Here is a 139,651-nt window from a genome sequence, read left to right as displayed (position 1 = left end):
ACGACTTTTTTTAAGTAGCGGGAAATTAAGGACACAGGGATAGAGTGATGAGGGCGCCATTTTAGGTAAGGGTGTTGGAGAAGGCCTCTCTGTCGAGGTGACTATTTGAGTACGGCCCTGAACAAAGTCATGTGAAGAAAAAAGAGAGTATTCTAGGGAGTGTGTGCATAGCATGTTCACAAAACAGCAGTGACGTCAGGGGACCCAGAGCAGAGTGACCACAGGAAGAGGGCAGGAGGTGAGATCCCAGCCGGAACAGGATCAAATCATGCAGGGGCTTGGAGAGGACCACAGTGTGGTCAAAGACAAAGTTTTGCCTCTTTGTGGTGGGCGCAAGGAATGAAAGGAAGCTGTATGAGTCATGAACAACCTCAGAGGTAAGTCTACCGCCCACGTGTATTGCGAAGCATTCAACTGAATAATCATAGTTATGAAAGTACTTATTCTTTGGGAATCCCCCGTCGCTCTCTTTCTCTCTCTCTCTCTCTCTCTCAGTCTCTCTCTCTCTCTCTCACACACACACACACACACACACACACACACACACACTGCATTGCCTCTAGTAAGCCAATTTAATATAGGTTGGAAAAAAAGATTTCTCAACAGTGCAAAAACATCTTTTGAAAAGGCAATTCTGTTCCAGCCTAGTCAAACCACTAAGGCATGATTTAAACAACAACAACAACGCCATGGGGGCACTACAGGGGTGGCTCATTCAGTTAGGCAACCGACCCTTGATTCGGGCTCAGGTCATGATCTCAGTTTGAGTCCCACACCGGGCTATGCACTGACAGTGAGGAGCCTGCTTGGGATTCTCTCTCTCTCCCTCTCTCTCTGCGCCTCCCATGCTCTCCCTCTCTCTCCCTCTCTCTCTCTCTCTCTCTCTCTCTCTCTCTCTCTCTCTCCCTCTCTCTCTCTCTCTCAAAAAATAAATAAAAAATAAACCTTAAAAATAAAAACAAGGCTAAGGCATATCCTCCCATTCATGCAGGGCTCTACTTGACATCCCAGATCAATGGGTCCCTCCTGACTACTGTTTCCGTGAGATTAACTTCCAATTCAAACCTCCGATTCCTCCCGTTACTAAACAAGCAGCAGTGTATTGGGGGGCCGCACGGCACTCCATGATTCTGGGGCGCTAAGCACGAAAGACCGGCAAGGGATTCCCGTACAAGAAGTGCTTAAATGCTCAGGGCCAGCGCAGTCCTGGGATGAGAAAGTCCGCAGGCATTTCGCACAGAAGAATGAGGCCAGGCATGGAGCACCCTGTTAGCAAATCCCCGCTCCCCCCCCACCCCCCGAACACGGCTGTCCCCGCAACACTTTCTGGTGTCAAAGTGACAAGGACAGCAAGATACAAAAGAGACAGCTTGGCTCAGGACAAGGAGAGAAGGCAGGGTGGGAGTGGGGAGAAGAGCACGGAACAGAGGGAGCTAAGAGGCAACATACTTGGGAATGAGCAGAGGAACACACGGAAGGTCGGGGAGACACTGACGCCTCCCGCCCTTTCCGGGAGGTCTGTGTGGCCCCCCGCTGGGCCTGGGGGGTCTGGGGCTGGCGCTCTCCCCGGCACTGAGTGCGCAGAGCCCCTCTCACAGCCAGCGCGACAATCTGCGGAGGTGCGAGGAGACAAGGTTTGCTTTCTCTTCTCTCTGAGCGAGGGTGACCGTCTATGGCCAAGGATGGCCCATCGGACTCACGAAGCAAAGACGCTGCAGAGAGACGGAACCAGAGCCTCATCAGAAGGGAACAAAACGAAGCGCGCTGCAAGGCTGCTCAACGGGGAGGCTCGGATCCGCCCGCGCTCACAACCCGGGTCGCGGGACCCTCCCCCGGAGCCCCTGGCCCGCAGTGAGGCGCAGTGCCCACGGGAGACGGTCCTCTCGAGACGATGGGGCAGGGCTCCGGGGACTGGGTGCGAGGAGGACGGCCAAGAAAGAGAACCTCAGGCTGGTCGGGGCCAGCCTGGAAGACAGGGGTCTGCGGGTGACAGGGGCTGACGGAGAGGGTGGGACCAAGCGGAGGCCCTTGCACGAAAAGGCAAGAGCGAGGCGCCACCGAAAGAGAAGCAGCAGGACCACGCCGCAGCCCCGCCGCTACTCCACACCCGGTTCTCCGGTGCAAACGGCTTATCTGCGCCAGGTCTGCCCCAGAGGCTTCAAACTTTCGTCTCCAAAAGCCTACCGCCGCCCTCTGAACTACAACACCCAACATGCTCCACTCGCAGGACGAACGACCCAGCCCCTTCCGCCCCCGCTAGCCAATGGGCTTCGCCAATTTCCTCTGGCCCGGGAGAGAGGGCGCTTTCTGCCCCGTGAGCCGCTCGGTTTGATCCCCAGGCGTTCCAAAAGTGCGGTACTGAAAACGAGACCAAAGGCGTAGGACCCAGAGCTAAAGGCAGAGTCTTCGTCGGCGTGGATTCCACTACGGAACATGGGCCGCTAGGGCGGACGGACAGTGCCACGCCACGATTTTCGGGTTCCCTCCCCGCTTCTTCCGGGGCGCGCCTTCGTCCTGTGGCACAGGCGCACTCCACCTCTTGGGGGCGGGTCTCGGACCCGCAGCACACGCGCATTTCCCCACCTCTTGGGGCGGGCCTCGGACCTCCCGCACACGCGCACTTTGCACCTTCTGCAGGCCTGTCCTCCGAGCTGAGAGGCACGTGCGCGCTTCCCTGCCTTCCCAGGGAAGCAAGTTGAGACACGACCCCTCTGCTTGTTCCCGGTGCTTTTCTGCAGGTATTGTATTGGGGGTAATGCTGTCCTTTCTTTAATTCATTTTTTTTTTCTTGTGTTGAACTTCAAGACGCAGCAATGAAATGTTCTTAAAAGAGCCCTAAAGCAGGGGTTGCAATCTGGCCTGTGTAACAGAGCAGCGGTGGGGTTGGCAGTCACCTGAAGGTCCGGCCCTGGGCCGGTGGTCTCTGAGGCTGGGAGGGAACGAGGCTCCGCCCGCCTTCTCGTGCTGGGGGTGCTATGGACCCAGGCCTGCCGTCCCCAGCCTCCAGGCCCCTGGGCCACAGGGCCCGAGAGGCGAGCAGGTGGCAGCGTCGGACGCCATGAGTATGATCTGCACGCCGGACAGCGTTGCTGGGGCCGCTGGAAGGAGCGACCAGGAAAGAAAAGACAAGCTTCGTTGGCCCCTTCTTCTCTACCTGCAACTCCTGATAATTCCCCTCCTACGTACCTTCCCATCTGACCACTTTTCTCCATCCCTACCGCCATTCACGCCATCTCTTGTTTAAGCGATTTCCCTGTGCCCGGTGTCCCTGTGGGATCATGCTAAAATGCAAATGCGAGCATTAAAACATGCCATAGGCTCCCTCACCCCAGCAATAAAGTACGTGCACCTTAAGGCCGGGTGGCCTGGCCACCTCCTACAGCTGTGCTCTCCCACCCTGTGTCCTAGTCATCCTTAAATACCAACAGGACCTTTAACCCACCAGGCTACGTTTTACCCCAACGGCTTTTTTCATATAGAAGCAATTTTATGAGCGTCCTGAGCTCTGCTGAACACCATCCTGACTCGGTTTCTACCAGAGTCTCCTACCAACGCTCTGCACTCCCTGCCTGGCTCTGACAGATTCTGCAGCTTTCTGCGCCCGTGGTTATCAGAAGTCCAGCCCACTTAATCCGCTTTAAAACTTCAGCCTCACACCAGGCCGTACACTCCTTCCTTCCCCCCCACCCCCCCGCACCAGCCAGGCTTCCGCTGTGGGACCTGTTTGGGGGGAACTGGTGCACTCGGTGTCCTTCAGTAGGAGGCTCACTAATTTAAAGTACTTGCTGCGTGGGGAGCTGGAGGAAGCATTGGGGAAGGTGCGGGAGGAATGGCCAGGAGTGCTTTTACCTAACTGGGCATGTAATTACAATCCTCTGTCGGTTCTCTGCCTCTCGGGCTAAGGCTGACTGGTCATGGATACCTTCCACTTGGAAGGGGCCCAGATGCCAGCTGTTAAGGGCACAGAGGTTTGTTTTGTGGAAGCTCTCCCCCACTGCACAATCCCAGATGGGAAATCTGCTCCAGCTTAACTGCTTCCCACAAGCCCCCCCGGTCCTGCCCTTGGTGGTACAACGAGGCTGTGCTGGCTACTGGTTTTCTCGGGAGGAGGGCAGCGAGGTAGCCTGAGCCCCGCCGATGGCCACACCTGTTCACGTGACTTTCGGAAAACTCACAGCTCTGTCCGCACCAGCAGGAACTCGTTCTCGTTGTTTGACTAGAATAGAAGGGAAATTACAGCTCCTGTCGCTAGGCTGCAGCCTCTGGATGTGACATCCCTTCCTTCGTCTGTTCAACAAGCCACTATTAACTGACCTGGAAGGGATGAGGGGGATTTAATGCATGTCTGGCTGGGGCCCTTGGCGCAGCGAGGACGGGGTGATGGGTGATGGCGTATTCCTGTGCTCAAACACCAGGCAGAGTTCTCAGGAGCTAGCGCCTCCTTCCTTCTGTTCTCCCTCCCTGCACCCCCTCAGTGGGGCAGAAAGGACAAATTGTCCCATGGGCCCAGGGGAAATTGCCGCTTAGCCTTCAGAGCTCTGAGATAAAATTGGATATTGCTCCCAGGATGCAATTCCAGACGTCCAGCCCTCCCATAATATACCCCTGCCCTGACTTGTCTGTTCTCTCCTTCAAAATGGGGGCAGGGGCACCTGGGTGGCTCAGTCAGTTAAGCATCCGACTCTTGATTTTAGCTCAGACCCTGATCACACGGTTCGTGGGTTCAAGCCGTGCGTTGGGTTCCTCGCTGACAGTGTGGAGCCTGCTTGGGATCCTCTGTCTTCCTCTCCGTCTGTCTCATAATAAATATTTTTTTAATGTTTATTTATTTTTAAGAGACAGAAACAGAGCACGAGCTGGGGAGGGACAGAGAGAGAAGGAGGCACAGGATCCAAAGCAGGCTCCAGGCTCCAAGCTGTCAGCACAGAGCCCAACGCGGGGCTCGAACTCATGAGCCGCGAGATCATGACCTGAGCCGAAGTCGGACGCTTAACTGACTCAACCACCTAGGCACCCCTCTCATAATAAATATTTTTTAAAAATGAAATAAAATGGGGACAGCATTTTTGTCTGAAGAGCCAAGTTCCTGGGTTAACTAAAACATGAACTTACCCAGAACATCACATTCTACTGTTCATCCAACAAATATCTATTGAGCAATATTTATATGCTAGGTTTTTTTTGGGGGTGGGGGAACTACAGTAAAGACAATTCCTGCTCTCAAGTGACTTACAGTCTGGGGCGGAGACGTGAAGAAACAGTTTGAGCACCAAGTACTCTGACAGAGCACGCGCATGTGGCTTGGAGGAGATACAGGTCGGGATCCCAAGGAAAACAGCCCCGACTCAGCCTTAAGGTAGGAGCTGAGCATGCAGAGAGGCGGGAGGGGAGAGAGGCTTAAAAAAAAAAAAAAAAAAAAAAAAAAGCAATGATGTGATTTAGTGGACTAGGAGAGGAGAGGCCAGAGTCCCAGGCCTTTACTTATTGGGCCAGTGACTGTGTGCCCTTGGTCACCTTCTCCTGCCTGAGCTTCCTGCTCTGTTAGGTGAAGGAAGTGGACAAATGATCACAAGGTTCCTGTGTTCGCTTCCTGGGGCTGCTGTGACAACCACAAACGTGGTGATTGAAACCAAAAGAAATTCGTTCTGTCACCAACTTGGAGGCTAGATGTCTGAAATGGAGTATTGTGCTCCCCCCGGAGGCTCTGGGGGAGAATCCATTCTGTGCTTTTTCCAGCGCTCGGTGGCTATGGTTGTTCCTCAGCCCATGGCCTCCTCTCTCTGCTCTGTCTTCACATCTCCTTTCCTCTGCATGTCTGTCTCTCCCAGAACTCCATCCTTCTCTCTCTCAATGGCACACCTGCGATTGTGTTTGGGACCCACTAGGATAACCTAGGAGGATCCCCTTTTCTCGAGATCCTTAATTATGTCTTCTGCGCATATGGTAATGTCCGCACTTTCCAGGGAATTGGCACAGATATCCTGGGGGTGGGGGATCCATTCACAGGCCTTTACAAGTTCACAGAGACTGGGGAGAACCACCTTGAGAAAATCTGCACTGCCCTGCATTCTCCTCCCCACTTCCCTCCCTTTCACCCTAGCTCTTATTTAAAATAACCTACATTTGTATACAGTTTTATGGCTTAAAAGGTTATTATGCGTTTATAAGCTCATTTCAGTCCCATAAAAACCTATAAATTTTGCATTATCCCTATAATTCCATTGGCAAAGAGTAAATGGAGGTTCATAGAGATTATGTGACCTGACCAAGGTCACAAGTGCTGGAAAGAGTGAGCGCTGGGCTCCAACCTGAGTCTTTGGCCACAACTCCTGTGGCTCCTGCCGTCATCACCTGCCTGAATCTTGACAGGGCATCGAGAGGTTCCGAGACCGGGACTGGGAGATGCCCTTGGAGTACATTCAGCTCTCCCTGCTCCTCCTGCTGAGCACAGCTAAAAACACTGGGTGTTTTCTTTTTTTTTTTTTTTTAATTTTTTTTTAAACGTTTATTTATTTTTGACACAGAGAGAGACAGAGCATGAACGGGGGAGGGTCAGAGAGAGGGAGACACAGAATCTGAAACAGGCTCCAGGCTCTGAGCTGTCAGCACAGAGCCCGACGTGGGGCTCGAACCCACAGACTGCGAGATCATGACCTGAGCTGAAGTCAGCTGCTTAACTGACTGAGCCACCCAGGCGCCCCAACACTGGGTGTTTTCTATAAAACCAGCGTAAGGAGACCCTGAAAGGTGGGAAGAAGAAGGCAGACTGACTAGGGACCTTGGAGCCCGAGGAGGGACATGGCAGTGAGTTCCCTGGGTTTTCTTTTTGTTTCCTACATCCTGGACTGGGTGCTGGAAAAGCAACCCAGAAATGCCAATGGGCACAGACAAAATAAAGTCTCAAGAAAAGCCTGCTTGCTTTCTCTAGCTGGAAAAACAAAACTAGGAAAGAGGCAATCCAGCAAGACATAAAAGTTTTGGACAATAATTGCCCTACCCTAGCCAAATACCATGGAAAAGATCATGGCCCCACCTCCACCACATAAGCAAAGACCAAGTGGGGACCCCAGGCCCCCACCCTTGCCCAACTGTAATGAGGTACTCCTCCTCATGTCCCACCCCAGGCTGCTAGGGTAGTGTCATAGAAGACACAGTGGGATCCAGAGTGTCATAGAAGACATCCCTGCCCAGAGGTAAGGAACTCCCCATCCAAGAGTTACAGGGTGCCCTTCCCTGTCCTGCCAGAGTGTCAGAGGAGGCCAACTGGGGGGATCTAAAATCCCATATCCACCCAGCAGTGAGGACTTACCTCTCTGTCTAACTGTGGTTTGACAAAGGAGGCCAAGTGGAGAACCCAGACCTTCGCCCCACCTGGCATTACTGGGGAGATGCCCCCACCCACAACTGGCATGATGTCAGAGGAAACTTGCTGAAATAGAAGATGTAAATAAGATCCAGAGTCTCCTAACACCCAGATGTCCAGAATACGATCAAAATCATACATCATACCAAGAACCAGGAAAATCTCAAAGAAAAAGAAAAGAAGATAATAAGCAGATGCCAACAGCACGATGGTGCAGATATGGGAATTATCTGACAAGGATTTTAAGGAATCATAAAAATGCTTCAACAAGGAATTATGAATACACTTGAAACAAATACAAAGTAGAACATCTCAGTGAAGGGGTGCCTGGGTGGCTCAGTCGGTTAAGGGTTCAGCTCTTGGTTTCAGCTCAGGTCGTGATCTCACAGTTTGTGAGATTGAGCCCCACAGTTGGGCTCTGTGTCTGGGCTCAAGCATGGAGCCCACTTGGGCTTCTCTCTCTCTCTCTCTCTCTCTCTCTCTCTCTCTCTCTCTCTGCCTCTCCACAACTAGGAAGTTGAGAGGACTCTCTCAAAATACATAAACTTAAAAAAAAATCTCAGTGAAGAAATCAACGATATAAAGGAGAACCAAATAGAAATTCCAGAACTGCAAAATATAATTACCCAAGTAAAAAAACTCCAAGGAAGGGAGGACTCAACCTCAGAATGGAGGGGGACAGAGGAAAGGATCCATGAACTTGAAGATGTAACAGTACAATTGAGCCAAGCTGAACAACAGGAAGTGGGGTAAAAAAAACAAACTTAGGTTTCTGAATCATCATGTCTTGCAGTTGAAGCAAAAAATATAACATTGCTGAATGTGATTTTCAACATATCCAGAGGAAACACTTAAGTTATACTGCAAATGGATAAGGGTGAAGGAACTGAGAGGGAGGTGGTACTTTTTCTACACTTGTCTCCAACTGGTAAGCAGTGGACACCACTAGGTCTTCGTGATGACAGAGTAATTCTGTATCGTGATTTCAGTGGTGGTTATAAGACTGCATGGATGATAAAATGCCGTAGAACTGTATGCACACATTTGCCCCAATGTCTGTTCACTGGCTTTGATTTTGTGCTATGGTCGCACTCCGTTACATGGCTTCTCTCTCTACTCTCTTTGCAACTTCCTAAGTGTCTGAAATGATTTCAAAACGAAAAGGAAAAAGATAAGGGGATTGAAGGGGCATCTTCACAAGCAATGGGGAACACTTTCCATTCTAGAGGCCAGGCGTGAAGGGAGGCGTGCTCAGAGGACAGAGGTTTGCAGACTAGAAACCTTCACTTCAGACCCAGCCTCACCTTCAAGTGACATCACAAAGCCTCAGACGCCCCTGCCCACCACCCAGAAGTTTTATCAATTAAGCCATCAGCTCAGGACTATATTTGCACTGGAAGCTGTTGTCCAACCTGGCCAAGCACACTTCTCCTCTCCCTGTTCAGTTATGTCCAAGAAAAATGGCGCCATGCAAGCAACAGGGTCGACAGACGTGTGACTGCAGCTCCTCACCCACTCTGAGGATATAACAAAGAGCCGCCTGGTTCTCCTGGTGCATAGTCGTTGGGGGAGTCTGCTCATACCACCTAGCTCAGCCCACTAGGAGAACCCTATGTCTTCCTCACAACTCCCAGCCTTCCTGTGGGACAAGAGCACACTCACCACCGCCATATCTGACCCTGCTCGCCTAGTAAAGGTTCTCTTCTTCTTTGCACTCCTGATGACCCTAGTCACTCTACTCATCCTGGTCTGGAAGGTAACCAAAGACCGAGGCAACAAGAACAGAGAGCCAGACCCGAGAAAGGAAGATACTCTGCTGGCGTGAAGGTGGACGGCCACCGCCAAGGACTCCATTGAGGGGAAGACTGGAGGCTCAGGAGGCAGCGCCATCCTGGAGCCAGAACCTGAGGAGGAAGAGCTGCTTTGCGGGGGAGGTCCCCCGGGGAGGGGGGGTCCCCCAGGGTCTCCCCCCTCCTCCACCACCACTTATGTAATTCACACTCATCTTGCTGTTCTCTGGCTCATCCAGGCTGCCAGGTTTGAATGTCTTCTCTCTGTGGATCTTCTAGACTGAAATTATAAATGGCTCTTGATTTCTGCATTAACTGAGGAAAAAACAAACAAACACGTGGAGAATTAAAAATTGATTACAAAGCCCACATCTTCCTTTCTAAATTGGGCATGTGTTGACTCTGGGATATTGAAATTATTGGGAGCTCACAGCATCTCTGACTGACTATATAATGAAGCTATACCAGAAGCTCGGTTCCAGAAGATCCTTGAAATAGAACAGCTCACCTACTCCAAATTCTAGGTAAAATGCTCCCTCCTCTTCACCTAATTCTAAGAATAAAAAGTATTATTGCTCTCAAAAAATGACGGGAAGTACCAAATACTTTTCTTTCTTCTCCCCCATCCTCCAACTTTATGGGCTGACAAGCTTTAAAAATATCATTTTCTAAAATAATAATTTCATTTTTAAAAATCTTTTCTGGGTTTGGAATGAATTAACTCTCTTTTCAGATGAAATCCAAATTAAAGAGGCAGCATTTTGAAAATCTGTACTCTCACTCAGTTAGGCTTGGGTTACCCAAGGAGCATTTGACCATTTGCCTGGAAGGAATTAGTACTTTTTTTGGAGAAAAACCTCTACATCCAACCCCACCGTTGACTTCCTCCTCGAAGCAGCCTGTCAGGTGTTCCCTTGTCTCCCTCCACATGCACTTGACTCTGGGGTCGAGAGCCAACAGCCCCTTCCTCAAAAGCCTTCCCCATTGCTTAAAATCATGGGACTATGTGTTCAGCCGTCTCAGAGCACACGTCCCCCTCCCCCCCCCCCCAGGTGTCTGGGCTGCATACTCTGCATGTGTCAACCACAGGTCATCCATGCACTTCCGCTATAACCTGTAGAAATTAAGGAGCTCGGTCACTTGGTGCTGAGGAGAGGTCAGTATTGCTGCCAGACGCAAGGGGAACCCCCCCCCCCCGGGGGGCAGGGAGTGTTCCCACCTGCTTCCTCGACTGTCTGATAGGTGGTGCTTGTCTTGTGGCTGACCGACTTTAGTGGAGACAGAGCACAGCTGGCCAGCAATGCGGCTGCAAGTCTCACGGCCAAGGAAGATGTATCCCTCTCTCCTCTGCAGCATGGGGCTCTTCCTCAGAGGCGGGCTAGCGTTCCTCTCCAGCTGGCTACCACGCCCCGTGTCCGTCCAGCACGCCAGCTTGGGAAGTACAGGGCGTGAGGGGGTGTTGCCTTGAGTGTGCATGGTTTCCACGCATCGTTCTGTCGAGAAGGAGCTCCACGAAGGCCTTTGTGCCTCCAAGTTGGCATCAGGATCCTCAGCACCCCAACACTCTGCAGATGTGTCTCCCCTATCCTGAAAATGCCTGTACTTATCCACCAGATGTTTACTGAGCTCTCGCGAAGAATCAGGCTCGGTCCTGGGTGCTGGGGCTGTGAGAGGAAGGGCCCCCGTTTTCTCTCTCCTCGAGCCCGTCCAGCACCGTGAGAGATAGACGTCCATGAAATGAGTGCATGGGTGAATGCTTAATCACGTAACAGAAAAGTGCCCTGGAAGAGAGTTGGGCTTTCTGGGGGCATGTATGGAGGCGTGTATAGAAGGAGCCTGGCCGGGGCTGGAGAAGCTGCGCCTGGGCACAGGAGCCTGGCTGAGGAGTGGAACAGGTGGAAATTCTGCACATAGGGGTGCAGGCAGGCGGCCCTGCGTTCCCGAGCGAGATCAGCATGTGCAAAAGCCCATAACCAGAGGGGTTGTTGTGTCAATAGTATAGAAAGATGGGGCCTCGGGAGCACAAAAAGCAAGGGCCAGAATAGAAAACTACGAGCTGGAGACACAGGTGTGAGCGGAGCCCTCACAGCCAAGTGCGTCTATTACAGGCCGCTCCCGGGGGCCCTAAATTACCCTCCTCCCCAAGCCACTCACGTACCCCAGATCTGTTTTACTGACAAACCAGCCGGACTGCATTGCAAGCTTATGGCCACCCGATGGCAGCAAAGGGCCACACTAGGCACAGGGACCCTCCCTTCCCCGCTCAGAGCTAAATTGTCTTCCCTAAGGGACTGCCAACCACATTATCCACAATAATGGGAATCTCTTGTCCTCAAGATCTCCTGGCTGGCATTTTCATCATTTTTAAAACATACTGTGTAATAAGCATCAATTATATGCTGACTCTCAACATAACGGTATATCCGTTCTGCCTCCGTGCCCTGTGGAAAGGACGCTGTCCCTCCTACAGGCAGGAAGATGAGGCTCCAAATCCCAGAGAGGCTGCCACCTGCCCAAGTCTCACAGCAGAGCCAGATTATCGCCCCTCTCCCATGCTTCCCCGGAGCTCCTCGGGGAATAAGACAGCTTCTGCTTGGAGACAGCCCTCCTTCCCTATCAGAAGTTCCTGTCCTAAGGTGTCACCAGCACGAGTGTGTGTGGTTCTCTTGTGACTGGGGCGCCCTGCGTCTTCCTCTGCCTCTCGCACCTTCAGAGCGGTCTCTGCTGCTCCAGGCCTGCAGGGACCAAGCCAGCAGGTACCGATCACCATAAAGCATCCAGAGGGTAATGGGGACCCGAGAGAGGAGGCAGTGAAGGGGGAAGATGCTGCTCCCTCCTCCAGGGAGCTGCCAGCTCAGATGTGGCTGAGGACCTCCCTTGAAGCCGTAACAACCCCGGGTGATTTCAGAGAAAGGCCCAGCATGGGTGCTAATGGAATGCTGTAGGCATCCTCTGTGGGCTGGATCAATCAGGGAGGGCTTTCTGAAGCAGGTGATACATTAGGATACCAGACAGGGTTTAGGAATCAGAAGGAAGCACGTGACACGCATGACAAAGGGACAAGGGACAGTGAGCCAGCCACACGATACATGTAGGGGACAGTGGGAAGTCAGGTTGAGAAGAGAGTATCAGCAGTGGTAAAGGTCGTGAATGCCAGACTAGGGTGTTCGATTTCAACCGAGGGACCAGGGAAGGTTCTCCAGGACGGGAGTGACAGGGAAGTCAGCAGTCCGAATCACCTGGCCTACTCGAGGCACAGGCGAGAGGAGCAAGGAGAGACTGCGTAAAAGGCTAGTTGAAATGTCCGCGGAACACTGAACTCTCCAGGTCCTGGTCCTTCTCTGCTTCTGAAAGCAGGTCACAGCAATGGGGACCTTCGTCCCGGCCCCGCCCCGGGCCCCCAGCCCGCCTCGGACCTGCCCCCGGCCCTCTTCCCGCCCCAGGACCCAGTCCCGCCCGCCCCTGGCACTGCCTCCACCACCCCAGCCCTCGGCCCCGCCCCTGGCACTGCCTCCACCACCCCAGCCCTCGGCCCCGCCCCTGGCACTGCCTCCACCCCAGCCCCGCGGCGCTCGGCCCCGCCCCTGACACTGCCTCCACCCCTGCCCCCCCTCCGCCCCGCCGTCCTCGGCCCCGCCCCTGGACCGGCCCCGCCCCCCGGCCCTGCATCCGTCCCCCACCCTCGGCCCCGCCCCTGGACCGGCCCCACCCCCGGCCCTGCATCCGCCCCCCACCCTCGGTCCCGCCCCTGGACCGGCCCCGCCCCGGCCCTGAGGGCTGGAGGCTGAGTGCGGGCTGAGCCCGGTGGTACCACTGGTTCGGGTGGGAGGGGCACCTCTTCTCCTGGAAAGGTGTAGGACTCAGAGCTGTCTTCCCCAGAGGAGGTGGAGCAGAAGGAGGCCCCGCTGGTCTCTCTCCGCTCCTGTAGCTGTCAGTCCTGGCCCAGTGACACGCAGACACCCCTGTGCGGGCCGCGGTCCCGAACGCAGAGCTGCCCAGAGCTGGGTCGGGAGCGGCAGAACCAGACGGCCTTGGGCCGTGGAGAGGTCCACCCACATGTTACAGAGAAGCCCCTGATGCCCAGAGGGGCCACCCGGGGCGCCAACCTAGCTCCACCAGCTCTCACCCACTGTGCAGCCAGGGGCACCTTAGTTAAGCCAGTGACTCTCAAAGTACCGCCCTGGGGTTCCTGGGGGCTCCCCAAGGCCCTTTCGGGGCGTCCACGAGGCTGAAACTACTTCCATACAAACATTACGATGTTACTTTCCTTTTACTTTATTTTGAAAGTAATCTCTACTGTCAACGTGGGGCTCGAACTCATGACCCCGAGACCAGGAGCCGCACACTCCACTGAGGGAACCAGCCAGGCGCCCCTTATTCTCTCCTTTCTCACTACTGTTCGCTCATGAGCGCCCAGGGGAGTGTTTGAGCGGCGGTGTGACCTGAGGCCAGGAGGCCAAGTGTTGAAGAGATTTACAAAACTTGTACCATTCTTCCCTCAGCGTGCTTTTTGTGTTAGCATGTAATAAGTTTATTATTGTTATTTTTTATTTTTTTGAAAGCTTTACATTTATTTAGAGAGAGAGAGACAGAGCACAAGCAGGGGAGAAGCAGAGAAAGAGGGAGACACAGAATCCGAAACACGCTCCAGGCTCTGAGCTGTTAGCACAGAGCCCGACGCGGGGCTCGAACCCACAAACTGTGAGGTCATGACCTGAGCCGAAGTCAGAGGCTTAGCCGACTGAGCCATCCAGGGGCCCCAATTATTATTTTTATATGCATTGGTAAGTATTTTTTTTTTTTTTGATTGCCATTTGTAGTACAGCAGGTGTGGATTCAGAGAACCCCTGTCAGCAAAAGCTCCTTGGGGGTCCGCCTCAATTTGTAAGAGTGTAAAGGGGTCATGAAACTACAAGGTTTAAGAACCGCTGATTTAAACCATGCCTCCGTTTCCTCCTCTGCAAAATGGGCATGACGCATCTGGCGTAGAAGGCCTGCTCCAAGCACCGTGGTTACTTAGCAACTGCGTTAGGAACAGGCGTTGGGTTTCTCGAGCTGGTGCCCTCTCCAGTATCCCCGCAGGGCTGCCCTTGGCTGGCTGGGGGCTTGGAGAGCCAGGGGCTGGGGGGCTGGAGATGACGCTTTGTGGGGTGGGAAGGTGCTGAGCTGCTGCCAGCCAAGTCGGCCAGCACAAAGTCCCTCTCTGTGCCCGGGGCGGGCCCTTCGGGCAAGGTCACCGTGCGACGAATGACAATCCTACTAGATTGGAGTGCTGAGCGTCAGACGCCTGCTGGGGACACAGGTGAGACCCTCAGGGGTCTGTGCGCCTGTAGCTCACATCTCTCACCACCTGAGGGCAGCATCACCTCGGGGCCCCGGCAGAGAGGGCTCAGGACACAAAATGAGCTCTTGGAGCTTCTCTGGACCGAGAAGTCACTTCAGCGTCTCCCTGAAGCCACTGCTTTAGGAGCTGTGACATTTCCCAGCCACGAGTAAGTAAGGGCAGACGACTCAGCAACAAGGACGATAAGTCAAAGATAAGGGAAACACCTGTGAAGAGTTCCAGCCAGTTTTCTTGCACGTAACAAGGAGTTCAATGTTACATTACCGCCCGTCTCCACAGATCTTGTGGATTTAAAGCTCCGTCCAAACAAGACGGCTCCAGAGGACAACCACACACACGTGACCCGGGAAACCCTGTGTTTTCCTGTTAATGATAACAAACAGGTGCACAGCACCTTAGCGCTCACGGGTCGCCCCCGAGAACAGAGAGGGAGGGGCTCGTGCTCTCTCAGTGGAGAAAACAGGCTCCAAGTGGGGACGCACGGCCCGAGATGCCACAGCAAGTCAGGGCACAGGCAGATCGTGGAGTCTGAGGCTGCCATTCTTTGCTCTGTGTGCCCCCCAAAGACTGCGTGGCCCCCGACTCCCAGGGAATTACGTGGCCCTCGAATCCCAGGGCATTACTCCTTTGATCTATCCAGAGCCAAGGGCTTCTGGCCCCAACTCCCTCATCCCCAGTCAGTGCCAGTGGCCTTCCCATGTCCCGCCTGAATGAAGCCAACCTTTCTCTTCAACTCGAAGGAGCCACTGCCACTCCTCTGAGCCCGTTCCTTCCTGCCATCCGGCCCAAGTCCTAACAAGCAGAGTCATGTGCAGCCGTGAGCCACGCAGAGCCACGTGGAGCCACAGAGAACCGCGCAGAGTAATGCGGGGTTACGGGGAACCACGCGGAGCCACGTCCGCATGCAGTGTGGCGGGATGGGAACAGCAGGCTGGACAGAGGCCGCTGTGCTCTTCTCAGGAGAGGAGGGCAGGGGGCAAGGGGGGCACGGTGAGGCAGAGGTCAGCTGGGATCACGGGCAGGGGCCCCGAGGAATGTGAGCCCTGCCTCCGCCGCCCACTCCTTCGGGGGCTCAGGTGGCTCATTCCACCTCCAGGTCCTCGGCTGCCTCGCCCGTAAAACCACCTGTATGTTCCAGAAAGCCCTCCTGGGTAGAGCCACGCAGAAGGAAGGCATGCGTGCTGGCCTCCCCAGTGGTCTACCCCGAAGTTGCTGTTCATTCATGTTAACGTGCGTTTTAGCCTGTCGCTTCTACTCTCAACCTGAGATGCAGGGACAGGCTTTGGGGGGAGTTCTGGGGACTTGGGTGAGGGAAACACATTTTCCCTAACTCTAAGCGAATCAAGGATTTCTCTCCTACAACCCCCACTGGTGTTGGCAATACCTGGGCTTCTGTCTCTCATAGAGACCAAGGTGCATTCGCATTCTACCCGTGGCCGCAGGCCCCCTGGAATGCCATCCACGTTCATCCCACCTTGGAAATTATGACAGTTATTAGATCTGCCGCTAGACCTGGCTGTTGAATGCATTATTGAAGAAGGTGGCAGATTACCGTGTCATAAATGTGTTTGTTTGTTTTGATTCTTTCAGTAACGGTATCTCAGTAAAATTGGCTTCCTTTGCAACCCTACACGTTTCATTTCCTGCATCTGGGAACGTTGCCATGTAGGAGTCAAGGGCAGGCCGCCCCCAAATGGGCCACTTTGGCATCAGGGCTATTCAGAAACTTTTGCCCCTCCCTTAACCACACAGAAGAGTCTAAATTGGGCTCCTTCCCAGAAGAAGGGTTATGAGCAGAGATAAATTCGATCTGAGTGACCCATCTGTATGGCAGGGCAAACACCTAATTACCAAACATCTGTTCTCCGTGTCGCCCTGTGAACTACTTGCCTCCCCTCGGAAGTCCCAGACCCCTGCCCCCTTCTCCTTAGTTCAGGGTGACGTACTGACCTCATTTTGCCCGACTGTCTTCGGAATTTCCGTGTCTGCGTGGAGTCCCCGTAAAAACGCTATTAAATATGATTTCCCCCTGTGAATCCGTCTCATGCCAATTGGACTCTTCGTCTGGCAGAAGGACCTTGAAGGGGACAGGAATGCTTGCTCTCCAACAGTGCGGAGGAGTCCATAGGATTCAGCAGATGCCCCAAAGGGTCCTGACCCCAAACAGTCCTCCAGGGCACCTGTGTCCAGCCAGGCTCCTGGCTCGGAGCTCCCTGTGTGCAGAGGGACTCATGGCGCGAGGCTGAAGGGTGAGGTGCCTCTTTCCTGAGCACCTACATGTGCCAAACTTGCTCATTACATCCCCACAAGGAATCGGAGAAGCGGGATAGACTGTGCATACTTTAAAGAGGGACACACGCAAAAGATCACACAAGCAGTGTTAACCCTCTGCTCCTCTGCGTGGCCTCCTGGTCCCTCCGCGGAGCCCCGTCCTGGCACGTGGCGAGACCCCACCAGCCGTGTGATGGGCCAGTCCCTCCTCCGAGAGCCTGAGTCCACAGTCCGCGAGGCCTCGTCGTGGGGATCGAGGGAAGTATGTGTGTGAAGAGCCTCACGTGGTCCTAGACACGGGCTAGATCCTAAAATGTGGCCGTCCTCACTGTCACAGACAGGGGCCCAGCACACGGCATCAGGACATACACTCCTGTCCGTTTTGGGGATGGCGGGCCAGTCCTAAGGCCTCCCTCCCACCTGCAACTGCTGTCATCAGAAACAGCCCGGAATTTTGTTTGCTTTCTTTCTTGGCATCCATCACGTCGAAAGGCCAAATGGAGCTCCTGCCCTGCCCGGCGAGGACCCCAGGCTGGAGGGGGCCGGTCAGTGTCCAGTCGGGCCCGTGTGGTGGCTGAGGCATCCCCTCTATACCTGACAGATAATTGAGCCAAGGCAAATGTGGCTACCTTACCCATCTCCCCCTGTGCGTGCCGGGAGGGGTGCGGCTGGGGAGCATGGGGGGCAGGAGGCCTGGCCTGTGGCCCCTTACTCACCTACGTGCCGGGGGGGGGGGACAATGGGGCCCTGACTGAGGACTGGTCTCCTACAAGGTGAGACACAGGGACAGGGGCCTTCCTGTGCGGGCCCAAACCTGGTTGCTTTGTGGGAAGCCAGACCCCGGGGCTGTGGGCCACAGACTCGGGGTTCTCCGCTGCACCCTCAGAGCCTGGAGGGGCCCCAGAGGGAGCCAGGCTCGGCTCCGGGAGCTGACGGGAATCCCAGTCCCTCCCAGGGCGGTGGGAGGTGGAGGGGGGAGGCTCTCTTCCCTCCCAGGTTCCTGCCCCGTGCTCCCCACTCCCACCACCTCGCCTGTTTCCTTCTCTTTCCGATTAAAACCTTTTCTATTACGTGACAGGATTTTTCTTTTTTTTAATGTTCCCAGGAGAAATACGGGAGACAGTATATATAGCCTACGAACCTCCTACGCTGTTTTTTTAAATTAAAATGGTAGTGATTTTCACTGTAATCTTGAATTTATAATTATGTTATGTTGACCAGCAAGGAAGCTAATAAAAATAAATCAAACCTATAAACATATTAAGCGTGGTTTTGGGGTTTTTTTAAAGAGAAAAACAGACTGCCCAAGCCTAGGGATGCTACGACTTCAGTTTTAAGCACTCCCAGAGCTGAAGGAGGAGAGCCTTGACTCGCCCATCAATACGATGGGAAAACATGATCTTCCCGGGGGGTCCTGCTGGGCGCAAGGCACACCGTTGCACGCGGAAGGGAGTTGTCGTCCCTGCAGCATCCACTCGGCACCCGTGTGACACGTCACGCCCAGCACACGTCTGGCACCGGCTGTGACCTGGTGTGGCCCGTATCCTCCCTGCTGAGCAGACGATGCAGGGTCCTCTGGGGGCCCGCCGAGGCAGGAGGGATCCCCCTCCTCCATGGAGGGGTGTGGGGAGCTGCCGTGAGGGGGCTTCTGCCACCAGCAGGGCCGTCTTGGGCCCCTCGAACGCTCTGAGCTGTACCGAAGCCTCTTTCGGGTCCTTCCCTGGGCCTCCCTGACCCGGCGGGATTAGCATCGCTCCCCGAGCAGGAGCCACCAGGCGGAGAAAGGATGGGAGGTTCTGTCTGCTCCCGGGCTGGGCCGGCCCGCGGTGGCTCGGAGCAGGTCCCCGGCCACACCCAGGGAACTGGCCTCCTCCAGCTGTGCCATCCTCCTGCCCTCCCCCCACCCCCCCACCTTCCTCCTCCGTCTGGCTCCTGCTCACCCTTCTCTCTGCCTCTGCCTCGGGCCTGCTCCTTTGTTCTCTTTCCTGAGATCTGCAGCCTGGGAAAGGTTCCTCCTCCCTGTCGGGCCCATTCGTCCTGCCTCCTGCCCGGCCAGCTCCCTGGGTATCCCTCACCTCCCCCGGGGCTCTCTGCCTCCCCTCGCCTCCTCCGTCTTTTCCCCAGCAGTGGCCGAGCCCCGGCAGATGCACGCAAGGCCCCCTCAGCCCCTCAGCCGCCCCGGTGCGTACCTCCCTGCCCGGACACATCCCCACCCGCGGCACAGGCCTCGCCACGCACACCGCCCCGCACCGACACGGGCCCCAGGGGCTCCAGCCTTTCGGCGGCCCGCCACCCTTCCTTTCCTGAGAAGTGGGGCTCCCTTGACCATAAACCCCCAAGTTCTTTGGAGGAGGTGTCCCCACATTATTGGGAAGTTCAGCAAACCGCAGGGGACAGCCTCTCAGACGACGAGGCTCAGGAGAGATTCAGGGAGGCCCGGGTCCCCACAACGCTCCCGGCAAGTACCCTCCAGGCTCCCGGGCCCCTGAGCCCTGGCCAGGTCCTGGCCCGGACACTTCTCTTGCTCTCCTCCCAGCCGCCCTTCTGACTCCTCTCCTGCACCCTTTGCTCCCCGAGGACATTACCTGAGGATTTCTGCGCCCCCTGATTCTAACCACCCCATCCCCCCACTCTGCTTCAGCTGTACTTGTGTCCCAGCTCAGCCTCTGCCCTGTTTCCATCACACACGGGCCCCAAATCCCTCCTGCCCCCCACCCCCCCATCCCGCCCTCCCCGGCCACTCCTCGCTCTGCTCTGCTCCTCATGGGCTGCCTTGTACCGGGAGTCCTCTTGAATCCGTGAGCACAGAGGACACTCCCCTGCCTGCGATGTTCTGGGATAGCCTCCTCCCTCACATGGAAATGGTCTGCAGGGCCTCAGAGTCCATGCAAGGCAGCCCCCTTCCTTTGCGGAGGGGAGAACGAAGGCTCAGAGACGAGGCATCGCCCGCACACAGCTCACACAGCAGACTGCGAATGGCGTGCACCTGCTCGTCCGCACTCATGATCCGCTGGGCCGTGCGGACACCGCCCTGGACACAAGTCCCGCAGCCTGGCCTCACGGTGCCGAGGGCCCAGGGCAGGGCAGGGGTCAGAGCTGGGGAGAGTTCTGCGTGGGGACCGCAGGGACGCCGCCCAGCTTCCTTCTGAGTGCGTGCAGAAACCCACCGGCCCGGCCACGGTCACTGGTAGATCTGACACCCCCCACCCCAAGGGGACCCCAGCCTGGCAATCTCTAGATAATCCTGTCTGTCCGTCTGTCTCTTTCCTGGTAGACTCTGAACTTCATGAGGGAAGCACCTCTGGTGAATGGGAAGGCCGTGGGCAAGCCCCAGGTGAGGCAGGTGCCCACCCTTGGGATCCATCGGGAATTTCCATCACCTGGAAACGACGGGAGGGTACTAGGGTATCTTCCTGTGGGCACAGGGATCAAGGTTAGAGTCAGCTAAGAACAGATGATGAGGGAGCCGGAGGGAGAAGGAGGGACAGAGATGGCCTAGGGATGGGCGGGGATCCAGTCCCCAGAAGCTGAGTCCTCGCAGGGAGGGGACCGTTGCTGTCATCCCTACGCCCCTCCTCGCTCACCCCATCCCCGCACAAAGAAGAAGGTGATGGGGAGAAGGAACCACTAGGCTCAAGAACGCAAAGCAGAAGGATGGGGGCAGTGGGGGAAGGAAAGAAGCCACTGAAGAGGAAAGAGCGAGCCTCGAGGCCCCAGCCCCCAGCCCTCCCGCCGCGCCACGCACAGTCCAATACCAGCCATTACAGAGAACAAACTACCTTCTTGTCTCCGGGATGGGTCCCCGGGGCGGGAAGCAAATTGCCTGCCTCGTGCATAATAAACCAGGCGTGGAGAGGAGCAGTCCTGGGGCCCGAGGGGGTGGGGCAGGGGGCTCTCTTCACCCGTGGAGCACCAGGCTGCTCGTCCCCACCCCGCACCCAGGCCACACGCAAGTGGGCGACCGAGGCGTTTCCCGGAAAACCATAGCAGGTGCTGGGAGCCTTGCCCGTGGTGCTTTCTTTCCCCAGGGAGACAAGGAGGCTGCCTTTCTCAGCCCTCAGGTCCCTGCTCAGAGGTTGCACTGTCCTCACTCTGAACCCTCAGCAGTGACAAGCGATGGCTTTCTCTTCCTGCTAAAGCCGCGCTGCGTTCAGGTTCCCCATGTGAGCGTGTGCAGGGTCTGCAGGTTACCTCGAAAGTGGGTGGGTCTGCACACAGGTGTATCTCCGCTCTCGGCCGGCGTGTTTCCAAAGGACAGAGACCATCGTGCAGGTGTCTCCACACCCCGGGAACTGCGCACAGAGTCCCACACTGAAGGGCTGAGTAGGTTTAAAAGATGAGACCAGAGGCCCGGGTCACCAGCCTGTCACGCGTCCTTCTCCTCCACTCCCTGCCGGCTTGGCGCACCTCCTGTTCCCCCTGAGAGTCTACCTGGGTGGGGTGGGGGCTGCATGCAGGGGCTACCCACTGGGGGCTAGCCATCCTCAGGAAGTGTGCAGGGAGAGGACACTGAGGGGGCAAGGGGGACACACTGAGCCCAGTCCCTGCCTGAAAGGGGCTCCCAGGCTCACGAGGAAGCCAGGCAAATGAACAACACCAAGGTCACAGAGAAAAGCAAGGAGCCACCAGCTTTTCCTGCCATGAGGCGACAGTCACAAGTGTGTCTGTGACCATGAGCGCAGGGCTGGAAGCACAGGGAAGGAGCACGTAGGCAGAGCCCATAACTAGACAGGAGCAGGGAGGGGCGGCAAGATCACCAGGGAGGAGCAAAGCCCACCATGGGCTTTGCAGGATGACCAGGAGTTAGTTAGGAAAAGATACAGGGGGACGGACGTGTGTTTCAAAGAAAGAACCACCCGTTCCAAGGAGGCAAGAAATGGCATGTCCATCACCCCCAGGAACCAAAAGTGGACTCACAGGTGTTTCCTTAAACCCCACGAAGGGACTCAGCAAGACGTGAGGCTGGAGACAGAGGGGTCGGGTAGGTCATGGAGGCCCCCAACCAAGTTGCTAATGGGCTTCATTCTGTCCCGACCTTGACAGGGAGCCATGGGAAGATATTGGGGATGAGAGTATCACAGCAGATTTGCATTTTAGAAGGATTATTCCAGCAGCAGAGTCAAGTATGGTTGAGACCGGGTCAGGCTGGAGACGGGAAGGTAGGACCGGGTCACATTAACACGGACAGGAGTGAAGGAAGCCAAAAACCAACGTGGTGGGATGGAAGCGGAGAGGGGAAGCCAGGCTGGAGGGCGGGTAAGGAGGGCAGAATTGGCAGGTCTGGGTGGTGAATCCGGGAGGGTGTGGAAGGGGAGAGAGACAAGCGGGCCCCAAGGTGGTAGCGGAGGCCCCTGGGTGAAAGGTGACGCCATTCAAGGAAGAAGAAGGTGGGTTCTGTAGTCACGAAACTACAGAACGAGACTGTTGTATTTCGGTGCTGGGGAGGATATGGAAACATGGAGGTTAGCAGCTCTGAAGGAAGCCGGCTGGAGACAGGTCTGTGAGTCACCAGCCTAACCTGGGGGGCTTAAAGGCAAGAGATTAGGTGAGATTTCCCTCTGTGGTGTGGGACGAGGGGGAAGAGGTCCAGGACAGAACCCTGGAGAAGGCCTACGGTTAAGAGAGAGAAAAAGAGGTAGAAAAAGAGGAGCCCTTTTCAGGAGAGTGGTCAGAGAGACAGGGGAAATCCAAGGTGACGCCACCCAGTGAGAGAAAGAGGGAGTTTCAGGAGTGACTGCTTCACACAGGTCAATGAAGTGTCCCGACAAACTCCTGAAAGGACAAAAAGGGTCACTGGATGTCCTGCCTTGCCCATCAAAGTTATCTCTGCCTTTTGTCATCTCTCGGCTCTTCTGTGGTCCCAGAAATTCTAGAGCACCGATGATGCAGAGGTCCCGTCCGTGCAAATGCAGGCGAGCCGTGCCCGATGGGTTAGCACTTTGTGCACATGCCAGGTTTGCGTCTATTTGTAAATTCATCTCAGAATTCCTGGCTGCCCCGTGTTTAAGTGAGGCCTTTGGGATTTTTCTTTGAACCAGTTGTAACATCTTACCGGATCTCTCATTAATTAACGGGTTAAACGCAATTTTTGACACATGTTCACTTTATATTTGTAGTGAAGTCATGATTTAATGTGGGTTTAAAAAAGAATCCTGTAACAGAGTAACTGAAAAGTGACCACTGTGAAAAACACGGTGTGTTTGGAAGGTTTGGCCAAGAGCAGACGGTAGATTGCAGTGTGCTTGGGTGTGACCGGAGGGGGTGAGATCGGTGTTGGCGGGGGGAGGGGGGCGCCCTACTCTGGAAAGAAGGTCATTCCTCTTCCAACTGTCTGTACCTTGGCAAGTTGTGCTGGGTATAAAAGCAATGCCACAAATGAAGGGGTGGGAGGGGACGCTGTGAGACCTCCAAGGAGGGGCACTTAATTTGGCACGGTGAGTGGAGGACTTCCTGGAGGAGGTGGCCCCTTATTTGAGTCTTTAAATAAGAGTGAGGTAAGTCTTTTTTTCTGTGATATTGGAGGCCCGGAAGGAATCTGAGGTGCTTCCCTGAGTCAATGCCAAGAATGAGGGAGACAAGCTGTGGTGGGAAGGCCTTCAGGTCACAAACCCCAGATCCTGGCTCTTGCCACTGATCTGCTGTGACCATTACAGATACAGAAGCCACGTGTTCTGAATGGAGAGCTGGTGCAGAGCGTTGAAGGTGTCTGCTCCTGAAAACCCAGGTTGCTCAGTGACCGCCAGTTTGGCATCCCCGAGGGACCTCAGGATCTCACACCCCTAGATGTTAGTGCCTAGAAGGAGACTCAGGGATCAGCGACTCAACACCCTTCCTTTTTCAAATCCCATTCTGCTCACATCTGTTCCCTGATTTGTGCCCAACCAAAAATGTGAGGGTGTCTCCCAGTCCTCAGGGGGGGTCAGCCCTGTCGATGGGCCTCCAATCCCTGAATCAGACCCATGCAATCAGCCGACACACCTGAACCCAGATCCGAGGCATTTCTCTGCCATCTACCAGGGAGCCAGGGTTTCTATGCTTGCCTTGAGGTTTTCTTTTTCTTTTTCTTTTTCTTTTTCTTTTTCTTTTTCTTTTTTTTACCCCCCAAGGAGATTTTAAGTCTGAGAGGCACCTGTGCCCGGCGCCGAGGTCCGTGTCTTCCCATGAGAAAGAAGGGCAATGCCTGAGCACTGAGGTCTGTGTCTCCTTTCGTACCCTGGTGAAGGGCTGCCCTTTCAAAGAGGGATCTGGGATTCCAGCTTCTTTTCATGGCATGTGGCCAGGACCAAAGGGACAGGCATCAGAAAATTGTTTTAATAACTGAAGAGACTGTTAATAGCCTTTAGGTTATTAGAAGGAGAACCGGAGCCCTGGGGGCTTTGAGGCCGGAAGCTTCCGGGGCTCACGTGCTGAGCTCTTCTCTGAGCAGGCCCAGCGGGTGCTGCATGGAGGAAGGGCTGTTCTCTTTAAGGTCTAGCTTCAGGGGCGCACTCCTCTGAACGTTGCACGTGATCACATGTATGAAAGGCCTGATGCACTTAATATATGGTCGCTTCTCCCCTACCAGAAGCATCCCCAAAACCTCAGGTGGTTTCCCTGAAGGAAGGGGTCTAGCATTTCACTCCGGGACAGATCATCCCAGAGAGCAAGGAGGTCAGTGAGGCCACAGTGGGAAGTGACAGAGGCTGTGCTATTTTAGGGAAAGCCTAGTTTTCCAGCATTGATGGAGGAATGAAGACCAGGTTCTTTTTCCTAAGGGGGTAAGTAGTCCTTAGGGAGCCACTGTTGGCATCCTGCTGTGGGAGACAGACTCTGGGGCACAAAATATGGAACTGGGGAGATGATGTAGCCACTGCAGGAGTCAGGGCAGTGCTGAGGGGCTGCCGGACTAAGTGATGGTGCTGGAGGCCGCCTGGAAGGAGCAGTGGGATTGGGACGCATGCTCATTTAATACCCAGCTGTGCTAGCTCTCTGTCCAGCTCAGGAAGCAGCATCATTACTCTCATTTTACAGGCACAAAAATTTACACTTGGAACATTTCAGGAACTCGTCTGAAGTCACGTGGCTAAAAATGGAGCGTGGACCAGAGTCCTTACCTCCTGACGCTCAAACCAGGGAGCAAACGGACCCCACAGGCAGATCTGGGTCATTGTGATGTCAGTCATCCCATTAAAAAGTCCCAAGTAGGGGGGCGTCTGGGCGGCTTAGTCATTTGGGCATCTGACTCTTGGTTTCGGCTCAGTTCATGATCTCACAGTCGGTGAGTTCGAGCCCCACATTGGGCTCTGTGCTGACAGCACAGAGCCTGCTTGGGATTCTCTCTCTCTCTCTCTCTCTCTCTCTCTCTCTCTCAAAATGAATAAATAAACTTTAAAAAAAGTTCCAAGTAGGCTGACCGCACAGAACACTGCAGGTCTCAGGACACCTGGGAGGACTGGGGTTGCCACGGCCGAGCTGCGGGGGCCGGTCAGTCCTCTTATAGCATCTCCTAGGGATTTCTGTCTGAGAATCTGGCACATTCTCCCACTGAGGTGGACAGGATGGCTCTCAAGGCCAGAGGGAGGGTAGGGGGCCACCAGTCCCTCCTGGGGAAGAGCCAGAAGACACTGTATTTACTGAAGGGGAGGAGGCAAAGGGACATGGGTGGAGGTGTGGAGCTCTCCCTGATTAGCGGGGTGCAGCAGGAACACTGCCTTCCTACCCATGGTTGCGAACGCACTCAGAAGGCCGGGGGGGGGGGGGGTGGTGCGAGAGAGGAGAGTCAAGGAACCACGTCGCAAGAGGGTTTGCAAGAGAGAGGGTTTGCAGAACCCGAAATATTTAACTCAGAAAAGAGGAGTCTCAGAAGAGACATGACGTCATGGCAGCCACCACGGTTCAATATCAAAAAGGCCGCGCGGGGAAGGGGGGGCTGGCTCCCCAGACAGCAATGCCCTGAAGGCTGAATTACAGCCATTGGGTGAAAACTGCAAGGAGGCAGAATCACACCCAATACAAGGAAGAAATGTCTTGCAATTAATGCTCCCAAAATAATAGAAAAGGCTGTTTTTTAAAGTGCTGATAATAAATTAGCAATACTGCACGTTTACATCTATTAGGTTGAACCATATAAAATTGCTGATGTTCAACCATTTCTGACCTAGAAAAACAGCAATTCCATACGGCTTGACTTACTACATTTTCGCATCTCTCAGAATACTTCCCAAAGTCCTTTTAATGGCCTGGAAATCCTCCCAAGAACTGTTCCACTGGCTTTTCCAGTAGGATTTGTTACCACTTCTCGGGACGCCCACAGCAGACCCATTGCTGGGCCTTGAACCCTCTAAACTCCTTCCTGCCTCAGGGCCTTGGCAGTTGCCGTCCTCTCTGCCTGGAATATTCTTTTCCCAAGCCTACCCTTCCTCTCATCTTATTGTACGGCCCCCTCCTCCTACCAGCCCTGCTGCCCACCCCCTTCACCTGCTCTGTCTCCCCCTCCTACCTGCCGCTGACATCGGTCTATCCTCTGACCCCCTTCACTGTCCTGTGAGGGCCATGAAGGCAGGGCACTCAGTGTTGCCCCGCTGTATCCCCAAGGTTCAGAACGGGACCAGACACACGGTAAACGTTCAGTACATATTTTTGGCGTGAATGAGGAGACTGAGGCCTGGAAGGGTCCCATGGTTTTCCCAGAGGCACGGAGCTGGTGCCCGGAGAAGCCAGAGGGAAGCCCCAGCATTAGATTCCCTGCTTTCTGGGCCAGAGGGTCTGGATGGAGAGCCTATCTGTCTCTGAGACCGAAAAGGGGCTCCTGGTTTGGCTATGTCATTGGAGCAGGTGCCCCAGAGATGCCCTCGACTCTTGAGTGTATGATCCCGTCAGGAGGCTCTGAGGAGAACAGTGTTGTTGGTCATCTCCCAGATCCCCATGAAGGGGGGGGTGGGTGCCAGACCAGGAGTGTGGGCATGACTCTGCCTGAAAAAAAGTCCCGGCTAGCGTCTCTTCTGGGGACCCGGACGGTGCATCTGAGCCTCAGAATATGAAATATCCCCCAGTTTGCAAATGAATGCAGGATGTGTTTGCAGAGCGACCACCAAGAGAGCAGTATTATGTGGAGAGGAACAAAAAGACAAAACTCCCCGTCCAATCCTGGGAGCTAATGGTTCTGCTCTCCCCGGGAGGCTGCCTCTGTGCAGCTAATTGCAGTGAGTAAAGGAAATGGAAAAGTGAGGAAGCCATCTTTCTCCTCCCCCAGGTTTCTGCTTTGCAAAGAGCCCTGGGAGCCGGCCGGACAGGCTCCACGAGGCACATCCCCTGGCATCAGGTCGCTGCTCGAGCTGTCAGTACACGGCGTGCGTGTGTGGGGCCGGGGGACGTTGGTGGCGGTCAGGTGTATGGCGGGATGCTGCAGAGCGGGGGTGGGATGCCGCGGGGGCAGTGGACCGAGGTAATCAACTCACGCTGGAACAGCGTTGAGCAATTTGCGAGGGGTTTTGTGTATCCCATTGCACGGAGGACTCACGATGTTTTACAGGCCAAGAAAAGGTAGCTCAGAACAGCGTGCTGACCTGCCGGGAGTTTGTGGAGGCGCGAGGCAGTGCTGGGGGGGAAGGTGCGACTGTCCACTGCTCACGATGTCTCTAAGGACAGGGGCGGGTGCCCCCTGCTTCCTTTTCGCCAGGCCGACGGAAGCTGACATTTACCTAGTGGTCCTGCGCTAGGAACTCTGTTAAGCTCGGAGATGGGGACAGGAGCCATCAGTTCAGCTCCCGCAGGGGAAAAGTGAGATGTAGAGAGGCACAGTGACTCCCCGAGGTGCGAGGGGACAGGCAGTGAGGTCCCACATCCATCAGGACGTGCCCTGCGACGGCACGGTGACAGGCAATTCCACAATCTCGTCATCTTAACGAAACAAAGGTTCCTCTCTCCTTCGAGCTACATTGGGTTGGCAGAGGGGCTCGGCTCTGAGTAGCCGCTGGGGGCCCCGGGCAGAGAGGGACCCACCAGCACGGACCGGCCCGTCTGGAATAAACGAGCTCCTGTTGGCCAGGAAGGTGGAGGGAAAGCCCGAGGGTCTCACACTAGCAATGAAGTGCTTCGGTCTGGAAGCCACAGGTCACTTGGTTTATCACACACTGGCCCGGACAGGTCAGGCTGGCCTTGTCCAGCGGCCCGGGGTCTAGGAGAGACTCAACGTTAGTGTTGGCGGCATCCGTCCGCACGGCCGGCTGATGTGACAGCCCGTGCTGGGGGCCGCCATGCTGTCGTGGGTGAGGTCCCCTCAGGGTTCACAGGGCTGCTCATGTTCCTCTCCTGCTCCCCATGCTCTGTTGGGTGGTGAGGATAGTGAAATCAATGATATGTGATCTCGGGTTTCAAGTGCCCTGATTAAAAAAAAATTTTTTTTTTTGATGTTTATTTATTTTTGAGACAGAGACAGAGCATGAGCAGGGAAGGGGCAGAGAGAGAAGGAAACACAGAATCCGAAGCAGGCTCTGGGCTCCCAGCTGTCAGCACAGAGCCCGACGCGGGGCTCAAACCCACGAGCCGCGAGATCATGACCCGAGTCGAAGTCGGACGCTCAACCGACTGAGCCACCCAGGGGTCCCCAAGTGCCCTTACTTTAAGAGGAAGGTGCCGATGTGTCCCACATGTAACCCTGCCGTTGGAGCACACGGGTGCAAATGAGACCAGCCAGCTAGAGCTCCCAGGCCTGGGACTTCCCAGGAGGGAGAGAAGGTGGATAAGTAATGAGTCAGGCAAGGCTTCCTGGAGGAGGGGGCCTTTGAGCTGGGCCCTAAAGATGAGTAAAACCTGGAAATGAGGAGGCAAGGACGTGTACCAACTGGGCCGAGGAGACCTGGGACCTGAGCCCAGAGGCAGGGTGTGCAGGGCGGGGCCCCAGGACAGCCCTCCAGCTACCAGGACGTGAGAGGGAGGGAGGAAGGGCTGAACAGGTGCATCCTCTGGGGAGATGGTCTTGATGGAGACCAGTGGGGACCCTGAACTTGGCGCGAGGGAGGGCAGAGCCTCAGGCCGGAGGCAGAAGACCTCACAAGGAGGGAGTGGCTTTTAAAGCCGCAGAGCTTGGCGATTATGACTTGTCCTCAGGCTGGGGATGACTTAAGGGAGGGCTGGGCCCCGGTCACCACCGGAAGAGGCCTGGCCTGTCTTGTGCCCGGAGCAGAGTGATGCCTTCTGTAGCTCACAGGCTGGTGCCCATCGCCCGCCGGCCCCGAGCTGGGCTCCGCGGATGCGGAGAGGAAGACAGTGCACCCCACGCGGACCCACAGCACGGCAAGCGGCCACCGAACACTCCTGGGCCTAAGGGAATTCACCTGGGTCTCCCTGTCTGCACACGTGTGCCTCTTCGCCTCTGTTTTTCTTCTCAGTCTGTGCTGTTGGCTTCTGGACCCCAACTATCACGCCTTGTTTTACCTGCACCAGTTCAACCTACCCGGCTGCCGCCTCCGGGTCCCCCTGCCCCTGGGCCCCTTGGTCCCGCCCAGGTGGGACCCGCCTCAGGCTACCTGCAGGCTCCTGGTCGTGGACACAGCCTCTCCCTCAGCGGGGCTCTGGGCCGTGACCTCCAACCTCCCATGCCTCCCTCCGTCCCCGACTGTGTCCTGTGTCCCTTGTGCCACAGAATGGCTGCTGTGGACCAGCTTTAGTTTGCCTGGCTGGCACGTGGATGATGCAAACAATAAACCCTTGTGTTTCTCTGGTGATTTATAGCTTTCAGAAAGCATTATCTGGGGGCGCCTGGGTGGCTCGGTCAGTTACGCGTCAGACTCTTGGTTTTGGCTCAGGTCATGATCTCACGGTTCGTGAGTTCAAGCCCCGCACTGGGCTCTGTGCTGGCAGCGTGGAGCCTGCTTGGGATCCTCTCTCTCCCTCTCTCTCTGTGCCCTTCCCCCACTCTCTCGCTCTCAAAATAAATAAACTTTAAAAAAAAAAACCACATTATCTGAAAGCGACCTTTTTTCTCCCTGTGATCTTCAAAGGCTCCAGGGAAGCGTGCAGAGTGAAACACTCATGAAGGCCACTAGACAGCAGTATTGTGAATTTCCCACTGGGATGGCCGCATGTGGGCCTCCAGGCACCTGCTCACACCGCCTCACTCCCAGCCAGAGGCCGCAGGCCTGGTAACTTCGCTCTTTACCCAAAGCTCTGCATCTTAGTAAAAGGAGAACCAACCCGGCTCCTACCCCCTGCCAGTTCCTTCGGGATCTGGACCCCAGGTCCAGTCACCCCCTTTCCTGCCCCGCGATCGGACTTAGCACCAGACTCTCAGGTGCGGTGTTCCCACGGCCCGGCCCCCCAGCTGTCTGCACGCCCCCCGCAAACTGCCCACCTTACCAGGTCTCAGGGTCCCGCTACAGCCACAAATATAAATGACGGCCCGGAGACGACACAAATGCCTCGGCTCCGCGGTCTCAACCCAAAGTCTCTCACCTTTTGCCCGAATCTGACCATTTCACCCCAAATCTGGCAAGCTCTTAGGTGGCTAAAGCTGCTCGTGCACTGAATAACACAAAACACGGTACTTTTTAAAACATTTATATTTATATATATAAAAAAATTAAATATATATAATATATAGTGTGTTTGAGACTAAAAATATAGTACATAATATTTAAAAAAAAGGAAAATGAAAACAGGCAGAATAGGAAAAGGCGTGAGGACACACAGACACATTGCTAAAAACCTACGATGGTCTGTCCTAACAAAAATAATATTTTTTTTTTCCTCTTGTCTTGTCATCATGGATCCATTTATTATCGGGGTCTGGGAGCAAAAAACTCAACTCGAGCCAGAAACGCAGGCCGGGACCCCAAGGGCGGACAGGGTGGACAACCCGACCACCGGGGCCCCAGGCGCCTCTGGGCCAACACGCAACAGCCAGGCCTCCGGGGTCACGGCTGCTACAAGGTGGTGTCGAGCGTGACCGAAACGGCAGCTTGGCTGCTCTCTCCCCAGGGAGGGGTATTCTGGGGGGGAGGGGCAGCATCTGATCTCCAGAAGCACGTAGGCGGCCCCATGGCCCACCGACCCTCGAAAAGGCCAGTGGTCACGGCCAGCGAAAAGCCAGGAGCAGGGGCAGGAGGCTGGCGGGAATGTGATAGTTCTATGCAAATGGACTTACTATTATTATTCATTATTATTATTTTCACCGTTATTATTTCTAAGGGCAGGCTTGTACCAGAACCGCCCATATGGCCTGTGGCTTCTGCGCAGCAATGATTTCTCCAGGGACGGGGCCTGGAGCTCCCTCACAGTGATGCAAGAAAACAGGAACCTGCCCTCCCCCACCCCCCCACTCTCTGGACCCTCCCAGGGGGCCACACACATCTCCGCCCTTGCCACGAGGAGCCCGAGGCGGGAGAGCAGGCCAACGAGGCTGGCCTCCGGGAGAGGACAGAGACCATGGGGGATGGCGGGAGGTAGGGGAAGGCGGGGACAAGGAAGTGGGGTATTTAAATGCTAGTTTTATAGCCTCTTCACAAAAATAAATGTCTTTCCAGTTGTGCCCCTTGGTCTGTGCGCATCAGTGTCCCACGGCCATCTCCCTGCTGGTCATGCTGAGTCAGGAGCTACACGGACGCCTTCCAGGGGCCTCCCTCACGAGGGCCTGTAGGGGCGCAGGGCGGTGACCCTCTCAGGACAGACCTGAGCTAACGTGGCAGAGAAGCCAGGGTTTCCGGGGCTGGGGCGGCCGAGGAGTGCAGTATCCACGGACGGAAGCGTCCACACAGCAAGGAGCGAGGCAGTGACTGAGCCAGTTCAGTCCCGCTGGGGGCTGGGCTTTGATGTGGTTTTCTTACCACCTGGCCGACCACCGGATTCCTCGCTAAGGAGCCCAGGACCTGTGGCTCCTGACTGAGCGTGGGGGCAAGAGGGGCTCCAGGACAGGGGTCAAGATGACCTTTTCCATCCCAGGGCTGGCGTTCCGGGGAACACCACTCCGTCCCCTGTGGCTCTCCTTCCTGACCTCCCGAGGACTCTGGGGCTGGGCTTAGAGGGATCTGGGATTTGGGGTGCAGGCTGGGCCCCCCCCCCCCATGAGGAAAGAGACCTCGGCTCAGCCAGAATCACAAGAACCTCTTCAAGCTCCAGAGTTTACGTTAAAGCTGCTCTACCTGCCTCTATTGGCTGACCTCCTACCCGCCGCTTCACAGACGGGCTGGCCGAGCTCACGCCTCACCCTGCGGCTCAAGATACCTGGGCCCAGAGGTTTCACCCCGCTCAGCGAGAGCGAGGCAGCATCCCTGGCTCCCGAGGATGGGGTCGGGGGTGGCTGCTCTCACTCTCCCCGAGTCAAAGCTGCCTGGAACCAGGGCACCAAGGAAAGAAAGTCCCCATGCCCTGCCCTAGACCGGCAGGTGGCTTTGCCAAACCGGCAGCATTCCGAGTGGGTCCCCAACCATGAGCGGCCGTTCCCAACAGTCAGAGGATACCCCCCACACCAATGTCACCGAGGCTTAGGGTATGCTTTGCTGCCATTTGAGATCCAGGGGACCCTGATGAAACTCATTCACGACACTTCCAACAAGAGGCCCACAGTACAAACTTTTTTTCAAGAGAGAATCTTCTACTCCCCATCCCTCCCCGGCTCACTTACTTTTTCCAGCTCCTTACAAGGGGTGGCTGGGCCCTTCACCTCACCAAACGAATACAGCAAGAAGAGCATAATTCTAGGGTTGTGCAATCCGCCCCCCTACTTTTAAGGCCAGAAAATCGGGGGCAATAAATGTAAAGAGGTTAGGCCAAGGTCACTCAGTCAATGGCAGCTTCAGAACAGGGTCCCAGGTGTCCTGACCCCTAGTGCGGTGCTCTCCCACCAAAACGAGAATGTGAAAGGGGATCAGGATCGCCAAGGTGACCACGTCAAGTACTCAGGCACCCTGCTGGAGGGCCCCCGCCTCAGACAGCAAAGCTCTATGTTCAAGGAAGGGCACCTTCAGCTCCCCAGAAAAGCAATCCCATTAAGCCCAACAGGCAGGTCCAAATTCTGATTGTGATCAGACCAGCGTGCAAGTTGCAGAGGCGGAGAGGGCCTGGGTTGCTGGTGTCTCTCTGTGCCTTGCACTGTGCAAAGTGCACTCAACACCCAGGAGGCCCTGGTTCATGTGTTAAGGAACAGAGAACGGTGAGTGGCTGTGAACAAGCTTCTGAAAACTAATGGTCCCTGTAGCATCAGCTGAGTTAGTTAGTGACCTTGGGCCCCTCCTCTCCATCATTTCAACAGAATGGGCCCAGCACTAAAACCGAAAAGGAGGAAACAGAATGTGGCCAAACCCCAAACACAACGGAGCATTTCTTGGAATATCCCTAAAGTTTAAAAAGCCATTGCCATCTTTAGACTTTGTTTGCATCATGAATGGCTTGTGTTTCTGCAAAGAGAATCAAAATACGTGCGAAATCATCTGCACAGGAACCTGCATCCTTAACAGATCTTCTCGCGTGGCTCACGTAGGACTCTGTGGGGAGGTGTCAGACCCCACGGGGAGGGGACAGAATACAGCTGGGGCCTGGACAAGGCCCCCAGCCGGCAAAGAACCACCCAGGATTTGCCCCTGCTGCAGCCGAGGGGGACACGGAGGCAGCCTGCTACGCAGGAACTGAGCCACTTTCTTCCTGGGCGTTAGCTGGTCGCCACCAGCAAGGACGGTGAGGAATGTCACCCCACAGACCCATCCGCAAAGGTGGCGATGGCCCGTGGCTGATGAGCATGTAACTCATTAAAACAAACATGACTAATGAGCGGTGACCGCGAGGAAGGGCCAAGCGCGTTCTGGGGATCGCCCCAGAGGCCCCGCCCGTCGGGAGAAGGGGAGGCCAGGGGCGGGGGCACAGTTCTCTTTGGTCAGAAGGTGGTGGCTGTGAATGGCCATGTGGAATGTGTGTGTGGGAACAGCATGGGCGTGACAGCCTGCAGTGCCCTCCCCGTGCTACCTTACTGGGCCAGCCCTTCCTTCCTCTCCAGGTCCCTCACCCGCCGCCCCCCTCCCCACGTTCTGCAACACCTGACGGTGTCTCTGGGGCTCGCAGTACCTGTCCCCTGTGGCCACCCACACAGGGCTGGTCAACCAAAGCTGGACACTCAAGGCACTGAAAGTGGAAGAAGGAATCTGATTGGTCCAAGGGGAAAAAAAAAAAAAAAAAAAAAGACACTTAACAAGCCAAAACCTGTCGACAGTTCGGTGCCCCCAGAGGGTGGCCCCTCTGACCAGCTAGCCGGTGGGCAGGACATCGAGTCTGAGAGCCAGGCCCCCTCCCTAAACCTGTCAGAGCCCGCTGGCGACAGGTCTTACCACCTGAATGTTTAAAAACGGATTCAAAGTGCTTGGAAATCGAGAGTAATGGACGGTGTTGGGAATCTGGTGAGCAGGTGCCCCCTTTCCTTCCCATTGGGACTTGGGGTGGGGGAATCCCTACAGCTTTTATTTTTTCCTCCCCACATGAGGTTTTTATTGTTTCTGTCGTCGTCGTTGTTGTTGTCTTTGAAAAACAGCCTATAGCATCCCACCCTCATGGCACCAGGCTCGAGAGTTCAAGCCAGGACGCAGGGCCCGCTGGGGAGGGAAGGGGCCCCTCTGGAGGGGACTCTAGAAACTGCTCTGTAGCACACAGCCTTCTTGCTGGTCAAACAGGACACGGGTCCCCACCGTTCTTGTCTCCACCACGACCCTGACCTCTCTGGCTGGCCCTGCACGGAGGGGAAAAGAGGAGGGCGCTACTGGAGAAACGTGGCTCCTGCGAAGGCTGACACACAGGTGTCCACGGGGAGCAGCCGGAAGGCTGGCACTCGCGTTCGGCTCAGCCGAATGAGGGCTGGGTCTGAACTCGGCGCCAGGGCTGCGGAGTGCACAGCCGCAAGAAACCCACCAAAGCCTTCCGCAGTCCCCCGGAAGGAGGGACGCTGCCAGGGTACCAGTGCAGAGAGCAGAGGGGCCGGCCAGGCTGTCCCGTTCCCACCCGTCTGGGCCAGAGCCACCCCACCCCACCCCACCCCACCCCACGCCGCGTGTCCCCTCGGCCCAGGCCTGCTCATCCTCACACGGCCCTGTCCGCTCAGGGGAGCCGAGAGAGGGGGTGGGGTGGGGTGGGGACAGAATGGGAATGCTAAAAAGTGCCCCCCTCGGCTCTCCACGACCTTCGCTTCCCTGGCCCACCCCGTGCCGGGGTCAGGCGAGAGCACAGGTCAGAAGACACACGTCCTCCCGAAGAAGAGGGAAGGGCAGGCCCAGGAGGCTGGGGCATGCACAGAGCACCATCCTCGGGAGGGGGTGTTTCCGGGAGACCTGCTCCCCACCTGCCCCGGGCGGCGGCAGGCCGGTCCGGGCCCCGCAGCCCCCGCAGCGACGCGCAACGCCCCTGAATATCAGGGAACGGCCGGGAGAGCCTCGTCCTCTGCCCCGCAGAGGCGCCCCCGCTCGGTGGCGCTCCGGGCCTACACGTGAGTCTGCATGCGCTGCTGGAACCGCTGGCCGTAGTCCGCGTGCTGGGACGTGTAGGAGAAGCGCGTGGCCGTGGCGTACTTGCCGATGGGGTCGTAAGGCTCGTACGCGGTCCGCTCCAGGCCCGACGGCGGCGCCTGCGGGTAGCCCAGTCGGTAGGTGGGGTAGCCGGCCGCCGCGGGGAAGGGGTGGGGGTTGAACTTGTCGTAGTTCTCGAAGGACAGCGGGCCGGCCGAGTCGGCGCCGGCGGGGGCGGCGGGCCCGGGGGCCGCGGGCTCGGGGCCGAAGTCGGACGCGGGGGCGCGGCCGTAGGAGCTGAGCTGCGCGTAGCCGCTCGAGTGCGAGAGGCGCGAGGCCGGGCGCCCGTCGAAGCGCGCGGGCCCGGGGGCGCGGTAGTCGGCGTAGAGCACGGCCCGCGACGCCGGCCGGTCCTCGTGGGCGCGCACGTTGTAGTAGCCGTTGGTGGGGTCCTGGGGGCGAGGGGCGGGGTGGAGGCGCGGCCCTGGCGCACCTGCTGGGTCCCGCGGGGAGCCCGCGCCCCTCCTCCCACGCCTGCCCGTGCCTGCCCCGCGCGCGCACCTTCATCTCGTACTCCTCGCGCGTGTCCATGGTGTCGCAGCGCAGGTCCTGCTTCAGGTCCACGTCGTCCTTGAAGGACTGCGGAGCGGCAGGGGTGGGCGTCAGCGCCGGGCCGGCGTCGCCCCCCTGCGGGGCCCGCCCCAGGCCCAGGCCCCCCCCCCCCCTCCCCCGGTGGCTGGTGGCTGGCAGGGTCTGGGGTCGGAAGGCCAGGAGAGGGCGCGGGGCCCTGGTCCTTGTCGCTGACGCACAGTGACCTTGGGAGTGTGGCGGCCCCTCTCAGGACTGTCTCCTCATCTGAGCAGGGGGGCGAGTTGAACCGGAAAACTTCCAGGGGTTTCCAGCCCTGTGCGGGAAGGGTGCGGCGAAGCGCGCACCCACGGAGGGCCGCCCCTGCCTGTGCTGAGCTGGAGAGAGACCCACGGGGCAGAGCACGTGCGCGCGCAGGTTCGTGGGTACACGCATGAGCATTTGTGCGCCTGTGTACTCGCGTGAGCGTGTGTGTGTGTGTCTGTGGCAGGACCAAGGCAGGCTGACAAAGGGGGGACAGAGGGGAGGTGGTTAGTAGAGCTGGGGGCGGGGATGGAGGTCCCGAGAACGTGAACAGGGGAGTGGGCCAGGAGGAGCAGGACCCTCACCGAATAGATGGCCTTCATGACCCGAGTCGCAGTGGACACGCTGGCGGTATCGTCCTCCCGGTCGGAATGCATCGTGAGTGGCTCGCGGTTCACCGTCTCCACCTTGATGTCCAGCTTCCTCAGGGTCACGTCCTTGCGACCTGGGGACAGGGAGGGGCGGCCCTGGACACGTTCTGCCAGCCCCCGCAGGCCAACCCGCTGGCCGCGCCATGGGTCTGCCTGCGCCGGAGGCGGGGAGGCGGGGAGCTCTGGGCGGTGGGAGGCCCCTACTCACTGCCTTTGCGGCGGCGATAGAGGAAGAACGCCAAGGCGATGAAGGAGAAGGTCAGCAGGATGCCCGCTCCGATGGTGGCCCCGGCGATGATGCCCACGGGCAGCACCTCTTCAGAGGGAAAGACAGGCGAGGGTGAGGCTGGCAGCTCGCGGGGACCCGAGGCCAGGCACCACGAACTCCGCCCGCATCCTGGGACGGGGACGGCACACTGTCTGCTTCAAGCCCGGGAGTTTGAGAGGAAGGTCTGTGTTGTGTCCAGGTTCAGGCCCGAGCTCTGGCTTGGTGAGTTGGGGGCACAGCCATGTGTCATCCCCGCAGTGTGGCACAACGTGACCCTGGCCCTGGCAGTCGGTCCGTCCCTGCCCTGCAGCCCGTGCGCCTGTGAGGTTTGGCCTCTGCTTCCTGGGCTGGGCTGCTCTTGAGGCCAGCTGTCTCCCGATCTGTCACCGCCTCACCCCCCCCCCCCATTGTCAGGGTGGCATGGGCACCTACCCTCCCAGGGCTCCCATGGTTCTCCTTGGCTCCCCCGCTCCCCAGAGCTGAGGATCCGGGGAGCCCCCCTGGGGCTTTGTCTCCCTGCCTGGGGGACCTGGATGGATCAGATCTGCAGGGAGCTCTTCCCCTCCTCGATGGGTGGGTCCCGCCTTCCTCCCGCTGCTCCGTTCTTCCCCACTGACCCCTTGCCGGCACCCTCAGCTGAGACACACCTGATGGAAGGCCCAGCTTTTCCTCCTCAGACTTCAGAGCTTCCGGAAAAGTCAAAGGCAGTGCCTCCTTTGACATGCAAAGTGTCTTAAGGGTGGAAGGATTCTCGAAGAGGTGGGGAACCACACCCTACTACTGGGCACTTCCTATGTGCCCAGTGTTTTATACACACATGTCATTTAATCCTAAGGACGACCCAGTGAGGTCGGTGGTGTTATGCCCTTTCACAAAGCATTTGATTGCCCTCCCGAAAAATCATTCTACTCTGAGCACTGCTCCATGGAACCAAAAGCTCCGGGAGGGCAGGGCCTGTGTCTTGTCACATGCATCCCTGTAGCCCTTAGCACAGGGCTGGGCACAGCGTGGATGCTCAATGAATGTTTATAAAAGGGAGTGGCTGTCCCCAGCTGAGCTGAGGGCGGGCCCGGGAGAGCTGTGTCCCCACGAGACCCACTGGGGGAGAGTAGACGGAGCCCCCCCCGCCCCCCGGCCCCGGCTGTCCTGCGCCCCGGCCACGGTCACCTCGCTCCTCCAACTGGATGATGGCCGTGCCCGGCCCGAAGCTGTTCCAGGCCGTGCAGTTGTAGTGTGTCTGAAAGTCGGCCTCCATGACGTTGTTGATGGTGAGTGTGGACAGCACTCCGCTGCCCGAGTTGGTCCTCTCCACCGTGTAGCGCTCCAGCGTCCCCACCTCCAGGAAGTTCTCCTTCCATGCCCAGGCCTGGGGTGGGGAGGGCAGGCGGTGAGAAGGAAGGGGCAGGCGGCAGAAACACCCGACCCGGGCTCCAGGCACCCTCGCCCCATGAGCCCTGTGCGTCCCTAGGCCCAGCCCAGCTCTCGCCCTGCAACAAACACCAGTTCACCCTGTTGCCTGGAACTTGGCCTGGAACGTCCAGCCTAGGAGGAAAGTGGCTCTGGACATGATGGAGATGTATGCCGGGAACATTCGGACATGCCCAGGGACGTTCTTTAAAGTGCAGATCCTTGGGGCTTAACTCCTAACTATGAATCTCCAAGGGAGAGATCCAGGAGTCTCTATCTTCATAACCATCCCACGGACGCAGGTGCGGCTGGGCCGATGAGCCGCTCTTTTGCCCAGACCCTTATAACGGGGAGGATCCCTCGCCCAGGAGGGGGTATCCCCAGGCTCCTCCCTCCCTGACCTCCCAGCTCGGGGCACCCCTCCCCCCCCCCCCCCCCCGCCCCGGGCCCCTCCCTGAATGGAGCCCGAGGGAAGGGGAACCACTGAGCACTGGCTCCTTTCCAGGGATCAGTCCTCCCAGCTCTGCGAGGAAAGCCCCCGGGAGCAGAGCCGCCGGCTGCCCAGGCGGCCGTGGTAATGAAGTGTCCCTGGGCAGCCCTGGAGTTAGCCAAATGGTCATTAAATGTGATGAGGGGTTTGACGGTTAATGGGCATGGAAGGAATTAATGGCTCATGGTGTGGGGAAGAGAAAGGAGGGTGGAGGGGAGCTGGGAGGAGGAGGCAGAAGCAGGGGGCGGAGGGGCAGGGGCCAGGCAGGGCAGGGAGGGGAAGAGGGACAGAGAGCAGCCGGGGCGCACCGACCTTTCACACCTGTTGCTACAGTCACCTCACAGCCACCCTATCAGGCGAGGACACCGCCCCCGTTTTGAGGATGAGGAACCCGAGTTTGGAAACGCTAAGCACGTGGCTCGGGGTCACGCAACAAGTGAGAGAGGAGGTGGCATCCGAGGGAGGACGGGGGGCAGAGGGACGGAGCTGCGTGGGGAGCTGGCAGCGAAGCAGGTGGCTGGCTGTCCGCGGACCCGGCACTCACAATGCGGTCGGGGGGTGGCGTACTCCCAATGAAACACTCCACTTTGCCACCGTCACCCCTGACGGCATACTGCACCGCCTCGCTGGAGATAATGGGGGGCCCTGCGAGCAGGGAGACGCGGTCAGGGCCGGCCGAACAGGGCGGCACCTGCCCGCCCAGGCCCAGCCCCAGCCCCGAGGGCCGCTCACCGTTCACGTAGAGGGGCACCTCCCTCTCGGCCACTCCGATCCGAGGCACGATGGCCCGGCAGGTGTAGGTGCCGGCATCGGCCTGGGTCACTGACTTCAACAGCAGCTGGTTGCTGTTACTCAGGACCTGGGCAGAGAGAGCAGCCTCGGGTGGGGAGCCGTGGGGCCTGGGCCCCTGGGTCCGGGTGGGGCCCCGCATTGGAGGCATTGGAAAGAAAGCGGGAAGGGCCACAAGTGAATTCCCAGAAGGGAAAAGGGTGCGTCCCCTGACTCTCAACGGGGCCTCGCGGGCTGCGGTGGTTTTACGGAGGACGCAGCCTCTCGGGTGGTCTGTTCTAGGGCTTTTCCCGCCAAGCAAGGTAGGAGGTTTCACCCTGGAACCCCTATTCTGCGATCCTGGCCCGAACTATCTAACGCAGGTGTGAGTAGAGCTGCAGGGTTCAACCTCCCCACCCTCCTGTGTAGGTCCAGCCACCAGATCTCCTCCCCAGCACGGGTCCGCGTGTCCCTCCCACGGCCACCGAACCGGCCAGCTGTTCTGCAGGGAGAAGTGGGCCTTGATCTCAAGCACTGGCCTCCTCCTCCCCCAAATCCCAGGACCCCAGAAGCACTCTGGCTTCGACTCGAAAAGCGCTGTTGCCCTTCCCTTGCCCCAACCCTGCTCTCCCGCCACAGCCAGAGTCCTTCCCCCGCCAGCCAACCCCAGCACTCAAGACAGGCAGCAGGCGTCTTACCATGTTGGAATCCTTTTTGGTCCAGGTGAGGGTGAGGGGCGGATTCCCCACCCAGACGCAGGTGAGGGTCACATCCGAGCCAATATCTGTGGTCGTGGGCTTGGGGTCAACCACGATCCGGGGGGCAACTGCGTACAAGGGAACACTAGTGAGGGTCTCAGTCTCATCGGGCGTCAGCTCTAACCGATCCTGTCTCCCTTCTGCTGCCCTCCCACCCCCCCATGCCCGTTCCCGCTCCCCACCCCCACCCCCACCCGGACCCTTTAAAGGCCCTCGATCCAGCCCCGCCCTTGCGGCTGCTCACAGTGGACGTTTACTAAGGTGCTGACGTTGGTGCTTCCCACTTTATTGTGAACCTCACAGGACACAGGCTCCGTGAAGAAGGAGTAGTCGACGTTCGTCTGATAGCGACTCTCGTGCGCATCTTCAATCAAGAAGCCCCCCTTGGCCCACCTGGGGAGGTGGCAAACAGGGCGGGGATCAGGGCCCGGGGCCCGGTCTGCCACGTCCAGCGGCACTACCCCAACCCCCGGCACCCCCCCCCCACTCCAGGCCCAGGGTGCCCCCAGCCCCCACGCCTTGCACCTGTAGCCCAGGATCTCGGGGTTGGCCGTGGCCTGGCACGTGAAGACGACGCGCTCGCCCTCCTGTACCGTCTGTGGCTCGATGGACAGGGTCACCGTGGGAGGGTCTGCAAAGCAGGGGACGGGAAGGGGCTTTTCTGTCCCTCAAGCTTCTTTCTCTCTCTAACACACACACCCAGCCTTCCCCACTGTGCGGAGACCTGGGGGTCGGAGGTCACGTCGCATCAGCTCCAATAAATAAGCCACCTCCCTCACCTGTACCCCGTGGAGCCTCCAGGGGGCCGGCCAGGGTGCGGGACCCAGGCTGCCGCTGAAGGGACAATTAGGGGATGTAATGGTGCATTGTGGCCACGAGGCGTCAGGGTGGCCCCGCGAGGCTCCCTGAAAGGGGTGGGGGAGGGGCGCCTCCAATCCCTGCCCAGCTCCCTCTCTCCTGTGGGCGGAGGGACCCCCCCCCCCCCCCCGCGCTGAGCATCCCCTGAGTAGCAGCCTGCATTTGGGGATAATCTGACACTATCATTTAAGCACCCCCCCCACCCAGCCCCAAGAGGCAGGAACGGGTCCAAAGTCCCTTCTCTGAAGCCCATGGGTTGGGATGTGTTTCAGAATTTGGCATCCCCCACGGTCTGGAAAGGGACTGGCATGCACAGACCACGGACTACGTAGGATCCCGCAGGGTCTGGGCAACACCCCACAGTGACGTAGGGGATAGATAAGTGAACTATGAAGAGCCTCAGTTCACGTCTTGCCAGGAAATCGCTTCTAATTTGGAATTTCAGAGAAGCGATTGGAGGTCCGTATTCGATTTTCTTCCAAGTACACAGAATTGGAAACTGAGGCTCGGAGAGATTAAAGCGCAGCCCAAGTCACACGCTGGATGAGACCCAGGAGCGGCCTGGCTCGCAGCCGATGCCCCTCCCGACCCTCGGTGCCCACGGCCGCTGGGTGCTCCCGCCGGGCACCCAAGGCCCCCTCCCCCCACCCCTCCCCCCAGCTCCGCTGTGGGACCCCTGCTCACGGTGCACATCCAGCTCGATGGAAGTCTCCTTGCCGCTCGGGACGGCCTCGTTCACGCTGCGGCAGGTGAACACACGCCCGATGTCCAGGTCTGTGGGGTTAATGAGCAGCTGGCTGATGGTGGTCTCCCTCTTCCCATCCTTCAGCAGCTCCTGGGGCGGGACAGGTGGGAGGCCAGGTCAAGCCAAAGCACCCCCCCCCCCGCCCCGAACACTGTGGTCAGGGTGGCCCGGCCCAGAGACGGGCTTGCGCTGGAGAGGCACGTCAACTTTTACCAGAAGCAGCCTTCAAACCTCCGGCCCCAACCTCTCCCCCAGGTCGGCTTTGGTTTGGTTCTCAATCGATAGACTCCATTTTTTGGAGACGTTTTAAGTTTACAGAACCGAAGAGAAAATGCGGTGAGTCCCCAAAGGCCCTGCCCCCAGACCCCACAGCTTCCCCTGATGAACGTGATACACGAGGACGCTGCAGGATGAACCCGCGGCCCTGCATCCCTCCTGGCGGAAGGCCACGGTTGCCATTGGAGCCCACTGTGTGCGTCCTCCTGCGCCCCGTGGTTCTGAGCCCCATTCCTGGGATTTGTGGAGCACAGGGCAAGTTCCTCCTCTCTGCAAAGTCTCCGTGGCCATCCTGGCCCTCAGGACCCTCCCAGTCGGTCTGTCCGGCTCTGCTCCGGGCTCACGGATCCCGGCCTCCTAGCTCTCCGGCTAGACCGCAGGCCCCTGGAGGGCAGGGAGGGCTCACCGGCTGTCCCAGTGGCTCCGTGGTGGCCAACCTGAGGCCCCTGAATGTGGTCACAGGACCCCTAGGGCTGTTTTCCACATTGCAGCTGTCTAAGGGAAACCGGACTGCCTGCCAGCACCGGGCCCTGCGCTTTGACAGCCACACGCACGCCTTTCCCGGGCAGGAGCAGGACCAGTGTGGCTCGCTAGCGCTGGCCGCGGCTGCTGCTTCCCAGGGATCCGCTGCCTTTAGTAAACGTAAGAGGAGAGCTGGACCCCAAGTGGCCATTAACAAATCGGCTCGTTCGGTCGCCAAACTATCTCCAAATAGGTAGCCCTAAAGGAGAAAAATAGCAGGTGTCTTGGTGGTAGAAAGCTAAACACCTGGGAGGCCGAATTCTCCTCGGTCAAGTGGCGAAGCCAAGGCCAGAGGGCGGAGACCTGTCCGAGGTCACACAGCCCGTCGAGGGCAGAGCTAACCCGGTTCCGCCCCCGGGGCCGCCCTGCGCCGCACACAGGCGGGCAGGTGTCCCCCAGGACCCAGCAAAGGGCTAAGCTGTGTGCCCACAGCTGGCTGAAGGGACCCCACACAGGGGGCGTGGATCCCGATTCCAGCTCCTCCCAGGAGGTCCCTGGGTGGCTTCTCGGTCGCAGCTTCCTCGCTACGCGACGCACAGGCGAGCGCTGCCACGTCAACGCCTCACCTGTGCCACCTGGGCGCACGCACCCACTACAGGCTGAAGGTGGAGGTGCCCAGGGGAGAGCACAGCCAGCCGTGCTGCCTGCTGGCCGTGTGACCTCGGGCAAGGCAGCGACCTCTCTGACCACCGTGGTGAGTAGGAAAGGACACCTGCCTTACGAAGCTGCGGGGGCTTAAGAGGGACTGTCCACCAGGAGCTCGGCGTGCACCGTGCCTGTATGCAGTAGGTGCTTAATCCGTGCAGCTGGTGTTACCGGCACTCAGGCTCCACTAGCCACTGACTGCACCCCGAACCTGGCAGCTCCCACCCTCTCCGTGGCTCTCAGCCTCCCCCACTACGTGGTGAGAGAGCTGGACCAGAAAGGCCTCCGAGGTCTCCTCTCACGTCTGTGGCCCCCGAGCCTGGGTCGGGCCCACGTGGGAACGGAAGGCGCCCTGAGGCGGGGCCGAGGGGCCCGGGAGGGGGCAGGCAGCGTCTCACCGTGCTGGCCACCGCGCCCTCCTGCTGAGTCCCGTCCCGGAACCAGATGATGGTGGCGGCGGGCTTGGCGTTGAAGGCTCGGCACGTGAGGTTGTGTGGCGTGCCCGCTTGCAACAGGATCACGGGGCCGCCGTCGATCCTGGTGTCCTCTGGGGGGACTGCGGGGCGAGCACAGCAGCCGGTCAGGGCGCGGCCAGCCCCCGCCCCTGGAGGCGTCCCTCCCTCTGCATGACCACCCCGTGGCAGGGCGCTGCTGTTCCTGGGGGGCTGCACCCCAGGCCACCGGCCACCCGTTCTTTCCCAGCCCTTGTGGTGGATGGGGGGGGGGGTGGCCTCAACCAGGGAAGAGCTGGGCACACCCGGGGAAGCCTGGCACTGGAGGGGCTCCTCAATCTGTGCCGTCCCGAGTGCCCTGTGCCCTGGGGCGGCCTGACGAGCTGGCTCTATCACAGCAGCCTCCCGAGTGGGCCCCCTGCCTCCAGTCCCCCGGCCGTCGACATCCATCACCCCTGGCAGGTTATTTTCTACGGTGCTGCTAAGACTGTGCGACTTCCCTGAGCAGACACCTCCGATGGCCGCCAACTGCCGCGGGCACCGTCACCAGCATCTCAGCCTGCCTGCCGGTCGGCGTTCCTCCAGCCAGCCCTGCACCCTCCTGCCTCCTCGTCCTCGCCGCTGCTGTCCATTCCCCCGCCACAACCCGCCAGCCAGACTCTGGGCAGTTCCCAGGCAGGGGCTCTGAGTTCCTGACCTGCCTGGTGTTTGGGTCACTTGGGAGGACGGTCCGGGCCCTCCTCCCAGCCTAAACTGTCACGCCAGAGAAGCAGGGACCACCCCTTCCAGTCTCACTGGCATTTCTCCTGTCTCCAGCACCTAGAAGCGGCCAGAGTAGGCTCTCGCTAACAACTTAAGGGATCGAATGGATCAGATTCCCGACGCCAAGAAAGGGGGTCTCTCTGTGCCCCATCCCCACAGGCTCCTAAATGCTCAAGCGATCCAATCACATGTTCCTTGAAGGTAGGACGGCCTCTCTCTCCGAAAGCCCGAGGTCCGGCACAGCTTGGTGGACAGCAGGCCCTCGGGGGTGTTAGCTGAATGGATGAGGAAGGGACCGAAGAGATCGAGGCAGAATTTCGATTATGATCTTCCCGCTGCACCGCATTCATCGGGCCAGCGGCACAAAAGGCCTGTGTTTGCCTTGTGCTGGGAACGACCACCAAGACCCAGGGGGTTCTTGGGAGACAGCCCTCGAGCGCGGGCCCTGGAGGCCCGTGGAGCCCGGCGGCGGGCAGGGCCATCCTGGAGGGTAGGAAATGCAGGTCCCGAGCCTGGGAACCGCCTGCAGCCCGTCCGCGTCGTGCACGCAGAGCGGTGGGGACTCCAAGCGGGAGGCCCTGGTCTCCAGCCCCAGCACGTCTGTTTACCTGCCGTGGGATCTTGGCTGAGAGTCTCAGTCTCTTCGCCAGGGGCCCTCGTGAAGGCCACCTGGGGTGCCGGGTCTGGCCTGTAATGTGCGGGGCCCGAGTGACACGTGACATGTGTGCACTCGGCTGCTCGGACGACGGCCAGCTCCCGGCCCGCTGGGGCCCTGGCTCCTCCCCTTTGCTAGCTGCAGGACCCAGGGCTGGGGCCAGACGGGTGCACGTTTGCAAGCGGGACGGCAAGGCGTTAAAGGTGGAGGGAGACGGATCAAGAGCCACCACTCGGGGTCTGCTGGTCTGCGTGGACCCCTGCAAGGTCACGCCTGCTGTCTCACCCTGGAAGAAGGTCCTGGACGAGCAGAGGCCCTGCACGCCGACACGGGCCACCGTGTCCGGACGCAGGAGCCCCCCGGAGGGAAGGCTTCACCTCCCATGGGCCCTCCCTTCCCCAGAACGCTGGCAACTTTCCCCTCGTTCAGGGAAAGACCATCCCTCTGTCACTAATCTTTCTCTCCGTTTCTGGGGCAAAGGCAAATAAAGCTGTTGAAGTGTCTGCTCGGCCATCAGTTAGAGGGCACGTGTCCGTGTGCAGGCCTGTTTACGAACACACTGTGACAAATCTGTCCATCAACATGCACGTGTGTGTGTGTGTGAAATTCTAGAAAATAACACTGACACCCTGTGACGTCGGAATGAGATCGTGGATGTGAAGCCAGCTGTAAACTGTGGCGTGATCGGCAACATTTCCGCCGTTCGTGGAGCACCGACCGACGTGGCAACAGGCCGCGTGCGGGCTGCGGGCAGCCCTCACCACGGGCGTCCTGCGTTAACGCTTCTGCGGTAAATACCAGTAACCCCAATTTGCAGACAAGGTCCTGTGGCTCAGAGAGGTGCAGAAATGTGCCCAGAGGCAGGAGAGTGAGCTAAGCAGCAGGGCCAGGGCAGGGACCGGGCCCACTGACCCTGGAGCCAAGCCCATCCCCGCGGTGGCTGGGGTACAGCTGTGGCTGCCGATGATGGGGGGGCCACAGGCCTGCAAGTCTATCCCGTGTCTGTGTCTCAGTCTGCAGGCTGGCCTGGACTGAGGCAGGGGGCGGGGAGGCCACCTCGGAGCAAGGCTGCAGATGGGGGGGGGGTATCTACCAGGCACTGGACGCAACCCACGCTGGACCCCGCCCTGCCCAGTCTCCAGTCCCCGGTGCCACGAGCAAAGGTGGACGGGAGCAGGTGAGCAGGGGGCGCGCAAGAGATATCCTGCCTCCCTAGTCTGCACGCGGCTGCAGGGGGGGTCGAGAGAGAGATGAACAAGGGCAAGGAGATCCGCACTAACCTCTCACCTGTCTTCCTCCTGGAGCCTCGTCCTGCACCCCCCTCGTGCCCCCCAAATCACCCAGATAGGCTGGGAAGGCCCACACACGGACCGTGCCCTCCAAACTGGCCACCCAACAGCCCCACTGTGCGCTCCCCCTCAGTCTCCTGCAAGCTTTTTAACAAGGTACTCCTCCATCTAGGGTCCCCGTTGATATCCTCCTCTTCCAGGAAGCCTTCCTTGAGTGACCCAAGACACTGGACGCCATTATAAGCCCCGTTCCTGCGATGCCCAGAAGCTTGGCTGGCCTTTTGTCTTTTATTTCTCTGTCTCTGGGGGTCCGGGTGGGGGAGGGAAGAGAGTATCAGGGCCTCCTCGTTAGGACGGGAGTCCTCCAGGGCCCCAAACACAGGCCCTTAGGGAGGGAAAAAAGAAGAGACAAGGACTCCCAAGAATTCCACGTCCCTTAGGTGGCCCGGGCCGGCACGGGGCTCTCACACACCCAGCGAGGGACGGGAGACGCCATGATGGCACCCCACGCCCATCCCTGGAGCCACCCTAAGTCTCCCCAACGTCAGTGCCATGCTTTGCTCATCCGACAGGAAGAGTGAGCCCCCCTGCAGCCCTGAGTCCTTGCCCTGCGGGGCCCTGACACCCCGTCACCTCACTGCCCAGGCCCTCCCGGTTCACAGCTCCCCGGGGCAGGAGCGGCAAAGCAGAAGTTGCTAAGGAGAGGCTGGTGGCCCCGTGACGCATTAGCAATGGGCAGACTGATCCCCAGGGGTCGTGACCTCTTTGGGTCACAGTGCCAAAATGGCCCGGACGTCCCGACTCCTAGCCCAGCCTTTCCCTGACAGAAGGAAGACTTCTCCCCAAACCCCAAGTAAAACCCTCCTCGTGTCCAAGCTGAGGGTCTCAGCTCCTCCCTCCCCGGGGGTTTGTTCCCCCATCTCAGCGATTTCAGTCGGAAACGGGGAAGGGGCAGCACGGAGGGCAAAAGGGAAGAGGGAGGGTCTGGGCCGCACCAGGCTGGAGGGAGCCCGTTGTGCAAAGGGCCCCAGCGGGGAGGCCCACAGAGGGACATCTGCTCTGCTCCAGCAGGACCCAGCCCCCCGACCCCGGGTCTCAGCCCTCGGGGCTCATTCCTTCCGGTCCTGCTCCCTGGGGCTCCCGAGGGGCCTCCAGGGGCTTCTCAGTGCCCAGGGAGGAAAGGAGACGGTGTGGTGCAGCAGGGTAGGGGCTGAGTGAGGAGGAGGGGCCCAAGGGGCAGTTGCCGGGGCCGGAGGCAGCAGGGGGAGGACGGGAGCACCGACACGCCTGGGCCAGGAGGGGATCTGTCTCCACCCCCCTGGCTCTGCCCTGGCAGGGCCTTATGTCCAGCAGGCAGAGCCCAGTCCGGCCGGGCACACCAGGCACCAGGCCTCGTGCACCCACAGTCCCGCCAGGGGAGGCCCACGTGCCTGCTTTGCTCTCCTCTGCCGGACTGGGCTTTGGGAGAAGATTAGAGAAGGATCTGGGGGCGGGGCGGGGGGGGTGGGGGCAGGACAGGCATGAGGCCGGGAAGTGAGGAGTCCAGGGGACACGGGGGAAAGAGCCCGAGGAAGGGGGGGCCGGGGCATTACTGAGCACGGTGAGCTTGGCCCGTCGTGAGCGCAGGGCGGCCTCCGTGGCCTGGCACTCGTAGGAGGCGTCGTCAGATAGCTCGGCGTCCATGATCTCCAGGTTGTACTGCCCAGCGTCTGCAGAGCCCATGACCCGGTACCGCGGCCAGGCTGCAGGGACACACAGGGCGAGCGAGGTGAGCCCCCCCACCCCCGTGCCGGCCTGGGAACCAGCCTGGACCGCCCAGGCCCACAAGGGTCCTCCTCCCCACGCCGGGGGCCGCACCTGCCCAGACCGGTCCTCCTCCCCCCCGCCCTGGCCTGGGAACTCGCCACAGCGGATAAGACGGATGAGGTCCCATGTGGGACACTGTGATGTCACCCCTGGGGCAGGAGCGACAGGGACACCGGAAGGGGGAGATGAGAAGAAATCTCCAGAGCTGTTGGCGGACAAATGTCTCTCATAATAATAGGGGAAAAAGAGGGGGAAAAAGCAGAGAGGAAAGGAGAGGGGGGGGGCATGTGGGTGCTGCAAATATAGGGCATCGCAGCACAGATGGGGCTCCCTGGGGCCGGGGTAGCCAAGGCCGCACCCTCACTCGTGATGCGAGGGGCGGATGAGGCAGGGTCCTCCGGCGCCCTGAAGGAGCCCCTAACCCACACGGTCCCTGTGGCAGGTGGGCCCCTGAGCCTCCGGACCCCCTCCCCTGCAGGCTCCCACCCCCTCCCGGGCACCCTTCTCCCGGGCTCCCCAGCGGCTCCCTCCCATTATCTCCCTGTGTCCAGGGAACATTGATCCTTCTCAGTCCATATCTATTGATCTCTCTCTCCCAGTTTCTCTCCTTTTCTGTCACCAGTAGACCCACCAGCCCACCCCTCTCTCTGCATGGACAAACCCCCTTCCCTGTACTAATGTGCAGAACCCACCGCCAACAACCTCAGCCCCCGGACGGGACAAAGAGAACAGAAATGCACGGCCCCTCCTGTGCCGGTGTCATGACGCTGCCTTACGGCGACCTTCTTCTCTCATCTGGCTCAAAAGTCACCAACGCCACTCATAAGCCCGTGACTATGACGCCTAGTCTTGCACAGCAGCAAACTGAGGCCCAGAGAGGGGAAGCGGCTTTCCTAAGGCCGCCCAGCTCACAGGCGGCAGAGGCAGAAGAACCGAGGTGTCTTTCTGCTCATCCACTGGCGGGAGGCCTCCCCCAAAGCGCCTTCCCTTGCTCCGTCATACAGGAGGCTGTTGGCTGTGTTTTCCTGAATCGTCACGTATGCTTCAGCACCGGCTGCGTCTTCCGGAATGCGAAGGGAAGTGAGTGCCCAGGCTGACACCAAAATGGGTTTTCGGCCTCCGAGCAGACGTCGCCCGGGCAGAGGCAGGAGAGGGGACTCGGAGAGGAGCTAGAGAAGGGTGGCCGCCCAGGAGCGTGTGCTGGGGACGGGGCACAAGGACAGGAGAGGCTGGATGCTGTGGGGGGCGGGGGGGGGGGGGCAGCCCACTCACCTTTGAGGCCCTGGCCCATGCCCAGCGCCAGCCCGTCCTTGGTCCATTGCACGATGCCCGAGTAGTTGAGCAGCACGCAGGGGAGCACGGCCCGCTGTCCTGCCACCACGGTCTGGTCGGCCGGCTCCTGGCTGAAGCGGGTCTGGGTCCCTGGCGGAGATAAACGGGCACGGGGTAAGGCCACGCGGCAGGGAAGGGGTTCCAGCAAGCGGCCACCCTGCAGCCCCTGCCCCGCTGCAGCCTAGCCCTTGCCTCCAAGATGCGCACGCGCGCCCCGGATTCCCTCCTCCCCCCGCCCCCTCCCCGGCCCACGGGACCAGGTTTTGGGAGCCAAGGCTCAGAAGGAGGGGCACGGTGTTACAGAAGGGCCTGACACGGGGCTGGGCCAACCGTCTCGTGCTGCAGGCAGGACACTGAGATCCGAGGGGCGAGGAAATTACCCCAGGGTGCCGGCGGGGGCGGGGGGTGGCGGGAAGCGAGCAGCAGAGTGCGGCCTGGACCCTGAGACTCGGCCCTCCAGCTCCCGGGACTGGCCCGCCACCTGCTGCCTCCCTCCACCCCCTCGACGCGTGCCGCGTCCACGAGGGGTCATACCACCCCCCCCCCTCAATCCCGGGGCGTGGATGTGCCACAGTACCCTTGCACGTGTCATAGGAGGCACGGTGAGGTAGCACACGTGCGCAGCCACGCAGGACTGTCCCCGAGGACGCACGCAGTGGGTGCGCGAGGGCAGGCGCGGCCACAGGCTGCCTGGGTCTCCGGGGGCCCGCGACGAGCCTCGGAGCCCAGTTCTCGGCACACTCGCCTGCCCCCCCCGCCGTGTGGCTGCCCCCTGCCCCCCCCAGCTCCGGGGCACGGGTGCGGACACGCGGACGCGGCGCCCCGTGCTGAGCCGCCCGCCGTGGGGGAGCCGAGCGCGCGTGTGACTGTCCCGCTCTCCCTCCGGCTGCCGAGCCACACATGGCCGCCCGGCCGGGAGCGTTTGATTAGAGAAGCTGCTGCGTAATTGCCTTTAATTGTGGAGCCCAAATGGAGCAGGGAATTGGACTGCGGCTGCTCCCCCCCCTTCCCCCCACCGGCTCCCACCCCCGTGAGCCAGCGCTGGTCCCGCCGGCGGGGCAGGCCTGGGCACTTCGCTCCGGCTGCCCGGGCTGTGCGGAGAGGGGAGATGGCAGAGGCTGAGGTCTGGGGCCTCCGAGCCTCGTCCCCAATCTGTCAGCTTGGTCCAGAGCTCAGGGGACTCCTCCCTCTCCTTCACCTCCCCAGCTCCCAGGTCTCCGCAGAGACCACGGTCCCCGCATCCAACCCTTTCCAAAATTTCTCTCTTCTCCACTCCTCTGTGTAAGCAGAGGGAACCTGTCCCTCCTCATTCTGAGACCTCCCCCAAAGCCACCAGAGACAGGCCCCCCCCAGGTTTCATCCCCTCCCTTCTGTTTCCGCCTCCAGCTCCGTTTCTCCCCTTCTCTCCAAACTGGCCCCACATTCTCTTCTTCCAGGAAGTCCTCCTGGATTGATCCCATAGCTCCTTGGAGAAACACAGCTTGTCTCATCGCCCAGCCCTGCTGTCACAGCTCTGTCCGTGACATTCCTGTCCCAAACTGTAAGAGTCTATGCCCATGTTTTTGTCATGGGGAAGAAGGCAGCTGGTGGGTGGGGGCATATGACCTACTGATTCTACCAGAAAGGAAACCTCTCCTCCAAAGCCACGGGCCGTGCCATGTCCTCCCTCTGAGTCTCCCTGGACATCTGACACCCACATTGTTTGTGGTACACAAAGGGGACCGAGAGAGAGAGGGGGCAGGGCTGGGAGTGATGGCCAGCGTATGATTTAACACAACGAGGCAGCCTCTGCTCTCGGTTTAGTGTACAAATTCAGCTCCTGGGGTCCGCAGGGGCTGGGAACTTAGAACCGGGGCCCCTCTGCACACTCCATGAGCAGCCCCCGACTCTGCCGACCTGCCATCCATCCCGCATTTCCAGGGATTCCAGCGGCAGGTGCTGAGATCCTGGGGGAGGGGGTGGGTCAGGTGAGCAGCGAGCATTATTAATTCAGGCATTGCCCTCATTATTATTCAAATTTATTCATATCTTTGCGCATTCCCTAGTGCTGCTACCCGATGCGAGCCCCCCCCCCCCACGCACGATTCTCCTTCCCACGGCCCTGGCCCCGGAGCCCAAGTCACCCTGCCTCAGAGATGGGACTCGTATTCACAGCTTTCTTGTGTGACCGGACACCCTGGACTCCCAGCGAGGTCTCCAGGAAACACTAAGAAGCTGACGCTGTGGCAGGATGGAGTGTGAAGCCGTGTGCAGAGATGGGGACCTTGCCGGAGGGAGGGGCCGGTGGCTTGGGCCTGCCCCCCCACCCCCCAGCCCAGCTGGCCTGCACAATGACAAGTCTGGGCACAGACTGCAGGGTCCCTCTTAGGAGCACAGGTGCCGGGGACAGGCAGGTTTGCACAGTGCCTGCACCACACTTCCTAACTGCGACCTTGGCCAAGTCACTCTCTGAGCCTCCCTTCCTCACTGGTAAACCGAGGCGTGATAACGCCTGCCTCCGGGCTTCTGTGAAGGCTCGTGGGTGAGGCATAAGGCACGCCCGGTACCTCCCCCTGCATGGGCCCACTCACTGCGGCTACGGCCCTCCCCGCCCCTTAGCAGCTGGATAATTAGAGGCACCCCGGAGACGGGAGCGGGGACATGACCGAGAAGGCGACACCCATCGATTCGGGGATCTAAGAGTGAAACCTGCTTTGCTTTAGGCCTACTTGAAGCAACTCAGCCGGGAGACAGAGGGATGGAAGCAATGACCCTGAAGAGTCAGAGGGGAGGGAAGATGAAGAGGTCTCAGGAATCTCACTCAATGGGAGAGCAGCCTGGGTCCTGAACCTGTGAAAAGTTTTACTGCCCCAAAGCAGCCCCTGCAGTCAAGACAGCGTCTGAGACAGAGGCTGGATCCCGCGGGTTGTCCTGACCTGGCTGCACGCTGCCCTCATCAGCTCCTGCGCCCTCTCCAGGCTTCTGTCACCCTGCCTGGTCGGGGGCAGGGAACCCTGCTCTCCCACTCACCTCCTGTGAAGTCTTCTCTTCCATGGCTCCCCACTCGCCCTCGGAGCCCTTCTTGCTCACTTCTTACCTCTGCTATCGTGTGGTTCCCACTGTGCTGCCCACCCCTGCGCCTGAGCCCTGGGGGCTCCTGGAGGCTGGACTGTGTCCCTCAGAGCCCCTGCCGTGCTGTCCCAGCACAGTGGCCTGGCTGCCGGGCCCACAGCAGGTGTTCCGAAGAAGTAAGCACTCTTCGCCCTGCGCCCCACCCCCTGACCCCATCAAGGAAAGGGAGGCAGAGTATGCCTGTCCCGGTCAGGCTCCTGCGGAGGCAGAGACAGGGCAGGGGACGGGAGGGGACGGCGTGGGGCCACACGGACTGGGGGGAGGCTGGCAAGGACACCCACACGGAGGAGGCCGAGGGGAGCGAGGGGCAGACTCGGTCCTGGTGAGTAGGAGGCCAGGAGAGGGAAAGACAGGCCCGAGGCGGGGTCTGCAGGGAAAGGCAGCAGGCAGGACCCGGTGACAGAGACTTCAAGAGTCACGGAGCCAGGCCAAGGCAGGGGAGCGTCCCGGAGATGGAGGGGGAGAGGCAGAGGGCCTCTCGTGTTCTGCACACTTCTTCCCCTTAGACGTGTGTGCCGAGAGGCTGGGCAGGTGCCCCGACCCGGGACAGGGGACCCCCCCCCCGGGGTCTGCAGGCAGGTGAACAGCTGGGGAGACACGCGGAGCACAAGGGGTGGGGGGGAAGGGGCTTGTGCTTCTCACCCGAGCTGAGGACGGCTCAGAGCTGCACGCACCCCTATCCCTCCACCTCCCCGCCCCCCTCTCTCCCAGGCCTCCTTCCTTTCAGGCACCCCCCCACCGACTGCCCACCCACCTCTCGCTGCCCCCCCCTCCAAGCCCCTCCCCCATTCTGCCCCCGCATTGTTTGGGCTTCTGGCTACAACACTTCTCACAGCCTGCCTTGGATCACCAGTTACTGGTGTGTGCGTTTCGGCCTCTCCCACTCTCCTGGGAGCCCCTGGAGAAGAGACGCTTTGATTTACCTTCCTTGTCCCTTCAGTCCCAGCAACGTCCCTTCATAACGATAGCTCCCAATTATGAGATGCCAGCTAGGCACCAGGCACTGAGGCAGGCGCCTCACAGACATTTCCCGCCTGATGACCCACTGCACGGCGGTGGCTGCTATCTCCATTTTCGAGGGAAGGGAAATGAGGCTCAGGGCGCTTACGGCCCAGACATTGCTTAGTGGCAGAGACGAGAAGGATCTCGGCCTTCTCAGATGCACGGCCCCTGCCGCTGGCACCGTGCCACGCCACAGGAATACGCAAGAAGCATTTCCTGGATGCACGTGACTCACGGCCCCCGCCCTGGAGACCCTCTGCGCCTGTCCACGACTTCCGATCCCCACGTTTCGCCTCAGACTTCCAGCATCATCCTGTGCGCCTCCGGGGAGGGCCGTGCTCCTCGACGCGGGGCTGGCCAGCACCCTGCAGCCACAGGGGCCTTGGTCCGCGCGCTGTCACCAGCCACGGAAGAAGCTTGGCGTGCATCCCCCTACACGGAGGATGCAGTGGTTCCCAAGGCTGGAAGGACATCAGCAGCAGGCAGAGAGGCTTCAGCGATTTGCAAAACGCTAAGCGTTGAGCCCCCAACGTCCACCAGCAGCCGTCATAACAAACAGCCCCTGCCTGTAAGTGCCAGTCCCGGGACCGCGCCCCTCCCGGGCCGTGCACCTCCCCGGGGCCAGCTCGCTTCCTGTACAAAAGCGCCCAGTGAGGCGGGCGCCAATATTCTCCCCAGTAAGGATCTGAGGCTCAGAGAAGAGCAACTTCCCGGCAGCCACACAGCTGGTGAGTAGCGGGGCCAGTGAGCAGAGCAAAGGGCCAGGACACCTGGCTCCCGGACTGTCACCATGCCCACCCGGCCACTGCTGTCACCATGCCCACCCGGCCACTGCTGTCTTCCCTACTCTCACCACCGCTGGGACCTCCCGGCACAGACAGGCCATCGTGCAAGGGGGCCCTGGTGCCTCTGCACCTCCCCCCTGATGCCGCCCCCTGGGAGACCCTCTCCTCCCCCACCCCTCCTCAGCCCTCACGTTCCCAGGCGACACCGCCTTCCCCAGAGGTAGTTATGCCAGGAGAGGCCACCTGCCCCGGAGTCCCCTCCCGTTCCAGTTGGGCCTGGTGAGGACAGAGGTCGAATCCCATTTCTCACTCAGAGCTAGGAAGTGACCTCTAGCGTACAGATTCTCAGACACATACCACGTGCTCCTTGTGGGCATGTGTGTCCCGTGCGGAGCACGTGTGCACACGTGTTTGCTGGTGCACACACACCCGCCTCACACACACAGTCGCTGGTGTGCACACACCCGTCTCACACACGTGTTCACAGTGCACACACAGCCCTCTCACACACGTGTTCGCTGGTGCACACACACCCATCTTGCACACGTGTTCACGGTGCACACACACCCATCTTGCACACGTGTTCACCGGTGCACACACAGCCCTCTCGCACATGTGTTCACGGTGCACACACAGCCCTCTCGCACACGTGTTTGCCGGTGCACACACACCCGTCTTGCACACGTGTTCACGGTGCACACACCACAGCCCTCTCACACGTGTTCGCTGGTGCACACACACCCGTCTTGCACACGTGTTCACGGTGCACACACACACCCGTCTTGCACACGTTTATGGTGCACACACAGCCCTCTCGCACACACGTTCGCTGGTGCACACACACCCGTCTTGCACACGTTTATGGTGCACACACCCATCTCGCACACATGTTTATGGTACACACACAGCCCTCTCGCATACGTGTTCACTGGTGCACACACACCCGTCTTGCACACATGTTCACGGTGCATACACACCCATCTTGCACACATGTTCATGGTGCACACACCCACCCACCTTGCACACAGGTTCATGGTGCACACACAGCCCGCTCACACACATGTTCACTGGTGTGCACACACCCGTCTCACACACGTCTTCACAGTGCACACACAGCCCTCTTGCACACGTGTTCGCTGGTGCTTGCACACATGTTCACGGTGAACACATACCCATCTTGCACACGTGTTCACATGCACACACAGCCCTCTCGCACATGTGTTCGCTGGTGCACACACACCCGCCTCACACACGCGTTTGCTGGCACGCACACACCCGTCTCACGTGTTCACAGTGCATACACAGACTGTCTTGCACACATGCTCACGGTACACACACACCGTCTTGCACACATGTTCACGGTGCATACACAGCCCTCTCGCACAACTGCATGCAGGCACATGCTTCTGCACCCCACGGGCCCCTGTCCGCGCCCGTGCCTCGGCACACGTGTTCCCAGAGCCCTGCCTGCCGGGCCAGCCAGGAACCAGAGAGGGAGTGGGGCCACGCACACGAGAGGCCGAGGAAGCTGGGCTGCAGGAGAGGGGCTGGCGGAGGCCGGGCCCTGTCTCCCCGGATTTATCAAACATGCAGTAATGAGCCCCCTGGGCGGAGCTGTCCCCGAGCTCTGCGCTCCAGATTGCTGCTGGTTCAAAGGGAAGCCTTTGATTCGCACGGACAGCTTTCAGATGGAACTAAATCTCTCCACACTGCACTCCTCCTCCAGCCCCGCTGGCCCCGCTGCCTGCTCTCACATCTTCGCTCGCCCACCGTCCCCCCAGACCCTCTCCCCAACCCCAGCCGTTCCCTTCCTGCTCCATGAAAAATACAACAGCCGGGGGTGGGGGGGCCCTCCCGTTGGCTCTTCTCATCTCACGGAGAAAAGAGGATCATGATTCTCCGGGGCCGGGCCAGCCAAGGGGAAAGGAGGGGAGAAAGGCAGATTTGCACCTTTGATAGAGGAGAGAAGGCGGCCGAAGGGAGGGAGGGAGAGGGGGAGGGCGGGAGGGGTGCCGGATGGGGCGGAGAGAGCGAGGACGCGGGGAGCAGAGACATGCGGATGCGGACAGAAGGGGGCTCGGGACCCTGGGGCCAGGAGCTCCCCGCTGCCGGGGCACGAGGGCCGTGGCTCTGCCGATTTGGAGGACACAGAGTCCAGCCCACGATCAGAAACGTCCAGATGTGACGTGGCTTTTTCGAGAGGCCCTGACAGGTGATGAACCAGGGGTCGGGAGGCTCCCAGCAGGTAACTTCAAGTGTGGCTGAGAGCGACCTCCGGGTGAGCCCCCAGACAAGTCTGCAAACATTCAGACTATCAGCGCCCCCACCCTGCTGTCTGCCAGCCTTCGTTTCACGGTCTGACCTGAAAAAGTCACCCTGGGCAGCAGGGGCCTCGGTGCCTTGACTCAACCTCCCCACCAACCTCCCCCACCCCCATGCCAAGTCACAGGCAGAAGAACCCGTCTCTTCTCCCTCCCCCCAGTCTGCCTGGCCAAGCCAGCCTGATGCCATCTCCAAGGCCGGGGTATGGTAGGGACAGCCGAAGGGGAATCTTTCCAGGGACCAGATGGGATTTTACAAGTGGCCACAATCTGGCCTGGTTTCCTTGCATTTGAGCAGACCACAGAGGCCGGCTGCAGAGGCTGGCCCCAGGGCCCCGGCTGGTACTCCCAGTGATGGGGAGCATGGGCTTATTGGTCTGGGCCAGTGGGTTAGTCACGGAGAAGCAGGACAGAAACTTGAAAGAGACAAGGGCACCTAGCCCAGCCCCTGCCAGGGAGGGACAGACGCGCTGTGGGCCGGAAGTCAGGAGATGTGGGCTTGTGTGGTCCCGGCGCTGCCCCCACACCCAACGGGGTGACTTTGGGGAGGTCACTTCACTTGTCTGGGTCTCCGCTTCCTTAAACTATAAAGAGAGGGAGCTGAACGCTTGGACCCCGAGGGCCTTCCCGCTGTGATGTTCTAAGATTCTGCAGCGTCGTCTGCTGTCCCGGGGCCTCAGCCAGGCCTTGCTGTCGCTCCAAGGACTCAGCTCTGTGCCCGTCCCTCTTGGACTGTGAGGGAGAGGGCCGGTGCACCTGCAGCCGGGCCAGTCTGGCAGCCTCCCCACAGGGTGTAGAGGGCAGTCTGCGGCTTTGTGACACTAGGACCGTGGTGCAGAAGACCCAGATGGGGCCCCAGCACAGGAAGGAAGGCCACTCTTTGCTTCTCCTGCAAGGCACTCCCCGCCAGCCCTCCCCGCATCCCCTGCGCTCGGCTCAGGATGGGAGAAGGGGGGGCAGAGGGCGGGCAGTCCCGGTCTCGGAGGTGACCTGTCAGCCCAGGCCCACTCACAAGGACTTTGAGCTCCCGAACTAAAAGACACCGGCAGGTGCAGCTAGACACATGCACCCCTCCCCCACCGCGGCTCCCATTTGGACCTCCAGCCCCCTCCGCCCTGCCAGCCCAACGACACCCGGGCCAGACCTGATCTGACAACTCTATGCAAATGTGCCCTGGCAGGGGGCCCTGAGAATGTTTTCCGGGAAGGACAAGGGCACTGTGAGCCCAAGTGGGGTTGGCCCGTAGCAGGTATGACAGCGGGAGCAGGAAGGGGAGTGGCAGGAATGGTGGACAGTTTTGCTGAAAAACCGAATTTCAATCTGGCTTCCGTGGGAAGGGAAGGGCAGTGCGGGAGAGGAGGCAGGTGGCTGGCAAGGACTTAGTGCGGACAGGGGACACAGAGGGGAGGAGGGGGGCGGCCGGGGCCGGGACTGTCACAAAGCCAGAGGCCCGGGAGATGGGGCCAGGTGCTGGGAATGGTGTGGGGGGCGGGGAGGGGCGGCAAAGGAAGCGGGCCCTCTGCCGCCGCCCGACCCTGTACCCGCTGCCCCCCAGCCGTCCCCACGCCCGCAGAGCAGCGGGGAAAAGGAACAGAGAAAGAGGAAGGGAAGGGAAGGAAGAAGGAAGGAAGGAAGGAGCCGAGGTGCCCTTGGCTGAGGTGCTGAAAGAGAAGGAAACGAGACAGGAAAGGGAAACAAGAAAATTCAATTAGAAAGAGAGTCTGAAGGTCAGAGCGGCACGGGGCCTTCATCACTAATGCAACACCTTTATGCGAAGAAACTGAGGGTCGGTAGAGGAGAGACGTATTCGGGGCAGGCCTGCCTCCCCACCGCGGACGCCCCGTCGGCAGGCCGCCCGAGCCCTGCCCATCCTGCACAGGAGGCAAGAGAGGAGAGGACGACTCCTTACGCGGAAACTCTCCTTCTCCAAAAGGAGGGAGGGGAAGGGACAGCGAGAGGGAGGGAGGCTACAGAAAAGAAGGGCGGGAAGATGGACAAAGCGGGACAGAGAGAAGAAGGCCCGCGGCGGTGCAGGCGGGGGGGCAGGGATCTGAGGCCACCTTCTGGCCAGGCCATGAGCATTTAGGTCAAGGGAAAGGAGTGAAATCCTTGAGAAATGGAAGGGATTTCAGAAAGGATTAGCCAGGCAGGGCCAGGAGGAGAGAGTGAGGTGGGGCAGCGTCTGAGGAAACTCCAGGCCTGGTCTTCCCCCCCCCCCCCAACAGAGCAGATGGCCCATCTGGCCGGGTCCCTCCACAGGCATCCTGGGGGAGGCCTTCCAGAGGGGTCCATGCACCAGCCTCACCTGCTACCCGCCTGCCCGGCCCGGGGCCCAGCCCCACTCCCTCCAGCACACACAAGTGCGAGTTCTCAGCTCAAGGAAACCTTTTCTCAGTTATCCCGTTAGGAATGTGGCTTCCGTGTACGGTCTGGCAGCGGCCAGAATGGGACCCCTGAGTCTCCCCTGCCGCAGGCTGCAAGGCCAGGAAGAAATGCAGGCTGCTTCTCAGACCTTCTCGGGATTGGTTTCCTGGCACCTTTAGGAATGGTCTCCAGAATGAATAGCATCAACTCAGAAATCCAGAAGACGGAGGCGGGCAGGAGTAAGGATGCGTTCTCCCGCCTTCACCCTGAAACCAAGAGCCTTGGGGGCAGGGGGGAGGGTGCCGGGGTGGTTGAGTGGGTTAAGCATCTGACTTCAGCTCAGGTCATGATGCTGAGGTTGGTGGGTTCGAGCCCCGTGTCGGGCTCTGGGCTGACGGCTCGGAGCCTGGAGCCTGCTTCGGATTCTGTGTCTCCCTCTCTCTCTGCCCCTCCCCTGCTCGCGCTCTGTCTCTCTCTCTTTCTCCAAAAAAAAAAAAAAAAAGAGTCAGGAGACTCGGGTCTTCTCCTGCCAAGCAGTGGCTCTTAAGGACACCTGTCCGTTTCTGAGTTGAATGAGCTTTATTGTATTTCTGCACCCCCTCCTGCCCCCTGCCCCCCTCCCCTCAAAATTAAAAAAAAGAAAAAGAAAAAGCCCAGGAGATCTAGGTGTTAGACTTTATCTTCTTCTGGGGCCGGAACCCTTCGTCACAGATGACCTCAAAGATTTCTCTAGAACTTCCAGATGGAGCTAACAGACTTTATGAGCCAGGTGAGCAACTCACACAGGGAGGCACGGGGGTGGGGGTGGTGGGCTCTAGCCCAGCACCGACTCCCCAGCAGTGTCTCTGAGAAAGGCCGACTTCGCAGACACACTGCAAGCCCACGGCACCGGGGCATCCCCAGACTCCATCACTTGGCCTCCATTACAAGCCTCCACGCCAGACATCCGTGACCGTGGCCCCGAAGGGACCAGGCTGGTTTTGACCCATATAAGAACTTTCCAGTAGCACAAGGCAGCGCACCCCCCAGCCCTAGAGGTGTTCAGATAAGGGTGGACGGTCGCCTGTCCACAATGCGCCAGAGGGCTCGGGGTCATATTTAAGGTCTCTTTCTTTCAGTTCTGGTGCCTTATGATGCTATTTACACACCTCCTATACTCTCTTCTTACTTAGACACGCGCCTATCAAATAATCAGTCTGTAACAGTTCGATCAAGGTGGACTGAAATGGTTTGCGGGACCAAAGTTTAAAGGAAGAAATTCTGAACAGAGCCCAGGGGCAGAGAAAAAGAACAGGTCAAAAACCGGGCTAGGACAGAAGGCAGAGATATAAGGAAAGCTTTTGTCTCCGGGCAATTAATCATGAAACTCAACACGTCAGCGATGGGGCCCAAGCATAGAATCGTGTCAATTTAGACCCGCGGCTTGGTCTGTAGCAATACCGTGTTTCATTAGGGCTCCTTTTCCACAAGACTCGTAAACTCTTTGAGACAACAGATGTAATCATACAGGTGCATTTTCCAAAGCGACGAGGGCAACAGTGCTTTGCGCACAGTAGGTGCTCAACAAATGCTTGCTGTTGGACTATTTGAATTAATTTATGGTTAAAGCAACTGAACCCAGAGAAAGTCAGCTCCCTTCAATATTTATCCACTCATGCGATAAATACGCTGTTGGTGCCGAATGCAGAGCAAACACTGTCTGGGCGCTGGGCTGGTCCCGCCTCCCAGAGCTCAGTCTAGGAGACACAGCCAACGATCCGGGCGACACAGCACGACGAGTGCCATGGTGTAGGAGCAACGGAGGAGAAAGTACCTTAGATGAGTGAAAACGCTGCATTTTCCCGAACGTCTGACTTCCATACTGGTCTTCCCGTGGCCTGAGACCCGGATATTGCTGGCCTTTGCTAGTTCTGGCCTCCTCCATTCGTACAGGCTGCACACTGGAGGCCTTGCTTGGCACACAGTACATATTCAATAAATACACACTTACTGACGAGAAGTGCATTGAGGCCTGACGACAAGCAGGATTTCAACAGCCAGAGAGCGGGAGGAGGGCATTCCAGACAAAGGGAACAGCATGAGCCAAGACATGGAGACATAAAGGACCAGTGAGCAGTTGGAAGTCACTGGAAACCAGGCGCAGAAAGAAATTGGAACTAAGGTCATAGCTCTTTAAAAATTAAACGCTGTGGGGGCGCCTGCGTGGCTCAGTCGGCTGAGCATCCAACTCTTGATTTCGGCTCAGGTCGTGATCCCGGGGTCGTGGGATCGAGCCCCACGTCGGGCTATGTACTGGCAATGGAGCCTGCTTGTGATTCTCTCTCTCTCTCTCTCTCTCTCTCTCTCTCTCTCTCCCTCTCCTTCTGCCCCTCTCCCACTCACACACACACACACACACACACACACTCACTCTCTCTCTCTCAGAACAAAATAAATAAATAAAAAGTAAAATTAAAAATAAACCCTTTCCCCCTGTGGGCATATTCCTCAGTCTCCACCTTCCAGAAACTTCTGTGCTGTTGAGAGACACTGGACACAGACCAAGACAGAGGTGTAGATTCAGAAAGACCAAAGTGGAGGCCAGGTGGCTGATCCAAGGGGCAAGGAGGGCTGCAACACGTGGGCCCCGCCGGGCGAGTGGGAAGCAGAAAGGCGGCTACTTGGCGCGTGTGTGTGCGTGTGTGTGTGGGGGGGCGTGCGTGTGTCCTTGTTTGCGTTCACGCCACTCGTGAGCTTGTTACTGGGCATCCGTACACGAGTGTTGAGACGTAGCCACCATAGCTAGGACATTCTAGGCTTCTCCAATTAATCTCCATTAAAAAGATTTCCCACAGAGGCACTTGTGGAGGCCCCGAGTTGGGGTCATCTGGATCAATCCTCCATAAAGAAAAGCAGCTCCAACCGGCTGCCGAATCGATCCATCTGACTCGGTTCATCCTGCGCGTGCAAGGGGCGTGGAACGTTAATCTGCTGCAGGAGCCCAGGGAGCCCGAGGCGCGGGCTCTGTGACCAGCGACGTGGGCGCGGGTCCCCACGTGGCTGCACTCCACCCCGCGGGGCGGGGGGCACCCAGGGGTGGGCCTGCGGGGTTGATGACGGTGGGGCTGCAAGGGCGGGCTCTGTCTGCTCATCCTTCCCGTCCTGCCGGCCTCGGTTTCCTTTCAGCTGGATCACAACCCCCCAAGAACAGGGGAGGCCCGGGGACGTGGAAACCACTCCGCGAACCACGGCCGGGGGTCTGCAGGACATCGGCGGCGGACGCACGACCAGGGTCCATGGAGAGACCTTCTCGTCAAGCCTGTGCACGCTGACGACTCTTCCTGGGACCCGGACGCTCGCAAAAGCCAGGGCAGCTCTGACGGGGGCCGGTGGTGAACAGAAGGGGAAGAGCAACTCACCCGTGTACGTGCCAGTCACCCTGCCACGGCCTCGCAACCTTCAGATCCCCCTCCTCCAGGCAGGCCTCCCGGTGCCACCCAAGCCGGCCGCTCTGGTCTGAGCCCCCATCAGCTTCCCGCACGCGCCCTTTTCAACTCTTCTGTTCACCGATATCTTCACTGATCTGGGGACGCCCAGCCCTGCTCACTTGTCCCCTCACCCCGTGTTCCGTGTCAGCCTCGGGGCCACCCAGACACCAGAGAAGCCAGGAGCAGGTGGCTGACGGAGGTGCTCACTAAGGTTGCATGAAGAGGGGCTTGGGGGTCTGTGGCAAAGAGGGTCAGACGTCTGGGTGCGGGGGAACGTTGGAGAAGGCAGCCTGCCTCTTCCTTCCTACCCTCCCTGCATCTGATTCTCTCCTTCGCTATTTGAGGTCCTGTGTGCCCCCCAACCAGGGGAATGGCGGGGGGGGGGGGTTTCCTTCTTCCACCTCCGCTCTCCCCAGTCTCTGCAACAACCTAATGATTGCTCATTTCGCTGCCCAGCCCTCGATGGAGAGAACTTCCCTTTGATTGCTTGTGACACGGATCTCACAACAAATTTAGCACCTCATTTCCCGGATGAGCCAATATTCCCCCTCGATTATCTCCCTGCGAGGGGGACGGGGCGCCGTGCATTCCAAAGAGCAGCTTACGCCTCCCCTGGTTATCAGAGTCAATCAAGCTCACCGTCCTCCCAAGGATGGATGCGGTGGGGTGGGAGGAGGTCCTCACAGGAGCACAGGGGGTTTCCGAGAGCCAGGGAAAGGAAGAGGAGGGGGGCAGGGAGGACAGTGGGGAACAGAGAAGCCTCTGGAAACCCGGCCCTCAGCAGGTGTGTGTGCAGGTTCTCCGAAATGGAAGGTGGCGGTGAATACGGTCTGCTGTACTCAGATTGCTCGGATCATTCTAGACCTTCCTTCCCAAGCCTCTTCTGAGATCCTGGCACTTCATCCAGCCGCCCCCTGATGTCTCAGCATGGGGCCAGTCGGGGGAGGGGAGGGATGACCTGGGGCCTCACTGCTTCACCCAGGAATGAAACAGGGAGGGGGAGATACTTTCTACTCAGCGCCCTGACTCCAGCATCCCCGACACCTCGTCTCCCGCGGAAATGACTTTTCTCAACAAAATCACCAGCTCCTAGCTGGGCCGCTGGAAGGGACAGGTGTCCTATGAGGCATCTGCCCCACGGGACCGATGAGGGGAGCGAGAGGTGGTGAGGTGAGTTGGAGGGACGGGGCAGAAGGTTCTCTGAAGGCAGTCAGCGGAGGAAGGGCAGACGGGCGGGCCTTGGGAAATGGACCAAAGGAGGAGGGAAGGAGAGATACGGTCATGTCACTTAGAGCCCTGGCTACACGGGAGACAGGAAGGTGCAGGACACAGAAGATGGGAGCGAGCCTGGGGCAGGGGTGCAGAAGTGCGGGGCAGGGGGGGTGGGAGACGGCTCACCTGTCCTGCCCAGGACAGGGAGACGGTGAAGCGGGGCGCAAGGGTCGGAGGCTCCAGTACTGAGCTGCGGGATGGCTCAGCTGTGGCAGGGATGCGGGGAGGGTGGACTGAGGAGGAAGAGAGAAGGAGCAGGGCTGATACCGGGAGGACCAGCAGATGGCTGCTGTCACTAAACGGATTCCAGTAAGTCAGGGGGGCAGAGCCGAGCCCAGGGACGCCAGGGGAGGGGCGGTCAAGGAGCAGAGCCCGGGCGGGGGGGTGGGGGGGGCAGGAGAAGCCTCATGCCAGCCTGTGTTCCCATTTCCACGGCAACCCCACACGTGACCCCAGCCCACCTCCACGCCAATGCGAATTCCCACCGGAACCTAATCCTAACGGTCATTCAACCCCGAGTCCCAACTGAGCCGAGCTTCAAGGCGGCCAGCACCGCAAACTCCCTCAGCGCCTACTCGGCGGAAGTGATTGACAGATGCCGATCGAATAAAGGAGCATGCAAACCACACCTCGACCCCCACCCTTAAGTGTAGCGCGCCCAGGCCTGACCCCCCTGCCGACGCCAATGCCCGTGCTGGGCGCCGGGCAAACCCAAGCCCCAGCTCTGGCCGGCGGCCACCTCGGTCCTAAGAGTCACCGTCCCTAAGGCAGCGCCACTTCCTGACGGATCTCAGCTTGTTCCTGCCCCACCCCTCCGGCTGGATGGTTACAGTTCGACCTGAGGACCAAGTCAAGGTGGGGGTGCCGGCCCGAGCTCTCAGGCTAATTACGGGTGCTTCCTTCCTCTTGTCTCCAAGCCAGCTGCCCAGAACCTTCTGCCCTAGGAAGTGGGGCTGAACGAGGCTGAGGCTCGGGACCAAGGGACCCCAACCCCGAGACCCCAGGAGGAGTGAGCCAGATGTGAAGACGCCAGTTTGAGCAGACCGAAATCCAGAGCGAGTAAGCGAGTGGGGTTCAGGAGGCAGAGCCCGAGCACCTTCCCACGCCCCGCTGACCCCATATCCCTGGCCCGGACCCAGGCCGTAGGAGCCCTTCGTGGGCGCCCATGGCGGTGGGGGGTAGGGGTGGGGTGCTGTGGTGGGGAGGGGGCCGTGGAGGCGCTGAGCTGCTCTGGAGACCCTGCCTATCTGTCACCTGACTCTGGAGCAGGGCCTCTCCCTCCAGGCCCCTCCTCCTCCTCCTCCCCATCCTCCTCCCCCTCCTCCCCGTCCTCTTCCCCCTCCTCCCCGTCCTCCTCCCCCTCCTCCTTCTCCTCCTCCCCCTGCTGCCCCTCCTCCCCTCCTCCTTCACCTCCTCCTCCCCCTCCTCCCCCTCCTCCTTCACCTCCTCCTCCCCCTCCTCCCCCTCCTCCTTCACCTCCTCCTCCCCCTCCTCCTCCTCCTCCCCCTCCTCCTTCACCTCCTCCTCCCCCTCCTCCTCCTCCTCCCCCTCCTCCCCCTCCTCCTTCACCTCCTCCTCCCCCTCCTCCTTCTCCCTCTCCTCCTCCTCCTTCTTCACCTCCTTCTCCTACTCCTTCTGCTTCTCCTCCTCCCCCTCCTTCCCCTCCCCCTCCTCCTCCCCCTCCTCCTCCCCCTCCTCCTCCTTTACTTCCTCCTCCTTTACTTCCTCCTCCTGCTCTCCTCCCAGGACCCATCACTGAGGCTGGGACAGGAGCTGAGTATTATGTTCTGTTCTCGCTGCAACCAAATCTGATTACTGGGACATGTGATGGATGAGCTCGGTTTGGACCCCCAGCTCAGGCAGTGGGATGATGGAGCTGTCCTGTCACTCCTTCTTCCCGGGATGGAGCATCAGGTCCCAGGCGGCATCTGGAACGTGCCCACCTCGGAGGTGTCTCCAGAGCCCAGATCCCTCTCCAGCCATTCCTTGACATAAGGACCCCCGAGCACCCACACACCCGCACCAGCTCCCCAAGCCCTGCCTCAGGGGATCAGGAACCCAGCTGCGAACCTCTGGCCAGCTGCCACTTCTGCGGGGGGTCGGGGGGGATGGCACTTTGGTGGGGGGGGGTGCTGGAAAAGGCTGCCTCTGCCTGGCTAGGGGCCTCCAGGCATCTCTCAGTGACAGCCACGGGCCTCGCAAGCCTGGGGCAGGGCAGGGAGGGAGGAGGGAGAGAGACGGTGCAGAATAATAATGAAGGATTTTTAATAACTCGTCAGCTACGGTGTCAGCTCAGCAGCAGCAGCAGCACAACCCATTGGGAAAACTTTGCGAGGAATTGTCTTCCCAGGAAGCGAGAAGTGAGGGGAGTCAGAAGGGCCGAGGGCAGGGAAGCGCCCGCCTCCCCCCTAGCCCCTCGAAGCTCTCAGTCAGCACCCAGGGTGCAGGACAAAGTGCAAACAGAATTACGGAGCCCCGGGCCCGGCCACTCCGGGCCCGACCCACAGACCACAGACTCAGCCCAAGACAGGAGCAATCTGTGAGGACATCACAGCACGGGCAAGCCCCCCGCCCCGGAAAACACAGCCCCCGACTTGCTCGATGGCCTCAGTCAGCTGGAAGGCAACTACATGCTTATCAAAGGGCTTCTTCTCTTTACCTAATAATTCACCAGGGAATCGTTTGAAGTAGGAGTGTCATCAAAGAGTGTTACAGAAAGCCCTGGTGACCACCTTTCCGACAGCCTCGTTTTCAGACGAGGACACCGAGGTCCAAAGATGTTGCACAGACAGACGGTGGTGGTGGAGCAGGGTCCCTAGAAACCCGAAATCCAGATCTCCTAAAAATGAATGTAAGTTCACAAAAATAGAATTTCCATATACTTTTCAGGGGCGGATGCTGCACAGCCGGCGGTAATGGGCTCTCCAGCAGGTCAGGGGTGGGAGCGGTGGCGGAACGTGGGGTAACCCAGCAAAACATTACCCGCCTTCTCTCTCCCTCAGATCACTCCTGGAGGGCTTCCCGGGAGTGGCGGCTGTGAACGCGGGCTGGGAAATGGGAGAGATTTCCCAAGCCTTTGGAATGACAGGTGGAAAAGGCCTCAGTGACACGGACAGAGGGGAATATTCTAGGTCTGTGAGAAGCCCTGGGAAGCTACGAAGAGATGGGGTCCTTATCATACGCACGTGTGAAAGGCAGAGGCTGCAGCGGGCAGGCTGAAAGTTCCAGCCCTTGGGAGGTCAGGGGCATTAAAGGCTTAGTGGCTCTGAGCAGCCCAAAGACAGGGCAGGGCTCCCCCTCCAGGTCCACAGAAGTGAGCAGGCTGGGACCCCTGGGAGCCCCGGCAGCCTGCCAACACCCCCACACACAAGAAAGCCGGGGCGGGGGTGGGGGGCAGGGACGCACATCTCCATCCCAACCAACCCCCCAAGTCCAAGGTTGTAGTGCTGCACAAAACAGGCACTTGATGAGGGTTTCACGAGTGAAGGGGACAGTGCTGGGGGCTTCGCGGGAGAAGGAAAGGGCAAGGGGAGGCCCCCCCAGATTCCCGCAGAAGGCCAAGACCGAAGGCTTCCTTTGCTGCGGCAGAAAGAGAAACTGAGGCAGCAGGGCGCGGGCCCATGTTGCCGAGGAGAAGGCCTGCAGCAAAGCCAGCAGCGGGCCCCGCAGCCCAGCCAGCCGCTCGGCAAGATGTAAAGTGCTATCCAAACGTGATGCATTATTAACACTTCAGAAATCATATTTCACAGCCGCCCGCTGGAGCCGGGAAGTGAATCTTTCCTCCTGCTCTCGGGCGGGGAGTTATTGTTAGAGCCACATGTGACAGCAGTGACGTGTGACCACGGCTGAGAGGGTGGGTGGGGGCGGAGGCCAGGGGCGCCCACCCGGGCAGCAAGCTGGCCCCTGCCTCTCCCACCCCATGGTGATGGGCTTCCAGGAGCCCCCAGCAGAGAAGGCTGATGGAGCCTGTGACCGAGCCCCTCCCCCGCTCCCCTGCACCACAGGATGGACACAGGGGCAGGAGATCCGGAAGGTCACTGCTGCAGGGGCTTCCTGGGAGAGGAGGGTCCAGAGCAGGTCGGGGAAGACGAGGCCCTGGGTCCCGGGTGGGCTGGGAGGCCTCCAGGCGGGCCCAGCCCAGGCAGAGGGAGGAGGAAGCCAGCTGCGAGCTGGGTCCTGTCCCCACTCGAGGTCGCCAGCCACGGGCCCGGGAGGAAGGAGGGAGGGGAGGGAGAGCCCTGCCTGCCAGGGCAGCGCTGACTCTTGGGTAAGAAACGAGAAGGCGTTGGTGGTGGACAGGGGGGGACAGGGAGGCTGCCAGTCACCCCCAGCCCCTCTCGGACCCGCCCCCTCGAGGGACCCGCCTCGCTCTCGCCTGCAGGTGCTGGGCTGGTCTCTGTGCTCGGGGCCAGGGTGGGCAGCTTGTAATTAGGCACAGGGACCGGAGGAACCAATTTTCAATTAAAACCTTATCTACAGGGTGCATAGACATAAAGGCGGGTACGTCTGATTCTTTTCTAAGCCAGCCTTCAGTATTTGCAGTGCCTGGAAGGAGACGCAGGGAGGGAGGGCGCCCGGGCAACCCTGGCGACATATAAATTCTACTCATAATTACATGACTTTCAACACCACGAGATGCCAATAAAGTATTTGCAGGCCCACAGACGAACGGCGTGCTGGCATTCCCGAGACGGCGCTCGGGCAGCCAGGGCACGGGGAGGGGCGGTCGCTTCTGCCTCGGGGGGTGGCTGCCCGCGGAGGGGGCTTCTCCTTGGCTGCTGAGCAGACCCCTGCCTTCAGGGCCCCGGGCCGCCCGTCCCTTGAAACCCAGCTCTGTTAGAGCCCCACAAGCCAAGGACGTGAGCTGTGGGTGTGCAGAAGGAAACGGAGAAGTCTCCCTCCGCCCCTGAGCCCAGCCCTCTCTTGCCCCCACCTTCTTGAGGCCGACCACCGGGCTTCCCCTTCCCATGCACTCAAGGGAGCGCAGGTGGCACAGTCGGGGGCGAGCTCCCCCCTCTCAGAGCCAGGGCAGGCGGGAGGACACGGGACAGGGGGCATCGAGAGGGCCCACGAAGGAGCGGGGAGGCACTCTGGGAAAGCGGGGGGGGGCCTCATCCATCACCCCTGCCTCCACGCACACCGGAAGCAGCAAACCGGTCAGGAGCCTTGCCTTCCCCGTCAGTGTAGGCCCAGCCTCCGGGCACGGGCCTCTCTGCAGGGACCTCTCGATGAAATATACGTTAGCTGTGAACGGCACAGAATGGAGGAAGAGGGGCGACCAGGAACTCTGCCAGTGAGTTGGCGGGCGCGGGTTTCGGTAGCGACAGCAGCACTCCTGCTGGACATCGGAACCGGTGTGGCTCCCGCTCTGTGGTCTCCCCCCTGCCCCCCCCCCCAGCGCCCCAAACCAGCCTGTGCCTTTCACAAGTGAGTTTCTGGGGACCAGAAACAGCTCTGAGAGCCGCTCAAGATGAGCTCCCGGCACGGGCTTAGCTCGGCCACGGGCACAGCAGTCAGCATGCCGTCCAGGGGAATCAAAAATTAAATAACAGCGATAATGACGCTTCCACAAACATCCACAGGCAACTGGTCGGCAAGAAATCTCGTCAACGGCCTCTGCGGAAGGGGTCCTGTAGAGCCGAGGCAGCCCGCCCTCGGTCCTCCAGCCCGTTCCTGCCACCTTGATGGCTTTCTGCCTCTGTTTCCGGCCAAACCTGGAAGAACTTTGAAGCCTGGACAATTCCGCTCAATTCTATTCCACGCGAATCAGCAGTAAGTCTCGGGGACCTACTGTGTGCCAGAGTTTATACTAAGCACCACGGAGATAAGGAGATTAACGGGGCACAGCCTTGCTCTTGAGGCATTTATAATAAATAGCTTTTGCTAAAGATAAGGTTCAGGCCAGTCATCGGCTTTGGTGTTTAGGAGAGAAATGATTAATCCTGATCGTGGGGGAAGAGGAGAGAGTGATTTGGGGAGGAGAGAGTGATTTGGGGAGGAGAGAGTGATTTGGGGAAGAGACTGCGTAGGGGGCGAGATGAAGCCTCGTACCCGCAGGCACAGAGACAAAGCGATTCTGGGCACAAAGGACATCGAAGACAAAGGCCGGGCAGTGCGCGGTGTGTGTGGGGGCCAGTCCGGCGTGGCCGGAGCTCTGGGCATTTGTCGAAGGGCAGGGCTGTCAGGATCAAAAGTGATAATCCCCTTAAACGGACTTGCAAGTTCCATGTGCGTGGCAATTATCAGGTTCCACGTTCGTACGGCTTGTGGGACATTACAGGCCACGTAGCGTGGGATCAGGTTGTGGCAGGTCTTGAATGCACTCGTTCACCCCCGCCCTCCACCCTGAATGCACCCTGACCCTCCCAGGCGTCAGCCACTGTGCTGGGGGCTGCAGGCAGGCAGCAGAATCCCACCCGCCTCCTGCTCCCAAGGAATGTCCACGGGAGCACAGACCTTCACACGTGAATGCAACACGGGGCTACAGGCGCCTGCAGTGATAAAGTACGGAAGGGGTGCAATGGACTCAGAGAGAGAGTGGATTTGGCCTGGGGGGTCAGCTGGCCACCAGGAAGGCTTCACGGGGACTAAGATTCGCAAAGTGTTGGGGGGTGCCCACCAAGCAGATGGGGAAGCCCACCGCGGGGGTGGGGGAGACCCTCCAGGAAGAGCATGTATGTGAGCAAAGTCCGGGAGGCAGGGTCTTTGCTGGACCGTGGCCTCTCCACGCGGTTCTGACGGGACAGAGAACACCAGCGGGCTGGGCTGGGCCCTGTGTCGTTCTACCTGCCGGCTGGAGGGCAGCCCTGGGATTCGGTGACAGCGGCTGAGAGGGGTAAAGCCTGGAGAGCCCCGCCGGCAGCCGTGGGAGCTGTGGCTCGGCTCCTGGAGAGAAGTTATAAGCACTCAGAACTAAGACAGCGGATAAAGAGAAATGGAACAGATCTGAAATGCATGGAGAGGCAGAATCAACAGGATTTAATGGTTGGGAGAACGTGAAGCGGAGGGGGATGGTCCTCAGTGTGGGTCGCCAGGCAGTGGACCCCGATCTGGGAATCCCGGAGAGGCAGGCGCGGTGGGGGTGGCCTGGCGGCCATCCAAGGTCATTCTGAGGCATGTGGACTTGATCCTCCGGACGGTGGGGGGGCCTCAAGGGCGGACTTGAGAAAGGCTGCTGTGCACCCAACCCAGGGAAAGCGCAGGCAAGAGAGGGGCTGAGTCAGGGAGGGGAGGATGGGAGGGGGGAGGAGAGAGAGTCTGCGTCTGTGCGGCCCCCAAAGAGGAGGTGACCGGAAGTCCAGCGTCGGTGCCCTGGTGGCCACGTGGCGGGTATTGGCAGTGTTCAGTTGTGAGGCAGACGTGAGGGGCACACACACTCAACACCGTAAAATACCAGCCATTCCTCGTCTCCCTAAAATAGGTTATCTGTGGTGTGACCCAACCCTGATAAGAACAGCTCGTTGTTTGCAACTGTGGATGACCACAGTGGGGGCAGCGGGGAGGGGGGGGAGGAGCCAGAGTCAGGGCTGTGGTGTCTTCCCTGTTGCAGGAAGGAGAGGATGCCCTTCCAGGCAGAGGGACCAGCACGAGCAGGGGCTCAGAGGCAGGACGACTGCAAACGCAGGAGAATGTGAATGTGAGCAAACCTCACCACCGCACTGGGCCGTCTGGGGGCCCCCGGCCCCGCCGCCCCCCCCCCCCCGGGGCCACCATCAAAGAGCCGAGGGCCATCAGCCAGCACTGAAGGCTGGAGAGAGGCCTCCGCTCTGAGCACTGCTGAGCACATGTCCATCTCTGAAGCAGGAGGAAGGGGAGGCAGCCAGGAAGGAATCAGGAGAAGGTACAATTTTGGGAAAGCGAACACGGTGAGGGCAGGATGGGCCAGCTGGACAGCCGCTGTCCGACAGCATTCCCAAGTCTCGGAACGTCACGGCCGGAAGAGACCAACCCTCTCATTTCACAGGCGGGGAACCTGAGGCCCACAGAGGTGCAGTGACGGTCACCAGCAAAGCCAGAAGCACAGCTCTGGTGTCTCTGGGCGCCTCGGGTGCAGGCTCTACCCCAGCACCAGAAAGGTCCCTTGAACACTGAAGGTGTTGCACTCTGAGGGCTGAGCGGCCTCCCAAGGTCACGTGGCTCCTGCTGTAATCAGTGATCCCGTCCCGTCTTTCTGGTAGCCTCCGAGCCCCTTCTCTGACATCCCTGGCCCCTGCAGAACCTGGGGCGGAGGGCATTGGGGTTCAGCCTCTACTCTCACCAGGAGGCTGCAGGTGGGGCTGAGCTGGAGCCCAGGAGCACTGCCCGTGGCAGGTGCCGAAGGCCCTGGGGCCCGAGAACTCTCGGACAGATGCTCTGGATGTTCTCTCCAGCCACACACAGTCCTCTCCCCGAGCCCCACCTCCAGACACTGATTTTCAGCTTTAAACCTCAAATACGGCCAACGGCCCCCAAGCGGGGGCTCCCAGGGAGTGCTCACTGGAACATGAGGTCAGCTCAGTCCAGGAGGGCTGTGACTGCGCCTCCAGCCCTCGTCACAAGCGGGCAGTGGCCGTTGTGACCCGAGCACCTTCAGCCTGGTTTCCTGGTCCTTCTGCCCACTGACCCCAATACTTCTCCGCCCGCACCCAAACCAGGCACTCGCCGCGGACCCCTCCTGGCTTACCTCGCGCCAGCCAGCACCGGACACGCCTCCTCAACAGGTCTCGGTTATCCCTGTCCCCGACACCTACTCCCCTCGCTGAAGCCCCCTCTTTGCTCCCTGGACTATGGCAACACCCCTGACTGGTTCCCCCGCCTCCAGCTCGCGCCCCTTAAATCCACTCTCCACACAGTTGCCAGAATGATCTTCCTAAGACACAAATCTATCACCACCCCGTGTGAAACCTTCAGTGGCTCCCCAGTGACCTCGGACGAAGCTCAAATTAGCTTAGGTCCCGGCCAACCTCACTGCTCTTCTGTTCTCCAGGACATGCGCTCCGCCTTGCAGAAACCCCAGCATGCCAGGGGTCTCCGTGCCCATCCTGCCTCAGCCCTCCAACTTGCATGCTCCCCTCCCCTGCCACCGGGCTCCCCCCCTCTTCCTCCTCCAAGAGCAGTTCAGGCTCAGGGCCCCAGGAGCCTTCCCGGATCCCCAGCCCGCGCAGCACTGAGCTCACAGGGTACTTACAGCCCTAGGACTGAGAAGCACTGAGCTACAAGCACCTCAGGACAGACGCTGTTTGTAATCCAGCCTTGTACTGAGCAAGGACGCCCATCTCCTCGTAGACGCTCAACTAACGCTTGTGGAATCGAACTGAACCCCAAAGTTAATCTTCTCTTCCTACCTCGCCCTACAAATACCTTTTATTCCTTCTGCCTCCTCACTTGCTAACCCAAGTTTTTCTTCTTCTGTGCCATGCAAATGCCCCCTCTTCCAAGAAGCTCTCCCTGATAGCCCCCCCCCCCCGCACCCCCGAGCTTGTGCCACACGGCTTAGCATCTCTGCTGCCTCTCTCCCGAGAGTGAGCTCCACTCCCAAACCAGCCCGCTCGTTTTTTCTCAAAGGCAGTAAATGCTTCCTGCGCTTGTGGTCAATGTCATAAGATTTCTTACCCCTGCAATTCCTCCTCCAGCTGCGGGGCGAGGACTGTGCCCCAGCCCCACCGCACGTGTATTGGCTGTGACAGAGGCACGGTCACGGCTGTTCAGGGCCTGTGTTGAACTGCTGACTTGTGTGTTTTATGTTATTTTTGTACACGAGCAAAGGTGTGTGTTCCCTTTTCCTTCTAGGTGTTTCTCTGCACCTTTCTGTGTCCCACTTTGGGCGACAGCTCCGAGATCCCTTCCCGCTTTGATGCTGGGTGAGTCTGCAGCTGTGGGTTCACTGGGGGCAGGAACTACATCTATTTCTTCCCTCCTGGCTTCGTACACCGGAGGCTCGAAAAATCGTGCTGGATGGAAACCATTCCTGGTCTCTGCTTCTCCCCTCTTCCTCTCACGGGAGGCAGGCGCATCTAGGAGCTAAGTTGGTCAGTAGCCAGCTCTGCTGTGCAGCCTGGGACCATGTGCTTCACGTCTCTGTGCCTCAGTGTCCTCGTCTGTAAAATGGACGTGATATCAGTATTTCCTCACAGAGACTAAGCCCCGGGCAAGTTTTAGTTGTTATGATGATGATGATGATTGCCTGATCCTTCCATCTTTCTTATTTCATTTTTGGATTCCTCACCTTTTTTGATCTCGGGGACCTGATAAGTGTCATCGACACCAAGGAGCCAAGGACGGGAGTGCTGGTGGAGGAAGCCCGCGGAAGCCCAGGGCTAGGTTGCTCTTGGGCTCCAGAGATCTCTTGGTCAAAAGAAAGGGAGGGTCGGGGCCGGGGGAGGCGCAGGAAAGTCCTGGGCAGAGGAAGGGACCTGCCAGCTCACTCAGAGCAGATCATTTTTGTGGGAGCCACACCGGGGAGGGGGCACGGCTTATGGAACATTCCACAGGACACCCGAACCCTGGCCCTGAAACACTTGTGTGCGCGGGTCAGAGCAGGTTATAACCAGTGTGGCCGAGCCCCTGGCCGCTCCGGGAAGGACGTGCACAGGGGACCGGGGACTCGGGAACGTGGCTGTGGCCCCGGCTCTGTAGCAATTACAACCTCAGGCAAGGCTCACCGCGCTGAGCCTCAGTTCACCCAACTAGAAAACAGGGACAGCAGAGCGATCTGGGCGGGATCACGTGTGCTCCGTAAACGACAAAGCGGCACCCAGCTCTCAGCCCTCGTTGTTATTAAGGCTGTAACTACACGGCCTAGCCATCCAGAAAATGTATCTGATAACTGAGGTTCAAGTACCTTTTTAAGCCTCATTTATTTAAGCCAAACAGGTTCTCAGTCATCGGAAGGTGACCGGCCTCCATGAGCCTTCACGGCTCCCCCGCACAGCCTGACCTCTCTCTGCCTGACTCCCCCCGGGGTCTGCCCTCCCCGCCAGCCCGAGGGGCTGAGTCCCCCGCAGGGCTCGACCCCGGGCGCCCAGGCCAGTGTCATGCACACAGCAGGCACGCACCGTGGCTGTCTTCAGCGAGTCAACGAGCAGGTGCACAAATTCTCCCTTCGGCAGCGCTACAGGCCCCCCCCCCCCCCACCCGGCCGCGGCCTCTAACCGCCGGGGCTGGTTCCTCTCTCTGGAGTCACATAAAATGAATCTAATTCTCCTCCACATGACAGTGCTTCAAGCATGTGAGCAGAGTTATGACGTGCCCCAGAGTCTCCTCTTCTCGTGACCAGACAGCCCGCGTTCTTAAACTGCTGTTTCCTCCCCACGGGCCCTGCGCACACGCCGGCTGGGTGTCCTCCGCTGGCCTGGCTCCCGCCCCGCTTCTCCACTCACAGCAAACCACGAGCTCCTGCACGCGGGGCTCTCCTCCCGGGGCCCCACGCCACGGTTTCCGAGGTCAAGGTCACCAAGGACCCCCAAGCGGCTAAATCCAACATCTACCCTCACCTTGGCTCCCACCTTGCTGCTCGGACCAGCAGCATCTGGCACGGCCGGCCGCTGCCCCTGGGGCTTGGCAGCCTGGCGCTCTCCCGGGGCTCACCCTGGTCCTGTGCCTGCTGTGGTCCCCTCTGCCCTCGCTCCCTGCCGAGTTTACCGGGCGCACACCCACCGCCTCCAGCCAGCTCAGACCTCCCCCCCGCCCCCAGCTCCGGCCGCTTCGGCCAAGACACTTATTTCACGGCTGCACTTGTGTGTCCCACAGGCATCTCCCACTTCCCTCCAAAACGGAGCTCCCCATCTTCCTGGGCCCCGCAGCAAAGACCACCCTCTTCCTCCGGGTCCTCAGGACAAGCTCCGTTCTCTGCCCTTCCCTTCCTCTCTCCCACTGCTTCCCCTCCATCAGTGCATCCTGCCGGTTCTATTCCTCAAATAATTCCAGAGACGAGCCCCGTCCGCAGGAGCCACCGGATGGGTCCCCTGTCCGCACACAGTCTGTTCACAACACAGCAGCCAGAGTGACTCTGTTAACACAGAAATTAGGTCTCAGAACCCAGCACTGACTTCCCATCTCATTCGAAGTGAAAACCCGGGTCCTTGTGATTCCTTCAAGGTTCTTGTCCCCTAACCACTTGTCTGGTCCTGGTCCTGGGGTCCTGGGACAGAGGCTCTCGAGCCTTGGAACTTCCCCAGTGATAAGGGTGTCTTTGGGCTCTTGGACCACACCTGGGTTTGTGCTAAGGAAGTGAGTCTGGGTGGGGGCTGGGATTGCTGGTGGACCAGCCACGGGGTCGGTGGGCTGGGGCTCCAGGCCACAGACACCGGCTTGACCTGCTGAGACCCAGGAGAGGAAGAGGGTTCAGTGGGTTCCATCGTAGGGCCGGTGATTCACTCACCAACCCCCAATAAACACTGGACACTGAGGCTCAGGGGAACTTTCCAGTTGGTGAACTCTTCCGTGTGCCGGGAGGGTGATGGCCTGATTCTGCAGGGAGGGCAGTGGGGGCTCCTCTCCTCATCGGGTTGGTCCCGATCTGTGTCCTTTCTAGAGGAGCTGTAAGCAAGGCACTTTGCCAAGTTAGAGTCGTTCCTGGCCCCTGAGGGGGCCGCGGTCAGAAGGGTGCTCAGGAGGTGGCCTGGGATCCCACCCTGGCCGGGGCTGTGCCCTGAACACGTGGAGTCTGAGCTAACTCTGGATGGTGAGTATCAGAACTACAGGGCGTGTGTGTGGCCCCTCACGATTTGCGTGCACGTGCATGTTGTATATGCACACACACGTGCGCACACACACACACACACACACACACCTTGTTTCTACCACTCGTTCCCTTGCTCACTTTGGTACATTCATACTGGATTTCCTCAAACGCAGCAGGGACCCTCCAACCTCAGGACCTTTGCATTTACTGTTCTTTCTTCCGGGAACGCTTCCCCCTGGTATGTCTGTTCCCTTCCCTCCTTCAGACCTTGTGTCAAGTACCACCTTCTGAGTGAGTTCCTACCGAACCACGTCACTTAAAATTGCACAACTGCCCACGACGTTCCGGAAGCCCCTTCTCTTGTTTTACTGCTCCCATAGCGCATATCAATATCCAAGTTACCTTTTATTTTATGTATTAATTTGTTTATCGTCTCCTTCCCTGACACGAAGCCTTAAAAGATCTGTGAGGGTAGAAATACACACACACACACACACACACACACACACACACACACACACATTTTGCTCACTGCTGTACCCTCAGCGCCCAGAAAAAGCGCCTGGTACTTTAAGGATACGAGATGAATAACAATGAGTGTTACGGTTTCTAGAAGCTTTACTACCATCCAGTTGGCCTACTTCCCATTGAGCCGAGTATCCAGAAAGGATGGACGCTGCCTGGCGTGGGTCCCCCAGGACGGTGCAGAGGAACTCCTCTTCTTCCAGGGAGAATGTCACACCCAGCACTGGAGGCAGACAGCAGGGGGTTCACCTCCGGCTATGCCCCTTCGTGTTTAAGCTTATTTTTGAGAGCGAACACACAGGGGGACGGGCAGAGAGACGGGGGACAGAGATCCGAAGCAGGCTCTGCGTTGACAGCGGTGAACCCCATCTGGGACTCGAACTCACGAACCGCGGGATCACGACCTGAGCGGAAGCTGGACACTCGACCGACTGCGCCACCCAGGCGCCCCTTTGCCACTTTTTTCTAGCCGCCTTTCACATGATGCTTTGTGCACAGGGTGCCCCTCGGGCCGTGCAGACAGTCCCTGCTCCAGGAGCACAGGGTCCCCGTCCGCCGCACCCACTCTTGTGGGCCCAGCGGGTAGCACCGCGCCCGCACCAAGGCGGCATCCGATTCACACCTGCTGAACGGACGAATGAACGTTCCAGACAGGACGCGCGTCACTGTACATGGACTGTCTCACGGAATCCTCAACACTCCCCATTACGCGGCAAGCAATCAACCTCGTCTTACTTATGGCGCTACGACGGGAAAACAGGATTAAGTTCTGGGTCTTCTGGTATCCAAGGGCGTCCTCCTAACCTCCGGGCTGTACCGCCTCAACGGCAACGCGGCTGTGCACAGGCGAGCCGCCCCTCGGGGCCTCAATGTCTTCACCCGCGACTGCCAGGACCAGGCGGATAGAGGCGGGCGCGTGCTTAGCCGTCCAGCACGCTGCGTCAGAGGCAGGTGTTAGTGGAGTGACTTGAAGCTGCTCTAGCCCTCTGTCATCCACACCGAGGCCCGCAGTTCGCCTTACCCTAGTTGGCAGGGCACCTTCCCGCCCCTGGGAGGGGATCCACGCAGCCCACGTGGCCACAGCCACCGGGCACGGGCTGCCAGGGGCCCCGGCGCCCCGTGGCACCCCACGGCTGGTCTCGGTGGCAGCTGGGGGGAGCCGGCCAGGAAGCCTCACCCTGTTCCTGAGGCTCACGGCCCCCCGCCCGGCCTCCTCACTGCCTCTCCAGGAGGCACGTTTTCCGCTGTTTCCTCTCCTCCCTGGAAGGCGGGGACCCGAGAAGGCAGAAGCCTCCCCGGTGGCCCCTGCAATTTCACCGCGATGAGGTGCCCAGGCACGGGGCAGGCGGCAGAGGACAGTGGCAACAGATTCAGAGAAAAGGCGGGAGCCCTGCCCCCTGGGGTCCCCTGGACTGTCAGTGTTCCCAGACACGGAGGCCTTTATCCCTGAAAGGGAGCGGCGAGGCATGAAGACAAAGGCCGTATCTGATCCTGGCTGGGGCGAGGCCGTGGGGCAGGGGGGAAGGGAGTGCGCAGAGGCCCGGGGCAGGGCGGAGGCAAACAGGAGGACGGGGCGGCCCGGAGTCCGCTTGCAGTCCTCCCCCCGTGAGAGGAGCGGTGCCAGCTGGTGCCCTGCCTGTGCCCGTGTTTGTTTCAAAGGCGCTTTCCACGCACTCTCCCCCCGTGGATCTGCACGCAGCTCGCGGTCTCCCCACCATCCTCCTGCCTGCACGACGAATGTCAGCCCTTCACAGGACACTCGGCAAGGCAACAGGCCCGCGCACAGCCCGTCAGGAAGAAGGGGCACACGAGCTGACCTCGGGTGGAGGGGACTCTGTGGCGAGGCCGTGTGCACGGGTCCAGCCGGAGCAGGGCCCGGCACTCGGGGGACACCCAGAGAACACTGCTGGCCGCTGTCCCAGTGGGTGGCCCCTTGCACACGGCAGCGGCTTCTGTCCCCAAAGCACCTGGAGGGAGGGGCCGCCTCCCCTATGGCAGCACGTGGACGACCGAGGCCCAGCTTACAGGGGGCACCATGCACAACCAAGGACACAGCCTGCTGCCCGTGTTAAAGAACATTTGCGATGGGGCGCCTGGGTGGCGCAGTCAGTTGAGCGTCCAACTTCAGCCAGGTCACGATCTCGCGGCCCGTGAGTTCGAGCCCCGCGTCAGGCTCTGGGCTGATGGCTCGGAGCCTGGAGCCTGTTTCCGATTCTGTGTCTCCCTCTCTCTCTGCCCCTCCCCCGTTCATGCTCTGTCTCTCTCTGTCCCAAAAATAAATAAACGTTGAAAAAAAAAAATTAAAAAAAAAAAAAAATAACATTTGCGGCCCCCCGCCCCGCCCCCTCAAGAAATGGGAAGCAGCTGGGGGGCACGGGGGCCGCCTGCCCCCCACCCTGGATGCCCTCCTCACCTGGAAGCCTTGTTCAGTTACCATCTGACTTAACACACACTCACTCACCTGTCCCCGAGGAAAGGCCCTACCACCACTGTCTTGCCCGGACCTCACCTCTTCGGTCTCTGGTTTATGAAGAGCTCTCTTCCTGTCCCCGGCCCTCCCCCCTACCTCCCGAGCGCTGGCCGCGCTGGGCAGTGCAGCAAGTCCTACGAGCCTCTGTGAAGGCCCTGGGTTCCCAAGAGGAGAGGCCCGCCCCAGACAGCGGAGGGGAGAGCCCAGACTCCCAGCCCGGCCCACAGCAGTCTCCCCCTGCTAGATCCCCGGCCTGCCGTCACCCCCCGCGAGGGGCCGTTCCCTAGGGGGCCTGGATCTCCTCCTCCCCTCAATCTTTGCCTCAAATCCATGATCAGTTCCAACTCCAAAATACTTTTCCTGAGCGTCCCTGGTTCTAACTGGCACTCTGTCTCCTGGACAATCTCAGTCCCAGGACCGCCTGCCACACCGTGAATTGTCGGTGTGAATGACATCTGCACGGAGGAATGCCAGCCTTGTCCACAGCCTTTCACTGGCTGTCCCCACTCAGGCTCCCTCCAACCCGTGCCTCTCTCCAGAGCGTGTCCTCTATTCTCTCCCTCGGGATCCTACCTCACTCAGCTTTGTAGAGTGCCTGGCACATAATAACTGCTCAATAAGCGTTTGTTGACTGACTGTTGGTCATCACCCTGCTGTCTCTCCCCTCCTCCACACCTCCTTCTGGCTTCCACGTTGCCCCCCCAAGTTATGATCCCAAAACATGAAATCGAGTCCATAACTCACTGCTTTCTAAACTCCATTATGTCCTTGCTGTTCACGATACGATTCAAAATCTTTAGCTGGACACCCAAGGCCCTTCACAGCCAGGCCCCCACCCCCTTCCCCGCCTTGCCTCTGGCCACCCACCCCCAGCACGCAGCAGCCCTCCTTCTCTGAAGCGGCCCAGTCCCTTCGGGGTTGGGTTAAGGAAATGCTGAAGCGATTATCCCCTCCATCTCTGCTCTGAGCTCAACGGCCTCCCCCACCGTGAAGCCCTCCAGGCAAAATGAGCCACTCCTGTTATACTCGCCCAGACAGGGGAGGGGGACCCATATTTATGGGGCACTGATGCTGCTGCGTGATCTAGTTTAATTCCTCCTCAGTACAGTGTTGGAAGACAGACGTTAATCTCTCCACAAACCACGGCTCAAGGAGATCACAGAACCAGTGAAAGCAAGAGTCGGGATTCGAACCCCAGTCTGTCGGACTCTGGAGTCCCTGGTCTTTCTCCTCCACCCCACTGCCTCCTACCTCCGTTATGAGGCCTCCTTGCTGTGTCTACGGCACGCGTCGGTCTACACCCCTGGTTACACGTACGGCTACTCAGATCTACGTTTCTGGAGGCCAAGCCCAGGAATGGGCTCCTACAAGGTCCCCAATAAATGGTTAATCGAACAGACACACAAGTGAGCGAAAGGAGGCACTGAGGGTTACATCACTCCCCAGGCGTGAGCCGCGACGAGGGACTGTCCGGAGGAGACCCACCTGGGGGACCCCGCCTCCTGCTCCCAGCATCAACCGGATGCTCTCTTCGGAGCTCTGTTTTATAAGCAAACCAACAGCCCTCAAGGAGACGGCATGGTTACCGAAAACCAAACACCAAACACATCAAAACAAACCACGAAACATAACAACAACATCCACAGGTGACAAGCACGGCTCCTACAAAGAACAAGACAGACACATCCCTCGCCTTCTGGGACCTGCCTCTGAGACCCACACCACCAGGGGTGGTAACGCCAGGCCGCTCGGCAAGAAGGCCTCAAAACAGAAAATCGATACGGTTGGCCAGACTGTATCTACAACCCGGGCCCGTCAGGGGACACGAAGGGGTGGGGGAGGCGAGGGGAACAATGCTGAGGCACAACCCACCCCGAGCCCCTGTGTCCAAGAACAATCGGGAGGCAAACCAGCCTGGTGAGCTGGTGTGGGGCGCGGGCCGGGAGGTCCCTGGCATGTGGGGACGTGAGCGCACGCTCGTCCCGGCCCCCTCGCCACCCCCGCCCTCCCCACCCCCCTCCCCCTGCGCCTCTCGCGTCTCCGGCCAATGCTGCTAATCGTTTTCTCCACTGGCCAACCGGTGGGAATGAGGGGCGTCCAGCAATTTTAGTGCTGGCCATCGGATACGGAAAAATAAAACGGGGACAGAGCTGCAGGGTCAGGAAAGGGAAGCCCGTTTCCAAGCGATTTTCCCTCCTAATGCTGATCCGTCAGGGCTCGTCATGGACAGCCCTACTGCAAGCAAGACACAGCGACCGCCAGCAAAGTCCAGGCATTCATGATGCGAGGCCAGGCAGGCTGGGCCCGCGGACGGTGCTCGTGGAATGGCAGGGCCCCGGTGTTGGAAGGGACGGTGGAGGTCACCTTGGCCAACATGCTCCTCAATCAGAAGTCCCCGGTCCAGTGTGCCCAGCCCACGGCCCTCCGGGCTCTTCCGGAAGCCTCCCAGGCCGCGGGGCTTGCTGCCTCGTGAAGCAGCCCTTCTCATTCACTGGACGCTCAGGTTGTCCAGAAGTTCTGTCGCTTCTGCGACGTCCACATCCATCCCCCCGCCTGGCCCTCTGGAGCCGGTCCGCACCGGCCGGACCTACTTCGCACGGCTGTTGGAGATTCCGAAGTTACAGCCGCGAACGCACCATGTCCCTTGGGGTGCTTCTATCTAGTGGGCCAGTCTAAGGCTTCCTCCATGTGACACGGGGTGCTCCCTCTTCCCCAGACCCTGGGTGCCCCGTTTGGGTTCAGTCTTCCCTTTGTGAGATCTCGGAGGGCCGAGCGCGGTCTCTCCTAGTGCCCAGGAAGGCAAAGCTGCAGAAGGACCAGAAGTTGGTTACTTCCAGTATCACGGCCCCTGTTCCTGGTTGGTCTGCTTAGCGTCCTGTACCTCCTGCCAGCACGTCCAGCCGGCTCCCTCCAGCCACACCAGGGCAGCCTCATCCGCCTCCCCACCGCGCATCTCTGGGGCCTAGAACAGCGCCTGGCACGTGGCAGAGACAGGTAAACATCTGCCGAGTTCACGACCACGTGGACTGAGGCACAAGCCTCGGCTCACACATGGCCTCTGCGCAGGCCTCTGTCCTCGGGCTCCATCATCCGCCCCGGGAAGAGAGGGCCGGCCTCCCGCCCCCGCCAGCCAGGCAGATGGGGGGGCCGGTAGAAGAGAGCCTCCCGGGAAGGTCTGTGGGCACAGAGCCAGGCCACGACTCCACCAGAGTTTCTGAGCGGCTGGCAGGCCGGTCCTGCCCGGCGTCTAGCTGACACAAGAGCCCGGACGGTTTCCTGCTGAGGCAACGGGGGTGAGGGGCAGCCGGCTCAGCCGTGGGCCCTGCAGGGGGGAATCTGTGCTGGACTCCGGGGACAGATGTGGGGAGGACGGGAGACAGGCCCCCACTCTGGAGACCGTGTTTCTGGAACGCTCAGGATGACAAGCCAAAGCTACCTGGGAAACCAAAGTGGGGCCTCAGGAGCCCAGGTTCAGTAGAGGAGTCCTGTGAGCTTACAGAGTGCTTCCTGGAGGAGGGGGCTGCAGACAGGGTTTGGAACGAGAGAAAGGGCTGGAGAGCTAACCATTTAACATAGCGCTTGCTCATTAAACACTGGAGCATACTGGGCACCCTGCTAACCTCTTGCGGACACCAGTTCATTTAACGCCCACAACTCCAGGGAAGGAGATATGAGGGAGTCCTTCCATAAATGGAGAAGCGGAGCTCAGATGTGACATAACTTGGCTAAGGTCCTATAACGCAGGGACTCGAGCCCAGGTGTTGAAGACCCCATGTCAGAACTTGCTGCTGCCACGGTGTCAGCGGGTCCCCAGATATCAGCGGGTATCATGGCACCAGTGGCCCCCGGGATGCCATGGCATCTTCTGGGACTTCCGTCGTGGGAAAGCCAGCTCCCACAGCAGAGCTGCGACTGTGTGTAGCCGAGGCCCCCTCGGAGTCCAGAGCCCGTGGAGGCTCACTGCAGACCGGCCACGGCTTCTCAGAGGCACCTGCCGAGGCTGCCAGCCTTCTGAGCCCTCCCCGCGGCCTCCCTGCTCCGGGCTCACAGCTCTGCCCCTACAGCCCTCCAGCCACCCGGCTCCCCCGCTTCAAGCTTCGACTGGAAGACGCGAGAGCCACCACCCTCCCCTGACGTGGGGGGCATCCGCCCCAGTGGCTGAGCCAGGCCGCACCGGCCCCGGCCCGTCACCGAGGCTGTGGCTCATCTGGAAGAGTCCGCACCACTGCCGCTCCCGAAACACACTCGTTCTCGCCCCTGGGGGGCCTGCCCACATGTGGACGGGCCCAGGAGCCTTTCCAACTGTTCTTGTTCTCTGTGCCCCTTGCTTGGGCTGAGGTGCCCCCCATACTCCAGGCGGAAGCCCCGACCCGAGTACCTCAGAGCGTGACCCATCGAGGGCCTTTAAAGAGGTGATTAAGGTGTATGAGGCCATGAGGGAGGGCGCTAGCCCAATCTGACGGGTGTCCCGTGGGAAGAGGAGGTGTTGGGGTGGGCCCACAGAAGACAGACCACGTGGGTTCACGGGGAGGAGGCAGCCGTCTGCCTGCGGCACAGACACCAGGTCCGCTGGCACCTTGATCTTGGACTTGCAGCTTCCAGACCGTGAGCAGATGAATTTGCGTCCCAAGCTACCCAATCTGTGGGGCTTTGGTGTTTTGGTTGGTTTTTTAAATTTGTTTTTACTGTTTATTTATTTTTAAGGGAGAGAGACAGAAAGAGACAGAGTACCAGCAGGGGAGGGGCAGAGAGACAAGGAGACACAGAATCCCAAGCGGGCTCCAGGCTCCGAGCTGTCAGCACAGAGCCCCATGTGGGGCTCGAACCCACGGACCGTGAGATCATAACCTGAGCCGAAGTCGGATGCTGAACCCACGCAGCCACCCCTGTGCCTCCCCGTGAGCGCAGCTTTGTGACGATGGCCCTAGCGACTAACACGGCCCGTCACCAGGGGTCCAGGTGTGAATTCAGGTTACCCAGTGGAGTGCCCCGCTGCCTGGGCACGAAGCGCATGACATCCCGAGCCCCCTCGGCAGCCTCGCGGCTGCCCAGGATGCCACCGGCTGATGCGCACGCCCGCGCTCTGTGTTCACCCCTGTGCCCGTCCCAGTAAGTTAGGCAGAAAGTCCGGAACAGTGATTCATAAACGAATGGATTGGTAAATGTTCTGAGTCCCCCTCTTCCGGCTCTGTGCTCCAGGGGGCGCCGTCTACACTGTCACCATGGACACCCCCACTTTCAAAGTCCCCAGAGCCTCCCTCCCGCGAGGAAAACGAGCAACCCGGAGCACTTCCGGCGATCCCGGAGCACTTCCGGCGATCCCGGAGCAGTTCTGGCGATCCTGGAGCACTCCCAGCGATCCCGGAGCACTCCCGGCGATCCAGGAGCCCCGACTCTGGTGCTTCCCTTAGGGAAGCGTCCGTCCGCACCGGGGTGTCTACGGTGGCGGGGCTGGGCGGACGGTAGCCTCTGGGCGCAGAGACCCACCTGTGCGGCCCCAGACCCCTGGCTCCGCGGGGCTCTGTGGGATCCACACCTACGGTTTGGGTGGCAGCAAGTCTCTTCCGGGGACGTCCCCCCACCCCCGAATCACAGGCCCGGCTGGAATGCAGACGGTGCTCCATCACCCAGACGGCCCAGTTACCGCCGATGGCCCCACGGTCGCTGCGGAGCAGGAACGGGCCTCCCTCCCTCCCTCCCTCCTCAGTGCGGTTCCCTGAGGCCAGAGAGACAAAGACTGAGGAACACAGCAGGGCTCAGATGGGTCGGTTTGATCCCACCTCGACCATCACCTCCCTGGGCCTTCGCACCTCTTCCAGAAAAGAGAATTCGTCATTTTATTTAACAAGTCTCCAGGAGAATTAAATTAAGTGGGTCAACAGTAAGTAGGATACCTAGCAGAGTGTCTAGTGTGGGGTAGGACCCACTACATACTCATTCTGTCCCTTGGTTTCCGTCCGTGCTCTGTATCTGCCCTCCCAGCGTGAAGGCCGGGGTCTCCTGCGTCCCTCCTGGGACCACCACCCCCGCCCCCCACCTCTGGTGCATGGAGGGTGCCAGACACCGGGCAGGATCCCGAATCCTGGCCTCGGGCCTTCACCACGGGCAGGTGCGCGCCAGCATCAGGCATCTGGACCTCCCTTCTCCGTGACACTCGCTGCCCGGGGCCCAGTCCCCAGGGGGCCGCTCTGAACAGGTTTCCTCCCAAAAGACAAAAGAAACTGACGGATGGTCAGTAACTGATCCTTGCCAAGAGGCCGGGAGGGCACCTGGAGAGCTACCGGCCAGGAGGCCGGGCCCGTGGCTCCTACCAGATCCCGCTGCAACTCCCCGATCCAAAACAGGATCCCCACCCAAAGAGCTGGAAGAAAAGGATGTAAGGAGGACAGACAAGACAATGGCGCAGGTGCACACACACCCTCCGTCACACAGAGTTCAGATAAATGCTGGTCGGGTAGCAGACACCGAGCAGAGGCGATCTAAACGCTCCTGTCCCCAGCGTTCCTCGATTTCTTTCACCCATACCCGGTGGGATAAGAAACCAAGGAGTGATGTGCAGTTAAGCGGCTGGGCAGCCCCCCGTGACCTGAGAATATGTTCACACCGGCTGCGGCACGGTGGATCCTCCACGAGGACCTCCTTCCCTCGCCCCCGACTACCTTAGTAAGGGACTAACAGAACTGGCAAGGAGTAATCACCCCTGACATCTGACAAACAGCTTCATGATTCAGAAATCATCGTCCTCTTGCTTTTAATTTCTGAACCATAAAACTCAGCGCTAGGAGGCCGAATGTCGGAGGGGTTCGGCGAGCTCCCCAAGCTCCTACAGCTGGTGAGAGCACACTGTGAGTCTGATCGCACCCCGCCTGGCTTCTAATACATGCAGGTCACAAGGGAGGGACACAACCTCACGTGCCTGTGGCTTACCTGCATGTGCACACACACCACAGAGTAAAACGTCCAGGTGACCAGGTAACAGAGACTGGACAATTACCTTCTGTTTGGGATGCACTCAGGATCCTATCGGAGCTTGGGTTTCAGGGATACAGAGGTCAAACCTGAACGGGATCATTCCGGAGCCTATCAGAGCTTGGGTTTCAGTGACACAAAGAAGGTCAAGAACTTGGGTACGAACCCGGATGGAAACTGTCAGAGAGGAGCCTGTGGGCGACTGAGGCATCCAGAATCAAAGAGGAGAAGGAGGGAGAAGAACCTCATGTTGGCTCCACGGGCCCCAGTGACCACGTGTCGGGAGCCAGACAAGAGTCTGTGGCCGCGTCCCGCAGCGACGGGCTTCCAGACGAGGCTCAAACATCTGTGCAGGTGGGTAGCGATGGGGACCAACACAGCGGGGACGTCTCCCGCACAGGGTGCCACAGGTGCCGGGCGGGGGCCCTCTCAGAAGGGGGCACAGATGTCCTGCCCTAGGTTGGGGATGTTTCGTAAAGAGAGGGGTGCCCAGCGAAGGGGTGCTTTGTGGACGGTGGGGGGGGGGTCTCGCTCCAGGGTTGACTATCTGGTGCTAGAGAAGGACAGCCACAGCTCGGCTCCTCTCAGACCAGCCGGGGGGGGGGGGGGGGGGCCTTGAGCAGACCTCCGGTCCCACTCTCCATCCCCCTCCTCAGGAAAGTCTTGCGCCGTCAATGCCCTCTGACCCCACGAACCCCAGAGACCACGGGGAGGGGGCTCCACGTCCCTAGCAGCCTGTCGCATCGGGTCTGATGCACCCTCACGGGAGCACGCACCCTGGGCCGGGCCGTGGGGCGCTGGGGAGTCGGGCCTGCCCTCGGGGTGCCCGGCAGACCCGCCCCAGCGTCCACCCACCCTCTGCACCCCTCCGGGCCGTGTGAGCGCGTCCGCTGAGGTCTGCCCAGCTCGCCGTCCCAGCCAAGTGCTTCACAGTCTGTGCCCATTTTGTCCTCGTTGCTCGGCGTCAACAGACTCCGGGCCTCGCTAGTCACCCCCCTGGAACGGGACCCTGCCCCCCAGTTCTCTCCACGCTGCCCACAGAGGGCGATCAATACCAGGGACTCACTGCCAGGCCACAAAGTGCTTCCAGGTGTCGCCCAGCCATCCGGACGCAACAGGTATTTATTGAGTACCTACTGCATACCCACGGAACGTGTAAGCAAGATATACCCGGTCTTCTGACCAGAAGACAAACGGTTGGCTCTAAACGATCGAGGGCTCACCCGCAGTGAGAGGTGGCGAGGGACGGCCCAGGGAGGGTTGGAACTGAAGTCACCTGACTGGGGTGGCCTCTCCATCCCCACCCCGACGACCCAGCCCTAGGCCCAGACACCAGGGAAGCAGCAAACAACACGATCCTAATGGTGTGTGTGCACGTGCGTGTGCGTGCTGCAGAAAGGGACAAAGAGAAAGCGGTGAGAAGACAGAGCCGCAGAAGGACAAAGGTGTCTGCCGTCACAGAAGCGGTGCGGAACTCAAGAGAACCTTCCTCCCTGTTATTCCGTATTAGGGTAGACATTCTACCGCCTGCCTCCCTTACCGCCTTCATTCCCTTCTCGTTCGGGGGACCCGAAGCACAGAGCGGGCTTGTTGATTGGTCTGGGTTTAATTCATCTGTGTAATATCCCTGTTCTGAACGATGTCTAATTAACACTTTTGTTGGGGGGAATAAAACCTCCCGTGATCATTAATGAGCGGGGGAGGGGAGGGGACGCTTGCCCAGGCAGCAGCGCGGGTCCCACCAGGCGGCTTGGGGACTCTGTCTTCCGGTCCTCTTAACGAGACGCGTCTTCACGATGGGATCGCCGCTCACCCTGGCCCAGGCCAAGCAGATGGCACTGAGGTCTGGTGACAGGATGCGTGACGCTGTGTGAGTCGTGCTCACACCCAGTACCGGGGCCTTGATTCTGGGTGCGGGATTGGAGAGGGGCTGGTGGCCGGATGGCCTCCACCCGGCAGGAGAGGCTCCCGGCCCAGGCCCGGGGGCGGGGAAATTCCAAGTATGAAGCTACCTTCTGCGTTTCTCACTCCCTCCAGGCCTTGTGGGGGGTAATGCATCTTAGATTTGTTTATGCTTTCAGAGGCTGCAAAATGACTTAATGGGTTTTTTTAATGTTTATTATTTATCTTTGGGGGGGGAGGGGCAGAGAGAGAGAGGAAGGGAGAGGGAGACACAGACTCCAAAGCAGGCTCCAGGCTCCGAGCTGTCAGCGCAGAGCCCGACGCAGGGCTCAAACCCACAAACCGTGAGATCATGACCTGAGCCGAAGTCAGACGCTTACCCAACTACGTCACCCAGGCGCCCCCAAAACGACTTAATGTTAATTGACAACTCTTTGGGGAGAGAAAACTCGAACCCCAAGGACGTGTCCAAGGTCACGAAGCTGAGATACACTGTGGCGGGGAGCAGAGACGTGAAGTCTTCCGGCTCCAGAGCCCTGGGCTTCTCATGGAGCAGATGGTGTGCGGGCCGTGGCTCTCCAGAGGGGCCCCACAGAGGACACAGAGGCCTGGGATGGATAGTTTGGGGATCCAGTGGTAGAGAAGCCACATGAAATCTTATGCGTGGGTCTGGATGGCATGGGATGGGGGTGGGGGGGGTAGGGGAATCAATGGCGCTCCATAAGATTCTAGAAAGATTACAGCCCCCAAAGCACAGGACGCAGCAACGGGGTCCACTCTGACCACAGCCTACAGCGGGAAGTGGGAGCCGGGCTTCCGGCTGGGTGACCTCAGGTAAGCCGTTCAGCCTCTCCGGCCTTCAGTGTCCATTCCTGAAACACAGGGATGACCACAGAGCGATCCTGTGAGGCCCAAAACGTGGCTGGGAGACAGCCACGGGAGAGAGATTTCACCACGTACCCGTCTGCATTTTTTTTAAATTTGGTACCACGTGCGTTACATGCTAAAAATAAAAAATGTAAAAAAACTTCACAAAGACACATGACATCATCGGGTTACAGAGCGCTTTACACACAGCCTCACCTCGCTCTCTGCGCAGCCCTGCGAGCTACAGATAATTCTCCCAACCGCATACGACAAAACCGAGGCTCGGCAAAGTGCACATAAGTGGCCCGATGTCACGGATGTGACTAAATATTAGCAGGTCTAGGATGAAAACCCCTATCGCTCCGATTTTGAAGTTGCTGTTGGGTTTCTCTCTCTCTTTCTCTCTCTCTCTCTCTCTTTCTCTCTCTCTCTCTCTCTCTTTCTCTCTTTCTCTCTCTCTCTCTCTCTCTTTCTCTCTCTCTTTCTCTCTCTCTCTCTCTCTCTCTCTCTCTCTCTCTTTCTCTCTCTCTTTGTCTCTCTCTCTCTCTCTCCCTACATTACAGGTGCTCATTCCATCTCATAAGGGCTCAGCGATAAGAGAGAAACTTGATGGGCGCTGTGGGACAGTGGGACTGTGGGACAGTGAATCTTACTGCCGGATGGTGACGTTTCCCCATCATCCCCTGAACACAGGACGCCCGTCACCACCTGCCTTACAGCCAGCCCAGTGCACGCTGGCGGCCGGAAGGGGTACGCGCACGCGCGCACGCACGCACGCACGGACGCATGCACACACGGGCTCTGTGATAGCAAGATGAGCAAGAATCGGGGTGGCTGCCGAAAACGCAGCCCCGTGGCCTTCCGCCCCACCCCGAAAACGCGCTTACCCCCGCCTTGCACAGTCTTGTAAAGACTGTGCTGTCGGCCCACGTTAGGGCGTTGTTTTCACTCTGCTGTCTACACGGCCCTGGACGGGCTCATCCACGTCTGCGCTTTGGCTGAGACGGCAGGCCCTGGAGGGCAGGGACTGGCCGCACGGACCTCATACCCCGCACCCACGCCGAGCCAGACACAATCATGTGCTTAATAAAGGTTGCAGCAGATGACCACAGAGATACAACTCCATTATTCCAACTTAAAGAGAGGCGAGCCCTCCGGGCAGGGCAACTTTCAGCGGACAGCGCTGGGCAGCGGAACGGGCACAACCACCTGGACAAAGCGCGGATCTGCGTCCTCGGCCCTCCCCGGCGCCACCCGGCTCCAGAACAGAAGGGTCCCCTCTCGGTGCAATGGGGACGATAACAGCCCCTTCGCGGGGCGGGGGTGCAGTCAAGCGAACGGGCTGAGAAACGCTTAGTGAACAGAAAAGCACTATGAATCTGCCGCTCAGGATAAAGGAAGAAGTAAAAAAATAACAACCGAGCCAGCGCCTGGGATGTCCAAGCATCCGGCGCCTTATTACCAGGAATGCCTCCCGAGCTTTCCATCCGCAGCAGCGGAAACGGTCTCCTTCACCTGATCCCCTGGGCCTGGCGGAGGGCCTGGCCCATCCCGGCGAGCGGGCCGGCGCACCAGAGAACCTTGCGAAAAGCTGGCTGCTTCCATGGAAGGTCGCTTTGCACCCACCTTTGGGAGCAGCTGGAGAGAAGGGAAGAAGCCCAGGTTCTCTCCCAATCCCGTTATGTCCCACTAAGCCCTCTAGCCATCCTGGATGGATCACAGCACACCTCACACGTTTCCCCACATTGGGGAGGGTTTGTTCCAGGCATAGACGGACTAGTGCAAATGGCCACGCGGCTGTGGACCCCGGGGGGGGGGGAGGGGGGGGAGGGGGGGGACGACCTGAGCAGCTACAAAGCTGCCAGGGTCAGTCCTGCCGGGGCTCTGAGCCTGCTTTTCATGAGGTGAAGGTCCAAGGCTGGTGGTGGGGTGAGAAGGCACCCCAGGACGGGGGCATGTCCCAAGCCTGAGCCACTAGTAAGTGAGCAGGTGTTGGGTGGGGACCTGGAGGGAGTTGGGGGGACAGGATGGAGGAGCAGAGGAGTGAGGAGAAGCAGTACCGGTGCCAGGAAGTAGGACTGGCACAGGGGTGCGGTGGGGAGGTCATGGAGGTGCGGTGGAGGTGGGGGTGTGGTGGGGAGGTCATGGGGGGTGCAGTGGGGGGTCGTGGGGGTACAGTGGGGAGGTCACAGGGGTGCGGTGGGGAAGTCATGGGGGTGCACTGGGGAGGTCACAGGGGTGCAGTGTGCAGGTCACGGGGCTGTAACGGGGAGGTCGCAGTGCTGGCCCCTTTGACGTGGTCTCTGGATGATCATTCCTTCCCCGGGGCGCCCCCACTCTGTGTCTAAGACTGAACTGCTGTCACTTCTCCCGGACGCTCAGGCTTGCTGGGCACCTGGACAAAGGCGATCTGCCCTCACTCGGAGCTTCCTGGCTGTGCTACTCCTCGGCAGGTTAGCACCCACTGCCTTGCTCTGGGATGATACGAACACACTGAGGACCTACTATGTGCCGAGTGCTCCCCATGGATCTGGTCCTCCCCGCGGCCCCATACTCGGTCACATCATCCCCATTTCAGAGAAAGGCCTTGGAGTGAGGTCATCGGCCACACGGTCTCCAGGCCGGACACCCGACCCCAGCCCCAGACGCCCTGTCCTTTGGACGAGTCGCTTAACATCTTTGTGCCTCAGAGTTCCCCTCTGTAAAATGGGGACGCCAAATACCTACCTCACCCCCGGTGCCACTGTGAAGGCCATTAACGAACCAGGCATAAATGCACAGCCATCACTTAGAAAGGTGCCGGCACACCACTAACTGAGGCTCGGAAACTCGCCCAGCACCCGATATGCTACCCAGCTGGGGTGCTAACCAAGTAGGTCTGACTTTATTTATTTATTTATTTATTTTTTTCATGTTTATTTATTTTTGAGACAGAGAGAGACACAGCATGAGCAGGGAAGGGGCAGAGAGAGAGGGAGACACAGAATGCGAAGCAGGCTCCAGGCTCTGAGCCGTCCGCACAGAGCCCGACGCGGGGCTCGAACTCACGGACCGCGAGATCATGACCTGAGCCGAGGTCGGTTGCGTAACCGACTGAGCCCCCCAGGCGCCCGTAGTCTGACTTTAAAACCCACTCTCTGTCCATTTCTCCAGACTGTCCCCATCTGCGACAAGTCGGGCTGGGTTAGAACGTGCTCAAGAGACACGGGTGCACTCCCCCCCACCCCCCGCTGTCGCCCCAGCCCCTAGAGGCCGTTGGACCGCGTGAGCCCTGACAAGTCAGGCCAGGGCGAGCGTGTAGTAGACTCCGCTGATGCGTCACCCGCGTCAACCCGGCAGCACAGGAGGAGGAGGATGCTGGGCCTGCCCCGAATTTGCTTCCTGCGCCTTTGAGATTTGGAGTAGGTGACGCTGGGCAGGGGGCCGGTGGGGGGGAAGGCCTGGGGAGAAGAAACCCCTGCCAGCAGGCAGCTCCTTCCTCTCCTTCCTCCTCCTCCCGTGCTTTGGGCTCCGCGGCTTCTCCAGGAGGCCGGCGGCTCCAGAGTGCCAGGCGGGGGTAGGGGCGCCCCCGACACCTCCCGCACCACGGGGCTGCATGCCACCCGTGCGCGGGAGGCTGGCGGGTCCCCGTCTGCCATCGTCTGCCATCCTGCCAGGTCAGCACCCCTCCTGTCCTTCTCCCCCTCCCCGCTGAGCGGGGAGAGGGAAGTGGGGGCCCCCAGGTCCCCGCTGTCTCCGCTCTCTCCTCCAGCTACACTGCCCCCATCTCCCCATCCCCTGCTTCCCTCGCTCCCCCATTGCTTCTCTGGCCCCTCTGCACCTCCCTCCGCATTGTGCTGTCATCCTGTTCCCCCCCCCCTCCCCCGCCTCCCCTCCCTTGGCTCTCCCAGGCCTCTCCTTGTCTCCTGACCTCATTCTCGGGCCACCTGTCCTTCCTGCTCCTCCCAGCCCCCCGTCCCTGGCCCCAGGACCCTATTTTCTTGCCTCTCTTGTTCTACGCCTCTCCTTCTGCTCCCCCTTTCTCCCCAGCCCCCATTTCTCTCTCCCCTCCTCCCACCTGTTCCGGCTGGTTCTGCTCCTCGCCCACCCCCACAACTGGTGCCTCCATCCAGGGAGAAAGGCTCTGTACTCTGAGGGGTCTGTGCCTCCCTTCCTGGTGGGAGGAGGGAATGGGTAGCTGGGGGGAGGACGCTGGTGCGGCGCTCAGGACCACAGTGAGTCCCCACCACTGGGACGGGCCGTCTGCCAGCCATACCCGGGCCGCCCACGGCTGCGGAAATCTGAGGCAGGACCCTTTTCTGGTCCGGTTTCCTTAACTGAGGGCAAGCAGTTCCAACCTTTGAGGGCCTCTGCCGTGCCACTCTGTCCCAAAATTGCAGCTGGCAGCGAGTGGCCTCCAGTTCTGAGGTCAGGGAGGATCCTGCCTCAGAAACATCTGGTTCCCTCCAGCAGGTCCATTTGTGGTTCCCTCTATAAACCAGTATGCCTTCAGGTAGCACCATCTGCTAGCACTGGGCCCAGAGACCGCACGCTCTCCCCCACCGGCTTCCCCAGTTCCTACACTGCTGTTCACAGCGTCTGTTCGAAACCCTTGGTCTCCACTTCCTCCCTCCCCCCCGACTCACTCCTGCCTCTGTTTCTCCCAGGGGACACCGCACAGCACGATGCCTCTCCTAGCACAATAATTTAATGTTCCTTTCCCGTGCTTCGAACACTGCACTTCCTCCAGGAAGCCTTCCCGGATTGATTCTGTCTTAAAGATGGAGAGAAATGATTTCAGTTTAGAGGACACAGAGCCAGAGCCGCTCAGCGCATTGCCTGGCCCAGATGGAATGTTACCGGCAACGCTGTTGTCCCCGGACTCCTCGTCCTGTGCCCGTTCCCTCGTCCCCGCTGCCTCCCCAGTCCAGTAGGGAGAACGGATGGTCCAGTGTGGTGGCCGGGGATTTCCGAAACTATGCCACTCCGTCTCAATCGCCAGATATCCTTCCCTGTGGTCACTCTCCTCCCACGTCTGACACAGGTGTTGTTGGTCTCAAATAAAAAGTCACTGAACTGTCGGGGCGCCTGGGTGGCTCAGTCGGCTGAGCGTCCGACTTCGGCTCAGGTCACGATCTCGCTGTCCGTGGGTTCGAGCCCCGTATCGGGCTCTGTGCTGACAGCTCGGAGCCTGAAGCTGCTTTGGATTCTGTCTCCCTCTCTCTCTCTGCCCCCCGCCCCCCGCTTGCGCTCAGTCTTACTCTCTCAAAAATAAACATTAAAAAAAAATTAATAAAAAAAAAAAAGTCACTGAACTGTGTGCTCCTGGACGTAGGGAGCCCTACTGCGTTCCTGTTTCCCCAGCACCTAACAGCGCCTGGCACCCAGTAAGTGCTTGCCAAACTAAACCTAACCGAAAGGAGAACATTCTGTTGACCGGGTAGTCCTGCCGAGCCCCCACCCTCGGTTAGAAGGTGACGGGGTCTTCTGTAGCCCAGGGTCAGAGCGGAACCCTACCCCCTGGGCCTGGGCCCGCCCCCACCAGGCACTGCCCCTGGGGGCACGGCTTGCACTTCTTGACCCTTCCAGACAGGGAGGGCCAGGCACAGCCTCCCAGGCTGCGGACTCACCACCCTTGGCCATCTTCATGGCTACGGGCCAAGCCCGTCGAGAGGAGAGAGCAGAGGCTCCACGGGCTCCATGGAGGACTCTGGGAGGCACCCGTGGACCCTGACATCACCTAAGGTGGTCGCTCCTGGGTCCTCCCGGCCCCTCCTGGACCAAATCCTAGGCTTCTCCCCACCCACACCCATGCCAGGTACATGCAGGTAGGAGTCCACAGGGGAGGCAGCAAGCTGGCCAAGGCCCGTGCCCTGTAGCAGGTGCATTTCCACTGTTCGAGCACCGGGGTCCCGATGGGGACAGGCCAGGGAGGAGCCCAGGGGAGCAGCGCTTGCCTGAACACTTTCACCTTCTCCCTTCGGATGCATCTGTTGTGAAATCTGCGCAGGAAGGCCTCGTGGGTGGGGGGGGGGGGGTTAAGTCTCGGGCGGGGATTTGGGCGGCTGGCACAGGATCTGGGGCAAGTCCTGACTTCTGATTGTGGCGGGGGCAGGGCGGGCGGAGCCGCACCCCTACAGTAGAGCTCCCGGGGTGTGTGAAGGTGGCTCCCTAAGGAGTCCTCAGGCACTAGGTGCAAATTGAACGGGGAAACTGAGGTCAAGGAATGCACTGGTCTTTAGCTCTCCTGAGAGTTAGGAAACAGCTGTGTGGCACTGGGCAGGGCCCATCCCTTATCTGGTCCCTACTTCTCGCAATAGACCCTTCCAGAACTGATGCCCAGAACACAGTGAGGGTTTAGCACAAGTGAGATGACTAAATGGAGACAGTGCTGAGACGTCCTTCTCCCCAGATATTTTTTCCACACCGCTCGTATGGTCTCATTCGGAGGACAATGGCCCCTTCGGCCTCCCTCCTGCTTTGTGTCCCCTCACTTCCATATGCCCGGCAATCTGCACGCAGCTTCTTAAACTTCATTTCATTGACCACTTCTCGAGAACCCGTAAGAGTGGCGCACCTCGAACCCAGGCGCACAGGGCTTCCCACGGCGCCCCTCCTCCTTCCCCACCGCACCCACCCACACGCCGGGGTGCTTTTTTTTCTCCCCTGGCAATCTACGCACGTCCCCTCCTCCTGAGCCCTGCTCCAAACTTACACCTTTAAGGAAACCTGGCCAAACCAGCATCATCTATCACCACACCCCGTATTATTTCCTGCCCCTTCCTAACGCCTCAGCTGCTTATGTACGTATCCTAGTAAGTACAGGCATAATTTACCCCTGAAACCCGAGGAGGGAACAGAAGGGACTGAGGAAAGCCCCCTTTCATAAAGTCCACTGCACCTGCCATGCCCACACAACCTCAAGGGGCCGGCTCTCGGTCCCCCAGGTCAGGGACAGTGGTGAAAAACATAATCCTTTTACATAGAGACACCCAAAGCTACAGCCAAAATGAACCTCTGCTTTTACCTAGCCCGACTTCCTCATTAGGGGAGACTGAGGCCCAGAGAGGTTAAGCAACTTGTCCCAAGCCACACAGCTCACTTAGCAGTCAGGAAGGAAACCAAGGTGAGGGTAAGGCCTCGTGCATCCTTTTCCCAGCTGCTGGAATTAGCCAGACCCGGGAGTGATCTCAACGTTGTGGGGCCAGCCGAATTCTGTGTTATCGGGGCAGAATCCGCATTAAAGTTCAGGAAGAGACCTGTCTGGTCTCCCAGAAAAGAGATCTGGTAACAAAAGGGGACACGCAGGTCTCAGGAAGAACTGAAAAGATTTTATAATCCGGTCCCAAGAAAGTGCAACAGTCCTGGGGCAAATCCAGACACAGCGCCTCTGACTGTGAGTTTTTGGGGGTTTTTGGACATGCCTCCTTGAGGCCAGCCGCACTGGCCATTTTTAGGTTGGCGCTGAGGGGGGACCCCCTCCTCCCCCTCCCCCTTCCCAGGAAACCCCCCTGCCCTTCAAGGAAGCCCCATCACCCCCATCAACCAGTTATGATGAAAACACTCCCTCCGCAGCTCTCAGCACCGGCTAGGAAAGGCAGTGGGGCGGATGATGCACGAGTCATTTCTTTCGGCTTTAGAAAGCATGATAATGAATTTTTAGCAGCACCTAATTATGTTCTACCGGAGATAATATTAAAACCCTGTTTGCATTCTCCGAGCAGATATTAAGTGCCAGTGTGAGAAGCGGCTAGGTTAGCTGGCAGAGGAACGGGGCTCGGCACGAAGGCTTGGTCACCGGGACCCGCGCGGCGGACACACCCCACCGAGCTCCCCCCCGATGGTCGCTCGGCAAGCACTGTGTGCGCTCTGTGTGTGAGCGCGTGTCTGGGGGCGTGTGACTGTGCGTCTGCGGGAGAGAGAGAACGCGTGTGTGCGTGTGAGCACGCATGTCTGTGTGAGTGTGTCCCTCGGAGCGTGAGGTGTGTCTGCGAGTGGGCGTGTCTGTGACGGTGGGGCGCGTCCGCGAGAGAGTGGGAGAAACGGTGTGCGGGCAGTTGTGCACACGCGCTTGTTACTGTGTGTCGGTGTGTGTGTTGCACGCTTGTGTGCGCTCGCGGTGTGGCAGGCCTCATTCCACAGGCCCAGCTCGGAGCAGAGGGAGGGCCACCAGGTCCCTGCCCTGGGAGGGAGGGGGGGAGGGCGGTCTTGAGGTGGAGGGGGTGGTCGGTCTTGGGGGGGTGGTCTTGGCGGGGGGGGGGCGGGCGGTCTTGGGACAGTTTTGGCGGGGGCGGGGGGAGGGTCTTGGGGTCTGCGGTCGGTCTTGGGGCAGACAGGTGGTCTTGGGGGGACAGTCTTGGCGGGGGTGGGTGGTCTTCGGGAGGGAGTTTTTGGGGGGCAGTCGGTCTTGGGGGGACAGTTTTGGTGGGGGCGGGGGGGTCTTGGGGAGGGCAGGCGGTCTTGCGGGGGACAGTCTTGGCGGGGGCGGGGGGTCTTGGGGGTGGGGACGGTCAGTTTTGGGGGGCAGTCGGTCTGGGGGGGCAGTTTTGGCGGGGGCGGGGGGGTCTTGGGGAGGACAGGCGGTCTTGGGGGAGGGACAGTCGGTTATGCGGCCAAGACGGCGGGGCCTCCCAGCCTCACCCCGCACCGGCAGCCCATGCGCCCGGGAAGTCCCGGCCCCCCGCACTGGGTCCCGGGGCGCCCCCACCGGGGGGCCGAAGGCCCGGGGCCCCTCGGCCCGCCCTCCTCGTGGGCCGGCGTGGAAACTGCAGAAAAGATGGAGAGAGGCCGCCCTCGGCCTCCCTCCCGGCTCTGGGCTCTGCGGTTACGCTCGGCAATGATCCTACGGGCCTGGAATCCGAGGAATTTCCTGCCCCGCGCTCCCTGCGAGCCGGAGAGGGACCCGGCAATTAGGCCTGGACTTTCCACCCCTGCCTCCCTCCACCCAGGCTCCGAGGGGCCCTCCGCCGCGCCTGGGAGGGGTCCGCGGCCCTGACTGTCCCCACGGGGCCGCCCTCGGCACCCTGCCCTCACCCCCCCTGCCAGCCACCCAGGGCCTCGGCCAAAACGTGCCACACCCTTTCCTCCACCCTCTCAGAGCCCGTAATAATGCGGGACACACACCAGACTCAGCTGCATCTGCCTCGGGATCATTTAGTCTTTTTGCGCCTCTGTTTTTGCCTTCTTTTCCTTTCTCCCAACCCAGGAGCCAGGGGCCACCGGGCACCTCTGCTCTTTCTTCCTCCCCATTCAGGTCTGCTGCTCTTCCCCCACCCCCCTCACCCCTGCCTCCCTCCTCCTTCCCTTCCTCCTCTCTTCCTCTCCCTCTCTCCCCCTCCCCCTCTCCGTCTTCCTCTCCCTCCCCCTTCTCTCTCTCTTCTCCCTACCTCTTTCCTTCCCCCCCTACCTCCCCGGCTCCCCTCCCTTCCCTCCCTGCCTCTCTCCCTCTCTCTCCCCCCCGCCCCTCTTCCTCCCTCTCTTCCTCTCCCTGACTCTCTCCCTCTCTCCCCGCCTCTTCCTCCCCCCTCTCTCCCCCTTCCCTCTCTTCAGGATGCACTGACTTGTTTCATCTGTGCCCTTGTCCCAGTATGATAGGAAAAGATAGGACAAACCAGGCAGAGAGGGAAAGGTTAGGACCTGAGGTGTCTGGGTGGAGAAAAACATACTTTGGAAGCCCCTCCGGCGGGCGGAAGGTCCCTCTTAAGAATGTAAGACACCACTTACTCCCCCTCAACAATCAAAATACCTAACTAAAAAAAGTAAACCATAAAATTTATGTGCTACGAGGGACAGGACGACCACAGTCTGAGTCCTCACCCAGTGGAGTCCAGCCAATCAGGAGTGGCCCACCCAGCGCCCAGCGCCCAGCGCCATCCGGCCAGTAAGGGAGGCACCTGAGAAGGACCGGGGGGGGGGGGGGGGGGGGGGGGGGGGGGGGAAGGGAGGGACAGCAGCACCTTGTAAAACAAGGACCCTCGCCTCCCATCGCGCCTCCCCCATCGCGGGCACTCACCTTCGAAAGCCCCCTCTCTGCAGAGCGAGCTTTCCTACTCCTCTGACTTGCTAAGACCCCAACGTTCTGTCTGCTGCTCACTCTGTCTCCTTCGTTCCTCGAAGCGGCGAGACAAGGAACCCTGGGTCCTGAGGTCAAAAGTCCTGCAACATGCCTTTGGGGGCTCATCCCAGGATAGCCACGCTGTCTAGCTATACGGAAAGAGCAGCTGGCACCCCTTCTTTTCTTTCCAGCCTGAACAAAGCTCTCAGACCAAACAGTGGGCGCCCGTCAGCCAGTTAAGAGGGAAGAGTGTGGTGGCCATTCTCCAGTCTTGGGGGACAGGCTCCTTGGGTGTCCTCCCAGCTGGTCCCCCAACACAGCTGGGGACGTCGGTGTGGCGGAGCCCCAATTCCCTTTCGAGAAGAACGCCCAGATGCACGGACTCAGCAACCGAAGGGTCCTGATCGAGGCTACTCTTTGGTGGACGCCTGAAGGCCGTCGGCAGAACCCGGTCCCTGACCGCCCGCTTGGGTGTCGGGTGGAATTCTCCCCTTTCCGTCTTGGCCAGCCTCTCCTTTTGGGAAATAGCGGGAAAGCCCCAGACTCATCCCTCAGATACCCTTCTAGGAGTGATGCGGGTGACTTCCGAGGCGCCCTTCTCACAGGTTTCCCAACTACGGTGGAAGGTGGCCCCCTGCTTCCATTTCCAACCCTCTGGCATGGCTCACCTCCCAGGTTCCCATTTTTTGGAGTCTCGTTTTCATTTTCAAACGTCTGCTGCGGACTTACCCCGATGCCCTCTGGGCTCAGCGCCCTCCTCCTGCCCTCGATGCCCACGGGGGGATGGGAGAGAAGACATCTGGCAGGCTCCCCACGAGACGCAGATGGCCTGGTTAGTCCGCCTCGGGACGGGGACGTAAAGGAATATTCCCAAGCAGCTGCCGAAACGCCTTTTGTTCCGGAGAACTTCCCAGTCTTCTCTGGCCCGACACGGACTGCCCGAATGCCACTTGTTGGAGGGGGGGGGTGGGGGGGAATCTGCATCTGCTCACCTGTCCGAGCTGACAGGCTTCAGGACCCGGAGACCCGGTTCTCTGCCCTCTGGGCTTTCGTCTGCCTCCGGCCTTCCTCGCTGCACCTCACCTCTTCTGCCTTCTCCTAACTCCTCCTGTTTCTACACCACCTCAGTGCGGCCAGCATGACTGGCTCCTATGTCACCTGGGGGCCTCTGGAGCCATGGGCTCCTCCTCCCCTCGCTGTCGAGGAGCAAAGAGCACCCCCTCAGGCTCACGCCACCCGCTTCGTGTTTCCTCACTGGTGCCCCAGGCAAAGTTGACAACGGAGAACCAAGGGATCGACTTATAAGTGGACGCAGGTGTGGAACACAGTCCGTGTTTAAACTCACTGAAGCCTGTTGGTTTAATTTTGAGACACGTCTTCAGAGTTACCAGCATTCAATATATGAAACTCTCCCACCTCGGTTTACAGAACCAAATAAGCCCATGAATATCTCTGTTACGAGTTGCCCGCAAAACGATGGCTTAACAGGATGGTTCGTTTTGTCTCCTGGGTTTCACGGGCAACCGTTAAGTTCGCTTTCAGGGCCTTTGATGACCTGGAACTGTAAAGTTTTGCTGGGATGATAAGCTGGATTACACATTTTGGACACTTAGGCCTTTTCCAAATCCGATGGAATGCTGAAAGCATTACTTACTAAACACAGGTCTGTGCTTCTGATTTCTTGCAGAGAAACTAAGGATATTTGGGCCTGTTGGAAAACATGCTTAATTGATTCATACGTTTGCCATCTAAGGAATTCTGATGTAACGGTTCACAGTTACTTACTACTTAGTCTTGACTGGAGTTTTCTAAGAGTTAAAATTCTGCTAAATGTAGTTAAGACTGATGGAAATAAGGAAAGCAGCTTTGTATGTGGAAAAGCACACGTGTAAGAAAGATATAAGAAATGCAAATACGTTTTTGGCGAAGGTAAAAAAAAAAAAAAAAGTAATTTTTGTCCTACATGAGACTGGTTGTTGGAGAGAAATGACTTGGGACAAAATCTGAGTACAAAGGAATGTGTTAGAAGGCTCATGAGGGGAAATCTTTGGAAACGAATTTTATGTGCGGTCAGGAGGGACTAAGGTTAAAATGAATGGATTGTAAAAGTTCGCGGGTAGAGGGGCGCCTGGGTGGCTCAGTCCGTTAAGCATCTGGCTCTTGGTTTCGACTGAGGTCGATTTCATGGTTCGTGAGTTCAAGCCCCACACTGAGCTCTGAGCCGATGGCACGGAGCCTGCTTGGGATTCTCTCTCTCCCTCTCTCTCTGCCCCTCCCCTGCTCTCTCTGTCTCTCAAAATAAATAAATAAACTTTAAAAAAAAAAAAAAAAGGCCGGGGAGATGGCGGCCATGTCCTTGCTGCCGGCCTCCAAACGCTCCGCACTTGTGTTGTTTCTGCAGGCCGATGGATGGAGGGAGGGATGTGCCATGAGGGGTGGATGACTATGACACATGAAGGGCTTTTACTGGGATACACGGGAGCCATTGTGCTACACTTAGCCCAGCGTATGCTGACTTGCACCAATCCAGTGACTTTAAAATGGACACCCACACGGCTGGAACATATTTATGTGGGCATTGCTGGAAAAGGCAGAGGAATAGACCTCGACTTTGGCCTTTTTAGCCCCCCCCCCCCAACAGCCGATGATCGATACGTAAACTACTGTCCAGCCAAAAATAAAATTAGCACATCCTTCTACCACCAGGGGAGTCTTACTTGGCCACAGTCGATACCCCCCAAAGTCCCACAGGTGGGAAACGGAGAGGTAGGAGAAATCGGGGAAGACAAGGTCAGCTCTCAGAGGTAGGGTCAAGCCTGGGTAAGAACAACTACTCTCTGGGGCGCCTGGGTGGCGCAGTCGGTTAAGCGTCCGACTTGAGCCAGGTCACGATCTCGCGGTCCGTGAGTTCGAGCCCCGCGTCGGGCTCTGGGCTGACGGCTCAGAGCCTGGAGCCTGTTTCCGATTCTGTGTCTCCCTCTCTCTCTGCCCCTCCCCCGTTCATGCTCTGTCTCTCTCTGTCCCCAAAAAAATAAGTAAACGTTGGAAAAAAAAAAAAAAAAAAAAAGAACAACTACTCTGTGCACCTGTCCAGACTGACCGGGCTTCCGTCTGCCAGTCTCAGAGCCGGCCAACAACGGGGGTCAGGAGATGAGGATTTTCCTGGCCAGCTATAGGAAACTGAGATAAGGGATGCCTTTTCCTCCTTTTCCCTACAGATAGGCAGTTCCCCAACCAAGGCCAACATGCCTTTGGGATGCCCTGTGAAAAGTTGGGATGATTTTGATCCACAAACCCTGAAGAAAAAGCAACTCATTTTCTTTTGCACCGAGGCTTGGCCCCAATACAAGCTGGAGGGGGAAACCTGGCCGCCAGAGGGAAATATCAATTAAAATACCATCTTACGATTGGACTTGGTTTGCAACGTGAGGGGAGATGGGGAGAAGTCCCCTGTGTTCGATGTTTTGGGGCCTTAAGAAAAAATCAAGATATGTGTAAGCAACGTAAGGTGGATCCTGATTTAACAGCCACCCTTTCTAAAGTCCCGCAGTCAGGAGAGGAAGCGATTAAGGGCTCCTTGCCTATACCCAAGGCAGACCCAGAGAAGGAGGAAGGGAAGTCTGGTCCTCCTCCTCCTCAACTCCTCAATCTGTGCATCCAGACGTTCAAACGTGCACTTCTGGGGCGCCTGGGTGGCTCAGTCGGTTAAGTGTCCGACTTCAGTTCAGGTCATGATCTCGCGGTCCGTGAGTTCGAGCCCCGCGTCGGGCCCTGTGCTGACAGCTCGGAGCCTGGAGCCTGTTTCAGATTCTGTGTCTCCCTCTCTCTGCCCCTCCCCCGTTCATGCTCTCTGTCTCAAAGATAAATAAACGTTGAAAACAAAAACAAAAACAAAAGCATACACTTCTCTCTGTGGCCTACCTTAGCAGGCCCTGCCCGCAATGTGACAGGCATGTCTCCCCTACAAGAAGCTAGGGTGCAGGAAGGGGGGACACAGGGAGGTACCACCATGATAAGATTACAAGTACCTTTTTCATTAGGAGATTTAAGACAGATAAGTGGAGATCTATGTAAATTTTCTGATGATCCAGATAAGTATACAGAGGCTTTTCAGAACATTACGTATGTTTTTGAGTTGACCCAGAAAGATATAATGCTTTTTGTTGAATCAGATTCTTTTCTATCATTTTTTTAATTAAAAAAAAATTTTTTTTAATTTAAAATTTTTTTAATGTTCATTTACTTTTGAGAGAGAAAGAGACAGAGTGAGTGGGGGGGGGCAGAGAGCGAGGGGGGAGACAGAGAATCTGAAGCAGGCTCCACTCTGAGCCGTCAGCACAGAGCCCGACGCGGGACTCGAACCCACGAACCGTGAGATCATGACCTGAGCTGAAGTCGGAAGCTTAACTGGCTGAGCCACCCAGGCATCCCTTGCTGAATCAGATTCTTAACGAGACAGAGGAACGTGGGCTTCCGGCACTGGCTGAGATATGGGGACCAGCAACTCATTAACTACCATGGGACCGGAGGTCCTGTGGGGAACTTCCAATTCCCTACTGGAGCTCAGGCAGTTCCGCCCCGAGATCCTAGCTGGGACTACGATAATCCCAATGGGAATGGTGTCGCCACCATTTTCAAGCCTGTATTTTGGAAGGATTAAAAAGGAGTAAGGTGAAGCCCTTAAGTTACACTGAATTGGCCACGATCTTACAGACACAGGATGGAAGAAGCCTGGTGGCCTTCCTGGAAAGGTGAAGGGAGGCTCTCATTAAATGTAGGGCTATCTCCCCTAACACCCCTAAGGCCGAGACGATTCTGAAGGACAAATTTGTCCCTCACTCGGCCCCACATATTCAGAGAAGACTGCAAAAGTTTGGCTGTTGGCCCGAAAGGGACCCTGGGGGAGCTCTTACGAGCTGCCAATCGGGTATATTACAACCGAGATCAAGAGAAGAATAAAGAACAGGAAAGGAGGCTTAAGAAAAAATCTGAGGCTTTACTCGCGGCCTTGCGTACTATGTCAGATGGGACTTCCTGAGGTCCTGGCACCCGGTGCCATTTATGTGGCCGTTCAGGGCTCTGGAAACAAGAAGGTCCTCGGAGAGGACAACCGAAGTCGAAACCCTACTGTAAGCCAGGCCCCTTGTGTGGAGACAGTCACCAGAGATCTGAATGCCCTCGGGGACCTCGATCTGTGAGGGCTCAGATAACCAGTGTCCCTGAGAGGGACTGGTGGGCCCGGGGCTCTTGATGGTGGCCCCCCCAAACCAACCACCTATCGGAAACCCAGAGCCTCGGGTAACTGGAAACAGAAGGAAAACCAGTTGATTTCCTTCTTGAAACCAGAGCCGCCCTTTCTGTCCTCCTTCCCACTCCCGGCCAACCATCCGAACGCACGTAACTATCAGAGGCATCTCCGGAAAACCTCTGATTGAATTTTTCTCTCAGCCCCTGGGGTGCATATGGGGAGACTTGATTTTCCCACACTCTTCTCTGGTAATGCCAGAGAGCAACGCGCCCTTGCGAGGAAGGGACATTAATGACTGAATTTGGGACAACGGGGCCACTTGCCCCAGGACGGATAAACAATTGCCTGAATTTACAGCGATCTGGATAACCAAGATCAATCTTTGCTCGAGGTAAAATTAAATATGCCTCATGGAGTTGTTCTCAGGGAAACTGGATGGCCAAAGGAGAAACTGAGGATTCAGGACCATAAACTAGTTCAAGTGCTTATCCAAATAAATATGGACGGGGGAGGAAAAACTATCGTTAAACTGCTTTAAAAAAAAAAAAAAATGACCAGACATGCCAGGGATTTTTTGGATGATTACAATGTGTCTTTCCTGCCCATGGTGTGACCTCTTCCCTAAGAGGCATTGCCTTTGGAATATTCACGCTCGTTGGTCTGATATGCTTTTTCTATGTCATCCGTAGGTGCCATCACACATATCAGAAAAATAAGACATCCAAGAAAATTTTGCTAGCCCAGATGTTCCAAACATCCTCCCACTATATCGGACCTCTGGATCGACCTCTAAGCCTGCCCTGCCGTTCCCCGTCATCACCCCCTTCAGCAGGAAGTAGTTAATTAAGATGGGTCGTGGGGCGCCTGGGTGGCTCAAGTCGGTAAGTGTCCGACTTCAGCTCAGGACACGATCTCATGGTTTGCGGGTTCGAGCCCCACGTCGGCTCAGTGCTGTCAGCGCAAAGCCCACTCTGGATCCTCTGCCCCCCACCCCACCCCTCCTCTGCTCACACACACACTCTCTCTCTCTTAAAAATGAATAAACATTTATTTAAAAAAAAATAATCGGTCGTCATCCCCGTTCCTAACGGCAGTTAGGAGTCGTGCGTTCGGAGAGGAGACTATGATAGGAAAAGACAGGACAAAACAGGCAGAGAGGGAAAGGTTAGGGCCTGAGGTGTCTGGGTGGAGAAAAACATACTTTGGAAGCCCCTCTGGCGGGCGGAAGGTCCCTCTTAAGAATGTAAGACACCACTTACTCCCCCTCAACAATCAAAATACCTAACTAAAAAAAGTAAACCATAAAATTTATGTGCTACGAGGGACAGGATGACCACAGTCCTCACCCAGTGGAGTCCAGCCCATCAGGAGTGGCCCGCCCAGTGCCCAGAGCCATCCGGCCAGTAAGGGAGGCACCTGAGAAGGACGGGGGGGGGGGGGGGGGGAAGGGAGGGACACCAGCACCTTGTAAAACAAGGACCCTCGCCTCCCGTCGCGCCTCCCCCATCATGGGCATTCACCTTCGAAAGCCCCCTCTCTGCAGAGCGAGCTTTCCTACTCCTCTGACTTGCTAAGACTCCAACGTTTTGTCTGCTGCTCACTCTGTCTCCTTCGTTCCTCGAAGCGGCGAGACAAGGAACCCTGGGTACTGAGGTCAAAAATCCTGCAAACCCAGGCCTGTCTGCAGGCTCCCTCCTAGCGGCATGTCTGTGGCTGGGACTTCCAGAACACAGAATGGAAGGTCTGGGCTCCTACTTCTTTGGTTCAGACCAGAGATACAGGGCCCAGAATGGGGAAAGTGCTCCCCAGTCATTTGAATGAACCCTTATGTAACTTCTTTCTGCAGTGGCCAGAACAGCAGAAGACAATTTCTCTTCCCGATTACGTTTTGCTCAGGCTCATATTAAAACCGGCCCACGTTCCCCCATCGCACATCAATCGATGGCTGGATCCCAGGTGCCAGGGCACGAGCGGCCTGGGAATTAAACACTTGCCACAAATAGTTCTCACGCCGGCCGGGCCTTGCATTCAGCATGGCCTCCCGGGAAGGCAGGCATTTACACGGACTCAGTGAGGGACGGGTTCCTGCCCCCTCTCCCCTTCCTTCTCGAGTCCAGTGTTCCCTCTTGTCCAGGCTTTGTGTTCCCTTCCCCCTTCTAGACACCCCCTCACGAATGCCCCATGCTACCCTTTGGCTTCATTCTTCTTCAGCGGACGTTTCTGAATCTTTTCTGCCCCAAATCCTGCCAAGGTAGGACCTGGCTGGAAGCTGGAACCTCGTTTCTGCACGCAACACACTCCCCCACACACGCCGTTCCCAGGAGGGCACCCCTCTGTGTCTCCCCATCTCGGGTCCGTGGCAACACTCTCACGTGGCCTCCACTGCCCACAGGCCCGGCCCAGGATTCTCCCGTCAACTGCCACCGCCCTCCCCGTGCTCCTCTTGTCCCCTCTCTCTGAGACTACTCTCAGGTCTCGGGGAGCGGGGAGCCCAGGCCCAGGGGCACGGCTCTCCAGGGCCCAAGGTCCCAGGGCCTGGGCCTCCTCCGCAATCTCCATGACTCTGACTCTCGGTAATCCTGACCCAGGGTGAAATTGAAAGAGTCCTTCCTGCACCTCCCCAGTCCTGGCATTTCCCACAAGCCTCAGAAGGAGACGACTCTGGTTCAAAAGGAAATCAGAGCTATTCCAACACTTCCATGGGAACGTGCATCCTTCTCCCGCTTTCCTTCAACTGTCAAGATATTTGCCTTTGGAGGTTGAGAGTTGCTAGTGGCCAGTTCCCTCCTCCTCCTTCCCATTCCCTTTAAACAAAGCTTTTTCTGTCAGGTTTTTGACCCTGATGAAGATTTTTAACTGGAATCCTTCCCCACCCCCCCACCCCCAATTCTGAAGGATCTTTTGTCTTCTGAGCAGAAGAACTGAGGGATGGAAAGGCTGCTTTCTTTTTTTTTTTCCCCGTCAGTAATTGGGGAAAAATTTTTAAAAGAAAAAAACCTGAAGGATAAAAGACAGAAAAAAACCAATATGGAGCTATTTTCTTTCTAAAAAATTTAGTTTAAGGGAAAACAAGAGAAAGACCTTGAGGAAAAGAGAGGAGAGGGGCTGGGAGAAGTGCAGAAGCAGGAAGGGGTGAGGAGACGTGTGACAGGGCACTTGGGGCGCCCATCAGTGGGAGCATTCGGGGAGTGTTCAGGCGCCTGTCAGTAGGAGCACTTTGGCACCCGCGAGGCAGAGCACTCACTGGGAGCACTTAAGATGCCCATTCCCCAGAGCACTCAGGATGTTTGTTGCCTAGGAGCACTAGGGATGCCCATCATTAGGAGCACTCGGGTGCTCATCAGTGGGAGCACTCGGGTGCTCATCACTGGGAGCACTGGGGATGCCCATCACTGGGAGCACTCGGGGGCACATCACTGGGAGCACTTGGGATGCCCATCGCTGGGAGCACTTGGGTGTGCATCAATGGGAGCATTTAGGTGTACATCACTGGGAGCACTCGGGGTGCGCATCATTGGGAGCACTCGGGGTGTCCATCACTGGGAGCACTCGGGATGCCCATCACTGGGAGCACTCGGGATGCCCATCACTGGGAGCACTCAGGGGCACATCAATAGGAGCACTCGGGATGCCCATCACTGGGAACACTCAGGGGCGCATCAATGGGAGCAGTCGGGGGCGCATCGCTGGGAGCACTCGGGTACACATCACTGGGAGCACTCAGGACGCCCATCACTGGGAGCACTCCAGTACACATCATTGGAAGCACTCGGATGCCCATCACTAGGAGCACTCAGGTGTGCATCACTAGGAGCATTCAGGATGCCCATCGCTGGGAGCACTAGGGTGGGCATCAATGGGAGCACTCGGGGGCGCATCACTGGGAGCACTCAGGCGCATCGCTGGGAGCACTCAAGTCCGCATCAATGGGGCTGCAATGTCCACGAAACAGTTTCTCCCACTTAGAAGAGAAAGAAGCAGAAGCCCGCTCCGAGGCAGTAAAAAGAACCCTCCTCTGTGCACAGGCACAGTGTCTATTAGGGTCTAGCATACAGCAAATGCTCAATAAATGCAGGGCTGAACAAAACAGGCTGCCATGGGTTCCTGTTGTTTTTCTTTTCCCCCGGGCCAAATGAAGGGTTGGTCGGAAAAGAAACAGACAAGAAACAACGAGCTCGGGCCAACCTCACCTGACACGGTTCTGCAAGGCTCCCAGAGGTCACGTGTTGCCAACCGCTTCTGGTCTCACCTTGTTGCCTTCCGCGGGCTCAGTTCTTGCCCCGTCTGGCTAGGCACAACCGATCCAAAGAAAGGCAATCAGCTCTCAATTACTGGCCCTTGGGTTTCTCACTTTAGAGATTATCCATGGAAAAATCTTAATCCCGGGCAGGCTGCCTCCCTCTGTCACCCAGAATGTTCTCGTTGTCAGTCTTGGAGCAAGCAGGGAATTAGACCTTATGTAAATAGCAGTCCCAGTCAGCAGTAATGAGCAAGGCAAATCTGATTATTACCTTTGTCATTATCACCATCATGTATTCCAAAATTAAAAAAAAAAAAGATTAGAAAGAGCAGTGGCTGGGTGTTACCATGGTGCGGCTGGGAGTTCACTATGTTTACAGAAGGTCTTTAATCCGGGGGACTCCACCTCGAAAAGGAAGATGACCAAAAACTTGGATGTTTTGTTACTTAAAATAGCAGCTGACGTTTTAGTAGCTGCTCACTTATTATTTGCTGGACACTATGCTGTATGTTTTATGTATCTTAATTGATTTACTTATTGCATACAAGATTCGAGGCGAAGTACGTGGACATTTAGTCAATGATAAAAACAATAAATTTCAAGGGGCGCCTGGGTGGCTCAGTCGGTTAAGCATCCGACTTCAGCTCAGGTCATGATCTCGCGGTTCGTGAGTTCAAGTTGCGTGTCGGGCTCTGTGCTGACAGCTGGGAGCCTGGGGCCTGCTTCCGATTCTGTGTCTCCCTCTCTCTCTCCCCTCCCCCACTCTCTCTCTCTCTTTCTCTCAAAAATAAATAAACGTTAAAATTAAAACAAAACAATAAATTTTGATAAGAAAGCCGACATTGGGTGAGGTGGGGGTGACTGGGCAAGCAGGGAAAGAGAATAAGGACTGGAGAAGGAAATCGAGATGGGGCTAAAGTTAATATAGTCGATACATGCCACAAGCTCTTCCATGCTTCATCAGAGACCAATTGCAAGGCTAGCCTTGAGCTTCCAAGCAGCAAGTGCAAAAAGGAAAAATTCAAAATCAGCGACACAATGTACAGTATCCATAAAATAAAAACCATCTGACGGCTTAGGAAAAGCACCGCTACAGAACTTTCTCCAAGGATCCTCACATAACGAATACTGCGATGTGTTGAACCATAACCTGGGCAACATCCCTACCATAAATACAATATGTTCAAGGGTTACTCCTTAGAACATTCTTCAGTGCATGCCGGTGGCACGGGGCCAAATGCTCAGCTCAGTGAAGGCAATTCTTCGAGAGGCCAGAGCCATTCGGTCTCGGTTTATCACTCTCCGAGGGTCTGGTGCAATCTAAGGATAAAAGTTAGGGTATGTGGAGGCAAGGACCGGAAGTGGGTCATAACAGCGGGAAGGAGGGCTGCAGACAGGAGACGGGACTCTTCCGACTTAGCTATTTGGGCCTTCAGTTCCGAGCGGCTTCTACGGATGAGGGAGGAGAGAACGCCACCTGCTCTGAGAGTCACCATGTCTTGGGAGGCAGAACTGAGGATTATCGTCCCAAGGAGGTGGGGCAAGGGGCCAGCAGCTGCTGTGATGTCTGGGGTGGGGGGTGAGGTGACTGAGTGAAACTGACTTAAAACATACAAAAGTACTTTGTCATTAAAAAAAAAAAAATGGCTACAGAGCACACCTAACCCCCAAATACCAGCTCAGCTCTCGGCCATCCTGAGGCCTGGGAAGATTAAGTCCTGCTGGAGGAGCCCTAAGAAGCATTCAGGTCAGCAGCTCCAGCAAAGCTCCCAGCTAGGAGGTACCCCCCTTCTGGAGGAAGAGCCCCGGGGGACCCCAGCATCTCAGACCTGGAGGGCGAGGGTCAACACAGAGGTCAGCCTGCACCCTTTACCCTCGAGGTCACCAGAGGGAAGAAAGTCCACACCTTAGGTGTCACATCCATCTAGTGACCCAGAAATTCTTCCGTGGATCTGACCCAAGTGCCTCCTGTTTCCCCTACGAGACTGTACTTTCCTAACAGTCGAGAAAGCCTGTCCAGCCTCATCTGGGGCCGGACCGAGAAGGGCAGCCCCCTGCCAGAGGGGAGGAGGCTGGGGGGGGGGGGGCGGGGTGCTCCCGGCTGCTTCCCAGAGCCCCTGGAGTAAGGGAGGACTAGGCTCCGAGGGAGGACAGACACCGGGTGGAGAAGGGAGAGCAGGGCGGGCTGGAGTCTCGGGCGAGTCCCCCGACAATGGGCAGGAGTCTGGAACCTGCAGCCTGTTACTTAATTATCTCTGAATGGTTTTTGTTCCTGGCTTTAAACATTTACCCCTATTGGGTTTTCTCGGCTTCACCAGGCCTCTATCTCCTTTTCTTTGCGGTTGCCATGGCAACGACTCCAGGCGTACAACCGCTCTCTGATTTTAAATAAAAGTTGAGGTTTCTCTCTCTCTTCCCTCCCCCTCCTCCCTCCCCTCTCTCTCCTGGATGGATGAGGTTTCTCTCTCATCCCCGCCCTCCCTTTCACCTTCCTCTGCCCTGCGCCCTCCACCCAGCTGCTTCCTTATCATTACCTCTTCCCTCATTTCCTCCTTCCACCTGTCTCCTCCCTAAGCCCTTCCCAGACCCCCGGGCTCCAGGTGGAGGTTGGAGGGTGTCTGGGGACGTGGGGATCCGGGAGCAGTCCCAGAGAAGTGTCCCCAGTCCTCTCTGGGCCTCCGTAAGCAGTGGGTCCCTGATCTCATCACCCCTCCTCCTAGAGGGGGCCTCCTGGTGTGTGCAGGGGGGAGTGGAGAGGGGGGCGTGTGTTGGGCAGGGGCAGGAACCGCACTGCCCTGTCTGCTCGGGGGAGTGGGTCACCTTCCTTCCTGAGTCCCGGTTTTCACTGCTAACTCAAATCCGTGGTTTTCAAACCTGAGAAGTCTCAGCAGTTACGGGGGTGGGGGAGGGGGAGCGGGGTGGCGGGACACCTGAGACCCGGTCAGTCCTGCCGCCTGGCACCACCGTCCGGCACCGTGGGCTGTCATTGGCCGTGGCCGAGACACGGCGGTGCTTCTGGAGGAAGCCAGGAGCTCCGGCCACTCCCTGCTAGGGGGCTGCCTGGGTGGCTCTCCCGTCACCTGTTGCCCCCTCACTAGCCCCAATCCTGGATAAACAGGCAGGCTGTGGCTGGGGGGGGGGGGGGGGGGGGACACCTAATCATCTTTGCGGTGGGCTGGGGACCGAACACTTTCCTTCCCCCTGGGTGACAGACAGCAGCCCCTCTCTTCGCTGTCCGGGCTGTGGGTCAAAGGCAAACATCTGGGCGAAGGCAGGCGAGTGGCGTTTTAGAACCAGCTACGCTCCAAGCAGAGAGGCCGGACCTCCAGGTCTATCCTATCCAGCTCTTCCTCCAACCAGCTCTGTGCTTCCCAAGTGCAGCGAGTTTAATTTTTTTTTTTAATGTTTAATTTTTTTTTGAGAGCAAGAGAGAGACAGAGTGTGAGTGGGGAGGGGCAGAGAGAGGGAGACACAGGATCCAAGGCAGGCTCCAGGCTCCGAGCCATCAGCACAGAGCCCGACGCGGGGCTCGAACCCACGAACCGTGAGATCATGACCTGAGCCAAAGTCCGGCGCTTCACCGACGAGCCACCCAGGCGCCCCCCCCCAGGGCGGCGATTTTAGCCCAGGGGACACTTGCAGACATCCAGACGCTTTGTTATTGTCGCACCTGCGGGTGGGGAGCGCCACTGGGGGAACCACAGGTCCTGAGTCTCAGGGTCCTCCTTGCGGATCAGCGGCTGGCGCTCTCCCGAGCGCGGGGTGGGGGTAGGGGTGCAAGACCAAGGCGGAATGGGCCCTTCCCGCCCAGGACGTCACATTAGCGTGGACTCACAGACAGGGTTTAGGAGCCCTCGGCTACAGTCAGGGAAACGGGCGTGTGTGAGGTGACACAGAAAGTCGGGAGGGACCCCGGAATGTGAACGCGGGTCTCCTGACTACACGCCCAGAACGTGAGGATTCGATTTCACAGTAAGAGCTGCCACGCACGGCGTGCTTCAAGCGTCCCGGATTCCCCGCCAAGTGTCCACACGGGGCTGTGACACGGTGCGTGCCACACCCACAAAGCGGGACACGCTTCTCCAGGTGGGGTGCCCGGCACAGGGTCTCGCCGGTCCCGGCTCGGACCCGCGAGGGGCCTTGGGCGCCACCGCGTCAGCTCCCGGTCTTACAGCCAAATAAACCCCAGAAAGAGAGACGCGGAAACCCCGGGTCACCCGGCCCCCACCTGAGATCGGCTCCAACGTACCCTGGAGCTCCCACTGTTTGCGTCTCCCTGGCGACAGGGAGTGAGTGGGGCCCATACGGGAACCACAGTCCCAACACCCAGCGATGGAGGTTGGAGGGCAAGGGGGAGAAACGGCAGGGGGTCAGGAGAATGGAGAAAGCTGCCTACCGATGGGTTAAGAAATAGAGAACTCGGGGCGCCTGGGTGGCGCAGTCGGTTAAGCGTCCGACTTCAGCCAGGTCACGATCTCGCGGTCCGGGAGTTCGAGCCCCGCGTCGGGCTCTGGGCGATGGCTCGGAGCCTGGAGCCTGTTTCCGATTCTGTGTCTCCCTCTCTCTCTGCCCCTCCCCCACTCATGCTCTGTCTCTCTCTGTCCCAAAAATAAATGTTAAAAAAAAAAAAAAAAAAGAAATAGAGAACTCAAGCCACCTGGCTGGCTCAGGGTGGAGCGTGTGACTCCAGATCTCCGGGGCCGTGAGTTCAAGCCCCGCGATGAATGTGGCGCCTCCTTAAAAGAAAAATGAAAGAAAAAAAAGATAGAGAAGTCAGAATCAGGGGCCTGGGCTGGCGGAGGCGGGGGTGGGGGGGTGGAGGGGGTGAGAAGGCGGCCCAGGACCCCAGGCCTCTCACAGGGCAGACCCCGACGCGGCCCGGGGCCCTCCCGGCCTCCCCGCCCCCCTGGAGCCTCTCCGGGGCTCAGCCCATCGCTTCAAATCGGCTCACAGAGGAGGAAAACAGGCCCAGAAGCTTCTCTGAGGGCCCTGACCCTCGCCGCAGAGGAGGCCCAGGCATGACTTATGAAAGAGGCTGGGGTTTGTTATTTGTTATTTTTGTTTTGTTTTTAACAAAACATAATCCAGGGCCTTGGGGAACTTGCACTCTGGCGGAAAACTGAAAGGTCAGTGCTTTAAATGGAGCCTGTGAAATGAGATAAAGGGGAGGTAAGTCAGGAAAGGCCCCTGGAGGAGGGCGCCCTTCGGAACCTCGGATGCGGGGAGGTGAGCAGCCCAGTAGGGGAGGCTGGGGAGGCCGAGGGTCCCAGCGGAGGCTGCTGTCCTGCAGTCCGCGGAGCTGGTTTTCATTTCTCCCTTCCCCCACAGCCGGGCTCCGGTAGGGCTGAGATGATTAAAACCAAAAGAATTTTAAATGTCGGGAACGCACTCTCCCCCCCCCCCCCCCCCACTGATGCCTGATGCCGTTTGCCTTTTCCCCTCCACCTCCCTCCCTTCTGCTAACTTCTCCTCCTGGGACAGCTGTTTGCCTCACGTCTTTCTTCTGGCCCAGTTTGCGGGGAGGTTTCCCAGTGCCCCCACCAGACCACTTTGTTTTCACTGTGGGGGGGGGGGGAGCGCGGGGTGGGGTGTCTCGGGCACAGGGGAGGGAGGAGGGAAGGGTGGAGGGGACTTGATCTTGCTGGCGAAAGTTCCCAGAAAAAGAAAAGGGAAGAAATAGCTTTCAGGGAAAGAAATCTGCCAAATGTTTATGTTCCCACAAGACTCTGCAAAATCTTTTCATAGACCAAAGCTGAAGTTCAGGGCGAAGCCAGAGCTTGCCCTTCAGACATGCACACCCGAGCACCCACAGCCCTGGTCTGGGGCCTCCCACCCTCCCAGAGCAGCCAGACAGACCATCCCCACGACAGTGGACGGTGTGTGCATGGGGTGGGGGGTGGGGTCACCCCATGCTTTCCTACCCCAGGTCCAGACCCGGTCCAACGACGGGGACAACGTGTGCTTCCTGCCCCACCCCCGCCCCCAGCTCCACCCGGCTATCTGGGGGTACCCCAGCTCTGGCCTTCTGAAACCAGTACCCCCCAAAACCGAACTGGAGATCCAGGACCTCACTCAGGAACAATCAGTCCTTTTTGTGAACTCCCACAGCATGGCCAAGAGTTGAAAACCATGCAGCCAGAAAGAATCTTGGGAGATTAACCTTCTGATTTTACAGTAGGAGAGCAGGCCTAGGTCACCGCATAAGGTCACAAACAGGGCTAACCATCCACAGCCAGACTCGCAAGCCAGTGCTCTTTCCATACTGTCCCCCGCCCGCCCTCCCATACAGACACTCCTATTATAAGGCCCCGGAAGCCAGAGGACTGTCAGAAGTAGCAAGCCAAGGGTGCCCAGGGGGCTCAAAATAAATAATAAAGTAAAAAACAAAACAAAACAAAACAAAAACAGTGGATAGACTTTCCATTAAAAAAGAAGTGACAAGCCATCTGAGACGCGCCACATTTAACCCTTCGGCACAAGGGCTGTGCTGCCCGCAGCAGGCGCGGTGACCGCCTGAGGCCTAGGGGTCTGCCAGGGGGTGGATCGGCCCTGCCTGGAGCTGGACCCCAAGAAGCTCTGAGCTGAAGCAGGCCCCAGCCTGAGCACGCAGCTGATTCGTGGAAAGAAAACCGTCCGGGCCCAGGCCAGCAAGCTTTGCTCAAGAACGCACCCCAGAAGGAGCAGCGGGTTGAAGGTGAAGGAAAGGACCCTCCCCTCCCCTCTCCCCAGTCTGTAAACAAAACGCCATGTTTCGCGTGGCTCCGCGGCCACAGGCAAGGTGCTGTCGTGTACTACGGCGGTAAGAGGTGGGGAACACCGGCACCTGCCAAGCACGATCACATGCCAGGGACGGGGTCTGACGCAGGCCGCCTGTGAGCTTCTCAAAGATGCCCACTCGTCCAAGAAGGAACCGGGACCCAGGTTCTAGGACGACTCCAAGGTCTCTCAACTAGCTGAAGGCAGAAAAGGAGAACGGCCCGGTGTCTTTCATTCTAAGGACGAAGCACAGGGTGCCAGGCTCCCAAAGGAAAACTCAACACAGAGGGAAAACCAGACAGATGCTCCCGTCCTCCGTCACCTCCTTGCAGACCTGCAGGAGTCCCGGCCGGACGCACAAAGAGCAGACTCGGTTCATTCCGGAGCTCCGAGTCCAGCCCCCCGAGGGGAAACTCCTCTGTGTCTGGAGCCTCTCAAATCCACCTTCAGACGCGGCTCCTCTCTGCCTGTCTGTGGGGTGGAGCCCGGGGAAAGGAGGTGGGCACCCAGGGTGGACACCTCCCACGGCGGCGACCCCCGCTACAGGTGTGAACGCGGCCTGGGCCTTTCCCTCCCCACCCAACCAGATGGCTCATCGGCGCGCCTCACTCCGCTTTCTGCCCAGCAACCTGTGCGTGTGTCCTGCCGAACGCCTCCTCGCCTCTACCAAGTTGAACCATCACCCCACCTCTACCCTACCCTGCCATGCCCTGCCTCACACCACCCCACCATACCTTGCCTGGCTGCACCTCTACCCACTCCATAACACCCCTACCCCACCTCACTCCTACCCCCATTGAACACATACCCCACACCACGTACCCTCACCCTGCCACACCCCTACTCTACCCTACCCCACTGCACCCCTACCCTACCCCACCCCACAACACCCCTGCCCCACTGAACCCCCAACACCACACCATGTACCCCTCCCCCATCGCACACCTACCCCAACCCACAACACCCCTGCCCCCACTGAAACCCTACCCCACCCCTCCGCACCCCTACCCTCCCCCACCCAACAACACCCTTGTCCCCATTGAACCCCTACCCCACACCACATACCCCTCCCCCTCTGGACCCCCACTCTACCCTACCCCACTGCACCCCTACCCTACCCCACCCCACAACACCCCGGCCCCAATGAACCCCCAACACCACACCATGTACCCTTCCCCCATCGCACACCTACCCCAACCCACAACACCCCTGCGCCCACTGAACCCCTACCCCACCCCTCCGCACCCCTACCCTCCCCACCCCACAACACCCTTGTCCCCATTGAACCCCTCTCCCACACCACATACCCCTCCCCCTCTGGACCCCCACTCTACCCTACCCCACTGCACCCCTACCCTGCCCACCCCACAACACCCCTGTCCCATTGAACCCCTACCCCACCCCTACCCCCACTGAACCCCTACCCCACACCACGTACCCCTACCCCACCACACCCCTACCCTACCCCACAACACCCCTACCCCCATTGAACCCCTACCCCAACCCATCGCACCCCTACCCTACCCCACCCAGGGAGGCTGAAGGAGCCAGCCATGCACAGTTCAGGGGGGCTGCGTTGGGGACCAGGTAGGCCGCCCCCAGGGAGCACGATGGCCTCCCTGCCCTGGCGGAGCCTCCTCAGGGCCTGGTGCAGGGCTCCAACTGCTCCATGGGGTGCCTGCTGCTGCCCCAGGCCTCATCCCACCCGCTCCCCCCCTTTCTCAGCATGTCTCTCCCCTTCCTCCCAACCCTCTGCTGCCGGCGTGGAGCAGGAGGTTATGAAAATGAGCTGCGTGCCCAGGAGACTGTAATTATCTGCTAAGTGTGAAAGCCAGAGTGATTAATTAAGAGATAATAAAAAGGAAAGGAGGGCGAGAGGGGGCCTCGCGGCTTTGCTTTGATGATAGAACCTGAGGTGAGCCCAGCAATTAGGGGAATCTTTATCGAGAGTTAGCTATAATCCACAAATTATCAAGCGCCAACTGCTCCAGGACCAGGGCACATTTCACTCCTGCCGAGTGACAGACCTGCAGACGGGGAAGGGCAGCAGGAGGAAGAGGCCGGAGCACCGGCCGGGAGGAGCCCGCGGCTGGCTGGCACCCACAGGCCGGCCACCAGACCGGCCCGTGCCAGGCACACCGGGCTGGCTACCTCGGAAAAGGGTAGCCGCGGCCCCAGCACCAGTGCCCCGGACACCTTGTTCCTGTCCCCCCGGGGGCTCCTCCCCCTGGGGGCCGTGCAGCCCTGTCCGCCAGGGAGCAGGGCCCCCTCCCGGGGTGCTGGCTGCCTGTTCCGTGGGTGTGTCAGCGGCCCTCCGGTGTGAATGCTGCAGGGGTCACACCTGACAAGGTGACACCACAGCTCCCAGCTCCCCCCAGCCTGCAGCCTGCTAGCCTCTGGCAGGCTCCTCCGAGTCTGGCCCTCCCTCTGCCCCGCCAGAGAACCTTCCTAACTGACCCTCCGGCACCCGTATCTCTGCCTCTTCCCGGCAGACGCACAACAGGGTTCCACCCCCCCCTGTTTAGACAATCTTCGTACGTGTTTAGACCCGGGAAATGGGGAGCCTATGTCTCCTACTGTAATTAGTTACCCCGTAGCAGAAACCATGGCTCCTCCCTCAAGTCCAAGTTCAGAGCTAAGAGTCTGCACCTGTCAGATATGGCCCAGTATCCCAGGGAGATCTCCAAAGGCAGATCCCGATCCTTCCTTCTCTACCCACAGAGAGTTCGTAGGGATCCACCCAGGCTAGGCTGGGCCGAGGACATCCCCGTGTGATGCCGAGAGGAAACCGCTCCCGCTCTGAAGCTAGAACAGGTCCTGCCCCGGCGGGGGGGTGGGGGGGGTTACCCCATTTCCCCTCCACACCCCACTGCAGCAGCAGAGGCCTGGCCCCCCGGTGGAGGTGAGGGGGGCCCCAGACCATCAGCTAGAGACAGTGGGAAGGACGCCAGAGCCCCCCCAGCCCCCAGCTGCTCTGAGCTGCAGAGAGGGGGGGACACTAGACAAGTCAGGGCATGGCGGCTCTGGCCCTGATTGGGGACACCGGGAGACCAGCCTTGGTGTTTCCCCGGAAAGCAAATCTGACCCCTGAAGAGACAGCCTGTTCTGGCTCACCAGTGACCTCCCTGGGCTTGCTTCTCCAGCACGAGGAGCCTTCTCTGGAGGTGAGGAGATGAACCTACCAGGGGAAGACGTCATTTATCCACACGGAGAGAATGCTGGGCGTTTATTCAGTTACAGCCCCCAGTGAGACAGCTTTCCATGCGGGGGCAGGAAGGCTTCGAGTTAGACGCAGAGAGGAACTTGCCACTTGTCAGGGCCTATTAGCTGTGAAAGTGAGCGAGCACAGAAGGCTACGGCATTTCCTTTCTCCTCGACAGGTACGGACCCTGAGGTCCAGGTGGAGTCAGGTGAGTCCGACCTGAACAGAGTCTAAACACCTGGCGCTTTCGTAAAGAATCTTCTCTCCGTTTTCACTGCCAACCCAGTTCTCTGTTACAGGAATACAGGCTGCATGCACCCCTGTGTGCACGGGTAACGGCGGAATGTGTGTGGTTCTGGGGAGAGGGGAGGAGGAAGGAGAATCAGTGCCCATTCCTGCTTTCCCTAGTGGCCGGGATTCCCCAGACATAAGGACGAAGCTTCACCCAGGGAATCGGAACTCTGAAGGCAGAGACAGGTTCCCTCTGCTCCGGCCTGAGGCTCTCCCTCGACAGCTGGGGCTCTGCACACGGATACGGGCAGGCGGGAAAGAGCGAGTTAGCTCACCATGTTGGCCCAGCCACCACCAGGTCTGCTGAGAAACTGACCTGCCCAGAGACAGGGGCCCCCAAACATGCCCCCAGTTAAGCCTACGCATGACCCACCCTGCTTCCCAAATCACACCGCTCGCCATGACCTGATGTTTGAGCCAAAGCCAAAGGTCCCGTTTGGTATCTCTGTCGAACTGTGTCCCCCAGATCTCCACCAAACCAAGAGCTGGATTATGAGGACTTTTTTCGTAGAAGAAAAAAAAAAATGGAGTGGAGATGACCGACTGACTCTGGCATGGAGGGTTTCCCAACAACACCCCGGCTGCTTGCTTTTCAACTCTGCAGATGGCAGCGGCTGTCCAGGGCAGACGGGAGGGGGGCTGGGGACTGGTGAGGTGCAGGGAGGGGGCTGAGCAGCTCAGGGAGCCCTGGTGGGCACCACCCCTGTCCTGCCCCACAGCCTGCTTCCCTGAAACAAACCTATCGGAGCTCCTAAATCAATGACCCATCCAGGCTCCGCGATACAACAAAGCAGGCTGACAGGTGAATTCATTCACGTAAGAGGATTCTACTTTCCCTTGCCGCTCAGTAGAACACTGAAGGCCTATTTCTCCAGGGGAAAGCGTCTTCCAACACCTCCAAAAGCGGTCCCAGGACCGGCAGCACCAGCAGCATCTGGGAGCTCGGTGCCGAGGCAGAAACTCCACCTGCCGCAGACCTTCCTGATCAGAAGGTGCCGTGTCTGCACCTTATCAAGATCCCCGGGTGTCCCGCCAGCACGCCCAAGTCTGAGAATCCGTTCTAATACACTGAGTTGAAACCTGCTAGAGACGGGGGTGAAGACGACGGGCTTGCTTCCTGGGCACCGCGTTAGGAGTGCTTTTCCAAGCTTCACGTAGGGCCATCGCCCCATTTCACAGATGCAGAAACTAAGCCTCACAACTCCGACCCAGGGCGCTTTCCATCACGCTCTGCCACTGCCTCAGAGCTCCCACCGCACTGCGCCCTAGGGACCATCACCTTAGGAATTTACCGGCATCGCAGTTTACCTCCCTCAGCACAGAACCCGGGGACGTCTCTGTATTTGAACTACTCTTGTCCTCTTCACTCTTGTGAGCTGTGAGAAGCAGGCACTGTGCAATATTAATAATAACTGATTTATTGAATAGCTTTTGTGTTCCCCGTTCTGCCCCTTAATACACAGTTCCCTCATTCAGTCCTCACGGCAACCCTCTGAGGTTAGTAGGCACTACTGTACCCATTGCATGGAGGGGCAAACTGAGGCTCCCGGCCGAGTGGCTCGGTCCCGACCACTGGGGCGGCCATCCCCCCTCCGAAGCCCCGGGGCACTCCAGGGGTCATGCATGTCTGGAGTTGTGTTGAAAGGGGCCAGTCTCCATGACCTGACCCTGGGCACACAAACCAAATCCCCAGATACAGGCGCTGCAGCCTTGCTCTCAATTTTCTGCACAAATGGAGAGCGGCGGTGGTGCAGATAATCCAGAAGTCATTTCAACTTGGCTTTGCAATGCGTTCGATTTTTTTTTTTTTTTTTTTTTTTTTTTGCAAAGTCAGATTTTCCTTTCTAATTATATTTGGCTCAAACCGACATTAAAATGAGTGTGTATTCCCACTGCACCCACCGCCTGGTGAGGGGCGACTTTCCGGGTGCGTGCAGGGTGATAGGCACCAGAGTCCAGGATCCACAGGGGTGAGGAGGGGTGGGTGCGGCGAGCTTATGCAGCCGTGACCCACAAGCGTGCGGGGAGCGTGGGCACCCCGTCCCGTCCCGCCGAGGGCAGCCGGTGGGTTCCCAGGGAGGCTGGGTCGCAGGCGCAGAGCAAGCCAACTGCTCAGGGTTTGGGATTAAAACCCAGGAGTCCCGCTGTCCTGATGAAAGTCCTTCTGGAGGATGAGGGCACCCAGGCGGCGAAAACCTCAACCTTCCCTCAGGGGCTTCACCCCGCCAGCCTGCCCGTCCCTGGGTTTCCATTCCTTTGAAAATGCCTCTCCCCCCGCCCCCACGGCCACCCCACCCCCAGGTCCCTCTCTCTGCCCCCATCTGCCCATCTCAGCTCCTTTCCTAGTAATAATAACCTCCCAGTTAAGCGAATCGAATGGGTAGAGCCATTAAAAGCACCTCCTGGCTTGACAATGCTGGGTAATGGAGCGGGCAGGGCCCCAGGCTGTTCCTGGGAGAATTCGGGAAGGAGGGGGAACAACTCGGCTAAGCTGATTACAAGGACAAAGTTAATTTAGAGATGAGCTCCGCTGGGTGGGGTGGGGGTGGGGAGGAGGAAGCTGAACCCCGGAGGTGAGATTTGGGGAAAGTGGGCTTTAGAGAAACAGCCTTTGTTCCTGGAAATCATAATCCTTGGGAGGGACCTCGGCTCCCTCCTTCAGATTCCTCGGCTCCTTCCATCCGGAGCAGGGGGGCACAATCGGGGATTGTCCAGGGCGCTGCATTCCAGAAGCTCCGAAGCTCCGGGCCGCAGCCCCTGAGCCTCACATCTGTGGAGGCGGGCTGTCCCCTCCCCCGGCCAGGCTCCCGGCCGCCAGCCCGCGCTCAGACCTCAGCATTTTTCACATTCCTGCCTCACAACCTTGGTCATATAGTATTGTCACTGTGTTTATCCTGGGACTGGAGAGCCCCAAGGACAGGGACCACACTCCACTTACCTTTCTACCCTGGTGTCTCATCGAGAGCCAGGCCCGGCCCAGCCATGAAGACAACACTTTGCTTAGCTGCACACAGGCTCCCTCCCCGCTGGTGGGAACCTTCTTCAAAGGTTTCCATTTGATAAAAGGAGCTCAGGGGCTCCCAGAGGTTTGACAATCTCTAGGCTCAGCTCCCAAACACACACACACACACACACACACACACACACACACACACACACACAACACATCTGAGGCCGCCAGAGGAAACAGCCTGGGCCTGGCCCTCTACTGCAAGCAGAAGGGTCCCCCAGACTCGAGCTAGGCCCACCGACAGGCACAGGGGGCCCCCTGACTCGGCAGGGCGCTGGTCTGGGTTACCTCCACTGAACTCTGCCCCCACGCATCTCCGTCTTAAACCTGAGGGCTCTGCTCATCATCTGGGAGGCTCCCCAACTCAGCTCACACATCTGAGACTTCCCAGGCCAGAAGAGGGACTTCCCCCGGGTTTTCTGCTCACTTCTGCCTGGTCAAACCCTGACTACCTGTCTACTTCACCTCTTCATTGAACCGAAGGGGCCGCCCCAGCAGATGAGGAGTCTAAGAGAAGGGGACGATTTGGTGAGGAGTGAGGTAGGGATCATACTTGACGACAGAAGCCCCTGGCCCCACGCTTCTTACAGGACAGTCTCCGGCCCAGCCTTTCAAGACGTTCCGGGTCCGGCCCTGGTCTGTTCTGGATCACCCCGCCTGTTTCTCCCCAACCCAGACACCCAGCTGCAACCAGCCTCAACGGACCTCGCGCATTCTGCAGCCACACCTTGGCTCCAAAGCTCGGCGGGTCTGGTAATGCTCTCCCTCTTCCTGCCACATCCACATCCTGTCCATCCTCCAGACCCACCTCCTCCCTGGATCCCTTCCTGGCCTCGTCTGCCCACGCGGCTCCCCTGCCCCGAACGCTCCAGCTCTGACCTGACCCTGCTCTCCTGGCACCTGGAATCCGGCTGTGTGCACATCTTAGCCTCCTGGAGGGGAGAGACCACATGATGTCACTTTTTTTTTAACATGCTTTTATTTATTTTTGAGCGAGAGACAGAGAGCACGAGCAGGGGAGGGCCAGAGAGGGAGACAGAGGATCCGAAGCAGGATCTCCCCTGATGGGGGGGGGCTCAAACTCATGACCCATGAGATCATGCCCTGAGCTGAAATCAAGAGTCAGACGCTTCACTTTGACGGAGCCACCCGGGCACCCCATGATGTCAGTTTTTTAAAATTTTCCATAATGCCTCCCAGTACGTTTTGGATATAGTAATAAACATTCGTTGATTTAAACAAAAATTAATCCTCCCCATTTGATGGAAAAGGAAACTGAGGCCTACTGAAGTTATGCCATCTGCACTTAAATCCTGATGTGAGACCTTAAGGGCAGGGATAGGGCTTTACTGGTTTGTGACACCGGTGTCTGGCCCACAGTAGGCACCGAACACATTTCTGCTGCGTGAAGGGACGGAGGGCCGACGCATACCTTCCAGCGAGGGTGCGCTCTCACACTGCTGCAGAAGGAGATAAAGGGCACGGAACAAGAGCATCAGACGCCCAGTCCAGAAGAATCTGCATCCCTCACCTGGCGTGGGGTGGGACAGCCTCCTGGGACAGCCCCACCCTGCTGTCCCTTCTCTGTCTCAAAACCAGGCCCAGCTGCCTTCTGGGAGATACCCTAACCACCCCCCCCCACCCCGACCCCAACCCACACACACACACTGTCCCAGAGCCAGCCTCCAACCTCCCCCCAACAGGAATGAAGCCTGAGCACGAACAGAATTTGCTAGAGAGGGCTAGAGATTTCCACCCCTGGATTGAAGACCCTTCATTCCGAGGAGGGTGGCTGGCTGCAAGGCCCATTTATTTCAATATGATCCCAATTTTGTTAAATGGGCTCAAGGAGGGCAGAGAGGAATGAGGCGGCAGTCCCCCGAGACTACAGAGGTTAATAAAAGTTGGTGGGGAAATTAAATGTGGAGGGAGGGAGAAAGTAGGAGCTTGGGGAGCCCATGGGGTGTGGGGCGGGGCGAGCGGGAGGGAGAAGAAGCAAACCTTGACATCGGCGATGCCCCGGAGCTAGAGCAGCCTTCGCCCTGGGCGCTCAGAGGACCTAACCGGGGTGGCACAGGCAGGTGTCAGAGCTGGGGGCTGCGGGATAGAGGGGCTGGAGCCACAGAACCGGAACCGCGGGGTCCCGACACGCTTAACCTTGCTTGGAGCGTGGGCGTCTATCACGGGGGACCCAGGGCACGCCCGACGAGCTGCAGTGCCTTCAAGGACGCGCGTGGTACCCAGAAACGTGGCCACGCCGCACATCAGCGCTCTGCTGGATGGACAGGCCGTGTCCACACGCGTCTGGGGGCGAGAAACGGGTCCGTGACACGTGGACGTGGGGGCGGGGTGCGTGCGCGCACGTGCGGACCGGCACACACGGTGGAGGCGGGCCTGCGTCCCCAGACTTGCAAAGCGCTGACCTTCAGGGACCATTCTTCTGAGAATATTCCCGACCCCACCCCAACTTCCCTGCTGAGGCCCGGGCTCTGTCGTCTCCAACAACCTGCTTAACTTCTTCGTGCGTCTATAACACGAGGATACGAAGCTCCCACCTTTAACAGACTGTCGGTGTCAGGTTAGGTGCTAACACGTACAAAACACAACGTGGGTCTGTCACAGAGGTGAATGGCCTTCTCCCTCACTTGGGGTGAGCCCCGAGCCCCGAGACTGCCTTTTCCTTGGCCTCTCACATTTCAGGATCAACGACATGGCTGCGTCCTTCTCCTCCACTGCTGACCACCCAGCCCCACACCCCCAGCCGTTTCCAGAGTCCCTAGGAAAACAGCCTGGAGGCTGGGGGAGAAACCAAGCAGGAGCAGGGAGATCGGGAAAGGGCCAGGCTTTCTCAGCTCAGGGGGGAACGGAGAGGGATCTCCCTACCCTCAGCTGGAAGGAGCCCCTAGAAATCAGAGAGATGACAGAACTTGCCCCATCCTTCCGTCCGGCCCAACCTCTGCTCATAGCAAGTCATTTAAGTTTTCAGTCTGTTTTCTCATCTATCAAATGGAGGAACAATAACTACCCTGCCCGCATCACAGGCTGGTCATATATCTCTATTAAATGAGATAGCACATGTGAAAATGTTGAAATTGGAAGGCACGACACAAACCCACAGTCAAAGACTCTCGAGGTAGGACAGATGGAAAACCTCCTTCTGATAGAGGGTGCGCACAGCTGTGACCCCCACGGAATAAGACAGGAGAGCCATCAAAGCGGGGCGGGGAGATGGACAGAGGCCAGCCACCAGGAGAAGCCCGCCCGCCACTGTGGGCAGGAGGAGAGGAGGCCGCCTGTCCCTCTGGGCTGCCCCAGCTCCAAGGGGCCCCCCTGCACTCGTGTGTGCGTGCAGGTGCCTGGCAGAGGGACACAAAGAGAGTTTTAATCTGGGATCTAACACCTAAGGTAGGGCCTTGAACAAGTTAATTAAACTCAGCTTCGGTTGCTTTATCTCTAAAATGGCGGGGGGGGGGGGGGCGGACATTAACTTCACAAGGCCGTTAAAAGGCAGAAGGGATAATGTGCAAAACACACAGTAGGAATTCAATAAAAGGTAATGTTGATGCTGTGGTGTGGGGTCCACTCCCACAAGCACTTTTCACCCACGCTTGGCCAGGCATCTCGAAGCAGACCGGAACAGGCCACCCCAGTCCCCAGCCTCCGTGCCTGCCGGGAAGGGCCTGGCTTGGAGGCGGCCTACCTGGGATCCCACCCTGTGCCCTCACTCAGTGCTCGGCCCTTGCCTCTGTATGACCCCGGACCTCTCAGGAGTCAGCCTTGCACGGAGCCCCCCAGTGTAGTTCACAGACCCACCTGCAAGGCTGTGCTCAATATTAGAAACAAACACAGGTCTGCAACCCTCTTTATCTGCCAAGTAAAATCCTTTTTAAAAGAGCCACTTATAAACACCATCGTACCATCCAAGAAAAACCACTCAATACCAAAAATTGTGGAAAGACAGAATTTCCGAATGAAGGATTGTTCTTAAAATGTGAATGAGTTTGCCTTCGTGGGATGCTCATTGTCTTTCCTCCCGAGTTCCCATTCCACTCAGGACCAGGAAAGACCTGTGCCGGTCCAGCCTCTGTCCCTGCGGCCACGTGGGGTCCCTGGACTGGGGCAGGGGCAGGGCGGAGGGTGCAGGCTCTGAGGTCAGTTGGTTCCCACAACTACCAATAAGACACTTAACCTGTTAAACCTCAATTTCTCATCCATGAAGGGGGGATAATTACAGAGCTGACCTCAGGGGTTGCTGCACAGATTAAATTAGATAATGCATAGCAGGTAGTTAGCACAAGGGCTCCGTAAATGATCGCTGGTATTCCCAGCCTCAGAAATGCGGCCGCCTCAGCCGAGTGTCCACTCCCCACTGCCCTCAAGAGCCCTGCATCCTTCTCCCTCGAAGGCCGGGCTCCTGCTCCACTCTGCTTTTCTTCCCAGCCCCACAGCTTTCCGAGGTCTCTGGCCAGCTGAGGCTGCGGGTCCCCCTCCTGGGTCGGCCACAGCCCAGTCCTCTCCGGGAGAGGTCCTCGAGGGGGCGCCGAAGGTCAGGACAGGAGCCCGAGCAGCTGGAGGGAGCACAGAGAAGCATAAAGAGGAGCCCAAGGAAGGCACACACAGCCCACCTGCCGGGCACTGACGTCCCCCTGACGGCTGCACTCCTGAGCACCCCTGGGCCAGACGCCGGCCCGTGCCCTGACACGCACGCACGGCACGTTTAACTGCCATCCTGACCCCGCGAGGCGCGGTTTCTGGCCTCGCCGTACCGACGGGCAGAGTGAGGCCCAGAGAAGGCGCATACCTGGTTCAAGCTGACATGACGCGTCCACCAAGGGGCCGAGCCTGCGACGTAATCACCGTTTCCTACTGCGTCCTTCGGACCCTGACACGTGCATCAGACCAATCAATTGACCAGACATTCAAGGGCGCTTACCGAGGGCGGAGCGCCGTGTCAGAGACGGAGAGATGGAGGAGAGACGAAGACCTGGTCCCCGAGGGTACGCAGGCCAGAGGAGCTCGCATCAGAGCCCTGGGCTCTCAAGACAAGGGGTGACAGGAGTGTGGCAGACAGCGCCGGCTTCCTCGCCCCCACCCGGCCGGAGAACCAACGGCAGGGCAGGACAGGACAACCGGTCAGCGGCCTGGTGACCAGCAGGAGGTGGGAGCGAGGGCCTACAGGCCTCCTCCTCCGATCCGAGGTTCTCTGGAATCCAGGGTGATGCCAAGCCCAGAGCGGTGGGTTCACAGCCTCCCTTCAGCTCCAAGTGAGTGGAAGGTGGAATCCAATCAAGGTCACAGGGGGGGCCTGGCGTCCTGATTTCTGCCTGTCTCCCCACCCTCAGGGCCTGCTCTGGGCTGGGCGGGCAGAAGCGGGGCATCCTGGAGCCTGCGTGCAGCTGTCCCCTCGACAGCGGATTCCCCACTACTGGTCTTTCCAGACTCCTGTTCTCGCCAGGATGGAGCAGCACGGAGGCGCTCTTCTCTTTGCTCCTCACCCCCCTGCCAAGGTGGCTGGGGGGCCCTGGGGACCTCTGGGGGCTGGAGGGACTGACTCTCCTCCTACCTCCCCCTCCATCCCCTGGAGGCAGCTCCCGCCCCAGCCAGCCTGTCAGCCCACATCGCTCTGATTAGCTATAATCTTTCTTTTTCAATTTCTCCTCCCCGAGACTGGGGAGCGAGAAAATCTCCCAGAAAATGAATAAATATTTCAATTTTCGGCGCAATCAGTCTGAGGAGCCGGCACATGATGGAAACGGGGGGAAGGATAATGGTTTTCATTTAGATAAGATACAGAAAATTATTTAGTGAAAAATGAAGATTGATGAAGCCCATTGAAATTCTTTAAAATACGATTTTTATTTCTCTGCCTGGGCTGAGTCTCTCCCTACCCCCCTGCCCCCCCTCAATATGATGCCTTCTGCTCCCTTCTCCCCTTTTCCCCACCAGCCTCCCCCCACCCTGCACCCCTCTCCCCCATTCCGTCTCCGCCTCCCCTAGTCCCTGACCTGGACCTCTGTCTTTCTAAGGATGGAGGCCAAGGAGAGGTCACCCACCCTGTAAGTATCTCCGTGTCCCCAGGTCCCCGCTCCTTCCCTCCCTGCCAGCCCCCCAGTCCCTCCCCCCAGGAACCGCCAGCGGTGACTTCCTCTCCCCTCCGTCCATTTCCCCCCTTCCTTTTCTTTGGCACCCCTCCCCCACACAAATACTTTGCACACTCCGTCGGGTCTCGCTTTCAGCCCAGTCGGAGGCTCGGAGGCGGGGAGGTGGGAGCTCAGCTCGCCCGACCCTCCCCCTCCCCAGAGGGAGAAAGGCCCACAGCACACCCCTCAGTCTCTGACCGTTTAGTCCCCGATTCAATCCACAAGGCTCTCCTGTTTGCTAACCGCACCTTTTGTTCCTTGAAGCTCATTTTGTTCCGTATTGCTGACATGCCACGGGGCTGCGGGACCGGGGACAGATGCCCGCTTGCCCCCAACACGCGCTGATACTGACCCAGCCGCCCTCCGCACCCCCCCCACCCCCCTAGCAGCCAGCCCAACAAAGTCAGAACTTAAGTCATCTTCCCAACTTTCTGCCAAGTGGCTGCTGGGCCTGCCAGCCTCAGGGCCAGGCCTCCTTCCCCAGCACCGCCTCCCACCCCACGCACACCCAGGATGCACACCCTCCCCGGGTCTCGGGCTGGTGTTGGGGGGCTTGGGGGCCCTTACTGGAAAGATGAATCAAAACCAGCCCTCCACTAAGTCGGCCAGGCTTTGCCTTGGGAGCTGGGGAGGGGCCTGGTAAGGAGAGGAGGGGTCCAGCACCACATCCCACCCCTAAACACACACACACACACACACACACACACACACACACCAGCCCCGGAAGGGAACTGAGAACAGGGCAAAGCCTGAGGGGATTCTGCCCAAGCTGACTTCCCCTCCACCCGAAAAGAGACCACCTCCTCCATGATGTCGTCTGTACATCCCCATAGGTGTCTGCCTATATGAACGTCTGTTCAAGTTTCTTTGTTTGCTGGAGGGCCGGTATCTGTAGGGCTTCAGCGTGTGTGTGGCATGTCCTTGTGAATGCCCGCCTGCACACACGCGGCGTGTCTGGGTGAGTTTTGATGTGTTTGGGTGCATGAATGTGCAAGCCGACACGGGGGAGGAATGTGTGTTCCCCAGGGTGTCAGTGTCTTTGTGTGTCTGTCTGTCTCGGCTTGGGAGATGCTTGTGGGTGTATCTGTCTCAGTAGGTGAGCAGTCTCTGTCTCCGGGTCTATGACTGGTTTTTGGTGCCTGGGTGTCAGCTCTATTTTTGGCAAGGGGCGGCTAGCTCGGGCAGGATTGACTCTTAGAGTGAGACCCAGGAGGCAAGGGTGCACACCCACAGACCCCGGTGCTGGCTGAAGCCTGGGCCCTGCCGTCCCCCCAACCCCCAGCCTCAGGATACACGACCATTCTCATCTCCCCCAGCCTCTCCCCTGCCAGTTCCAAAGAAGCCCCCCTCCAACATCAACACTTTCCCGACCCCAAGTGGGATGTGAACCCCCCCAGTGCACCCCCCCCCCGCGGCATTTCCAAGCTGCCTTTGGAAGTCGCTCCCCAGCAGGCGCCTCCGCGGGCAGGGGTCCCAGCAGAGCCCCCCGTTTCCGGCAGCCCTCCCCTCCTCCAGAAGGGGCGGCCCAGGCAGTCTGGAGCACCCCCCCCCCCCCCCCCCCCCCCCCCCCGCCACACACACACTCAAGGGCTGATCTGGAGTCGGGATTCCCTTCGCCGCATCTTCGGGAGCCGGGTCCCCAGCTATCCACGCACCTCCCACCCCAAATCTGAAATCCCACCCTCCTCCTCCTCCCCCCATCCCCCCGCAGGAACCGGGCGTGCGGACTCCGGGCCTCGGCCGGTAGAGGCGGGGAGGCTGCCGGAGGCTCCGGAGGGCGCCGTGCGCGTTCGGGTCCCGCGACGGCCCGACCCCCGCGCCCGCGGCCGGGGACAACTTGGGCGCCTCCGCGGGAAACTCGGGCCCGCGCCCCGGGGGGGCGGGCTGCCTGGCCGGCGGGTCGCCGAGCGCGGGCGGAGGGGCTTACCTTGGGAGAAAGTGTCGGAGAGAGTGAGGATCCAGACGAGGAGGCTGAGCATGCTGCCCGCCGCCCGCCGCGCCGGGGCCCCGAGTTGGCGGCGGAGCGCGGGGCGCGGGCGGGAGGAGGCGGCGGGGCCGGAGCCCGCCCCCGGCCCTGCACACGCGCGTGCACACGCGCACACACACTCGCACGCGCGCACCCCCGCGCGCACCAACTCACTTCCCCGGCCCGCGGCCCCCTCCCTCCCGGCCCCTCCGGCCCGCGCGGTCCCGCCCTCGCCCCGGCCCTCCCGCGCCCGGTGCCGCCGCTCGCCCAGCTCGCGCTCTCCGGGGCTCTTCCGCTCTCCGCTCCTCCGGGCCCTCCCCTCCCCTCCCTCCCTCCCCGCCCCTCCTGACGTCTCCTCCCCCAGCCCTCCCCCAGCCCTCCGGCCCCCGGCGCGCACGCACACCCCTCCCTGGGACGGAGATGCCCGCGGCGCGGGACCCGGGGTGGGGGTGGGGGGTGGGGGGGGGACGCGGGACTGGCCACCGCGCCCCGCCCGTCACACTCACTGGCAAGGGCTCCCCGCTGCCGAGGGGGCGGCCGGGCGAGGACCTGCCCGTGGGCCCGGGGATGGCTTTGATAGGGAGGCCGTGTGCGTGCATGTGTGTGTCTCGGGGGGCGGGGGGACGCGATGGGCAGGTGGTGGGTCACGGAGTCAAAAAGCACAAAATCCTTGGGGTTTTTTTTTGTTTTTTGTTTTTTTTTTTTTTTCTCTTGTTGATCCCACACCCGGAATCTAAGCCCTAGATTCTCCAAATTGGGAATTCTCAAATGGCTAATGAATCCCGGGGTGGGGAGCGAAGTGCTCCTCTCCCCACCTACAAAACCTGGGGCCGGGCACCGCGAGCCGCTTCCCGGGGCCACCTGGAGCGCTGCCCCGGCCTCCCCCGGCACACAGTGGGGCCAGCCTCGGTGTCGCAGCCCGCAGCCGGCCGGGCAGGGGCGCAGGGGCCTCCTGCCTTTGTTCATCCTGGGTGGTACCGTCCAGCGGGAGAAGTAGCCAACTCCACGGCTGGGAAGGGCCACGGGGAGGGCAGCCACGCGAGGATCTCTAAGCACGGAGGAGCTGGGAGATCCTTGGGCTTGAGAGATGCGGGAACTGGGAGGGGAGGGAGCTCCTGGTGAGAGGAACGGGGGGGGGGGGGGCGGGCTCCCGTAGGCGCCTCCTCTTTCCTATGAGCCCAGCTTGGCGACCCGCTCCCTTCCCAACCCCAACCACAGAGGCTTCTGCTCGCAGTGTCGTTGGGGGGTGCTTGGACGTCTGGGTCCTGAGAGAGGAGCTGAGGGGAAGCCACAGAAGTTGCACAGGAATTGCACAACTTTAGAGTACTCTGTTGGTCTAGAGAGCTTTCCACCTCTGTCCACCAGATTCTCGGTCTCCTGGGTCCCTAAAACTATCCGCCAAGAATTCCCTGTTTCGGCCCCCTGAACGCAGGTGCGTGGCTCTCCGGTGCCCTCTGCCGGCGCGAGGCGGTTTCTTCCAGGAACCTGACCCCGGGCTGAACGGTCCAGACACATCCGCACACAACTGGAGGGCACAGATACTCAGGCAGAGAGACACGCGAGCTCATATTCAAAAGCGTATTGTGCACAGACCCAGCGAATCCTTCGTGTGCGCAAAAGCACATATGCACAGGCAAACCCACAGTGTTAATAAAAGCCATACCCAGCCCAAAGAAATAGGCGTATAATCGTAAATACATTCAAACGGCCACACACCAATGTGCAGACACATAAGGGCTTTTCACTTACTCGCTCATTAATCATGCATTCCACAGATATTTCTTTTGTGCCTGCTTGTGTTGCAGTCGGAATTGCAGGCCTTGGAGATACAACCATGACATACACACACACACACACACACACACACACACAGAGTCCCTCCCTCATCACGTTCCATTCTGGAGGGGAGGAAGAGGGGGTAGAAAAATACAAAATATAGCAGGTTGTAGTAAATGCTGTGGGAGACCAACAGTAATAAGGAAAAGCTGCTGTGCTGTAGGAAATTGAGGGATTCGGGTATGCAGGCATCTGAGGGGGAAAAATAGCAAGTAGGTGGTAACAGCTGATGCAAAGGCCCTGAGGTAGAGGTATTCTGGGCGTATCAGTGAGGCTGCCTTTTCTCCTTTTCAGTCTGCATAAAGGTGCAGGAGAGGGGGTCCCCGGTGATAGTTATTTAGGGCAATGTTGAGAAGAAAAAGCCCAGAAGTGAGGGAAGAGAATATTCTCAGCTTCTTGCCCACCTTCTCCCGGCTTCTATTCGGGTTTGACAGTGAGTCTCAGCGTGAAGAGGGCCCGAGTTTTCAAAACTTATCTCTTTGTCGCCTCGAAACCCCAGCAGCAGCAGAACCAAATTCGCCCAGCCAAAGCAGTAACGTCACCTGTCTTGCCCAGCCCCTTAACCCTCCTTCCACCTCTCTCTTCAATCTCAAATCCTGACCGGCTCAGTTCGTAGCAAACACGTTTCTCCAGAATCCCCTCCATGTAAGCCATTCGGCATCCCAGATTCCAGTGCTGAAGTCCCCAGCTCCCACCAGTGGCCCTCAGCGCGAGCGGTGACAGAATCTCCTGAGAAGCTTTTTAAACACAGCAGTGCCTTGGCCTCACTTCCAAAGATTGATGGTTCTAGGGTGAAGCCCAAAGCACTGGTATTTTTAAACATCTCCCCAGGTGAGTCCAACGGGCAGCCAGGGTTGAGAAGCAATTCCCTCTGCAAGCCGGTGTTCCGCGAGGGCACCTGCCCTACCCTCCAGCATCACTGCTGATTGACGGTCCTCCATCACCGTCCTCCCCTTCGGCCCCCTACCTTTGTTCCAGTCTCTTCTCTCTGGCACCTGTGTTCACAATTTTAATTAAATTAACTGAGTCTCCTAGAGTCTAATCACATAACTCGCATCAAACTGGGGGCATCCTGGGGCTGAGCCCCCGGTAACAGGTGGATGTTCCCAAAGGCAAAGCCTGTGTCTAGACATACCTCCCCAGGACCGCATATCGGCCCCCCCCATCAGGGGCCCCTTGGGGGGCAAGGGCTGTGCGTGTCCCCTCAGCCTGCAATTTCCTGAGGGCAAGGAAGAAACTGGGGAGCCCCTCTCCCCAACAGACGGACAGTGCATGGACCGGGAAACCAGCCCGGGAGGATCCTCATCCAGATCTGTCCCTCACTTTCTGTGTGATCTCAGCAGTTTACTTACCTAACCTCCACGTCCTTGGCTTCTTCGTCTGAAAACAGGGATAAGAGCACTTACCGTGGAGGGGGTTGGAGGGATTAAGTGAGTCAGTATTTGTGCAGCTCTTAGCGCTAGGCACACAGCACGAAGGAGACGCTGGCTGTGACTATTTTCTCTGTGGGAGCTCCCAGAGCGGGGACTTTCAAACCTTCCTTCTGCTGGATTGGTGTCTGTCCTCAGACACAGGGCCCTGCCCGGACAGAAGTGTGCCCGCCTGGAGGCGGAGGGAATAACCCCCGAGGACGCACCTTCACCCAGAAAAAGGAGAGAAGCGGCCCAAGGTTATATATGGAGTTAAGAGAAATATTAATAATTTTTGAGCACAAAAGCAAAAAGTTCAGGGGGTCACAAAGAGTGAGCAGGAAGGCAATTTATGACCATCCACAGGAGACGCCACCCTGAGAGACAGAAATGAATGCTTTGTCTCAATGAGGGCTGAGAACAGCAGAACAATTCTATAAATCGTCCTCTTTCCCCCTAGAAGGGGCGAAGGGTGGTGTTCCTGCTGCTTTTGCCAGAGACGCAGAAGAGAGGGGCCGAGATCCTGATTTTCAACCTGGAAAATAACCTGAGGCCCCAAAGCCAGGGGCCATCATGTCCGCACCCCTGGCAGAGATTGGAGCCCAGAGCCGCGAGCGCAGCCCCCCTCCTCCTCCAAAACTGCTCCCAGCACAGAGGCTTCTCCGGGTCCCTTCCCCGCTTTCCCGTCCTCTGGCCCCAGTGGCTGCATAAACCCTTCCGGGTGTCAGGCCTGGGGTTCGGCTTTCTGGCCGACACAAAGGCCCACTTTCTCCTGTTCTCTTTCTCCATAGGATGAGATTTGAGACGTACAAGAATAACAGCAGAGCCCGAGGACAGCCTCACCGGCCGTGGGGAGAGACTCCGATCTGCACCGTGAGGGCAAGAAGAAGGGCCACCTCAGGGGACCCTTGGGGGAGGTGGACAAGGAGGTCAGGCTGGCGGGTGGGGCTAGGGTGTCAGCGGGTGCCTGAGGGAGCAGTGCTCCCCTTGAAGCAGGACTAAAGGCCAGACCCCAGAAGGGACTGCCTGCTGAGGAGCAATGTCCACAGTATCGAGGGACAGGTCAGAGTGGCTGGGAGCTGCTCCCAGGCGGGGCTCAGAGAGGGTGACCTTGGCAGAGACAGGCTCCCAGGGGTTGTTTCCCGCCCGTCAGCCTCGAGGGCGAGCCCCTGCGCCCCATCCCTTCTCAGCCGTTCAGCCCTTCCCTTCCCGGCCCCTCAGATTGCAGCTCCAACGTGGGGAGACAGTTTGTGCTAAATGGACCGGTTATCTCATGTTAGATGTAATGAGGATTTCATGGCCTGAACTCCCAGGGATCGAAAGACCCCCTGCTTCAAATGAGCAGCCCAGCTGAGACCAGCTCGGGGAAAGGAGAAGGAGGTTCAGGTTCAGGGGCGGGGGCACTGAGCGGGGTGAGGGGGTGTGGGCGCCGAGGAAGGGAGAGGAGGGAAGAGACTAATTAGGAAGAAATGGAAACAGTAACGTGAGCCAGTGACGCAAACACCCAGCCTCGGAACCAGGAGGGCCCCAGACAACAGGGAGTCCAGTCCTCGCTGGACACTGGTGAGATGCTGAGTCAAGGTCACCAAGCAGGTTCCAGCGGGGCTGGGTCCAGAGCCCAGGCCAGGGTTCGCCCCCATGTGTCTTGCTAACTCCCACCTCTGCACCCCAGAACCTTTCCAGATGCTTCATCAGCGGAACCCCTAGCGTCCAGACAGCTCTGGTCTCCCGTCGGTATCTCAAAATGGGAATGAAGGGAGCAGAAGGTGGGTGGTCCTGAGGAGGAAGGGGGGATCCCGCATCTCCCCTGGGCCCTTGGTTTAGCTTGGTGGGGATGCTGGTCCCAAGCCCACAGACCCGGGACCGTTCGCATTCTCCGAGGCTCCTTCAAAGACTTAAACCCCACATCATCACATCCATTTACACAAGACGGGGACAGAGGACGGTGGCTTATGTCCGCACCCGAACTAGAGAGGAGATCATGCCAGCAGCCGGCATCATGGCCCGAAGTTGCAATAAGGTCACCGGACATCGTGGTTGGTTTAGAGTCCGTAGGAATGGAAATCGAAAGGTAAGGCTCACTGTACCCTTATTGGAAGAGGGGCCGTTCACTTAAAGCACGACCCTTAACCATGCCACCGCAGCCCCACACGCCCTGGACAGGCTTGCAAAGGGTTTGGGTCAAGACGAGCTCATTCACGCATCTGTCTGTTCACCTCACAAACACGTGTTCCCAGCTGACTCTGTGTCCAGCAGGAGGTTAAGCGCTGGGTCACGGAAATGAGGAAGGCTCACATCCTTGTTCTCCGGGAGCCACTCTGAGGGGGGAAAGAGGGACAGGTCATTACAGCTGGGGCGGGAGGTGCCGAGAGAGAAAAATGCCCCCGGTTTTCACCAGTGCGGACCGGGAGCGACGGAACATGCCTTGGAGGCACTGCAAGTTTCCTGGAGTTGAGAGCTAGGAATCCCTAGGCAAAGTCAGAGGTGTGGCCCAAGACCCTTCTCGTCTCCAGGCCTCAGTTTCCTGCCACAGCTGACACACCCATGACACTGTGGCGCTTTGGCCTTTCAGAAGGAGTCGGGGGCCGTTCCCTGGAGGGGTTCCCTCAGGGCAGGCGGTGCGGTCTGTTTGAGCGTGTTCCCACTGGCTTCCCAGCTTCGCCCGGGGCCAGGGACCAGGCCCTGCTGCGCCTCCCAGGCAGGGTCTGGCTGCTGGCTTTGGTGGCATTTCCTAAACGGACAGATGGAGGATGTTGATTTGATGTCCCTCCAGTGCCTCTCTTCCAGTCTCCAAGACGCAGCCAACAGTGGGGCCCTGGGATCGTGCCCACCCTTTGGGCCACGGCAAGCTTGCCTCCCTCTGCAGCCCTCCCTCCCGACCCCCACCTTCGTCCAGCCCCATCCCTAAGTCCTCTCCATCTAGAGCCCAAGTCTAGCCTTTGGGAAGAGCCCTAGGAGAACACAAATCCAGAGGAAAATGTTGCCCCCCCCCCCGCCCCCCATGAAAAAGAACCAACAGCAGATACCTGGCTCCTCCTTCAGGGTCCTTCTTCCAAGGATGTCACCAGGAGGACGGTGGCTGCCGGGGGACCAGGGAGGGGGAGGGAACACAGTAGTCAAAAGTACGAAGTTTCCTTTACACAAGAGCGGTAAGTCCTAGAGGCCCCAGAGGACCGGGGAAAGGTGTCTCATCCCGCCCGGACTTAAGAGTACGGTGTCGTGTCCTCTTCGTAAGCGTTTGCTCAGAGCACATCTTAGCTCAAGGGTCCTTATCACAAAATGAAACAATGATAAACGAAGGGGGCGGGAGGAAACTTCTGGAGGTGATGCGTAAGTTTCTGGCATCGACTGCGGAGACGCTTTCGTGGATGCACGCTCGTCTCCAAACTCACCAGGAGGCAGGCACTAAATGCACACAGCCTCTTGTGGGTCGGTCACACCTCAGCATCACCAGGAAGACACCAGCGGCCATCCTGTGCAAACCCCGTTCCCGCTGGTCTGCCCTCGAGGGCTCCTCCCCGGGTCCGTATCCCCGCCTCAGTCTCCAGCTCCTGGAGGGCAGGGTTCACTTCCTTCTGTGTGCAGGGTCGCCCCCCACAGTAGCCCCTGGGGTCTGCCCCGGGCTCCTCGAGCGGAGCCGTCCTCCACAGCCCCGTCCGTGCTCTTTCTCAAGCTCAAGTCTGACTGCTTCGCTCCTCTACTCAAGCCTCCCTGGTGGCTCCCCCTGCCCGTGGGATCGGACACAGACTCTTCCCCCCCAGGTCTCCTGCCCCTCACCTTCCAGCTCTCTGCACCTCTCGGGCTCTCCGGCACCTGGAAGGCACCTGGAAGGGGTCCCAGGGCTTCCTCCCTGCGCCCCCCGCCCACGGGGCTGTTTCCCACCGGGCCTGCCCCCACCCCACCCCCTCCTCCCTCAGCCCTCCCACTAAATGTCACTTCTCCAGGGAAGCCTCTGATTCCTCCAACAGGCCGGGTCACCTTGTTCTTGCCCTCAAGCACCCTCGATTTCCACCGCAGCATCAATCACACGTGAAATTAGGTATTCAGTGTCTGTCCCCTGCTGACTCGGAAGGCCTGTGCAGGCAGAGCCGCCCCGGTATCGTCCATGGCGGTGACCCTAGCGCCTCCCGTGGAGTGGGCTCCCTGGGCTGAGACAAAGAGAGAGACGTCCCTTTGCTGAACTGTGCAAAGGCTGCCTTGTGCGGACTACAGAGCCGCGGGGCCGGCAATCAGACCACAGGAGGAACTTCCCCGTCAGCGAGGCATTTAAGGGGCTCTGAGAAATCATGCTTCCGAGGCACTGGGAGTGGCCTGAAAGTTCACCTCCTCTCATTCAGGGTGAGTGTGTGGGGGGGAGACACATGCTACCTCGAAGGTGCAAAAAAACAACAACAACAACAACCCGGAAACAGCGAACGAAGCTATAAATACAGTCGAGCATCGGGTGACATCACCTGAGCACAGCGCGGAGATTTACGGCCGAGTCACAGGGCCCTAAAGTGTATTTATAATGGTGTAACTCACTCGTGCCTCTCCTGCCCGCCTGCCCTCCCTCATTCCCCCACTCGCGGCCACCACGGTCCTCGTCGTATGGCGAGGCTGGGCCAGGCCGCGGCTCTGGGCACTCGCCAGCCCTGAAGAATGGAGCGGTCTCTGTGCACACGAGCATTTGAAAACTGCAGAGGGTCCCCGCTTGTGAGGTTTGTGAACGCTGAGCACTTAGGCGGGTGCTGAAGATACGCAAACCCGCCCCCCACCCCCACCCCCGCGCCCCTCCACCCTGTCCCGACCTACCTTCGAGCTCCACGGGCAGACTTCCAGCCTTATTCATATGCCACGTGGTCCCTAATCTCCAGTCTTGGGACCTTCCCCAAAGAGCGCCCCAGGTTTCTGCCCCGGGTGCCCGGGCTCCTTGGTCCCCTCCACAGGGTGTCCTTTTCTGCCATAAATCTCCAAGCAGGACTCCTCCTCCGAAGCCCAGCTCAGAGGGAGCAGTTTCACTGACCTGCCCCGGGGATGACGCGTCCCTGGCTGTCCTCTTTCCAATGCCACTGGCTCCCGGCTCTCTGCTCACCGTCGCAGGCAGGCACACGCAAGACGCGGCTCAGCTCTGCCACAAACTAGCTTGAGATTCTCCCTCAGGGTCTGCTCAGAACCTCCCACGGGGAGAAGCTCAGAGAATGCTTTTTCTTCGTCTTTCGTTTGTTTTTGCTTTTGTTTTCTTAATATTTTTTAATGTTTACTTATTCTTGACAGAGAAAGACAGAGAGAGACACACACACACAGAACCTGAAGCAGGCTCCAGGGGCTCGAACCCACCAACGGGGAGATCGTGACCTGTGCCGAAGTCAGACACTTCAGCAACTGAGCCACCCAGGCGCCCCTGGAGAAGGCTTTTTCAACCACACGTCTGTCCCCTCCGTGAGCCTGGTCCCCCTCGGGCGTCTACAATGTGTCTGGACACTGAGCTGGAAGCTGTACCGGCATTATGTTCAGTCCTCGGGACGACAAGGAGGGCATCACCACCCCCCGCTTCTGTGTAGGGGAATCGAGGCACAGAGAGGTTCAGTAGCATGTCCAAAGGCACACAGCTAGTAAAGGTGACCATAAGATTCTCAACCAAGATGTCAAAACTCTACCGTGTTTGCTCTGTTCCTGGAGACCTTGGGCTGTGTGCTCTGCAGCCTGGCTTCTGTCTACTATCCCAGGACTTGTAACCTCTCCCGAAAGAGTGCACACAGCCCGCTGACGGCCTGCCTCCTCAAAGGTAGCCAGTGTGGCTCGCTCAGGTGCTGGGTCATCAGGAATCACTGCTGTCAAAGCAGCAGCCCGGGGCCCTGCCTGTGTTCTGGAGGCTGAGCCCTCACCTGCACGAGAGGCCGCGGAGACACGGAGAGGGACAGTCACCCTGCAGCCACCCGCCCTCACAGCGCTGACTCCCTTCTCCCCTCCTCTGCTCTGGATTCTCTTCTGGGACTTTGCCACCACGTCTGTTTACAGCCAAAGTGGAAAGAGAAGCAAAGGTGAACGGAGATTCTCCTTGTCCCCAACAAGCCGCCAAAGGCTCACCTCTGGGCAAGTGAGAGGTAGAAATTACCCCAGGTGGGTGGGGTAGCTGGTGGTGGTACAGTTCAGCTGGGCTTGGGCCCGAGTCATGGTCTCCTGCAAACAGACGTGCCCCCCAAGGGAAGTAGGGGGGCAGGTCACGGTGGGAGACTCGAGCCAGGGCAGAGCAGAAAAATCTTGTGTCTTCCCCAGCTCATCCTCAGCTCGGTCACCAGCATGG

The 139,651-nt window shown here is 58.8% G+C and overlaps 2 protein-coding genes and 3 long non-coding RNA genes across 7 annotated transcripts; 4 read left to right on the top strand and 1 right to left on the bottom strand.

The window, feature by feature from the left end:
* Positions 1 to 7,831: 7,831 nt before the first annotated feature.
* Positions 7,832 to 9,742, top strand: SMIM42 (small integral membrane protein 42). The gene has a single exon (XM_086694832.1). It carries the CDS (start codon positions 8,976 to 8,978, stop codon positions 9,186 to 9,188), a length of 213 nt encoding a protein of 70 aa, XP_086550958.1. The 5' UTR covers positions 7,832 to 8,975; the 3' UTR covers positions 9,189 to 9,742.
* A 20,546-nt stretch (positions 9,743 to 30,288) lies between these two features.
* Positions 30,289 to 130,365, bottom strand: KIRREL1 (kirre like nephrin family adhesion molecule 1). Of its 3 annotated transcripts, none has more exons than XM_086694042.1 (15): positions 130,082 to 130,365; positions 49,459 to 49,608; positions 47,973 to 48,122; positions 43,621 to 43,778; positions 41,719 to 41,869; positions 40,702 to 40,807; positions 40,421 to 40,569; positions 40,117 to 40,244; positions 39,383 to 39,557; positions 39,195 to 39,295; positions 37,921 to 38,119; positions 36,694 to 36,801; positions 36,420 to 36,559; positions 35,785 to 35,862; positions 30,289 to 35,675 (listed from the first exon to the last, which is right to left on the bottom strand). In XM_086694042.1, exons 1-15 carry the CDS (start codon positions 130,131 to 130,133, stop codon positions 35,199 to 35,201), a joined length of 2,322 nt encoding a protein of 773 aa, XP_086550168.1. In that variant the 5' UTR covers positions 130,134 to 130,365; the 3' UTR covers positions 30,289 to 35,198. The 3 variants fall into 3 exon arrangements, with proteins under 3 accessions (XP_086550168.1, XP_086550169.1, XP_086550170.1); XM_086694043.1 differs by having other exon boundaries at positions 39,383 to 39,509; positions 130,082 to 130,363; XM_086694044.1 differs by lacking the exon at positions 130,082 to 130,365 and adding an exon at positions 108,706 to 109,404.
* On the top strand, positions 38,216 to 38,808 carry LOC147572237 (uncharacterized). The gene is made up of 2 exons (XR_015246125.1): positions 38,216 to 38,462; positions 38,666 to 38,808. It is a non-coding gene; the product is annotated as an uncharacterized LOC147572237 (long non-coding RNA).
* On the top strand, positions 59,576 to 61,435 carry LOC147572236 (uncharacterized). Its single transcript, XR_015245818.1, has 2 exons — positions 59,576 to 59,870; positions 60,274 to 61,435. It is a non-coding gene; the product is annotated as an uncharacterized LOC147572236 (long non-coding RNA).
* On the top strand, positions 92,475 to 94,294 carry LOC147572235 (uncharacterized). Its single transcript, XR_015245889.1, has 2 exons — positions 92,475 to 92,635; positions 93,881 to 94,294. It is a non-coding gene; the product is annotated as an uncharacterized LOC147572235 (long non-coding RNA).
* Positions 130,366 to 139,651: the final 9,286 nt, after the last annotated feature.

The sequence above is a fragment of the Puma concolor genome, chromosome E4 (assembly GCF_028749965.1).
Source record: "Puma concolor isolate L17-30 chromosome E4, mPumCon1.1.hap2, whole genome shotgun sequence".
Taxonomy (NCBI): domain Eukaryota; kingdom Metazoa; phylum Chordata; class Mammalia; order Carnivora; family Felidae; genus Puma; species Puma concolor.
Note: the sequence above shows the minus strand (reverse complement) of the source record. Positions and strands in the feature narration are given on the sequence as shown.

Bases quoted from the DNA above. Each gene is read 5' to 3' on its own strand.
- SMIM42 (XM_086694832.1), top strand. From the start codon at position 8,976: ATGTCTTCCTCACAACTCCCAGCCTTCCTGTGGGACAAGAGCACACTC.
- KIRREL1 (XM_086694042.1), bottom strand. From the start codon at position 130,133: ATGCTCAGCCTCCTCGTCTGGATCCTCACTCTCTCCGACACTTTCTCC. The intron at 43,779-47,972 runs GTAATGCCCCGG...CTCGCCCCGCAG, and splicing joins GGCCAAGCTCACCGTGCTCA to TCCCCCCAGAGGACACCAGG. The intron at 35,863-36,419 runs GTGAGGGTCCTG...GCCGCTCCGCAG, and splicing joins TCATGAAGGCCATCTATTCG to TCCTTCAAGGACGACGTGGA.